The sequence below is a fragment of the Topomyia yanbarensis genome, chromosome 1 (genome assembly GCF_030247195.1).
Source record: "Topomyia yanbarensis strain Yona2022 chromosome 1, ASM3024719v1, whole genome shotgun sequence".
In the NCBI taxonomy this organism is placed as follows: domain Eukaryota; kingdom Metazoa; phylum Arthropoda; class Insecta; order Diptera; family Culicidae; genus Topomyia; species Topomyia yanbarensis.
Window position 1 is genome coordinate 71,651,532 of NC_080670.1, and position 144,179 is coordinate 71,795,710.

Consider the following 144,179-nt stretch of genomic DNA (forward strand, 5'->3'; position numbering starts at 1 on the left):
TAAATAGGCTCATCACCCTATATGGTTTAATTAAATATGTTTCTTACGTTAATTTCAATAAAACCTTCTGTTTGTGTTTTAATTGGAAACATTGTTGAAACAAAGTAGACTTTTTTACATAAAATTGTTCACTTTGTTGAAAATCAACAGCATATGTGTTTTGATTTCAACAAAATGTTAGTTATTCCTTACGGTACACGCCATTTTGATCTAAACAAAATATATTGCTAATCTTTTCTAAAATCCACATCGAAACATTTCATCCCTGCGCCACCAAGTCGTGCGCCGAATTACGCGCATGTTCACTTTGCATTGGTGCAAGCGAAAAAACGGTTTGACGTTTATTTTTGTTTCGTTCGCACTCATTTGTGTCACATATAGCAACAAATCGTCGAAACGCTAGTTTATCTCGGGATAGGCAATATCTTCATTTCAAAAGAACATTTTTATTAATTCTAAACGAGCTCTCCTTTGATTATTGAAACAACTGATTTCTTTGTTTGATCTAATCGTAACAACTATATTGAAGCAAAAAAATGAGACCAACTTGAAACAACGAAAAGTACAGTTCTATTTAGTACTCGGAGAGTGCTTGTCTCAAACAAAAATGTGATTGCAATGAACAAAAAAAATATTTACATTTATCGAACACTTCTAATTGAATTTTACATTGAATTATGACTGAAACAAACCAGCATTTGTTTAGATCAAACTGATCTTTTTCTTGATATATAACAGAAACATGTTTTGATTTGAATCAATGATAATACACCCGAGAATACACCTTTATTTAACTCTATTATTTTTGTTGATTCTAATGAGAATGTCATTTACCAATCAAAATAACTAATCCGTTTTTTTTTAAATAAGGTTACAATCAAATTTGTTTCTAAAAAGAAATTTCTTCAAGTTAATGGTGCGCTGTTTGGTCCAAAGAGAATTGAATTTATTTTCTACGTACTGAATACGATGTTTCGGTCATTTGAGCTTGAGCTTGTGCGACCACCCCTGGCTGCTACTCCGTTATCGATCTGGACTAGCTGAAGTTGCACATAGAATAAGAAGATAATTATGCTTGGGAGTAGCGGAACATCTTTCAATGTGCAACTTCTGGTAATCCTAAAGTGTTTATGACACATTCTTTCGTGACAACGATTTGACGATTCTTCATTCCATTAATATGTTATAACTTTATCAAATAAACGCCTACATCAAAACTTATTACAGATTCGGAAAGAAGACAAAATTTCACTAAATATTCAATAAACATAAACTGAATATACTGAAAGAGGATTGTTTTATAACCGATAATGTGACGCGACGTTACAACGCGTCACAAATTAGAACTTTCAACGTATTTCTATAAAAGTCAAAATATCTGCTCTATAACATTTTTTATCAAGAACAAATCTTCTATGATGTATTTCTAAATAGCATACGAATAACTAGGTGTCATTAAATATATTTTTTTATTGTTTTGTTTCTTATTAAGCATTTTTAACTTTCGTGACGTTACAACGCTCTTTTTTCAGAAAAGCGATAACTCATTGCGTTGTAACGTCACGAAAATCTTCAACTTTTCTATAACTCTGTAATATACGCTGGTGTTATTGTTTTGAGAAATTTTTTAAATATTTATCACATTTAGCCGTTTTAATGATAATTTACTCGAATAACAATATGGGGTTGTCGAAAAATCACGCTACAGTTTTTTTATTGTAGCAGAAATAATTGATCAAATCAAGATTTTTTTTCATATTTGTTGTGGATAGATTTGAGCCATTTGACACATTTATTTATTTGACAGGGTTCAATACGGCGATTTAACGGAGCCAGAATAGCAGCTTTTATCACATATTTCACAAACAAAAAATAAACTGGCAGATTAGCTTTGTTTAATTTGGTAAGGAATTAGTTGCACGATCCGAGTTTATAGTATGATATTTGTATTGTTGGGCTTAAGCAAGTGGATTTATTCGACAAAGCGAGCACAATTCAAGCGCCAGACAATCGACAGTGCTAAGTACACTGAAATATTGTATAAATTATAGTTGCAACGATTCAGAGAAAAAGAACACGTCACATCGTCGTGATGTTACGAAAGAAAATGTGTTACATCCAATCGTCAATTCAACGGGTTTTTAAATGTCAGCAAACGGCCACTCAGATAGGCCTCTGTACACCCAATTATGTTTTTACAACTTCCGGTAAATTCCCGTCTATATTGGATTTAATACCTCAGGCATTTCAATAACGTAGCTGCTTCGACGATGTATTTGGGACTGTAACGGAAGAATTGGTTAGTTACTAACTGACGGCACGTGCGACTACAACGGAGGTTGCGGACAACCTTATAACGGGCGTCTCGTCGATGATGGCGAAGTGTGGAATGTTTGATTGCTGGGAGGAAAGAAATATTCAGGGAACGCATTATTATTCATGGCTAAATACTAACCCGTGAACAATATTCGGAAATTCCCTCACCCTCACGCATGTTCTGGACTACGTTGCTGTTAGCGTGATTGCATCGGAGCGTACCATATTACCTGCGTTTAGGAGAGTACAGTGTAGGTCGACTTTTAGAGAAATAAAATGTGAAGTTGTTCAATCGTTTTTTAAAAATACCTCGTCCAGTGTTGTAGATCAAATCTTATATAAAATTTTGTTTATTTTCTGAATCTACAATTAGGTTTGATGAAGGAGTTCATTTGAAAAAGTTATAACAGGTTTAGAGAATGAAGGTTGGTCAAATCGTTGTAACGTCACGAAAGAATGTGTCGATGGTATATAACCCCTTAAGCACTTAAGGATATACATTCTGAATTTATGAATATCACGCTAGTATAATTTCCTGTTTACGAAACAACTTGAAAGCGTTTCAATAAACCATACGAAGTACAATTTGACACTACATCTGATAAATCAATCAAGCGTCTGATAAAAGTTAAATTAAGTGACGTTACAACGCAAAGTGTATCCTGTTCTAACTTTAGTTCCACACATCCACTAAAAGAAATTGTAGGCTTTTTAGAAAAGTATTTTTGAATACAAAGAGAATCCGGAATATAAATTTGAACAAAATTTCAGTTTCTTAATAAAATTAAAAAATTGGCATTTTTGTAAAAACAACCAAAACTTCTATTAGTTCAAAAAGTATTATGGGTCAAATCAAGAAAAAAAAAATCTTTCTAGTTTTATTGTTCTACACTCAATAACGAACAAATTCCTTTAAACAGATAAAAATTTCAATAATGGTTTCATGAAATAGAACTTTTCTTAGAAGTCAATAATTCAGGAGCCATTTTCCGTGAAATACTTATTTTTCTATATATTTTACAACTATTTGTCGAAATGTCATTAGTTGGATTACATAACTTTTCAATGGTTTAAACACTACCCAATCGAAGAAAAAATATTGTGATACCAAAATAAGACAAAACAAAAACCTCTTTCTGGTGTACAAGCTCGCGGAATGTGTCCTATTGATCAATACCGGCCAGGCCCGAACGTAGATCGCGGAAGGAAAGGAATGGTTAGAACGATACTAACTTTTGCTAGAGGCCGTATATACTACTGCGCACTCCACAAGAAACACAGGAGGAGGATATTTTTGTTAGTAAGAGTATAGAAGTTGGATCTACTTCTTCTTTACCGACGCCAGAGAGGTGACTTCACTATCTGGACTAGATATCGATCAACCAAACTCATAGACCGGGGACCAACAGCTTTACTTCCCTTCCGAAGGAAGACGTGACCACAGATTTTTTCGCATCAGAAAAATTTTAACGACCTCGCCTGGAATTGAACCCAGGCCAACTGGAATGAGTGGCGGTCACGCTTACCATTCAACCACCGGCGCCGTCCGATATTTCGGTCATTTGAAAGGTAAGAAAAATTCTTTACCAAAAATAACTTGAACATTTAGGAAATGTTTTCAGCGTCATTCAGTTTACATTCTATATTAGGGTAGAAGTATCATTCTTCGCCACCTCCCCAATTTTCGCCCCCCTTGTAGAACAATTACAAATAATTCTATCTGCTTTACGATCTGAACTTTTGCTTTGCACTATTATTGAAATACAAACTAAGACGATTAAAATGTGAAAACTACCCTAATTTAAACAATAATATTTCATAACGTATTTTTAATCGTACATAGAGTACCACCTATAGAGCACTTATTTTCCTGAAAACTAAAAATGGTGAGGACTTTTTCTCGTTAGGGAAAATTATATAAATATTATGATTAGGTGTTAGAATGTTCGATAGAAATGTTTTTGAGCATTGTAGGAATACATGTCAACGAACATCCGCGATTATTACCTTTATTTCCTTAAGTTTGAACAATTTTAAAATGTGGGGTAAATTAACGCAAATTGAAACTCAATTCTAATCTTCGCCCCTGGCGAAATCCCATATAGCGTTCTTTTCCTCATATAGGTTTCTATCTTCGCCCCGTTCCATAGTGGTGCCACAGTGGACTATTGATTTTAGCTATGTGAGGTCTTGGAGGAAGTTTCTTAGAATTAAACGCTCCTTCTTTCGATCACATCGGATCGATAACTAATCCCCCTAATAGTGAGTTACGAAATTTATTTTCTTCAAAAATTCTGATTCAAAACTACTTACTTCAGTAAAGTTGTAGAAAAACTTATCAGGAAAATTTCTTTCGGAGACTTTTGGTTTTCGAGATATAGGGCGTTGTTTGTGAAAGACCCCCCAAAATAGTTTTTTCACCTTAATTTCTTTTAAGAGCTTTAAGAAAGTATTATAGACGGCTGAAACAAACAATTTTATAAAATGCCATAACCTGTTATCGCTTGGATTTACAGAGCTATTCACGGGTTGTCAAAAAATCACGCTACAGTTTTTTTTATTGTAGCAGAAATAATTGATCAAATCAAGAAATTTTTTTTTCATATTTGTTGTGGATAGATTTGAGCCATTTGACACATTTTTTTATTTGACAGGGTTCAATATGGTGATTTAACGGAGCCAGAATAGCAGCTTTTATCACATATATCACAAACAAAAATAAACTGGCAGATTAGCTTTGTTTAATTTGGTAAGGAATTAGTTGCCCGATCCGAGTTTATAGTATGATATTTGTATTGTTGGGCTTAAGCAAGTGGATTTATTCGACAAAGCGAGCACAATTCAAGCGCCAGACAATCGACAGTGCTAAGTACACTGAAATATTGTATAAATTATAGTTGCAACGATTCAGAGAAAAGGAACACGTCACATCGTCGTGATGTTACGAAAGAAAATGTGTTACATCCAATCGTCAATTCGACGGGTTTTTAAATGTCAGCAAACACCAATAAACACTTCCTCATCTATCTTTTTTGTGCTCATTTTTTTTAATAGCCCGCCTCTTACCCCCACGCCAAAAAGCTCACAAACGGAGCCCCCTGGTAGTGGACACATCAGTTCTCAGCGTACAAAAAAAAGGTCAGCACAACAAAACAAAGTTACGAATCGCGGAAACGCTGAGAACAAAAAAAAAACAATACGAGACCGACAAAACACAAAATTTGACAAGAAGCTACGGCGGGTACCCAGCGGAAAAGAATCCTTTTAAGGGTCCCATCGTAGCTTTGCAGGAAGCTTATAATAATTTAAATTTATTTATTACTTATTGCTAGAAAAAAAAAAGATGGGTGGGTAATGTCAGAGACATAACCGGAGTGAAGTAGAATACACTTTAGACCGGTAAATTCTGCTCTGGAATAAGCAATTTCTATGCGACTTTGTCGACTTTAGCACATTCATAGTTGATTTGGAGTATTTTTGGAATTATCAAGTTGACAATTTGCAACATTCTTTGAAAATATTGTTGAACTTTTATGAATGAAGGCACGCAAACGAGCGTCGTCCTACTACCAGCATCAGAGAAGTAGCAGATCACCATTTTTCGCTACATGGCCTGTACCAAACAAACCGCTCGTAAGTCCACCGGAGGAAAGGCTCCCCGCAAGCAGTTGGCAACAGCCCCCTGGCAACCCTATACCATCATATGGAGTTTGACAGCGACCGACATATATGGGGTGTTATAGCTATAAAGCCCCAAACAAAGAATTATGTTCGGCACTATGCTCGATATTCAAGCATTCCACACGACGTTTTGCATCTTGTGGGATGATTTAATTATTTAATTTAATTGACATTTTGTAACTATATACAGCTTCTAATCATTCGGTTCAAAATCAATGTTTTGCCTTTCATGGCAGTGATGCTGGCTGTAGAGAGACGTCGTCCTTGACAGGGGGCTGGTTGGCAACGAAGGCCGTGTAAAAGTGCCCCAGTCACGGTTGGCGTTAAGAAGCCTCATCGCTACCGAACAGAAACAGTCGCCCTGCGAAAAATTCACAGCTATCAGAAATCTAGCGGGCCTAAATTGTGACCCAAAATAAACCACAAACCAACAAGTTCTTTTCAGGACCAGCCAATTATAAAGTATTATTATTATAAATGAAATTTTCCATTGCCTTACAACCTCCCTCCCCCTTTCCACCCGGCTTGAATAACTATCAATCTTGATGATGCTGTGCGGCGGGGGCACTAGTTTTTATTATAGTGGAAAATTTAGGTTTGCGCGTTTTTCCCAAAAGTTTTTTAGCTGTGCGTTTTCAAGGAAGTTGTAGATGAATTCAAAATAAAATAGTTTATTTCTATTGTCAGAGATGGACCTTCCAACGAAAACTAGTCTGGCTCGCTCTGAATCGAATTGTATGGACCAACCACTGCTTTCACAAAATCTGTTATTTTCAGTAATTGAACATTCTACACTAGTCACAACTATTTCCAATCAGCGCAAAAATCGAAGATTTTCATTCAGTACAATAGCAGATTTTCACTTTTAGAAAAACAGGCAACATTCTGGCCGAAACGAAGCACCTATATCGAAACGTTAGAAAACGTTCGATTTTTGTAAATTGAATCATTACACTAACCTGTCTACAAATCACACAAATAACTTTTTTATTTTGTGCCATTCTACTTGAAAGCGACGGTATTGTTCACAAGCGGCTCACTTACCATCCAACGCCCTTGGCAAGCCACTTTCTGATGCTTGTAATAACAAAATTTCAATTTCATTCTTTGTCGATAAATTGATGGCCCTGAAAAGGGCCTTTTGTTTGGGCAGTGTTCGGAATTTATTTGGAGCTGGTGTATATGGTAATAGTTTTGGTGCCATCGAAGACGGCGTGATTGGCCAACTCTTCTAGCAGCAGCAAACGGACGACGGTTTGAATTTTGCGGGAGATGCTGCAAACGAACTGCTGCATGCTGATGCTGCAAACGAACTGATCGTGATCAACAGCATGCTGAGTTTTTATACCTGACTACAGCACAATGTAAGCTCGTCCTTTTTTATGTTGTCCTCAATATGTGTTTTTCGTAGCTCCACCCCTTCGTTGGTCGACCACATATTTTTGATAAAGAACAAAATTGAAATTGTGTTTTCAATACGGAGGTTATCGAACACTCAGGGTAAAAAGAGTAATGTAATACGGTACCTTGGTAAAATGTTTGAGAATTGAAACCTTTTTTGAATGCGCCTAGTAAACACGAAACTGTAAACAAACAAACAAATGATAACTTTTTCTTTTGTGAAATACGTGAAATCGACGATATTGTTCACAAGTAGCTCACTTGCCATCGAACGCTCTTGGCAAGCTACTTTCGGATGCTTGTAATAACAAAACTTCAATTCGATTCTTTGTTGATAAATGGCCCGTACCAAACAAACCGCTCGTAAGTCCACCAGAGGAAAGCCTCCCCGCAAGCAGTAAGCAATGAAGGTCGTGTAAAAGTACCCCAGTCACGGTTGGCGTTAGGAAGCCTCATCACTACTGAACAGAAACTGTCGCCCTGCGAGAAATTCACAGCTATCAGCAATCGAGCAGGCCTAAATTGTGACCGAAAATAAACCACAAACCAACAAGTTTTATTTCAGGACCAGCCAATTATATTCCAGTAAGATATAAATGAAATTTTCGTTTTCCATTGCCTTACAACCTCTTTCCTCCCGGCTTGAATTACTATCAATCTTGATGATGCTGTGCGGCGGGGCACAGGCAGTTTCCATTATAGTGGAAAATTTAGGTCTGCGCGTTTTTCCCAAAAGTTTTTTAGCTGTGCTGTTTTCAAGGAAGTTGTAGTTGAATTCAAAATAAAATAGTTTATTTCTATTGTCAGAGGTGAACCTTCCAACGAAAACTAGTCTGGCTCGCTTAGAATCGAATTGTATGGACCAACCATTGCTTTCACAAAATCCGTTATTTTCAGTAATTGTACATTCTACAGAATTAGTCACAACTATTTCCAATCAGCGCAAAAATCGAAGGTTTTCATTCAATACAACAGCAGATTTTCACGTTTGAAAAAACAGGCAGCATTCTGGCCGAAAATTTTGAATCGGAGCACCTATATCGAAACGTTAGAAAACGTTCGATTTGTGTAAATTGAATCATCACACTAAACTGTCTATAAATCACAAATAACTTTTGATTTTGTGCCATTCTCGTGAAAGCGACGGTATTGTTCACAAGTGGCTCACTTACCATCCAACGCTCTTGACAAGCTGATGCTTGTAATAACAAAACTTCAATTTCATTCTTTGTCGATAAATTGATGGCCTTGAAAAGGGCCTTTTGTTTGGGCAGTGTTCGAAATTAACTTGGTGCTGGTGTATATGGTAACAGTTTTGGTTTCATCGAAGACGGCGTGCTTGGCCAACTCTTCTGACAGCAGCAAACGGACGGCGGTTTGAATTTTGCGGGCGATGCTGCAAACGAACTGCTGTATGCTGATGCTGGAAACGAACTGAGCGTGAGCAACAGCATGCTGAGTTTTTATACCTGACTACATTACTACACGTATTACATTACTCTTTTTACCCTGAGTGTTCGATAACCTCCGTATTGAAAACACAATTTCAATTTTGTTCTTTATCAAAAATATGTGGTCGACCAACGAAGGGGTGGAGCTACGAAAAACACATATTGAGGACAACACAAAAAAGGACGAGCTTACATTGTGCTGTAGTCAGGTATAAAAACTCAGCATGTTGTTGTTCACGATCGGTTCGTTTGCAGCATCAGCATGCAGCAGTTCGTTTGCAGCATCTCCTGCAAAATTCAAACCGTCGTCCGTTTGCTTAATAACTTTATTACTACATATTGCGAATCTTTTCTTAAATCCCCATTGCGACTTATCAGCCATGCGCCACCACCCCGTGCGTTGAGTTACGCGCCCATCTAGTTCGCATCAGTGCAAGTGAGAAAACGTTTTGACGTTTGTTTTTGTTTCGATCGCACTCCCATATAGCAAGAATTCGACGCAATTCTAGATTAACTCGAGATAGACAATATGCCTATGCCAAACGACCGTTATGCTAAAATAGTGTTTTCATGATCATAAAAATATGTATACGGAAAGACCTTGAGCAGTAGCACGGCTCAAAATTATCCTGAATTATCTGACTTCTTGCATAGTCCTAAATTATGTGTTGTTATGTGTGATCAATTCTCGAAATTATGCCAAATGACCATTATGCCAAATAACCGTTATGCCAAATGTCCGTTATGCTAAATAACCTTATGCCAAATTGCTTTATGCCAATTGACTCAGACCCGGGGCAGTCCTAGCAACGCTCGCTGCTTGGTCAAATTGTACCGACCAATCATAAATGAGATTATTACTGCTTTTATAAAATCCATTATTTACGTTATTTTTAGTAATTGTACATTCTACGGAATTGGGTACGAATTTGTTGTATATATTTTCAATGAGATAGCGCAACAATATTAATTTTTCGTTTAGTACAACGGCAGATCACAGAGAACAGACATACATGATCGAACAAAAATATTTAAAAAACCTTTTTTAATCCACCTAGAGGTGCAATTGTGCCTTCCTCATTTCTCCAAACTATGGTTTAATAGCTGGTTCGTACAATATAACATTATGGAAATGTCTTTCATTCTTATTACACTTGGTAATTATATATAAGAGCACCTTTTTGCATTCATCGCGGTATCGGTTTGAATCGGAGTTTTCTATGTGATCGCACTCCACAACCCGTAACTCCGGAGCCGGAAGTCGGATGGAGATGGAATTTAATATCAGTTTCCGGGGACGCAACACCTTTCATTTGAGACTAAGTTGATCAAATCGGTCTAGCCATTTTCGAGAAACCAATATAACCGTTATTCTGAATTTGGATGCTTCCGGATCCGTCGATGGTGGCCAGTGTGGCCAAAGAGACTTTGAATGACTGTTGGTAACCTAGATCTACAAATTCAACAGTTGTGTTTACATTTTGGAAAAAAAATTCACCTTTTGAACATTCATCCCAGAATTCGTTAGAATCGGGATTTTCTGCGTAATCGTACGTATCACCCTGTAATTCGGGAATTAGAACTCGGATCCACACAAAATTCAATAGCAGCTGATGGACCTTTCATTTAAAATCAAGGTGCGGCGACGCAATACTCAACTGCATATTTTGCCTTTCATTTGAGAAAATCGGTTCAGTCATCACCGAAGAACCGATGTGACTTTAATTTTGGAATATGCCCGGAATTCCGGACTTCCGGAATCGTCGATAGTGGACAATATATTCAAAGAATGTTTGATTGGCAATCAGTGATCTAGATCTGCGATTAGAAGTAATTTGGTGACCATTTCAATAGTTTTTAGCCTCTGAGGTATTACGATTGTACCGATTTATATGGGAAATTCCAGTGTATCCTTACTAACACCCCTGTAAATCCGGAAGCAAGAGTCAGAACCGAATGAAATTCAGCAGCAGTCAATGGTATTACTGTATCTTTCATTTGAAATCAAGTTTGTGAAAATCGGTAGAGAATTCGTTGGGGAATGGGTGTGATATTAGCTTAGGAACTTGGCGGGTTCCCCGGGGGCGTCATGAACCGTCATAGGTGGCCAATGTGGTCACAACTGCTTTGATTGATCATTAGTGATCCAGACCCGCGAACTAGAGTAATGTTACATAAATTTTAATATGTTTTACATCATTTGAACATCATGGTGGTACCAGCTTATATGGGAATTTGCTGTGTGACCGCACTCTTCAACCCGTAACTCCGGAACCGGAAGTCGGATCAACTAAAAATTCAATAGCAGCTTATGGGGGCGTTATACCTTTCAGATGAAACTAACACAGAGAACAGACGTCCATCTTCAGCATTCAACTTGTGTAAAATCTCTAACGGTTTCGAAGGTAGTTTGGATATCTAAACCAGGTGTGCTACTGTCGTCATGTTTTTTGTGGCTGAGTACGACAGAATTGACAGCGGTTATTCCTCTACCCAGTCAAACTTTGACTGGGTAGAGGAATAACCCGTGTCAATTCAGTCGAACTCAGCCAGAAAAAACATGACGACAGTAGCGCACCTAGTTTGGATATCCCAACTACCTTCGAAACCGTTAGAGATTTTACACAAGTTTAATGCTGAAGATGGACGTCTGTTCTCTGTGGGAAGATATTCACGTTTAAAAAATCTGGTAAAATTTCGGCAGAAAATTGTGAAGCAGGATTCCCTGTGAAACAAAAATATGCATAGTTAGCAGATTTTCTATTCCCGTCTCTTTTCTTCTGCTGAGATTTTTATGCATATTCATGCATATACTTCTAGTAAGCATTCAATGAGTGGATAGACCGAATATGTCCAATGCATAAAATTTACAGCAGAAGAAACGAGAGGCAGATAGAAATAAAATTCTGCGTGTATATAGAAACGTTAGAAGTAATCTATTTCAAAAGGTATGTTTAATCGCATTTATTACATACAATATGTAGCAGTATAAAACATTATACAATTATTCTTCATCGCTAAAAAACATCTCCAGCAAATCTCTCTTAGTACATTGCTCGCCTTCTAGTCGTTGTGGTTGCTTCCAACGTATCAAAGTAGGAATAACACTAAGATGTGTGTCGGTATTCTTACGAAACGGGTTGTTCATATTTTTCCATGTGGATCGATCCCCAACATCCACGTAGATGAAATGTGAATCTTCTGGAGCTTTCTTCAATGCAGTTTCGATGAACGGGTTTGCTAAAACAATTGTTAATATATCATTAGAAATGTCAATCTTATGAATATTTAATCTCGTGATTATCTTAAAACAATTAAAATAGAACAACCATCCTACATCATCAATGCAAGAAAATACTTTCGTCATCATTTGACTGGTACCAATAATGAAATCTACACGCAGGAAAATAAAGTATGTTTGAATCTAGGAATCGTTTTGTTGAATTTCAAACTTGAAGTTTGCTAGTTTCAAACCAATAGGGTGATGAGCCTATTTGCACCATGTTTCTGTTATCACCCTACCCATTTGAAGCCGTTGGTTAGAGCAGTGTCTGCCATCTTTATTCAACACATTGAGTCAAATGGTAGTGCAACAATAGGGGCACTCAATTCGAGTTTTCATTGTGCTCAAACACGAGAATTTTACTGTTTTCAACGCATTTGTGTTATTATATTGGTTCTTAACAACGAAGCAAAGCGGTTGATGTCAATTTGTACGCATTCCATTGATTGTAAGGCAAAAAATTAACGAATTAGTAAGGCACCTTGCTTAGTTTGGTGTAAATAGGCTCATCACCCTATATGGTTTAATTAAATATGTTTCTTACGTTAATTTCAATAAAACTTTCTGTTTGTGTTTTAATTGGAAACATTGTTGAAACAAAGTAGACTTTTTTACATAAAATTGTTCACTTTGTTGAAAATCAACAGCATATGTGTTTTGATTTCAACAAAATGTTAGTTATTCCTTACGGTACACGCCATTTTGATCTAAACAAAATATATTGCTAATCTTTTCTAAAATCCACATCGAAACATTTCATCCCTGCGCCACCAAGTCGTGCGCCGAATTACGCGCATGTTCACTTTGCATTGGTGCAAGCGAAAAAACGGTTTGACGTTTATTTTTGTTTCGTTCGCACTCATTTGTGTCACATATAGCAACAAATCGTCGAAACGCTAGTTTATCTCGGGATAGGCAATATCTTCATTTCAAAAGAACATTTTTATTAATTCTAAACGAGCTCTCCTTTGATTATTGAAACAACTGATTTCTTTGTTTGATCTAATCGTAACAACTATATTGAAGCAAAAAAATGAGACCAACTTGAAACAACGAAAAGTACAGTTCTATTTAGTACTCGGAGAGTGCTTGTCTCAAACAAAAATGTGATTGCAATGAACAAAAAAAATATTTACATTTATCGAACACTTCTAATTGAATTTTACATTGAATTATGACTGAAACAAACCAGCATTTGTTTAGATCAAACTGATCTTTTTCTTGATATATAACAGAAACATGTTTTGATTTGAATCAATGATAATACACCCGAGAATACACCTTTATTTAACTCTATTATTTTTGTTGATTCTAATGAGAATGTCATTTACCAATCAAAATAACTAATCCGTTTTTTTTTAAATAAGGTTACAATCAAATTTGTTTCTAAAAAGAAATTTCTTCAAGTTAATGGTGCGCTGTTTGGTCCAAAGAGAATTGAATTTATTTTCTACGTACTGAATACGATGTTTCGGTCATTTGAGCTTGAGCTTGTGCGACCACCCCTGGCTGCTACTCCGTTATCGATCTGGACTAGCTGAAGTTGCACATAGAATAAGAAGATAATTATGCTTGGGAGTAGCGGAACATCTTTCAATGTGCAACTTCTGGTAATCCTAAAGTGTTTATGACACATTCTTTCGTGACAACGATTTGACGATTCTTCATTCCATTAATATGTTATAACTTTATCAAATAAACGCCTACATCAAAACTTATTACAGATTCGGAAAGAAGACAAAATTTCACTAAATATTCAATAAACATAAACTGAATATACTGAAAGAGGATTGTTTTATAACCGATAATGTGACGCGACGTTACAACGCGTCACAAATTAGAACTTTCAACGTATTTCTATAAAAGTCAAAATATCTGCTCTATAACATTTTTTATCAAGAACAAATCTTCTATGATGTATTTCTAAATAGCATACGAATAACTAGGTGTCATTAAATATATTTTTTTATTGTTTTGTTTCTTATTAAGCATTTTTAACTTTCGTGACGTTACAACGCTCTTTTTTCAGAAAAGCGATAACTCATTGCGTTGTAACGTCACGAAAATCTTCAACTTTTCTATAACTCTGTAATATACGCTGGTGTTATTGTTTTGAGAAATTTTTTAAATATTTATCACATTTAGCCGTTTTAATGATAATTTACTCGAATAACAATATGGGGTTGTCGAAAAATCACGCTACAGTTTTTTTATTGTAGCAGAAATAATTGATCAAATCAAGATTTTTTTTCATATTTGTTGTGGATAGATTTGAGCCATTTGACACATTTATTTATTTGACAGGGTTCAATACGGCGATTTAACGGAGCCAGAATAGCAGCTTTTATCACATATTTCACAAACAAAAAATAAACTGGCAGATTAGCTTTGTTTAATTTGGTAAGGAATTAGTTGCACGATCCGAGTTTATAGTATGATATTTGTATTGTTGGGCTTAAGCAAGTGGATTTATTCGACAAAGCGAGCACAATTCAAGCGCCAGACAATCGACAGTGCTAAGTACACTGAAATATTGTATAAATTATAGTTGCAACGATTCAGAGAAAAAGAACACGTCACATCGTCGTGATGTTACGAAAGAAAATGTGTTACATCCAATCGTCAATTCAACGGGTTTTTAAATGTCAGCAAACGGCCACTCAGATAGGCCTCTGTACACCCAATTATGTTTTTACAACTTCCGGTAAATTCCCGTCTATATTGGATTTAATACCTCAGGCATTTCAATAACGTAGCTGCTTCGACGATGTATTTGGGACTGTAACGGAAGAATTGGTTAGTTACTAACTGACGGCACGTGCGACTACAACGGAGGTTGCGGACAACCTTATAACGGGCGTCTCGTCGATGATGGCGAAGTGTGGAATGTTTGATTGCTGGGAGGAAAGAAATATTCAGGGAACGCATTATTATTCATGGCTAAATACTAACCCGTGAACAATATTCGGAAATTCCCTCACCCTCACGCATGTTCTGGACTACGTTGCTGTTAGCGTGATTGCATCGGAGCGTACCATATTACCTGCGTTTAGGAGAGTACAGTGTAGGTCGACTTTTAGAGAAATAAAATGTGAAGTTGTTCAATCGTTTTTTAAAAATACCTCGTCCAGTGTTGTAGATCAAATCTTATATAAAATTTTGTTTATTTTCTGAATCTACAATTAGGTTTGATGAAGGAGTTCATTTGAAAAAGTTATAACAGGTTTAGAGAATGAAGGTTGGTCAAATCGTTGTAACGTCACGAAAGAATGTGTCGATGGTATATAACCCCTTAAGCACTTAAGGATATACATTCTGAATTTATGAATATCACGCTAGTATAATTTCCTGTTTACGAAACAACTTGAAAGCGTTTCAATAAACCATACGAAGTACAATTTGACACTACATCTGATAAATCAATCAAGCGTCTGATAAAAGTTAAATTAAGTGACGTTACAACGCAAAGTGTATCCTGTTCTAACTTTAGTTCCACACATCCACTAAAAGAAATTGTAGGCTTTTTAGAAAAGTATTTTTGAATACAAAGAGAATCCGGAATATAAATTTGAACAAAATTTCAGTTTCTTAATAAAATTAAAAAATTGGCATTTTTCGTGGCGTTGTTAAAACAACCAAAACTTCTATTAGTTCAAAAAGTATTATGGGTCAAATCAAGAAAAAAAAAATCTTTCTAGTTTTATTGTTCTACACTCAATAACGAACAAATTCCTTTAAACAGATAAAAATTTCAATAATGGTTTCATGAAATAGAACTTTTCTTAGAAGTCAATAATTCAGGAGCCATTTTCCGTGAAATACTTATTTTTCTATATATTTTACAACTATTTGTCGAAATGTCATTAGTTGGATTACATAACTTTTCAATGGTTTAAACACTACCCAATCGAAGAAAAAATATTGTGATACCAAAATAAGACAAAACAAAAACCTCTTTCTGGTGTACAAGCTCGCGGAATGTGTCCTATTGATCAATACCGGCCAGGCCCGAACGTAGATCGCGGAAGGAAAGGAATGGTTAGAACGATACTAACTTTTGCTAGAGGCCGTATATACTACTGCGCACTCCACAAGAAACACAGGAGGAGGATATTTTTGTTAGTAAGAGTATAGAAGTTGGATCTACTTCTTCTTTACCGACGCCAGAGAGGTGACTTCACTATCTGGACTAGATATCGATCAACCAAACTCATAGACCGGGGACCAACAGCTTTACTTCCCTTCCGAAGGAAGACGTGACCACAGATTTTTTCGCATCAGAAAAATTTTAACGACCTCGCCTGGAATTGAACCCAGGCCAACTGGAATGAGTGGCGGTCACGCTTACCATTCAACCACCGGCGCCGTCCGATATTTCGGTCATTTGAAAGGTAAGAAAAATTCTTTACCAAAAATAACTTGAACATTTAGGAAATGTTTTCAGCGTCATTCAGTTTACATTCTATATTAGGGTAGAAGTATCATTCTTCGCCACCTCCCCAATTTTCGCCCCCCTTGTAGAACAATTACAAATAATTCTATCTGCTTTACGATCTGAACTTTTGCTTTGCACTATTATTGAAATACAAACTAAGACGATTAAAATGTGAAAACTACCCTAATTTAAACAATAATATTTCATAACGTATTTTTAATCGTACATAGAGTACCACCTATAGAGCACTTATTTTCCTGAAAACTAAAAATGGTGAGGACTTTTTCTCGTTAGGGAAAATTATATAAATATTATGATTAGGTGTTAGAATGTTCGATAGAAATGTTTTTGAGCATTGTAGGAATACATGTCAACGAACATCCGCGATTATTACCTTTATTTCCTTAAGTTTGAACAATTTTAAAATGTGGGGTAAATTAACGCAAATTGAAACTCAATTCTAATCTTCGCCCCTGGCGAAATCCCATATAGCGTTCTTTTCCTCATATAGGTTTCTATCTTCGCCCCGTTCCATAGTGGTGCCACAGTGGACTATTGATTTTAGCTATGTGAGGTCTTGGAGGAAGTTTCTTAGAATTAAACGCTCCTTCTTTCGATCACATCGGATCGATAACTAATCCCCCTAATAGTGAGTTACGAAATTTATTTTCTTCAAAAATTCTGATTCAAAACTACTTACTTCAGTAAAGTTGTAGAAAAACTTATCAGGAAAATTTCTTTCGGAGACTTTTGGTTTTCGAGATATAGGGCGTTGTTTGTGAAAGACCCCCCAAAATAGTTTTTTCACCTTAATTTCTTTTAAGAGCTTTAAGAAAGTATTATAGACGGCTGAAACAAACAATTTTATAAAATGCCATAACCTGTTATCGCTTGGATTTACAGAGCTATTCACGGGTTGTCAAAAAATCACGCTACAGTTTTTTTTATTGTAGCAGAAATAATTGATCAAATCAAGAAATTTTTTTTTCATATTTGTTGTGGATAGATTTGAGCCATTTGACACATTTTTTTATTTGACAGGGTTCAATATGGTGATTTAACGGAGCCAGAATAGCAGCTTTTATCACATATATCACAAACAAAAATAAACTGGCAGATTAGCTTTGTTTAATTTGGTAAGGAATTAGTTGCCCGATCCGAGTTTATAGTATGATATTTGTATTGTTGGGCTTAAGCAAGTGGATTTATTCGACAAAGCGAGCACAATTCAAGCGCCAGACAATCGACAGTGCTAAGTACACTGAAATATTGTATAAATTATAGTTGCAACGATTCAGAGAAAAGGAACACGTCACATCGTCGTGATGTTACGAAAGAAAATGTGTTACATCCAATCGTCAATTCGACGGGTTTTTAAATGTCAGCAAACACCAATAAACACTTCCTCATCTATCTTTTTTGTGCTCATTTTTTTTAATAGCCCGCCTCTTACCCCCACGCCAAAAAGCTCACAAACGGAGCCCCCTGGTAGTGGACACATCAGTTCTCAGCGTACAAAAAAAAAGGTCAGCACAACAAAACAAAGTTACGAATCGCGGAAACGCTGAGAACAAAAAAAAAACAATACGAGACCGACAAAACACAAAATTTGACAAGAAGCTACGGCGGGTACCCAGCGGAAAAGAATCCTTTTAAGGGTCCCATCGTAGCTTTGCAGGAAGCTTATAATAATTTAAATTTATTTATTACTTATTGCTAGAAAAAAAAAAGATGGGTGGGTAATGTCAGAGACATAACCGGAGTGAAGTAGAATACACTTTAGACCGGTAAATTCTGCTCTGGAATAAGCAATTTCTATGCGACTTTGTCGACTTTAGCACATTCATAGTTGATTTGGAGTATTTTTGGAATTATCAAGTTGACAATTTGCAACATTCTTTGAAAATATTGTTGAACTTTTATGAATGAAGGCACGCAAACGAGCGTCGTGTTACTACCAGCATCAGAGAAGTAGCAGATCACCATTTTTCGCTACATGGCCTGTACCAAACAAACCGCTCGTAAGTCCACCGGAGGAAAGGCTCCCCGCAAGCAGTTGGCAACAGCCCCCTGGCAACCCTATACCATCATATGGAGTTTGACAGCGACCGACATATATGGGGTGTTATAGCTATAAAGCCCCAAACAAAGAATTATGTTCGGCACTATGCTCGATATTCAAGCATTCCACACGACGTTTTGCATCTTGTGGGATGATTTAATTATTTAATTTAATTGACATTTTGTAACTATATACAGCTTCTAATCATTCGGTTCAAAATCAATGTTTTGCCTTTCATGGCAGTGATGCTGGCTGTACAGAGACGTCGTCCTTGACAGGGGGCTGGTTGGCAACGAAGGCCGTGTAAAAGTGCCCCAGTCACGGTTGGCGTTAAGAAGCCTCATCGCTACCGAACAGAAACAGTCGCCCTGCGAAAAATTCACAGCTATCAGAAATCTAGCGGGCCTAAATTGTGACCCAAAATAAACCACAAACCAACAAGTTCTTTTCAGGACCAGCCAATTATAAAGTATTATTATTATAAATGAAATTTTCCATTGCCTTACAACCTCCCTCCCCCTTTCCACCCGGCTTGAATAACTATCAATCTTGATGATGCTGTGCGGCGGGGGCACTAGTTTTTATTATAGTGGAAAATTTAGGTTTGCGCGTTTTTCCCAAAAGTTTTTTAGCTGTGCGTTTTCAAGGAAGTTGTAGATGAATTCAAAATAAAATAGTTTATTTCTATTGTCAGAGATGGACCTTCCAACGAAAACTAGTCTGGCTCGCTCTGAATCGAATTGTATGGACCAACCACTGCTTTCACAAAATCTGTTATTTTCAGTAATTGAACATTCTACACTAGTCACAACTATTTCCAATCAGCGCAAAAATCGAAGATTTTCATTCAGTACAATAGCAGATTTTCACTTTTAGAAAAACAGGCAACATTCTGGCCGAAACGAAGCACCTATATCGAAACGTTAGAAAACGTTCGATTTTTGTAAATTGAATCATTACACTAACCTGTCTACAAATCACACAAATAACTTTTTTATTTTGTGCCATTCTACTTGAAAGCGACGGTATTGTTCACAAGCGGCTCACTTACCATCCAACGCCCTTGGCAAGCCACTTTCTGATGCTTGTAATAACAAAATTTCAATTTCATTCTTTGTCGATAAATTGATAGCCATGAAAAGGGCATTTTGTTTGGGCAGTGTTCGGAATTTATTTGGAGCTGGTGTATATGGTAATAGTTTTTGGTGCCATCGAAGACGGCGTGATTGGCCAACTCTTCTAGCAGCAGCAAACGGACGACGGTTTGAATTTTGCGGGAGATGCTGCAAACGAACTGCTGCATGCTGATGCTGCAAACGAACTGATCGTGATCAACAGCATGCTGAGTTTTTATACCTGACTACAGCACAATGTAAGCTCGTCCTTTTTTATGTTGTCCTCAATATGTGTTTTTCGTAGCTCCACCCCTTCGTTGGTCGACCACATATTTTTGATAAAGAACAAAATTGAAATTGTGTTTTCAATACGGAGGTTATCGAACACTCAGGGTAAAAAGAGTAATGTAATACGGTACCTTGGTAAAATGTTTGAGAATTGAAACCTTTTTTGAATGCGCCTAGTAAACACGAAACTGTAAACAAACAAACAAATGATAACTTTTTCTTTTGTGAAATACGTGAAATCGACGATATTGTTCACAAGTAGCTCACTTGCCATCGAACGCTCTTGGCAAGCTACTTTCGGATGCTTGTAATAACAAAACTTCAATTCGATTCTTTGTTGATAAATGGCCCGTACCAAACAAACCGCTCGTAAGTCCACCAGAGGAAAGCCTCCCCGCAAGCAGTAAGCAATGAAGGTCGTGTAAAAGTACCCCAGTCACGGTTGGCGTTAGGAAGCCTCATCACTACTGAACAGAAACTGTCGCCCTGCGAGAAATTCACAGCTATCAGCAATCGAGCAGGCCTAAATTGTGACCCAAAATAAACCACAAACCAACAAGTTTTATTTCAGGACCAGCCAATTATATTCCAGTAAGATATAAATGAAATTTTCGTTTTCCATTGCCTTACAACCTCTTTCCTCCCGGCTTGAATTACTATCAATCTTGATGATGCTGTGCGGCGGGGCACAGGCAGTTTCCATTATAGTGGAAAATTTAGGTCTGCGCGTTTTTCCCAAAAGTTTTTTAGCTGTGCTGTTTTCAAGGAAGTTGTAGTTGAATTCAAAATAAAATAGTTTATTTCTATTGTCAGAGGTGAACCTTCCAACGAAAACTAGTCTGGCTCGCTTAGAATCGAATTGTATGGACCAACCATTGCTTTCACAAAATCCGTTATTTTCAGTAATTGTACATTCTACAGAATTAGTCACAACTATTTCCAATCAGCGCAAAAATCGAAGGTTTTCATTCAATACAACAGCAGATTTTCACGTTTGAAAAAACAGGCAGCATTCTGGCCGAAAATTTTGAATCGGAGCACCTATATCGAAACGTTAGAAAACGTTCGATTTGTGTAAATTGAATCATCACACTAAACTGTCTATAAATCACAAATAACTTTTGATTTTGTGCCATTCTCGTGAAAGCGACGGTATTGTTCACAAGTGGCTCACTTACCATCCAACGCTCTTGACAAGCTGATGCTTGTAATAACAAAACTTCAATTTCATTCTTTGTCGATAAATTGATGGCCTTGAAAAGGGCCTTTTGTTTGGGCAGTGTTCGAAATTAACTTGGTGCTGGTGTATATGGTAACAGTTTTGGTTTCATCGAAGACGGCGTGCTTGGCCAACTCTTCTGACAGCAGCAAACGGACGGCGGTTTGAATTTTGCGGGCGATGCTGCAAACGAACTGCTGTATGCTGATGCTGGAAACGAACTGAGCGTGAGCAACAGCATGCTGAGTTTTTATACCTGACTACATTACTACACGTATTACATTACTCTTTTTACCCTGAGTGTTCGATAACCTCCGTATTGAAAACACAATTTCAATTTTGTTCTTTATCAAAAATATGTGGTCGACCAACGAAGGGGTGGAGCTACGAAAAACACATATTGAGGACAACACAAAAAAGGACGAGCTTACATTGTGCTGTAGTCAGGTATAAAAACTCAGCATGCTGTTGTTCACGATCGGTTCGTTTGCAGCATCAGCATGCAGCAGTTCGTTTGCAGCATCTCCCGCAAAATTCAAACCGTCGTCCGTTTGCTGCTGCTAGAAGAGTTGACCAATCACGCCGTCTTCGATGGCACCAAAACTATTACCATATACACCAGCTCCAAGTAAATTCCGAACACTGCCCAAACAAAAGGCCCTTTTCAGGGCCATCAATTTATCGACAAAGAATGAAATTGAAATTTTGTTATTACAAGCATCAGAAAGTGGCTTGCCAAGGGCGTTGGATGGTAAGTGAGCCACTTGTGAACAATACCGTCGCTTTCAAGTAGAATGGCACAAAATAAAAAAGTTATTTGTGTGATTTGTAGACAGGTTAGTGTAATGATTCAATTTACAAAAATCGAACGTTTTCAAACGTTTCGATATAGGTGCTCCGTTTCGGCCAGAATGTTGCCTGTTTTTCTAAAAGTGAAAATCTGCTATTGTACTGAATGAAAATCTTCGATTTTTGCGCTGATTGGAAATAGTGGTGACTAGTTGTGTAGAATGTTCAATTACTGAAAATAACAGATTTTGTGAAAGCAGTGGTTGGTCCATACAATTCGATTCAGAGCGAGCCAGACTAGTTTTCGTTGGAAGGTCCATCTCTGACAATAGAAATAAACTATTTTATTTTGAATTCAACTACAACTTCCTTGAAAACGCACAGCTAAAAAACTTTTGGGAAAAACGCGCAAACCTAAATTTTCCACTATAATAAAAACTAGTGCCCCCGCCGCACAGCATCATCAAGATTGATAGTTATTCAAGCCGGGAGGAAAGGGGGAGGGAGGTTGTAAGGCAATGGAAAATTTCATTTATAATAATAATACTTTATAATTGGCTGGTCCTGAAAAGAACTTGTTGGTTTGTGGTTTATTTTGGGTCACAATTTAGGCCCGCTCGATTTCTGATAGCTGTGAATTTTTCGCAGGGCGACTGTTTCTGTTCGGTAGCGATGAGGCTTCTTAACGCCAACCGTGACTGGGGCACTTTTACACGGCCTTCGTTGCCAACCAGCCCCCTGTCAAGGACGACGTCTCTGTACAGCCAGCATCACTGCCATGAAAGGCAAAACATTGATTTTGAACCGAATGATTAGAAGCTGTATTTAGTTACAAAATGTCAATTAAATTAAATTATTAAATCATCCCACAAGATGCAAAACGTCGTGTGGAATGCTTGAATATCGAGCATAGTGCCGAACATAATTCTTTGTTTGGGGCTTTATAGCTATAACACCCCATATATGTCGGTCGCTGTCAAACTCCATATGATGGTATAGGGTTGCCAGGGGGCTGTTGCCAACTGCTTGCGGGGAGCCTTTCCTCCGGTGGACTTACGAGCGGTTTGTTTGGTACAGGCCATGTAGCGAAAAATGCTGATCTGCTACTTCTCTGATGCTGGTAGTAGGACGACGGTCAAACGCTCGTTTGCGTGCCTTCATTCATAAAAGTTCAACAATATTTTCAAAGAATGTTGCAAATTGTCAACTTGATAATTCCAAAAATACTCCAAATCAACTATGAATGTGCTAAAGTCGACAAAGTCGCATAGAAATTGCTTATTCCAGAGCAGAATGTACCGGTCTAAAGTGTATTCTACTTCACTCCGGTTATGTCTCTGACATTACCCACCCATCTTTTTCTGAAGGAGATTTGCCGTGACTACAATTCCTGTACAACAGCTCAATTTAAACCATAAAAACAAAAAGAATCATAAGTATAGGGATGTGTAGTGTCCTTGAATGGTACTTTGTATTTTTGAAGTAGAATACTTCTAACGTTTCAATATGGGGGTCCCTTTTCAAAAATTTCTGCTGAGATATTTTCCCAGTTTTCAAATGCAAATAACTTCCGTTGTACTGATCGAAATCGCTATATTTTTGCACTATCAGATCGGTAATATGTGCACGTAAATTGTATTTGAACCCGTAAAATGTACGTCTATTATAGATAACGAAAATAATGTAATTTGTAAAGGTGGTAATTATCTGCGCTGATTGGTCCATACAATTCAACCAAGCAGCGAGCGTTGCTAGCACTGCCTCTTTTTTACGAAATGAACTTCGCCAGGTATAAAAACGGCACATAAGAGAAAATTCGTCAGTTTGCTTTCTGACCTCGTAGTAGCTGCTACGTTTTGTGTCAGCTCAAACTCTTCGGTTGGAATATATTCAATGACTGCCTCCAGGCATGGTTCCATCCAATGCAATGATCATACAATGATCAGCGCACATCGCAGAAAAGGCAGAACGCTCTTTTTTCGGAGTTCAATACGCGGATTGCAAGTGTGCGCGTGTGAAGGGGTGGTTGAGTGCGAAAGACTGCGCTCTCTTGCTCTTTAAATTATGCGTGGCGGGCTCAGATAAATTCATCATTTGTTTAATTTTCTTTTGGTAAGCGGTAGTACGATTGACGATGACGATTTTAATAGCATTGGTTGTTGTGTCAAGGAGATGATGTTGGCTTATTGGATACTGATACAATATGTTTCTGCCGTTCATTTGGGGCAACCTGGGATAACTTTTTACATATCATCTATGTATATGCTGTTATAAACACAGTTTAATTGTATAACTGCTGCATGTATGACGGGATTTGTACATCCACATTAAGATCGGTTTATTTTATGTTCAGCTAAATGATTTTACACTTATTTCGCAGTTCAACTAGTGAAATGCTCCATTAAAAGTAATGTCCTGGCACCAGCGATACCAGATTTACAGACATTTCAGTAATAAGGAACAGGAATTCTACAGACTTTTGATAGCCTCCTACAGACGTAGTTAGAAATCTACAGACTTTTAAAAGAGTAATAGTATTTAGCAAAATTGAACTAGAATAACTGTATTCGTCTACGAGTGATTCCTTCATTAATAGTATTCTAATTTCAATCAATTTTTAAATTAATATTCTAGTGTAACTAGGATTTACTCAACCATCTAGAGACATTTACAGACATTTTAATAATTCTTCTACAGACATTTCATAAAAACATGTGGCATCGCTGCTTGGCACTACATTCGTTGTGGGATATTATCATACGTGGCAATTGCAGGCTTATTGCGAAAACTCCACGCTAAGAAACCTGCTTGGTGAAGGTTTGAACATATTATGTATACGGCATTCGCCTTAACTCTCTAATGCTGACATTCCACGCGCGCATTTGACCTTCTGCTGGCTATTAACTGTAGAGTAAGTACAATTTACAGTAAGTCCAAAAACTTTTTTTTATCCGATTTGGCCCTTAATTTACTTTATTTGTACATGTCATACTTTAAAGTGGCCTATTTATAAAAATATTCACCAAGACGAATGTATTTTGATCCCACTATACATATGTGTAATGAAATATTCAATAATCAGGGCCGGTGGGTAATGCGAGTAGTTAAAAGGTAGCACTATCCACTTGAAAATAATCGAGTTGATAATTATTAGGGTTCGCAGTACCGACCCTTTTTGGCGAGAACCGGTACTACGGTACGGAGGCCCTCAGTACCGGTAGTACCGGTAAAGTACCGGTAGTCGAATTTTTTTTTTTTAAATTCGAAAAAAGCCTCAAACTGAAATTGAATGCTCAAACTGATGATCTTATTCTCAGATGATTGATTTGTGCTGATCAAAAAACATGTTTATTGTTTTTAATTGCTTCGGAATGGCAAGACTTATTTCACAGAAGATATTTTTCATATAGGGCAACTTCTTTTATTTCGAAATCTAGGCCACTTTGAAATCAATAACTGCTAAGTTGTGCGACTTTCGTCGATTTGAACAGATGGTAAATGTATGAAACCCTATATACAAAAGTAAATCAAAGCGAGAATGGCAGTAAATCCGAGCAGGTTAATCGCATTTCCTCTCTTGCTTTTCTGAAAATTGGTTCCGACCTTTATGTCGTTTGCCTACTATTCTCTAATGCACATCAAGGCTCCTTGCTTTCTTGTAAACTATGGAGTTTTGCTGAATTTTCCGATCACCAATAATTACCAATCGCCCCATTTGAAGCAGTTCACCAAGTCTAAAACTGTTAGCTACTAAATCGCTGTTCGTTCTTTTATAGATAAAGGTTTAAGAGCAAACTAAATACAGACATGACTTAGACCATAGCCTTATTACGCGCCACCCAGTGAGTAATGGAAACCAATCTGAATGTCGCTAATAAAACTTTAACTTCTAGAATTATTATGATGATGACCCCACCTCATTTCCACACAAAGGTGTTATCTCAACGATTTATTTAGAAGGCAAATTAATATAATTAAACGCTATCTTGCAGACCGATATTTTGAAGCAGATCCCCCTGCAGAGTTAACATATTTGTCATAAAAAATTGTATAGTACCGAAAATACCGGTACTGGCCTTTGGTACCGGTATTACGGTACCAAAAATGGGTCGGTATTCCCAAAACCCTAGTAATTATCCACTCGAAACTTTGGAACAAACCTAACATTTGAATTTTGCCACGCATGTGTCTCGGGTGCACGTTTGAAATTTTCGAGGTATGATCAAGATTCCATTTGCACAAACGCGTCGCAAGTGATTTATGTGAATGTAATGCAAGCGTATGTAGAGGTAGATAGGATAAAATACACCCTGTGCAGGGGTAAAATGCACAACAACGGGACATAATACATCATATCAAATATCGAAATAGCTGATTTCAATGCAGAAGGTAGCAAAAATTGCAGCATTCGAATTAACAGCTTATGTGTATTCTACTTCACTTCGGTTATGTCTCTGACATTACCTACCCATCTTTTTAAAAACAGGGACAATTTTCCAAAAAAGTCGCTCTTTTCACATGATTTCGAGATAATCGCGCGCAAAACTTCAAGTATATACCCGGACCCTCGTAAGTGAAATACGCTTTAACTTTGCTTCTACTGGTTGGATCTTAATAATAATTTGAAAAAAAAAACATTCTTAAGAACCTATACTGCCACTCTTCGCATAATTGTATCATATGTATAGGTAATTTCATTGCACATGGAGCAATTATTCGTATATTGATAAGAAAGATAAAAGAATAAATATTTTTTCGTTTTTTTGACCGACTTCTACATAACCCTTAATATATGTGAGAAAAAAATCTAATTGTTTCATACATGATTTACAAAAATAATATCAGGTGATACAGTAGGATTCCGTTTTTGGCAACAATTTTCTTTTTTCAGGTGCTAAAACCGGAACCGTACCAAAAATGGAACCTTTTTTTTAAACTTTAGATTTTCAATTTACGATTTCAAAAATGTTTCAAAGATTTTTAATCATATGTTAAATGGAATGAGATGAAAGAAAAAATAAGCAAATTCAATTTTATTCGTGTTTTTATCAAATTCCGACGTCGTATGGTGGGGTAGAATGCTACTTTCGACGATCAAAACTTCTAGCACCTTGGATATATATCCTGGAGGATTAGTGTCTTTAGAAAAGTATCTTAGATGGAAATGATAATTATTTTGACAACTTTGGTTTTGATCTAGATAAGTAGAAATTGATCTAGATCAGTTCTATCTTTTGACAGAGGTGTTCTATCAAAAAACTTTCTTCGGCAAAGTTGTTTGTTTGATATTTTTAACACGTGTACTGAAGACATTTATACTTTATAACTTATGTAGATGGCGCTACATGACATTTAAAAATACTTGAGAAAATGAATTTTAATATTTTTTTATGAAAAATATATCTAGAAATAAATGTTTTATTCCTAAATCTTCGCAAAAAACGCAATAATAAAAAAAGCTTCAAAGTGTGATAAATGTTATCATGACATCTGCTCCTGGGATTATCTTTTCTTTCGTGAATATTAATGAACAATTTTGTTAAAAAACATAGCTCTTTTAAAAACTACATAAATTTTATTCTCTATAACTAACCAACTGTCGATCTTCCAATTGGAATTGATAGATTGAAAATCAAATTGCAATGTTTGAAGATAGTTAGGTTTAAAGAACACCAGTATAAATCACTTGCAACTTTCCAAACAAAAGGGATTGAAACATCACTGCTGCTGTGAAAATGCGCTCCAAAAAAAAATTCCAAAAATCTCTAGAACAATGCATTTGCGAGAAATTAACACATCAAAAGATAATATAAACAACCCTATTTTTCAAGAGCCATCCTACCTTAAATCTTAAAAAAAATCATAACAGATTAACCATTATAGATAGCCTTGTTTATTTAGCAAACTTGCTTCAATTAATTTGTGTTATTATATTGTAGGGCATTTCGCAGGTAAAATTCACACATCTAAACAGTCGATACTTTGAACGCCTCAACCACAAGGACCACCCTAATTCCATTCATTTGAAAAAAATCGCCAAAAAACTAACAAATGTTCCAAAGCTAAACCAAACTATTTGGGTACCATCAGTTTTGTATTCCCAAATACGTCTTTGGGACGCGCCATGGTCATTTTCGATATGTATTGAAAATTTAGTGCAAAGTTTTGTATTGACGTCGTAATAATCCAAAGAGAAAGAGGCTCGCAATGTTACTAAGGTTCTATTGAAAATTTTCTCCAGAGCTAGTCTTATTGTGCAGTGTGGCGCATTCCTCTTCACTTGACTCTTAAAGTGCTCTGGGTTTTACTATAAAAATTGATTCTGTCAGATACTAGTTACACTGTTACCAGTTATATTAAATATAAATAATACATTTCTATACTTATTGTGATCATTAAACACAACACGCATAGAGTACAATATAGTTAACCCTTGAATGCATAACTGTTTTAAAACAACATTGAGAAAAACATCTCAAAATTATCACAGTAATGAATTGAAACTATGAGACAGTTTTAACAAAATTTAAAAAAAATGATTGGCCCCTTTGAGGGTTAATATGACTTTCATGTCTGGAAATAAAGTCAAATGTGATGTCAATTGATATAAAAAAATATTTATTGCATAGTTTTAAAAGACTTATTATGTACAACAAGAATGTTGCCAAAAACGGAACCCTTTTGTTGCCAAAATCGGAGTGTGCCAAAATGGGAGCATGCCAAAAACGGAACGTGACAAAAACGGAATCTTACTGTACTTCGAAAATGACTTTTAAAACGTATGCTTCACCTATTAATTGATGTATCCGTTGCATTTGCTGCCAAACCGAAAACAAATACATTTTTAATCCTGTGCAAATACGAAAAAAGAGAGTTTTCAAATGTAGTGGAAAGCCTTGGGGGTCCTGATTTTTCTAGCATTTAAAGCATTTTTCTAGTAATGTTATTTAGTAAAACAATAAAACAATATAACGGATGGTTTGTTCATTTTTACACGTTCAGAGTTGTTGACCTTGAAAAATAAGCTATTTTCAATCGAAAACCTTGAATAGATCTATATACACAAGCCTAACATTATAACCCAGCTATGTTAAAACTTTTGGTATTTATAAAATACTTCGTGAGCCCTCATATTATGTCGAATTGAGTATGCGAAAAACAAAATAACCACTTTGGAACGTTTTACTGCGAAGAAAGCTAACGTATGAAATTTCATGCGCTGAGATGATGGGGTAAGCTGCTAAGCCAAGACAAGTTTCGGCTTCATAACAGTTTTAGCCTTCGCCTTGAAAGGTTGTGTTTGCTGATTGGTTGTAGCAACCAAGGCTGTGCAAGCCGTGAATAGGCTAGAAGTTTGTGTACCGTGTCAGTATTTGATGCCGTGTTGGTGCGGAGACAGGCAGGATTGTTGGCTGCGAGAGCGGTCGTTTGGTGGTGGTACCACGCGATAAGCGAGTGTTGGTGCGAAGGCAACGAAGTCTCAGGTAAGCGGCGCCCCACCTTGGTGGTAGTAGTGGTTGCGCTGCATACAAGCGGCACTTGCGACGGAGTGAGACAGAGCTGCATCTGGTTGGTGAAGCGGCTCGCTTCATCATCATTCATTCATCCGGATTAGTGCAGATACGGGATTTTGAGTATTTGTGTACCTAGCCACGCTGCGTAGTAGGGGAATACCCCTGGACCCACAGGTAAGCGGCGACCCCACCTTGGTGGTGGTAGTGGTTACGCTGCATACAGTCGGCGCTAAGTGAGACAGAGCTGCATCTTGTTGGTGAAGCGTCTCGCTTCATCATCACTTATTCATCTGTGCTAGTGCAGAAACGGGCTTTTGTGTATTTGTGTACCTAGCCACGCTGCGTAGTAAGGAAATACCCCTGGACCCACAGGTAAACAGCGGCTCCATCTTGGTAGTGGTGGTTGCGCTGTGTTCAACCCGAGCGTGACAGAGGGAGACAGCGTGAATCTGCAACTCTTCGAAGGGCAGGTAGATTTTAATATAATTTTGCTAGTGTTAGTATTTAATTTACTTACTGTGTATGGTAGGCAAGATGGAGGATAGTGAGATGGAATCCTCCATTTCTCAAGAGCAAAATTCTTCTGATCCCCCTCCCTCAACTCCCCTTAGAATAAAATTATACCCCCAAGGGTCTTCTGGACCTTGGCAGATTTTCTTCAGGCGGAAAGGAAAGCCATTAAACCTTGTGCAAATTGCACGGGATCTGACTTCACGATTTTCTGCTGTAACAGAGATCGTGAAAGTAAATAAAGACAAACTTCGAGTTAGCATTGATAACATTAGACAAGCTAACGAGATAGTAGCCTGCGAACTCTTTACGCGTGAATGTAAAGTTTATATACTTTCGCGCGATATAAAATGCGATGGAGTCATCTCCGAACCCAGCCTCACTGCCGAGGATATACTTAAGCATGGTGTTGGTTGTTTCAAGAACGCCCTGCTTAATAAGGTAAAAATACTCGATTGTAAGCAATTGTACTCAGTATCACATGAAGAAGAGAAAAAAGTTTACCGACCATCCTATTCATTTCGTGTAACTTTCGATGGGTCTGCTTTGCCTAGCCATGTTCTTATTAATAAAATTCGTCTCCCCGTTCGCCTTTTCATCCCTCGTGTGATGAATTGCCTCGATTGTAAACAGCTTGGCCACACAGCCACTTACTGTTCCAATAAGGTACGGTGTGGCAAATGTGGGGGGCCTCACCAAGAGGATACATGCAATAAAAACTTAGAAAAATGTTTACATTGCGCAGAAAATTCACACGAGCTCCTTGCATGTCCCATATATAAATTGCGGGAGGAGAAAATTAAACGATCCTTGAAGGAGAGATCTAAGCGCTCTTATGCAGAAATACTGAAAAATGCTACTCCTGAACCCACGGTCCCAGAAAACAGATACGCTATTGCCGAAAGAGTCTGACTCTGACGAAGCGTCCGAAGGTACATCATTTGTTTTACCTAGAGGATCCAGGAAAAGAAAACAATCCTCTTTTCCCAAACTGCCAAGCAAGGGCCTTAAAATTTCTTCTCCAACAAATAAATTGCGGCCAAAGCTAAAGAATTCCGATGCAATACCGAAGCCAGTCCCTCCCGGTTTTGGTAATGTACAATCCAAACAGAACACCATTACTGGAATTAATAAAACTTCAACCTCCTCCGAGCCTCAACCGGGGATAGGTTTATTGAAATTTTCTGAAATTGTTGATTGGATTTTCAAAGCATTCAATATTTCTGAACCACTAAAAAGTATACTTTCAGCGTTCCTCCCAACAATTAGAACATTTTTAGAGCAGCTGATTGCTCAATGGCCCATCCTTGCAGCAATTATATCTTTCAATGGGTAATTCACCTCCTCCAATGAAAGATTCCATCACTGTTTTACAGTGGAACTGCAGAAGTATCATACCTAAAATTGACTCCTTAAAAATTTTGCTGCATAATTTGAAATGCGATGCTTTTGCTTTATGTGAAACATGGCTTACCTCAAACATTAATTTCAACTTGAATGATTTCAACATTATTCGCCTAGACCGAGACACCCCGTATGGAGGAGTGCTTCTAGGAATTAAAAAGTGCTATTCTTTCTATAGAATTAACATCCCCTTGTTTGCGGGCATTGAGGCTGTAGCTGTCCAAACGAATATTAAAGGCAAAGACATGTCTATCGCTTCTATATATATACCTCCCAAACCTCAAATTGGACAGATTTTTGAGGTAGTGGAATCCATGGCTGCTCCGCGGCTGATACTGGGAGACTTCAACTCGCACGGAGTATTGTGGGGTTCCCTCTTCAATGATAATCGATCCTCTTTGATATACAATGTTTGTGACGAGCTCAATATGACAGTTTTAAATACAGGCGAAGCAACACGCATTCCCAGACCACCCGCACGACCAAGTGCATTAGATCTATCTCTATGCTCGACATCACTTCGGTTAGATTGCACGTGGAAGGTTGTACCTGATCCTCACGGTAGCGATCATTTGCCAGTCGTTATTTCAATTAACAGTGAATTAGGCCTCACGAATTCAATCAATGTCCCTTATGACTTGACACGAAATATTGATTGGAAAAAAATACCAATCTTTAATTTCCACTTCTCTTGTTTCGACGGAAGAGCTACCACCTACCGAAGAATATGAATTTCTAGCGGGTTTGATTATTAAAGCAGCAGAACAAACCCAAACGAAATGCAATCCTGGCATGATAATGAACAGCCGGCCTCCTAATCCCTGGTGGGACAAAGAGTGCTCGGATGCATATGAAGCTAAACAAGTTGCTTACAAAGAAATTATGAAACGGAAAGGGTGTACACGTGCAAACTTTGAAAATTATTCGATTTTACAAAACAAATTTGACAGTCTCCGTCGTGCCAAAAAGTCTAGTTATTGGAGACGTTTCGTTGATGGCTTCCCAGCCAACATTTTGATTCACTTTAATAAGTTGCAATTTGATTAACTGCACTCTTCAACGATATGAATTGATTGTATAAAATGCACAGATCTCTTCTATGTGAACAAAAGTGGAGGCCATATACGTACAACAAATCGATATAGTAGAACTATGTGATTTACGACGTATTTTGATCTCATCAGAAGCATTATACAATCATCTAGCTTATCATTTTGAGTTTATATATGATCAACTTTACAATCACATATGAAGGTTTATGCAGCTTAAGGTCCCCAATGTGGCAACAAGAAGTATTTTAAAAAAATAATATTATGAAAATAAAGTCAGGATGAAATTCCCATAATTCTGTTATAAGACACAGTTACGCCCACACTGGTAGATATGTTTTTCATGGGTGAGGTTGGAGTTACTGGAAAATCAATTATTAAAATTACCTGCTACGATTTACTTCCAGTTTCGAACCTGAGATCTTCGTATTCCCAGCACAGCCGCTATGTACTCATCTATTTATACACTGTCAAACAACGAATATATTTGATCATTTTTATCATTTTGTGATTACGATCTAAAAATACCATAATCCAACCTAAATATGGCACTCCAATGATACCTTCTACACCTGTCAAATCACAACCTATTTTTTTTTGTTCAAGTATTGAACTAGTCTGGTGGAGAATTTGCGAAGTGCTATAAGGAGGTGACTATTTTTTGAACGATTTCGCAGTTTAATCCAATTGTAAATTAATTTCTATACAATGTTTTAAAATTGTCTTTATTATTCCGCCTGTACAATTTTGTTTTATGTTGTAGTGGACTAATAAATAACTTCAAGTCAACATTGTATTTCGATCACAGATTTGCATTTTATGTGAACTTTTTACAACAAAACATATTTTTTGCTAGCACTATTTGTAATTCTGATTTAGTCTGTCATTATTTGTAATTTATAGTAAACTTTTATATACGATTGCTGGTTTGCTGGGTTGTCAAGAGAAACATCAATGAGTACTCTTGGGAACACAGCCAGAAGAATGTGGAATCGAAACGTAACTAATGAAAGCGAAAATTTTTCGAATCGCTGCATATTTAATTTTGCCAAGAAAGTTTGTCCAGATTCTGCTCCTGCGCAGAAAATCATTCGCGATGCTCCCACAAGTAACGATTCCATAGATTCGCCTTTGACAATGATGGAATTTTCAATTGCACTCCTCTCATGCAACAATAATGCTCCGGGTCCAGACAGAATTAAATTCAACTTGGTGAAGAATCTGCCTGACCTAGCAAAAAGACGCTTGTTGAATTTATTCAATAAGCTTCTTGAGCAGAACATAGTCCCGCACGACTGGAGACAAGTTAGAGTTTTCGCCATTCCAAAACCGGGAAAACCAGCCTCCGACCATAACTCGTATCGACCGATTGCAATGCTATCCTGCATCAGGAAATTGTTGGAAAAAATTATCCTACGACGTCTCGACAATTGGGTTGAGGCGAACGGCTTGCTATCAGATACCCAGTTTGGTTTTCGGAGGGGAAAGGGAACGAATGATTGTCTGGCGCTACTTTCGTCAGAAATCCAACTAGCTTACGCAAAAAAAGAACAAATGGCGTCTGTGTTCATAGACATAAAAGGAGCATTCGACTCTGTTTCCATTGATGTTCTCTCAGAGAAACTACATCAATGTGGTCTTTCACCAATATTAAATAATTATTTATACAACTTATTGTTAGAAAAGCACATGCATTTTTCATATGACGATTTGGCAACATTCAGAATAAGTTACATGGGCCTCCCACAAGGTTCTTGTTTAAACCCCCTTCTCTACAATTTTTACGTGAATGACATTGATAATTGTATTGTCAGCCCATGCACTCTAAGGCAACTTGCAGATGATGGCGTGGTTTCTGTTACAGGAGCCATAAATTTACAACAACCACTGCAAGATAGTTTGGATAATTTATCAAGTTGGGCTTTGAAGTTAGGCATCGATTTCTCTACGGAGAAAACAGAGTTGGTTGTTTTTTCAAGGAAGCGTGATCCAGCTCAGCTTCAGCTTCAGTTGGTTGGTAGAACGATAGCCCAAGTCATGACCTTTAAATATCTCGGAATTTGGTTCGATTCTAAAGGTACATGGGGAGGCCACATTAGGCTGTTTCCGTTCAGCTGCAAACACTCACATTATTAAATTGGAACGAATACAGTATCGTTGTTTACGAATCGCCTTAGGTTCCATGCAATCGACACATACGATGAGTCTTGAAGTTCTAGCGGGAGTTCTTCCCTTAAAAGATCGATTCTGTGATCTCTCCTCTCGTTTACGATGTGAGGTTATGAATCCACTTGTAATTGAAAATTTCGAAAGACTTGTCGAGCTTCAATCCCAAACCAGATTCATGACAGTGTACTTCAATCACATGTCACAAGAAATAACGCCTTCAAGTTATGTTCTGACATGTGTTAATATACTAGATACTCCCGATTCCACTTTATTTTTCGACACGTCCATGCAAGAGGAAATTCGTGGAATCCCGGATCACCAGCGCTCTCTGGAGATCCCTAAAATATTCATAAGTAAATACCAACACATTGACTGCCATAAAATGTTCTTCACCGATGGGTCACGAATCAGTGAGGCCACTGGCTTCGGTATTTTCAACAATAACACCTCGATCTCTTTCAAGCTTGCAGAACCTGCCTCCGTTTATACAGCCTAACTAGCAGCAGTTCACTATAGTCTGGAAATCATTGATACTTTACTTCCGACCCATTATTTCATCCTCACAGATAGCCTAAGCACAATTAAGGCACTACGCTCATTAAAGCTTGATAATCACGCTCCGTTCTTTTTGAAGAAGATACGAGAATACTTAACCAAATTAACAAATAAATCTTATCAAATTACCTTAGTGTGGATTCCCGCTCATTGCTCCATACCGGGTAATGAGAGAGCGGATAATTTAGCCAAAATAGGGGCGCTGGACGGTGACATCTATGAAAGACCTATTGCCTTCAATGAATTTTATAGCACTTCTCGTCAGAAGACGCTTACTAGTTGGCAAACATCATGGGACAATGGAGATCTGGGACGGTGGTTGCACTCAATTATCCCTAAAGTATCAACGAAGGCATGGTTCAAAGGGCTGGATGTAAGTCTAAACTTCATTCGTGTGATGTCTAGACTCATGTCCAACCATTATACGTTGAATGCGCTTCTCCGCCGTATTGGGATCGCAGAAGATAATCAATGTGCTTGCGGAGAGGGTTACGAAGACATTGAACATGTTGTTTGGTCTTGCACTGAATATCGTGAAGCCAGATCCCAATTAATAGACTCCTTACGAGCCGGAAGAAAACCACCCTATGTACCTGTTCGTGATATCCTCGCTTTACGAGATCTTACATACATGAGCCATATTTATCATTTCCTGAAAACAATAAATATTCAAATATAATTATCCCCACAATGTTTCTAGTTTTTTCCCTTGCTACCCACAAACAATTTAGATTTCTTCGCAGTTAGTTAAGTTAGATAAAACGATATAAAAAAAGAAAAAAAATAAACAAAGATTACAGAAAAACTATCAATAGGTTTACAATGAAATTCAAGAAAATAGAGTATAATTAAAAACATTCAAAATGAAGATTATCCTCAGTGTTAGCATTAGAAAGTGAATTTTTTTATAACGTGATAGTTTTAAGAACCTTTGTAACATGTTATGTAAAAAAACCCCGGCGTAAAAAAGCTTTTGCAAATGCCGTGTCAAATAAACGTTTTATGAAAAAAAAGTTTCGGCTTCGCTGTGTCTCATTGGCATAAACAGAACTTCTGCTCGAACGGGACATCACGTTTGATCAGTCGTTCGATTGAAACACAGTGTTTTAGTTTTAAGGGATTTGTGTCAAGCCGGCGCTAATCTATTCCGACAATAAGTTAGTGTCGGTTTCTGATGAGGCGAAGCCGAAACGCAACTGTGTATGAAATAAGGATTTGTGCCCTCAAGTACAAAGACTGGTTTTACCAACAAATTTTCACCCTAGTGAGAAATTTTGGTTTTTACCAAATTTCCTCCTTAGGGTGAAATATAGCATAATTCATTTAGTAGCTTTTTTGAATGATTTTAGCACTTCTCTCCTCTCTCGTACCGTTTCGTCTCATGATTGGTTCGTTGCATCAAACTTTGTTATTATTTTAAGAAAAAGAACATTTTCTTACGAGAATTTACATAAAAAAAATTGTGGTTAGAACCAGGCATGATTTGCAAATGCTTAATACATTTGTAAGCCTTGAATACACTGATTCAACGTTAAAATCAGCGAGAAAGTTATGAATCCTCTTCGGATCCTAAAGAGGAAATAATTTTGCCTCAGGAAAAAAAAGATACCGGTTCAGCCTAGCGTATGAAATTTCATACCTTGAAGTACCAGCATAATTTTCGCAATTGTTTCACCAATTTCTTCCATTTTTTCGCACTGAGCTACATCTTTCACACCTCTCATGGCCATTCGTTCTCAATCCGAAACAAGAATTAGTGATTTAGAAGAAAAAATTAATAATATGTATTGTTCATATTTTGGTTTGAATTTGTCCTACTTTGACATTCGAAAACACAATGGAATTTTATAAAAAAGATTATTGAGCATACACACTATAAATTATAGGGTATTAATTAACGTTCACAGAAGACCAGAAGTTTGAAAACGTATTCATTGTATAACAAGTATGATCCAGAAATGTGTTGTTTTTGCCTATGAAATTTCATACGCAAGGATATAATGTAGGGTTACCAACCGTCCTTATTTGAAAGGACATGTCCTTATTTTCGAGGTTTTTGGAAAGCGTCCTTATTTTACTTCAAATGTCCTTAATTTTAGTCTCAAACCTTGGCATATATAGGGTGGTTCAACATGAAGTTTTTAACAGGGCATTTTCTAGTAGTTAACGGGTACTAACTGCAAACTGTCATGCTATTGTAGTTTAGTATTGTTTGCCATTTTATAATGGAAAGACTTACACTGGCTCACCGTCTTCCATTTATTCAACTATATTTCGAAAATCAGCGATCTGTGGAAATGTGTTTAGTGAACTCCAATCATAATAAGGTCGACATCTTCGGCCAACTGTTTCAACTATTCGCCATACAACCACAAAATAAGCGTTGTAGTTCTTGTTATTGGATGATAAGCGTACAAATCGACCACATCCAGCACGCAGTGAAGAAAACATAGCGACGGTGACATCCTCAAGCATTGGAAACCAACATTACTTGAGTAATTAACCAGATACCACTTGAAACACTCGAATCAAAAATTGGACCAATTCAGATAAACTTTTTTCCAAGAGAATCAATTTCAATTCCTTCCAGTGACTTTTTTTTGTGAATGCATACTCTGCGACTCATGGCGACCAAAATTTGTTTTACTCAGAAGTAACCATAATTTGTTGGATAGCTCAATATAAGGTTTGGCCAAAGTGGTATCTTCGTTTGGTATTGGCACTACATCATTCTAATTTTTCTCGATTGAGATTCAACATCCCAGTTCAACCGCTGGAAAATTGGTCAGAATTCCGACTGTTTTTTCAGCATTCTGGCTCAAGTGACATAACTGGCATAACATTTGTCAGGGATGTCCTTAATTGCCTCTCAGTCCATTTGGTAACCCTATATAATGGGTTAATTCTTGGTCATTGAAATTATACCTGGATTAGTCGAATCTTTTCTCCAATTACCAATTCTGTGATATTGTAGCATGATAGAAGTCGTGAAATTGCGCGTGATCGCACAGGGGCGAAACCATAGAGCTAGAGGGGGTGAAGATTAAATTCAGGGGGACGAAAATTCAAACACATCTTGATTCAGAATATTGTTATTTTTTCGTTAATTTAATATTTTAAATAACTTTTATTCAGGATTATTGGATGTTATATGATACGTGATGAGAATGATAAAATCAAATTAGTTATAGCAGTTCAACATTGTTGAAATTTCACGTTTTTCTGCAAGCAAATGTTTGGGTGGGCGAACTATAGTATATTTACCCTATTAGTGTTCAAAATAAGACAAGTGCGTCGATCATATGGAACCTAGAATCATGCTTCGATGGGAATATACGGGCGGCTCATCGGATTAGCCTTATCTCTTGCATTACCAGGTCAGAGCTTGCAACCATCAGAGCAGTTCAATGCAACGGAGCGGTAGGTTCGGCAGAAAAAGAATATGCTATGAAAAAACAACGCAAATAAATTTAAAAAATATCGCTTCGAATAAAATGCTTTGTTATTAAGATGCAATAAAATTGTTTGAAAGAAATGAACGTTTCATTAGAAACAAATGGATAATTTTGTGTATCATCAAACAAAATTCTCAAGTGAATTAAATAACAAGCTTACCTTGCATTAAAAAAGGATTCATTCAAACTGAACTAAATGGAGTTGTTAATTGAACATTTCATTTATTCATTTCCAACGTAAATTTGTTTAGCTCAAACAATTTAGTTTGGTTAAACTTACCATGATTATGGTTGTTACGGAGAATAACAGGAATGAGCTACCAACATGTTTGTTGTTTCAAACAAAGTCTTTATAAACGAAAAACGACCACAATATTAAGACACAAATAAATAATTTTTTTGTTTATTTTCAGCAACAATGTTGGTTGTATTGAACCAGGATTTTGTTTGTCACTATATCAAGCAGGAAAATTATTGAATGAAACCAAAATTTGATTTTTTTTGCTGATATTTTCTCTGCGTGCAGTTGGCGAGTGGAGCGGACAAGTTTCTCGGTTGAGAAAAAGAGATTATAACTACTAGAGGGAGCAAAGCGCTACTATTCACGGACTGAAACATGGGGTCTCGCTCTAGCATATTGCAGAGTCAGTGATATTCCAAACGAACAAACGACCTGTCAAAATACATGAATTTGACTCGTTTGGTATGACACTGACAAATAATAATTGTTCCAATTTCGACATTGTATCCCCTTACTTTGACATGTGTGTACCCGGTTGATTGAGCTTTGCAGCAAATTGACAACAGAGGGAGAGGGTCGTTTTTGTTCTAATTTTACGTCAGAATATTCCAGCTCATGATTGGTTGATTCTGACTTTTTGCGCCGAACGCAATGTTATTCACTGCACTGCAGGGACAGCGAAACCCTCTAAGAACGGTTGGTTTCAAAATCGTCCAGTGAAGGACGTTCGTTGGACCATTTTGGACAACGTCCAAATAACCGTTCAACAAACGTCCATCGTTGGACCCGTGTTGAACGATTTTGAAACAATTTTTTGGACGTCTCAGTGGAAATGATGTTTGGGAGTGTTGCTATATTTATAGGAAAATATTGTCTTTACTTTTGACAAATAAAATTATTATCGTTAAAAGAATAAAAATGATTACATTGAACAGAAATTGTTCGGCAAAGTAGAAGATTTGCCTTATACGTGGTTGATTAATTTTAACAACAATAAGCATAAGCATAAGAGATCGCCCGTAGGTGCTACTCCGTTATTAACCAGAACCAAATTAGGTTGCAAAATGTTCATTGGAAGAACATGCTTGGGAATAACATGATGAGCCACATTGTACAATTTATATTGATCCCGGCATGCTGATCAATACCGACGCCGGCCACGTCCGAATGTAGATCTTCTGGGAAAGCAAGTAATGTTAGTTCGATACATGTTGCTACTAGAGACCGAGGAATCCTCTGCATCTCCTCATGTATCACGGGAAGGGGAGAGTTGTTAGTAAGTATGCCAATAGCGTTAACAATTAACTCCAACTCCACACAGTCGACCGTTGGAGCATTGCCTAAAAAAGCTATTCCCATCTGCGTAACGGGCCGGACCACCGCCTATTGCGACACTATGTAGACTAACTTCGCTATTCCTTCTATACGATATATTTTTGGGTTGCAAACTACCGAGTCACAACACGTTATACAGACAAAGAGCTATGATAGCTCGAGATGCTACAAATCAACGAAAGTACCTCCTGTTTTCCATATCGGATTGTTTGCGAAACACCCGCATACGAACGATTATATCAAACATTGAAGGGAAATACAGAGGATTGTTAACCTGACGCACGGGCCTGCTAGCAACAACGGAACCTGAAACTAGACTCATTAAAACAGACGCGGTGAATTTTCAGTACGTATCGACCCACGATCATCGACACCAGTCAAATCAAAGTCCCATCGGAGCCGATCTCCGAACAACCATTCACCTCTACGACATTGTCTCCTCGGCTAGATCCGTTCGCACCCTCTCATTCTGCCACTATCAGCAGAAGGCCGACAGCACCCAGTCGTCGCCGGTCCAAGGACCAAATGCCATCAAAAGTGCCAGACTCGCGTGTAGGCATGAGATAGAATTGAAAGCTAACCAATGAACTTGACAGCAAAACATTTATTCTTCGTGCTGACATAACTGAAGGTAATTGCCAACCGATCCCCGATCCCTCTCGCGAATTGTCAATTCTCAAACCTTATACATGATTTGTCATCATTCCACTCACTTGTGTTTACCCTATGTACATTGAATGCTCTGTGGATCAGTTCCCCCGTAACAAACCCTTAACAAACACAGAAATTAGTGTGCTCAGTCCAAAGAAAAGTTGGCCGAACGGCGGATACGTGTTCCCTTACAGTGCCATCACATCAACGAACACCCAAAATTTACATGCGACAATATATCTGCAATCCCGAATATAAAAGAATTAAAACCTCTACTCATTAGCAATAAAAGAAGCAAAAAAACAGTTGAACATCCAAGGCGGCTTATGTTCAAAGATAGCACCGCGCCGATGAAACACCCAATAAAAATAGGTGACAAGGGACGCGGATGAAAAAAGCTGAGCACCGACCGGCTGGTTTGCCACCTATTTTTCGAGCGAACAATTTTGGGGCGACACCTGGTAGTCGCTAGTCGCCGGTGCAACGCCAATTATTTCAATATGCCAATTTTTCTTTGAAGAACCATTTTCACTATTTTTAGAATGTACACTGTTTCTAGATGTTTTCTGTGCACTTTTATTGTCCTTTCATCGGGAATCGACGGCCCGTAATGCGGGGAAAAGATTTTTTTTCATTTGCCGGAATTCGATTTTCACAAACTGTCACCACTCGCATCAGTCGAAAATAAGCCGAAAAATGCGTTTATAAGCCACTTCACTTTGTATAATCGTTAAATTGCACCGTTAGTCACACGTTCGATAACCGGGAGGCAGTAAACTGTGCCGAAAATGTTGAAAATTAACCAACTCGAAGAGAGCTACGAGAGTCAACCGCTCGCGACGAAGATACACACTCGAATCATTAATTTTAACAACAATAAGACAAACCATAAACTAATTTTTTTCAGAAAATGGCTTCATCAAACCTTACTAAACACCCATGACATAATGCATCTCAATGTAACAAAGCGTGCTTCGCCTCATGAGTAGGGCCGGAAAGCCAACTATCAATATTCACTTCGAGGGATAATATCCAGCTGCGCTGGTATTGTGCCGTTCTGACGTTTGAATTGGGAGGAAAATAAATCGTTTACACGATTAATTGGGAGGAAAACAACCGCTTCTGGGCTTAAGGGGAAGGCGGTAGTATTAAAATGTGAGATTTTCAGCCCCCTGCTAGGCAGCCATTTTGTCCTAGCCAACATCTGCCTTTGTTCAAATCAAAACAACCCAATGCTATTGCACAGGCGACATGGGCCTAGATGCAGCTAGGCCCACATATGTTGACTACTGTCAAAGTCTGTATATCTCCATAGAGGATGACAGGAGTGACACCCTCCTGGAGATTTTAGTCTCAAACGTCTGATCACTGAGAACTGATATCTCATAGGTTTTTCGATTGATGGCACCGACACCGCGTCGGTGTTTTGCACTGGAACGGTGTCAATGGAACACTCCAACGCAGATCGAGTGCAGGCTTGAATGTGTGAGTGTAGTTGTCCGAGCTGTCATTAAACAGCTGATGTTTGTTTATTTAATAAAAATGTAGTATTTTAGTAACTTATACCAATTGTTGCTGTGATTTAAGCGGAATGTGTGTTTAAACAACTTTAAATGAGGTAATAATTAGTTCAAGTACTGTGGTTGTAGACATTAACCTTTGCGTCCCCGTGATACTTTTCACTCATCAATTCAGGTGCTCAATTTCAACGGATTTCAACCAACCCACTTACAAACAATCGGGAATTCATTCAAGTTTGTTTGGTTGTATACATTGGTCAGATCAGATAACCGGTTCCGGATTTATACGGAAATTCCGTAGGGTCTGTCCGAGGGTCATTTAAGTTATTTTGTTTAATTTTGCAATGTCTAGCTTTAAGTCTGGTATTATTATAACCCGTACATGATCAAAACTTATATGCAAACTATTCGAAGTCATTTTAGGATGCTAATGGCCATATCCGGGCATCCTGGAACCGGTTCCGGGGGACCTAGTAAATCCGAAATTCGCTATCTTCACAAAAAGACATATCACGCAAATTGGATGCTCATAGACTATTCCTGGACCTTTTCGGAAGCATCCAGGTCATCCAAGAACCGATTCCGAGAGATTTTCTGGAACCGATTTCCGGAAACAGCAAGCCTTGTCTATGAAATAACTGAAAGAACATATAACTGTCATACGGCACATCAAATTATATCAGCTTGATGATGTATGAACAATGCCGTCTTGTTGCAGGTCATCTGGACATACAGGGACACTTTACGACCGACTCCGGATGTTTCGGAATCCGGTTCTTCGGACCAAAAAATTTTGGCGAATATGCCTGTCATGCGGCACAAGAAATTATATCAGCTGAATGATCTATGAACAATGCAATCCTGTTTTGGGTCATCTGTGCATACGAGGACACCTTATGACCGGTTTCGGATATTCCGGAATTCGGTTCTTCGGACCAAACATTTTTGGCGACATCAAATTACATCAGTTTGATGATTTATGAACATTGTGATCACGTTGTGTGTCATCAAGCCACAAGGGGACACTTTGAAACCGGTTCCGGATGTTCCGGAATCCGGTTCTTCGGAGCATTTTTGGTGAATATGCCTATCATGCGGCACATCAAATTACATTAATTTGATGATCTATGAACATTGCGATCACGTGGTTTGTCATCCGGCCACAAGGGGGCACTTTTCGACCAGTTCCGGATGTTTCGGAATCCGGTTCTTCGGACCAAACATTTTTGATGAATATGCCTGTCATGCGGATCAGAAAATTATATCAGTTTAATAATCTATGAACAATGCAATCCTGGTTTAGGTCATCTAGACATACGGGTACACTTTACGACCGGTTTCGGATATTCCGGAATCCGGATCTTCGGACCAAACATTTTTCGTGAATATGCCTGTCATGCAGCACATCCAATTACATCAGCATGTTGATCAAAGAACGATGCAATCACGTTTGATGTAATTTGGATAGGCTGAGACATTTTAAGACCGGTTCCGGTTATTCCGTGCTCCGGTTCTTTGGACCAAACATTTTTGGTGAATATATCTGTCATACGGCACATCAAATTACATCAGCTTGACGATTTGTGAGAAATATGTTGGACATGCGGTACATCAAACAACATCAGCTTGATATGTGGAACATTAATTTTGACGTAGGACTTACGTCTTTCTTTACTATACTGGGTGTCATTTCAAAATTTTCAAAACGGATGCGTTACGTACACTTTGAACCTTAATAACTTTTCTCCTACTAAAGGAATTACTAATTTTGTTTCATAAATCGAAAGGAAAACGTTCAACGCTTGCTATTGATACCTTTTTTGCTATGTAAAACTTGTTTAAAAAGTTCAAAAACTACTTTTAATGCGAATCAACATTAATGCTAGAACCTATAAATATGGGTGTCACAGTTTTTCTTAAAGCCAGACGTGTCTAAGCCACAGAGCAGAAAACACGTACGTGTGCTGTTCAACGAGAAGCTGCATTTTAACCACCAACCAAATCATAGCTACTGCCTTATCGTTGCCAACCAAGAACTGTCGTCGCCCTGCGTGAAATTCATCGCTCTCAGAAGTGGACAGAGTTACTAATTCGCAAGCTGCTCTTCCAGTGCCTGGTCTGTGAGATTGCACAGCATTTCAAAACCGATCTACTCTTCCGGAGCTCAGCCGTAATGGCCCTCTAAGAAGCCAGCGAGGCCTGCCTGGTTAGTTTGTTGGAAGATACCAATCTGTGCGCTATCCATACCAAGCGAATAATCATCATGCCGAGCGGGAAACGGCGAAATAATATTCACAACAAACGGTTCTTATTAGGACCACAAAATCGTTCTCAGAAGAATTACAATTGAAATTTCCATTTCGTGCTTTGGAAAATAACTTCCCTCTTATCGGGCTAGTTATTTGTATAATAATATCCGAAAAATGTACGATAAAACTAATAAACTGACCAATTGGACGGAAGCAAGAAAATACCTACAAAAATTTGAGTCAGAAAAGTGACATTGACGGAAAAATGCTTCGATCGTTTCTAAGTGTTTGGCAGCTGAAGTTGCCGATTTGTTTTCCAACGTCAATTATTTGCGCTGTGCTGTACGGAACAAACAGATTTTTGCGCGATTCGTTGGGAAATAATTAAAACAATTGTGTTGTAGATTCCGTAGATTTTACCGTAAATTTTGATTGATTTTGTAGAAGCATTAATTAGCCTGCTTTGATTGGTGGTTTTTGCAAATCTTTCAAGAACATTAGTGAATGTGGCAACCCTGCTACTAAGCGAAAGCCACACCAAAAAGAATGATGAAAATATTTCCATTTGTCGCACAAAAGGATGGACTTCCATCTGCACTAAGAAGTTTATAAAAGAGATCGCATTGCGATATACAATGCTCATTCGATGTGAGCTGCGAAAGGGGAATGTTCGTGTATGTACGCAGCAGAAGCGAATTCGGGCAAGGTTCGAATCGTTAGAAAGGATTCTCGTCTGGTATCACCAACAATAGTTATTTGCAAACCGTTCTTTTTAGGATGAAAACATAATGGAGAAAGAATTGAATTAGAAAGTTCCATTTAATAACTTGGATTGAGTTTGCGCCTATCAAGTCTGCTGTACTTTATCAGTGACACATGTAAACCAATGTTTATCGAATTAATCTACAAACCCGTAGGTTTTTGCAAATCATTCAAGAACATTAGTGAATGTGGCAACCCTGCTACTAAGCGAAAGCCACACCAAAAAGAATGATGAAAATATTTCCATTTGCGCACAAAAGGATGGACTTCCATCTGCACTAAGAAGTTTATAAAAGAAATCGCATTGCGATATACAATGCTCATTCGATGTGAGCTGCGAAAGGGGAATGTTCGTGTATGTACGCAGCAGAAACGAATTCGGGCAAGGTTCGAATCGTTAGAAAGGATTCTCGTCTGGTATCACCAAAAATAGTTATCTGAAAACCGTTCTTTTTAGGATGAAAACATAATAGAGAAAGAATTGAATTAAAAAGTTCCATTTAAGAGCATGTTCAGGAGTGTTTCAGTTTTAGATTTAAAATTTTGACAGTTCTATAATATAAAACTGAAAATTCTAAAACTGGAACTTTCTGTCCCCAGCAGCAGTTTTAGCGGGTGTTCTGTTCAGTTTAAAATTCATGTCTCGCCATGCCTTCAGCGTTACTGCATTCAAATTTATTTTCCTCCAGTCTATCGGGCCTAAGTGTCTGTGCTGAAAACTTTGCATGTATTTAAAGCACAGTTCTAAACGTGTTTTATAATCAGCAACAAATAGAACGGCGTCGTATAATAGTTTTAAATTTTGAAACAAAACTGTTCGAAATAATAAAACAAAACGCTCTGCTGGGGATGTGAATGTTTCAGTTCCAGTTCTACTTCGAAACTCCTATATAAAATAAAACGCTCCTGAACATGCCCTAATAACTTGGATTGAGTTATTATGGCATGTTCAATTCTTCTGTACATGTACCAGTGATTCATATAAGCAAATGTTTATCAAATTAATCTACAAACCCGAAGGTTTTTGCAAGTCCTAGAAAATCAGTGAATGTGGCAATCTCATTCGACATGAAATTTCCAGTAAACATTCATTCAAAAAGTGCATTGGCTCAAATTATCTATGAATGTCATATGATATGCCCAAGTTTAGTCCTACGTCAACACCGCGGTTATGTCCCGGACATTACCCACTCCTAGTTTTTTAGCATTGATTTGGCTACTTGCACGTACCGTTCAGCTAATCCGTTTGCTCTGGGGAAATGGGGACTTGAAGTTTGATGTTAAAACCCCAATTTATTACAAAATTGACGAAAATCAGCAGAAACGTACTGAGGAGCATTGTCTGTTTCTAAAACTTGGGGAATACCATGAACTGAGAACCATTTCTTCAACTGTTTGATGGTCTTTTTGGATGTTCATACTATGTTGCGTTTCGGCTTCGCCTCTTCAGAAACCGACACTAACGTATTGTCGGAATAGATTAGCGCCGGCTTGACGCAAATCCCTTAAAACTAAAACACACTATGTGTTTCAATCAAACGACAGATCAAACGTGATGTCCCGTTCGAACAGGAGTTCTGTTTATGCCGATGAGACACAAGTGAAGCCGAAACTTGTCTTGGCTTAGCAGGCCTATGCGAAAGCACTATGCTATATTTCACCCTAAGGAGGAAAATTTGGTAAAAACCAAAATTTCTCACTAGGGTGAAAATTTGTTGGTAAAAACCAGTCTTTGTACAGGAGGGCACAAATCCTTATTTCATACTATGTTGCGTTTCGGCTTCGCCTCTTCAGAAACCGACACTAACGTATTGTCGGAATAGATTAGCGCCGGCTTGACGCAAATCCCTTAAAACTAAAACACACTATGTGTTTCAATCAAACGACTGATCAAACGTGATGTCCCGTTCGAACAGGAGTTCTGTTTATGCCGATGAGACACAAGTGAAGCCGAAACTTGTCTTGGCTTAGCAGGCCTATGCGAAAGCACTATGCTATATTTCACCCTAAGGAGGAAAATTTGGTAAAAACCAAAATTTCTCACTAGGGTGAAAATTTGTTGGTAAAAACCAGTCTTTGTACAGGAGGGCACAAATCCTTATTTCATACTATGTTGCGTTTCGGCTTCGCCTCTTCAGAAACCGACACTAACGTATTGTCGGAATAGATTAGCGCCGGCTTGACGCAAATCCCTTAAAACTAAAACACACTATGTGTTTCAATCAAACGACTGATCAAACGTGATGTCCCGTTCGAACAGGAGTTCTGTTTATGCCGATGAGACACAAGTGAAGCCGAAACTTGTCTTGGCTTAGCAGGCCTATGCGAAAGCACTATGCTATATTTCACCCTAAGGAGGAAAATTTGGTAAAAACCAAAATTTCTCACTAGGGTGAAAATTTGTTGGTAAAAACCAGTCTTTGTACAGGAGGGCACAAATCCTTATTTCATACTATGTTGCGTTTCGGCTTCGCCTCTTCAGAAACCGACACTAACGTATTGTCGGAATAGATTAGCGCCGGCTTGACGCAAATCCCTTAAAACTAAAACACACTATGTGTTTCAATCAAACGACTGATCAAACGTGATGTCCCGTTCGAACAGGAGTTCTGTTTATGCCGATGAGACACAAGTGAAGCCGAAACTTGTCTTGGCTTAGCAGGCCTATGCGAAAGCACTATGCTATATTTCACCCTAAGGAGGAAAATTTGGTAAAAACCAAAATTTCTCACTAGGGTGAAAATTTGTTGGTAAAAACCAGTCTTTGTACAGGAGGGCACAAATCCTTATTTCATACTATGTTGCATTTCGGCTTCGCCTCTTCAGAAACCGACACTAACGTATTGTCGGAATAGATTAGCGCCGGCTTGACGCAAATCCCTTAAAACTAAAACACACTATGTGTTTCAATCAAACGACTGATCAAACGTGATGTCCCGTTCGAACAGGAGTTCTGTTTATGCCGATGAGACACAAGTGAAGCCGAAACTTGTCTTGGCTTAGCAGGCCTATGCGAAATATAGCATAGTTTTTGGATGTTGTTTCTGGCATTTGTTTTATGTCGAAAAACCCAGAATAGCTGTCGACAAGGAGAAGATATTCCTTTCCTTTAAAATGGAAAAGGTCTGAAGCAACTCTTTCGAACGGAAGACCTGGGATATCCTTCAGGAGAATGGTATTTTTTGTGTTATTACGTTGATGACGTTGGCAAATCGTACAGGCTTCTACCATATCCATCTGTCACTACCCATGCCTATCCAAAACAACACTTGTCTTGCTCTACACTGAAAAAAAATCAAACGTTAATTCTATTTGCTTCAAACCGCTTAAAATTCATATTAAGAAGAAATGCTATTGTTATCACGCGCATACATACCTTCTATGTTTCAACTGTATAAACTATCGGTAATCGAACGCCTTTGAGTATAGACGTGTTTTTACGGTCCGCAGTTATTTGTATTTATTTATCTTTCTACCGTCGCGCGTGTGTTCAATCCTATTAAACAACGGTTATCATAATGAGCTGCAGTGTGACATCTTGTAATATCAGCGATGATCGTTTCTTGTGGCAGTGTGAATTCTGCAGAAAATGTTATCATGCAGCTTGTGTAGGAGTCCAGCGAAATCAAGAATTTATCTCGCACTTCATGATTCCCCTGTGTGCAGATTGCCAGCATAATCTAAAGGTAGGCATAGACACACGAAAAGTGCTGTACCAACAGGAAAAATTATTTGAATCTATAACTACGCAAACGGACTGCAACTTACAAATAGCAGCCGACATAAAAAACTAGGAGTGGGTAATGTCCGGGACATAACCGCGGTGTTGACGTAGGACTAAACTTGGGCATATCATATGACATTCATGGATAATTTGAGCCAATGCACTTATTGAATGAATGTTTACTGGAAATTTCATGTCGAATGAGATTGCCACATTCACTGATTTTCTAGGACTTGCAAAAACCTTCGGGTTTGTAGATTAATTTGATAAACATTTGCTTATATGAATCACTGGTACATGTACAGAAGAATTGAACATGCCATAATAACTCAATCCAAGTTATTAGGAGTTTCAAAGTAGAACTGGAACTGAAACATTCACATCCCCAGCAGAGCGTTTTGTTTTATTATTTCGAACAGTTTTGTTTCAAAATTTAAAACTATTATACGACGCCATTCTATTTGTTGCTGATTATAAAACACGTTTAGAACTGTGCTTTAAATACATGCAAAGTTTTCAGCACAGACACTTAGGCCCGATAGACTGGGGGAAAATAAATTTGAATGCAGTAACGCTGAAGGCATGGCGAGACATGAATTTTAAACTGAATAGAACACCCGCTAAAACTGCTGCTGGGGACAGAAAGTTCCAGTTTTAGAATTTTCAGCTTTATATTATAGAACTGTCAAAATTTTAAATCTAAAACTGAAACACTCCTGAACATGCTCTTAAATGGAACTTTTTAATTCAATTCTTTCTCTATTATGTTTTCATCCTAAAAAGAACGGTTTTCAGATAACTATTTTTGGTGATACCAGACGAGAATCCTTTCTAACGATTCGAACCTTGCCCGAATTCGTTTCTGCTGCGTACATACACGAACATTTCCCTTTCGCAGCTCACATCGAATGAGCATTGTATATCGCAATGCGATTTCTTTTATAAACTTCTTAGTGCAGATGGAAGTCCATCCTTTTGTGCGCAAATGGAAATATTTTCATCATTCTTTTTGGTGTGGCTTTCGCTTAGTAGCAGGGTTGCCACATTCACTAATGTTCTTGAATGATTTGCAAAAACCTACGGGTTTGTAGATTAATTCGATAAACATTGGTTTACATGTGTCACTGATAAAGTACAGCAGACTTGACAGGCGCAAACTCAATCCAAGTTATTAAATGGAACTTTCTAATTCAATTCTTTCTCCATTATGTTTTCATCCTAAAAAGAACGGTTTGCAAATAACTATTGTTGGTGATACCAGACGAGAATCCTTTCTAACGATTCGAACCTTGCCCGAATTCGCTTCTGCTGCGTACATACACGAACATTCCCCTTTCGCAGCTCACATCGAATGAGCATTGTATATCGCAATGCGATCTCTTTTATAAACTTCTTAGTGCAGATGGAAGTCCATCCTTTTGTGCGACAAATGGAAATATTTTCATCATTCTTTTTGGTGTGGCTTTCGCTTAGTAGCAGGGTTGCCACATTCACTAATGTTCTTGAAAGATTTGCAAAAACCACCAACCAAAGCAGGCTAATTAATGCTTCTACAAAATCAATCAAAATTTACGGTAAAATCTACGGAATCTACAACACAATTGTTTTAATTATTTCCCAACGAATCGCGCAAAAATCTGTTTGTTCCGTACAGCACAGCGCAAATAATTGACGTTGGAAAACAAATCGGCAACTTCAGCTGCCAAACACTTAGAAACGATCGAAGCATTTTTCCGTCAATGTCACTTTTCTGACTCAAATTTTTGTAGGTATTTTCTTGCTTCCGTCCAATTGGTCAGTTTATTAGTTTTATCGTACATTTTTCGGATATTATTATACAAATAACTAGCCCGATAAGAGGGAAGTTATTTTCCAAAGCACGAAATGGAAATTTCAATTGTAATTCTTCTGAGAACGATTTTGTGGTCCTAATAAGAACCGTTTGTTGTGAATATTATTTCGCCGTTTCCCGCTCGGCATGATGATTATTCGCTTGGTATGGATAGCGCACAGATTGGTATCTTCCAACAAACTAACCAGGCAGGCCTCGCTGGCTTCTTAGAGGGCCATTACGGCTGAGCTCCGGAAGAGTAGATCGGTTTTGAAATGCTGTGCAATCTCACAGACCAGGCACTGGAAGAGCAGCTTGCGAATTAGTAACTCTGTCCACTTCTGAGAGCGATGAATTTCACGCAGGGCGACGACAGTTCTTGGTTGGCAACGATAAGGCAGTAGCTATGATTTGGTTGGTTTGGCAGCTTCTCGTTGAGCAGCACACGAACGTGTTTTCTGCTCTGTGGCTTAGACACGTCTGGCTTTAAGAAAAACTGTGACACCCATATTTATAGGTTCTAGCATTAATGTTGATTCGCATTAAAAGTAGTTTTTGAACTTTTTAAACAAGTTTTACATAGCAAAAAAGGTATCAATAGCAAGCGTTGAACGTTTTCCTTTCGATTTATGAAACAATATTAGTAATTCCTTTAGTAGGAGAAAAGTTATTAAGGTTCAAAGTGTACGTAACGCATCCGTTTTGAAAATTTTGAAATGACACCCAGTATAGTAAAGAAAGACGTAAGTCCTACGTCAAAATTTCAATTCAATCGTTGACTTATTCGAAAATGTTGAGCTGCAGCTTAAAGAATCAGTGGCGAATGTGAACATAAACACATCGTCGCAAGTGGCAAATGCTGTATCGGCACTATCGCAGGCCATTGACAGTAATTCTTTTAATAAGGCCGATGAGCTGGTCACGCTGAAAAACCATATCACATCACTATTCAACATATCTATGGGATCCACAAAAAACACATTGAAGAGTATGTAAATGATCTCACTGCCGATTTGACCAGAGAATTGAAAAAAATCTGCAGCGAAGTTCAGAACTTGAGCACCCTTACCATAGATATGGCAGCTCATTGTAATGAACACTACCTGAGTGAATCGCGTCCTACACGTGAAGTTTTAGACGAAGTGAAAATTATAACAAATTCAGTTGGCAGTGACATTCTCAAAGAAGTACAATCTCTTGCCGGCTCAATTAACACTTTGGATAGCAGTATACGCGATGCTTGTTTGCCACCAGCGGGCCCCAGCTTGATGGACGAATTAAATGCCCAATCAACAAAATCGGGTGACTCAGGTCACCGTTCCACTGCCGAAGCCACTGAAGGGTGGCGCTTTTTGGGTTCGAAGAAAGTGTGGCGCTCTGACTGGACGGAGTACGACACACGTAATCAGCGTAGAATTCAACAGCAAAAGAAGAAAGATAGGGCGATGGCACGAAGAAAAGCTAATAAAAAGCAGTTGCATCGGGTAATAAATGATCGCAATAAAAACAGACACCAACGTAGCCGTAATACTAATGAGACAAATAAACATCAGATATCCAGAAGCGGTTATTATAACTATAACCTCAATGACAACAACAATAGCAACAATAATCGTAACAACAATCGCAACAACAATAGCAGCAATAATCGCAACAACAACAACAATACGCAATGCGGTCGTCCAACAGCTGGCAACTCTCTTCCCCGGGATAAGGATCTACTTGCGGCGGCAAGGGTGCAATTCTCTAGGCCTCCGTTTGAAAATCAGCGTGGTATCAGGTTTCAACGTGGTGAAACACTGAATCCATACCCGGTTGTACATCAATTTAACTCAACTTCCGCACCAGATAGGTTTTTAACCCCCGTCCTGACGAATTCCTTTTCTCAGCGCTGTTCAGCTTGTTCCTGTGAGCATTCGTGTTTTCGTCCAACCTAACGCACTCTTCAGAGGCAGACCATGACGAACCGGTTATGGATGAAAACGGATCAATAGTTTTGCATGATATTTCTAAGTATGACAAATTGCCATTAACTTTATCAGAAACGCTTTCAGATATTTTGATATATTGTCAAAATTTTAATCGTATGCAGAGCGCATCTAAAATGAGTAAAATCTATAGTAATGTATTGAGCTCCTCTTATTCTGTTATTTTAGGCACTGAAACAAGTGGGAACGATAGCATAAAAAGATGGGTGGGTAATGTCAGAGACATAACCGGAGTGAAGTAGAATACACTTTAGACCGGTAAATTCTGCTCTAGAATAAGCAATTTCTATGCGACTTTGTCGACTTTAGCACATTCATAGTTGATTTGGAGTATTTTTGGAATTATCAAGTTGACAATTTGCAACATTCTTTGAAAATATTGTTGAACTTTTATGAATGAAGGCACGCAAACGAGCGTTTGACCGTCGTCCTACTACCAGCATCAGAGAAGTAGCAGATCAGCATTTTTCGCTACATGGCCTGTACCAAACAAACCGCTCGTAAGTCCACCGGAGGAAAGGCTCCCCGCAAGCAGTTGGCAACAGCCCCCTGGCAACCCTATACCATCATATGGAGTTTGACAGCGACCGACATATATGGGGTGTTATAGCTATAAAGCCCCAAACAAAGAATTATGTTCGGCACTATGCTCGATATTCAAGCATTCCACACGACGTTTTGCATCTTGTGGGATGATTTAATAATTTAATTTAATTGACATTTTGTAACTAAATACAGCTTCTAATCATTCGGTTCAAAATCAATGTTTTGCCTTTCATGGCAGTGATGCTGGCTGTACAGAGACGTCGTCCTTGACAGGGGGCTGGTTGGCAACGAAGGCCGTGTAAAAGTGCCCCAGTCACGGTTGGCGTTAAGAAGCCTCATCGCTACCGAACAGAAACAGTCGCCCTGCGAAAAATTCACAGCTATCAGAAATCGAGCGGGCCTAAATTGTGACCCAAAATAAACCACAAACCAACCAAAGTTCTTTTCAGGACCAGCCAATTATAAAGTATTATTATTATAAATGAAATTTTCCATTGCCTTACAACCTCCCTCCCCCTTTCCACCCGGCTTGAATAACTATCAATCTTGATGATGCTGTGCGGCGGGGGCACTAGTTTTTATTATAGTGGAAAATTTAGGTTTGCGCGTTTTTCCCAAAAGTTTTTTAGCTGTGCGTTTTCAAGGAAGTTGTAGTTGAATTCAAAATAAAATAGTTTATTTCTATTGTCAGAGATGGACCTTCCAACGAAAACTAGTCTGGCTCGCTCTGAATCGAATTGTATGGACCAACCACTGCTTTCACAAAATCTGTTATTTTCAGTAATTGAACATTCTACACAACTAGTCACAACTATTTCCAATCAGCGCAAAAATCGAAGATTTTCATTCAGTACAATAGCAGATTTTCACTTTTAGAAAAACATTCTGGCCGAAACGGAGCACCTATATCGAAACGTTAGAAAACGTTCGATTTTTGTAAATTGAATCATTACACTAACCTGTCTACAAATCACACAAATAACTTTTTTATTTTGTGCCATTCTACTTGAAAGCGACGGTATTGTTCACAGGCTCACTTACCATCCAACGCCCTTGGCAAGCCACTTTCTGATGCTTGTAATAACAAAATTTCAATTTCATTCTTTGTCGATAAATTGATGGCCCTGAAAAGGACCTTTTGTTTGGGCAGTGTTCGGAATTTACTTGGAGCTGGTGTATATGGTAATAGTTTTGGTGCCATCGAAGACGGCGTGATTGGCCAACTCTTCTAGCAGCAGCAAACGGACGACGGTTTGAATTTTGCGGGCGATGCTGCAAACGAACTGCTGCATGCTGATGCTGCAAACGAACTGATCGTGAACAACAGCATGCTGAGTTTTTATACCTGACTACAGCACAATGTAAGCTCGTCCTTTTTTGTGTTGTCCTCAATATGTGTTTTTCGTAGCTCCACCCCTTCGTTGGTCGACCACATATTTTTGATAAAGAACTAAATTGAAATTGTGTTTTCAATACGGAGGTTATCGAACACTCAGGGTAAAAAGAGTAATGTAATACGGTACCTTGGTAAAATGTTTGAGAAATGAAACCTTTTTTGAATGCACCTAGTAAACACGAAACTGTAAACAAACAAACAAATGATAACTTTTTCTTTTGTGAAATACGTGAAATCGACGATATTGTTCACAAGTAGCTCACTTGCCATCGAACGCTCTTGGCAAGCTACTTTCGGATGCTTGTAATAACAAAACTTCAATTCGATTCTTTGTTGATAAATGGCCCGTACCAAACAAACCGCTCGTAAGTCCACCAGAGGAAAGCCTCCCCGCAAGCAGTAAGCAATGAAGGTCGTGTAAAAGTACCCCAGTCACGGTTGGCGTTAGGAAGCCTCATCACTACTGAACAGAAACTGTCGCCCTGCGAGAAATTCACAGCTATCAGCAATCGAGCAGGCCTAAATTGTGACCCAAAATAAACCACAAACCAACAAGTTCTTTTCAGGACCAGCCAATTATATTCCAGTAAGATATAAATGAAATTTTCGTTTTCCATTGCCTTACAACCTCTTTCCTCCCGGCTTGAATTACTATCAATCTTGATGATGCTGTGCGGCGGGGCACAGGCAGTTTCCATTATAGTGGAAAATTTAGGTCTGCGCGTTTTTCCCAAAAGTTTTTTAGCTGTGCTGTTTTCAAGGAAGTTGTAGTTGAATTCAAAATAAAATAGTTTATTTCTATTGTCAGAGGTGGACCTTCCAACGAAAACTAGTCTGGCTCGCTTAGAATCGAATTGTATGGACCAACCACTGCTTTCACAAAATCCGTTATTTTCAGTAATTGTACATTCTACAGAATTAGTCACAACTATTTCCAATCAGCGCAAAAATCGAAGGTTTTCATTCAATGCAACAGCAGATTTTCACGTTTGAAAAAACAGGCAGCATTCTGGCCGAAAATTTTGAAACGGAGCACCTATATCGAAACGTTAGAAAACGTTCGATTTGTGTAAATTGAATCATTACACTAAACTGTCTATAAATCACAAATAACTTTTGATTTTGTGCCATTCTCGTGAAAGCGACGGTATTGTTCACAACTGGCTCACTTACCATCCAACGCTCTTGACAAGCTGATGCTTGTAATAACAAAACTTCAATTTCATTCTTTGTCGATAAATTGATGGCCTTGAAAAGGGCCTTTTGTTTGGGCAGTGTTCGAAATTTACTTGGTGCTGGTGTATATGGTAACAGTTTTGGTTTCATCGAAGACGGCGTGCTTGGCCATCTCTTCTGACAGCAGCAAACGGACGGCGGTTTGAATTTTGCGGGCGATGCTGCAAACGAACTGCTGTATGCTGATGCTGGAAACGAACTGAGCGTGAGCAACAGCATGCTGAGTTTTTATACCTGACTACAGCACAATGTAAGCTCGTCCTTTTTTGTGTTGTCCTCAATATGTGTTCTTCGTAGCTCCACACCTTTGTTGGCCGACCACATATTTTTGATAAAGAACAAAATTGAAATTGTGTTTCCACTACGGAGATTATCGAACACTCAGGGTAAAGAGAGTAATGTAATACGGCACCTTGGTAAAATGTTTGAGAATTGAAACCTTTTTTGAATGCGTCTAGTAAAAATGTTTTCCACTTCACACCAGTTTGTTTCTGACCATATTTGCAATTTGCGTACTGAAATAAATCATAATTTAGGGTTTAACATAAATTGCTCTCCAGGGAGAAACAGTCCATGAAACAGAAAATGCAAACTTATTCTTTGAAATGATTTTGGTGGCCCTGAAAAGGGCCTTTTTTATAATGATACAAGTGAGTTCTACCTTTTCAACTTCCAAATCCATACAAAGTGCGTCCCTGCCGCTTCAGAGTATAGACGACATTCATTGCCGTTTTGCGCTTGGCGTGTTCAGTGTAGGTCACGGCATCTCGGATGACATTTTCTTGCACACCATCATCATTCGTAGATTAAATCGAAGATGCATTTTACACCACCACGACGAGCCAGACGCCGAATGGCGGATTTGGTGATTCCCTGCATTTTATCACGAAGAACCTTGCGATGACGCTTGGTACGGGAACGCAAACATGATACCGCTCATTGTACCATCCGGACGAGCATGTTGCTCGTGTGGTAAGCGAGCACCCACTGATACAAAACAAGCTCGCGTGACCTGTATATATAACATTCCCGTATGTAATGAAACGCTTACATGCTCCTTTTTGACGGCTCTGCGTGGGATATAGGGATATGCTGGCAACTTGCGCATTTTCCTCGCTGTTTTCTGAAAATCCTTGTTTTGGTTTATTTATAGTAGTCGCAGTAATTCCGAAATTTAATACGAAATACGTGCACAAATTTCCGATCAGATAGTGCAAAAATATTGCGATTTCGTCCAGTAGAACGGAAAATATTCGCATTTCAAATCTGGGAAAATTTCTCAACTGAAATTTTTGAAACGGGACCCCATATTGAAACGTTAGAAGTATTCTACTTCAAAAATATATGAAAAACGTGTGTAAACATTTGAATTAATATACGAAAAACATTAGAGCCGCCACACCAACCTATCCCAACTATCCGTCAAATCGATTCCGGAACCGGTTCGAAATCCTGGATGGATTCAGCATGGAATCTAGCTCAAAGAAAACAACCGATTCCGACTCTATCGGTTGACGCATTTGAGCTGGAATTCATGCTGGAAGTCCGAATCGGTTCCGGACTAGTTTGACTGGGTAGAGGAATAACCGCTGTCAATTCTGTCGAACTCAGCTACAAAAAAACATGACGACAGTAGCGCACCTAGTTTAGATATCCAAGCTACCTTCGAAACCGTTAGAGATTTTACACAAGTTGAATGCTGAAGATGGACGTCTGTTCTCTGTGGTGACACCGTGCTGGTACTCGAAAAATCCGCACACGGCCACCGCTGCCGAAAATACATAGCGTCTACCGCTTAGAGTAGCGTCCAGACCTAGGGGCAGATCACTTGTGATGCATTTTTAAAAATCAGCGAAATTAAATGCATTTATTTCCATCAAAATAGAAATTCATAATGTATTTTGCGTTGCGTGCAATGTTGTTTGCGTTGCGTGTAAGACGTCAAAACCCTACAGAAAAACTAGCCCTACATTTAACAAAACGTCGAACAAAGTGGATCAGCGTAGGACGTTTGTTAAACAAACTTTTCTGCGAGGCAGTGCAGAGCTGATGCAAAAATGGAAATTAAATGCATTTTTTTTAATTTGATGCAAATTTGTTATACATTCTTAGAGTGATCTGCCCCTAGGTCCAGACGCTGCAGCCATGATCTTACCCGTTCGACATAAGAACAAAAGCTGATTCAAACGTGTACGCGTCACCTCTATTTATAAACTAACCGTATATGGTTTAGTCACTTAGGTGCGAGTGTGTGCAAATGCAAACGTTGCCGAAAATCGATAGCGCTTATTGCATCGCCCGGAGACGATGTTGCTCGTATGGGATATTAGCAACAACTGATTTAAACGGACATGCGTCGCTTCTATTTATAACTTTTCGTGTTTGATTGAGCGACTAAGGTGCCCTCTAATGACGGCTGTATCTGAGAAATCTGCCTCACGAATGGTAATTTTCCCGTTTTTCGTGAACTTTTTATTTATACCAATTTTCAAAAGTCTACTTTTATTGGGGAGATATTAAATTATTACCAATATTTAAGTTAGGTGTTTCTGGATCTGTTGGTGTATGAATGATTAAAATCCATCTAGTAATATCGGAGTTATAAGCGTGCAAACCTTACATAGTTTCGTTACATGGGAGATAGTTTAGATTTTAGAATGACACCTAGCCCCAGATAGTGGAGTAAGACATTTTTAATGTCAAAACAATGTAGGTAAGCATTTTCATCATTTCCATGAAGTAAAATAATGTACACATGTCAGTATAATTGACCATTCGTTTTTGATTGTTTCTTACAGTGTGAAAACATTTTGCATAAAATCAAATCCCATGGCCAGCTAGCTATAGGGGCCCATATTATTGGCTCGAATCAAAACTCGTCGAAATGTCAATTGACGATAGGTTCATCCGGAGTGTTCATTTGTGTTTACATTTTGCTAGCGTTGCCAATTTTATTTTGTGTTCACCATCCAATGTGGCTACGCCACATCGCTTTTGCGCGTGCTGTCCGACTTCGCTACCGCTCAGTCGGACTTAAACTAGGAATAGCCCCTATGTTTGAGTAAGCTGGGCAAACGAGTGGATCACAGATTCGCTTGCTTCCGACGGCGGGTCGGTGGCCACCTCGCCCGGCGGATCCTCAGCGGCTTTGCGCCGCTTCGGTTCCTTGGCCTCGGTTGTGCTGCTAAGCCGCATCGAAATAGTATCCCTTAAACATTCTAACTTGAATCGGTTGTGTCACCGGAGCCGGAATACGAATTAGAACCAGCCAGCATTCCGGCTGAGTTAAACTGGGAATTTATTCCCAAGCAGTAGGTAGACTTAAAACGCATGGAAATCAAAACAAATAGGTTTTTAGCTTTTTAGTTATGTTGATGTGTTCGGTTAGTTAAAAACGCGCTTTATCTGTTGATAAACATGGTTAACCATATATTGAGAGATTCACTGAAACGTACACGCCGCACCAACTGCTTCCTAAATACCGTTGTAAGGTTGCCAGTAAGTTTTTGGTGTAACTAGCACTTGTATTTGCTATTTGCGCTTGAAATTAGGTAATGTAGCGGTAGTAATAAGCCTTCCATTTTGGTTTAAACGCAAGGATAATTTTCAAAAAACAGAATTTGATTGATTAGTTTCATTTAACCAATTTTATCATTTCTGTAATTTACAGAAAACTTTTGAATCATACTGAACGTGGTGAATTTGGCACCACTTGCACCTGGTATAATCAACCTGCACAAAACGTTGCATAACACAGGGCTGTTTTTTGAAACAACATGTGTTATTAGCACATTTCCCCAAAATTCCATGCGGCCTTTCCCGATTGAAAGGAACGGCCGCGCTCCGTGAAACGCCGCGCTTAGCCTATCTGTCATAATATCGCGATTTTGCATAACGGATGATAACACATGTTGTTCCAAAAAACAGCCCTGTGTTATGTAACGTTTTGTGCAGGTTGATTATACCAGGTGCAAGTGGTGCCAAATTCACCACGTTCAGTATGATTCAAAAGTTCTCTTTAAATTACAGAAATGATAAAATTGGTTAAATGAGTTAAACTAATCAATCAAATTCTGTTTTTTGAAAGTTGTCCTTGCGTTTAAACCAAAATGGAAAGCTTATTCCTACCGCTACATTACTTAATTCCAAGCGCAAATAGCAAAGACAAGTGCTAGTCACACCAAAAACTTACTGACAACCTTACAACGGCATTTAGGAAGCAGTTGGTGCGGCGTGTACGTTTCAGTGAATCTCTCAATATCATCCAGCCCTTCGTTATGCAAAATCGCGATATTATGACAGATAGGCTAAACGCGGTGTTTCACGGAGCGCGGCCGTTCCATTCAATCGGGAAAGGCCGCGCGGAATTTTGGGGAAATGCGCTAATATCACCAGGTCAAAAAGCATATAAGTAACTTTCAAGTTCAAATATCAGTATAGTAGTTTTTGATCGAATTTAAGGCAAGTGCGAATGATCAAAAAAACCGGCTAGTGATTGAATCATATGGTGTTAATTCAGTGAATAAAAACTACGCTTGTTGAATTTGCGAGGTAGACAAAACAGCGCGAGGTAAACAAAACGGAAGAGATGAATTTGCATTGTGTTGTCATTTGACCACAGAGAACAGACGTCCATCTTCAGCATTCAACTTGTGTAAAATCTCTAACGGTTTCGAAGGTAGTTTGGATATCTAAACCAGGTGCGCTACTGTCGTCATGTTTTTTGTGGCTGAGTGCGACAGAATTGACAGCGGTTATTCCTATACCCAGTCAAACTAGTCCGGAACCGATTCGAACTTCCAGCATGAATTCCACCTCAAATGCGTCAACCGATAGAGTCGGAATCGGTTGTTTTCTTTGAACTAGATTCCATGCAGAATCCATCCAGGATTTCGAACCGGTTCCGGAATCGATTTGACGGATAGTTGGGATAGGTTGGTGTGGCGGCGCTAGTGTTTTTAGTATATTAATTCAAATGGTTACACACGCTTTTTAAATATTTTTGTTCGATCATGAATGTCTGTTCTCTGTGATTTGACGCTGCTATCTGCGCTGCGTGCCATCACTTTTTGACGTAGGACTTACGTATTTCTTTACTATACTGGGTGTCATTTCAAAATTTTCAAAACGGATGCGTTACGTACACTTTGAACCTTAATAACTTTTCTCCTACTAAAGGAATTACTAATATTGTTTCATAAATCGAAAGGAAAACGTTCAACGCTTGCTATTGATACCTTGTTTGCTATGTAAAACTTGTTTAAAAAGTTCAAAAACTACTTTTAATGTGAATCAACATTAATGCTAGAACCTATAAATATGGGTGTCACAGTTTTTCTTAAAGCCAGACGTGTATAAGCCACAGAGCAGAAAACACGTTCGTGTGCTGCTCAACGAGAAGCTGCATTTTGACCACCAACCAAATCATAGCTACTGCCTTATCGTTGCCAACCAAGAACTGTCGTCGACCTGCGTGAAATTCATCGCTCTCAGAAGTGGACAGAGTTACTAATTCGCAAGCTGCTCTTCCAGTGCCTGGTCTGTGAGATTGCACAGCATTTCAAAACCGATCTACTCTTCCGGAGCTCAGCCGTAATGGCCCTCTAAGAAGCCAGCGAGGCCTGCCTGGTTAGTTTGTTGGAAGATACCAATCTGTGCGCTATCCATACCAAGCGAATAATCATCATGCCGAGCGGGAAACGGCGAAATAATATTCACAACAAACGGTTCTTATTAGGACCACAAAATCGTTCTCAGAAGAATTACAATTGAAATTTCCATTTCGAGCTTTGGAAAATAACTTCCCTCTTATCGGGCTAGTTATTTGTATAATAATATCCGAAAAATGTACGATAAAACTAATAAACTGACCAATTGGACGGAAGCAAGAAAATACCTACAAAAATTTGAGTCAGAAAAGTGACATTGACGGAAAAATGCTTCGATCGTTTCTAAGTGTTTGGCAGCTGAAGTTGCCGATTTGTTTTCCAACGTCAATTATTTGCGCTGTGCTGTACGGAACAAACAGATTTTTGCGCGATTCGTTGGGAAATAATTAAAACAATTGTGTTGTAGATTCAGTAGATTTTACCGTAAATTTTGATTGATTTTGTAAAAGCATTAATTAGCCTGCTTTGGTTGGTGGTTTTTGCAAATCTTTCAAGAACATTAGTGAATGTGGCAACCCTGCTACTAAGCGAAAGCCACACCAAAAAGAATGATGAAAATATTTCCATTTGTCGCACAAAAGGATGGACTTCCATCTGCACTAAGAAGTTTATAAAAGAGATCGCATTGCGATATACAATGCTCATTCGATGTGAGCTGCGAAAGGGGAATGTTCGTGTATGTACGCAGCAGAAGCGAATTCGGGCAAGGTTCGAATCGTTAGAAAGGATTCTCTTCTGGTATCACCAACAATAGTTATTTGCAAACCGTTCTTTTTAGGATGAAAACATAATGGAGAAAGAATTGAATTAGAAAGTTCCATTTAATAACTTGGATTGAGTTTGCGCCTGTCAAGTCTGCTGTACTTTATCAGTGACACATGTAAACCAATGTTTATCGAATTAATCTACAAACCCGTAGGTTTTTGCAAATCTTTCAAGAACATTAGTGAATGTGGCAACCCTGCTACTAAGCGAAAGCCACACCAAAAAGAATGATGAAAATATTTCCATTTGCGCACAAAAGGATGGACTTCCATCTGCACTAAGAAGTTTATAAAAGAAATCGCATTGCGATATACAATGCTCATTCGATGTGAGCTGCGAAAGGGGAATGTTCGTATATGTACGCAGCAGAAACGAATTCGGGCAAGGTTCGAATCGTTAGAAAGGATTCTCGTCGGGTATCACCAAAAATAGTTATCTGAAAACCGTTCTTTTTAGGATGAAAACATAATGGAGAAAGAATTGAATTAAAAAGTTCCATTTAAGAGCATGTTCAGGAGTGTTTCAGTTTTTGATTTAAAATTTTGACAGTTCTATAATATAAAACTGAAAATTCTAAAACTGGAACTTTCTGTCCCCAGCAGCAGTTTTAGCGGGTGTTCTATTCAGTTTAAAATTCATGTCTCGCCATGCCTTCAGCGTTACTGCATTCAAATTTATTTTCCCCCAGTCTATCGGGTCTAAGTGTCTGTGCTGAAAACTTTGCATGTATTTAAAACACAGTTCTAAACGTGTTTTATAATCAGCAACAAATAGAACGGCGTCGTATAATAGTTTTAAATTTTGAAACAAAACTGTTCGAAATAATAAAACAAAACGCTCTGCTGGGGATGTGAATGTTTCAGTTCCAGTTCTACTTTGAAACTCCTATATAAAATAAAACGCTCCTGAACATGCCCTAATAACTTGGATTGAGTTATTATGGCATGTTCAATTCTTCTGTACATGTACCAGTGATTCATATAAGCAAATGTTTATCAAATTAATCTACAAACCCGAAGGTTTTTGCAAGTCCTAGAAAATCAGTGAATGTGGCAATCTCATTCGACATGAAATTTCCAGTAGTTTCCAGTAATTTCCAGTAATTTCCAGTAATTTCCATTCATTCAAAAAGTGCATTGGCTCAAATTATCCATGAATGTCATATGATATGCCCAAGTTTAGTCCTACGTCAACACCGCGGTTATGTCCCGGACATTACCCACTCCTAGTTTTTTCTCACTCGCCTTCGTCACTGCTGTTGGCATTCACTATGCTCAGTTTTGGTTGCCCAAGTTCTCTTAACTGAAAAAGACGATCATTTTGATTTGTGACCGAAGTTTTACGTATTGTGGTTATCACTGGACTGACTGGTTTGACCCGGAGACTCCGGTTTTCGGGAGCGATCTCCGGGTCTACGGGTTTTACATCAATTTCTCTGGGTTTGGTGGGAAGAAGCATAGGTTCATTTTTTTGGAATTAATTGATTATTTACAAAATATTTAAAATATGTAAATTAACTATTACTCTGGTTCAGATTTATTTTTCACGACTAACCCTTCGTTTCAAGGTGGCGAAGAGTTCACCAAATATTACTAATTTCTTTCACAAAGCAATGAAAATGAAAAACAAATAAAATTTACTACAAATTAACCTTCCTGAAGTCGTGCTAGTGCACTGAGTGCACGCTGCTCTGAAAATCTAGCGAAATCGTCTTAGGGGACCAGCGGCTGCTCGTTCGGTAAGCCATATGCGCGACTTCCGGAGGGTTAAGGAAAGTCATATTTCGCTATGTGCTACAATTGAAATGTTGCATTCCACTAAGTCGCTCAAAATGGTGTAAAAAGTTATTTTACTGCAATTTTACCAAATCATTTCACTCTTAGTGGTGCTTATCACCAGCTGCACTAAGGTCTGGTAGATTTGTTCTAAACCAACTGACTAGGTCAGCATCAAACGAGTTCTTGCGAAGTTGTTGCTACTCCAGCAGCGATCCTTAACTGGGCTAGGGAGGTGAGTTTTGCCCCTTGGTTGCGAAATTAAAATTTGTTGGTGACGAATAACGGACACCACATAGTGTGATGTCGCAGCTCTGCCTCCTTTGCTCTCCTTCTCCTGTTAGTTGTGGAGGAGAGCAATGCTCGTTCGACCTCCACAGTGAGAGTAGCTGGTGCTTTTGTATTCTTGGTACTTAGTCGGGGAAGTGAAATACTACACCACATTAAACCGATAAAACCGTTCTCCAGCGTGAAAAATTTACAGTTTTACTTTAACGTGGTAATAAAAAACGATTAAAGTGCTTTAAAGTGCCTAGCAACCGCTTTGATTCGAATTTCTGTCTCGTTCCACTTAAAATCCACCACCCCCAGATCAGTGAAAATCTCCGGGTCAAAGCCTCTCTGGAGGTGGCAACCCTATCACTGGAAATTAGCAAAAATAGCGAAAAAAACAAGATAGCGACAAGATTGCGAAACCGCCCTTTTTAAGATTTAACCTTTTCAATTCCGTGAGGCTACAAAAATGTAATTTGAATTGATTTTTATATGAAGTGTTCGAGCGACTATTGGTCTTGAACCAAGGAAAAACAGGAGGATGCAAAGGAATCGAGTTAGGAATCAAAAAAGGCACACTAAACAATAAATTAAATAGGTACCAAAAATAGTAACAAATAATTTCCGATTTTCGCTCAATAGGTAGTGAAAGGGTGAATAAATCCATGAACTGTCAATTCATGACCGTCCGATACCTGACCCACAGGGGGTATATATTGCTAGACGTTTGTTCTAAACTGGGCGGATGGAGCTAATGCGGCCCATACACGATACAATTGGTCGTACAACCTGTCGAACGACATGTCGTACGACAAGTCGTATAGACTGTTGAAGCGATTTGTCGTACGACCAATTCGCCACACACGGTTGTAGCTGCAGTACGATAAGTCGTCCAACCAGTTTGACGTTTTTTCTTTCTTTTGTAGAAAAGTAATGCAATCACTAGGAAAATCGATTGCTTAACCAGGGCCCGGCTGGCCTAGTCTCATATACCACTCTACTCAGTTTGCCGAGTTCGGGTAACGTCTGTGTGTGCGTGTATTTGAGAGTGTATGTGTGCATGTATGACCAACAATCTAACATCGTTGAATTTCATTCTGATCGAACATCTGGCTCCGGGTCTGCGGATCGATGGGTGTGATCACACAGAAAGTTTTGATATAAACGCATTTGGAGAGGGAATAACTGTGGAACAGCAGGAACCATGAAACATTCGCAATAAAATCATAATGCATGAACAAAATCGTCTCATTCCCTCATTTTCCATGATTTCTAATTCTTTACACGTGTTGCTATATTTTGGAAGATTTCTTATAACTCTATCTCTTTTAATGATTTTTTTTGTAACAGCCAGAGTAAATTTACAATGAACAAACATTATTCCATTTTTAAGAGTGGCCGTTCATCGAATATAATTCAGTCTACTGCTTTTTATAGCTAATTTTATACTCAATATTTGCCGCGAACAAAGTTTTTTGATTACTTGTCGTGGTTATGTGTAATTTCCCAATTTTTATAAATAGACCCATTGGGTTACTGTGAATGGGTTCCGATTTTCTACAGTAAATACTACTCATCTAGTCCAACATTTGTCAATTTGGGCAAGTTTTGTGGCAATTGTCTCTTCTTTCGGGAATGCAGCTTATATGCATATATAAGTCCGATGATATAAAGATTTCTTTCGTAAACAAACGATTTTCGCCTTATTATAACTTTAATTAGAATCGCTAGGATCATTCGTAATATTTAAAGAATACAATTTACACTCCACTATAGACGACGTCGTGTTTCATAGTTCCTACCCATGGGGCACACTGGTAAATTTTAGCACCGACTGTTTATTATCAAAAAAATATAATTGTTAATTAACCCTTAAATGCGCAATGTTGTTTTAAAACAACATTGCGAAAACCATCTCAAAATTATCATAGTAACGTATCAAAACTGTGAGACAATTTTCAGAATATTTAAAAAAATTGATTTGCGCCTTTAAGGGTTAACAACAGAATGGAACTATGTACCACTTTTGGCTACACATATGACATGTATTATCACCAAATTTAATCGTGGAAAAATATGTTTCATTGCAACCCTCTCTCCCTTACCACTAAAAGATAATTTTTTATGCAAATGGCTGCCAATTTGCTTTGATTTGCAGGCTTAGGTAATTGAAGACTAATCCAATGGTTCCAGAAGCTTTGGTGCTAATATTCAAAATATAAATCGGTCTCATAGAACGGCTGCTACTGAGTTTTGAGTTTTGAACAATTGTTGGCTCAGTTGATTTGGCACATTTTTACGATTCCCGTATAGAAAGATTATGCAAGCGATTTGAAAATTGTTGAACTAAATCCGGCCCGCAGGTCCACAATTTTTGGAGGAATAAATTTTCTGGATTTTAACAGCGGAGTGGCTAGGGCTGACCGAAAAGGGGTTTCACATATCCACCTTCATATTATCCCCTTAAACCAATACTCCATCCATCCCGCTCAGACTGACTTCTCTCTCATCCTTATCACTTTCACTTGCCAAGCATACCAAAATAAAGTGAAAAATCTATTGAAATGCATCTCAAAATTATCATATTATATTATTTTAATTTAGGTAGTAAATTGAAGAAACCAGATAAATTCATCGAATTCATTTTAACAAAGACTGAAAATGTTAAAATTAACTCTAGAAGTGTACAGATCTGATAAAAAAGGCCATAGTTATTAGTATTTCAGTTTTTCGGGTACTCTATCGGGTCCACAACGATTAAATCAAACTTTCGTTTGCGGAGTTACAGATTGGTTACTGCGATCACATAGGGATTTTTCGTATAAATCGGTGCAATCGTGATATTGTTAAGGTGCAAGTGAGAAAGTTTGAAAAAGCGGTCATCTTGGAAAACGCAAAAAGCAGTTTTTTTGTGACACCGTTGGACAAATCTTCAGGATAATCAATCAGCAATGTTCATGAAGATTTTTACAAAGGTGGTAGAAAAAACTGCTTTTATCGTTTTCCAAGGCCGTGTATTGAGGTGTTTTCAGTTGAAACTTAAGGTTAAAAATGTCAAAATATTTAGATTTACAGTTCTAGATGACTGATGGTCAATCAAAGTTTCTTTCGCTACACTGTGCATCATCGATAATTCTAGAAGTCCATAGACATATCGTACGACTGGTAGTACGACAGGTCGTACAGACTGTTGAAGCGATTTGTCGTACGACCAATTTACCAGACACGCTTGTATTCGCAGTACGACGGGTCGTCCAACCAGTTAGAGGTTATAGCTTATACGCAGAGGCATTCAAAATGTCAAGTTCCTCAAAACGTAAACTAGCGTCAATTTTTTCCATTGTTTTGTTAACAGACAATGAGGAAAAAGTTAAGAAACGGAGAAAGTGGTCCAAAAATTGACTGTTAAATCGATCGACTCATACGCATATGAATTTACTCTCAGAGTTAAGTGTAACAGAGCCTGAAGATTTTAGAAACTATTTGCGTATGAACGAAGATACATTTAATGCTCTACTCGATATGGTTGGGTCTAAAATCTCAAAGCAGAAAAAATCTGGCAAGATTAAAAAATCTGGTAAAATGTCTGGCTTGAACGAATGTCTGTTTAGTTGGAAAAAATCTGGAAGATTCCAGATAATTCTGGAACATTGGCAACGCTGTTTGTACCGGTGGTTTCCACAGTCTATACTAGGGCCTTTAGTGGTTTCGATAGCTGCACACCGTGTTCGTGTTGGCAGCTGATTATTTTTCAGTCAATGCTAGAAAACGGCGTTTCACTTAGATAACACCCGGTTCGGTTTGTATTTTCATTCATCGGTACACAAAACTGCATGTAAAAAAATCGATTATTACTGATATTTTTTGTTGGAAAATTCATTCATCTTCTTTCTAAAATATCATGTGCGAACCAAAATCCGAATAAGTTCTAGATCTGTCGGTGGATGCTAATCGTCCAAGCTGTATCTACAAAATGAAGAAAAACTTTTATGCAACTGGTTACACATCCAGTCCATGCTATAAAATGGTGTTTAGTTAGACCAATAGAGTTGTCGAAAGAAATGTGAAATTTTTTATTTATTCAAAGATCTCGAAAGGCTAATCCAAAGATGATGAAAATGTACTCGCAAGGAACAGGTAAAATACGAAGATCTAAAAAACCTGTCATTCTATCACGCAGACTTGGGGCTCCTTCCTAAAATATTTTGATGATAATGGATTTAAAAATTTTGTAATTTTTCCATGCAAAAATTTCGACAAGCGACTCGGTAACGAAGCTTCTTGTAGAACATTTCTGGACAAAACATGATTTGCGGAGTTAAGTGCCATTCAAAACCTACTTAACCGATTTATTTCAAACTTTGCATACGTAAAAAATATCTAGCCACAACGTTGAGTTTTGGAGATAATTTTTCATGTTTTCATTTTCGGGAAAATGGCAATTTTTACTTGAAATGAGTAAAAAACCTTTTAACCCTTTGTAGAAAAAAATAATACAAAAATTCAAAACATTCTCGATCTACAAGATATATGAACCCTTAAGTTACCATTTTTAAAATAAAAACCTGTTTTAATCCACCTATTGGTGCAATGGTGCCTTTCTCATTTATTCAATTATGATTTAATGACTGATTTTGTTCAATATAATATTTATTACATTCTTATTACACTTAATAAGCGTATATAAATGCACGCCTATCACGAATCTGACGAACATGTCGACGCTGACACACTTGAAACAAGCAAACATGTAATATTTTATTAGCTTAATCAGCGTGAGTTCAATGTTGTGTTCATGTTAATATATTTTGAAATGTGGGGTGGTGGGGAAGGGAAGGGGTATGATTAGTTGGAGGAAGAGGATGCGCCGGAAACCACTTAAAACTTATTTTGGTATACGGGTTGGATGAAGGGAATGCAGGTGGTAGGTTGGTCTGAGGGGGGTGGGGTTGAGAGGAAGAAGGGGGAGGGGTAGAAGCGGGGTCCAACATCCAACTGCATATTATATCTTCCATTTGAAACTAGGATAGTCAAAATAGGTTCAGTTGTCATCAAAGGTAGCTTTAGTTCTGGAATATGTCCGGAAGCCGAGACTTCCGGAATTATCCATAGTGAACAATGTGTGAACAATCGCTATGCGAATTGGAACAATTTGATGTGCATTTCAATAGATTTTTCACTTATGAGGTATTACGATTGTACCTGTTTTTATGAGAAATTCTTATGTGACCGCAATAACCGACCTGTAACTCCGAAACCAATAGTCAGAGCCGGGGTCTCCGGGGGCGTCAAGAACCGCCATAGATGGCCAATGTGGTCAATGCTACTTTGATTGGTCATTAGTGATCTAGGCCCGTAAATCCAAGTAATGTTTAATGTATTTGAATAGGTATAACATCATTCGGATATCATAGGGTTACCAATTTGTATGGGGAATTGCTGTGTTACCGCACATTTCAACCCGTAACTCTGGAACCGAAAGTCCGATCAACTAAAAATTCAATAGCGTCTTATAGAAGCGTTTTACTTTTCAGATGAAACTAAATTTGTGCAAATCGGTTCAACCATCTCTGAGAAAATCGAGTGACTTTATTTGACACACACATACATACACACATACATACGCACACACATAGACATTTTGCGATCTCGACGAACTGAATCGAATGGTATATGTCACTCGGCCCTCCGGGCCTCGGTAGGAAATTCCATTTTTCGAGTGATTGCATAGCCTTTCATTATATGAGAAAGGAAAAACCATTTTTAAAATAAACTACCCTAATAAATCACCAAATGGCAGTAGGTTCGCTAAAGCTCGTATGAATTCGTTATACTAACCTTTGAATAAACTACCAAAAATTTTGTGTAGTTCGAAGCAATAGAAAAAAATACTCAAAAAATGGGGTCATTCCGGCTCATGTGGTTGCTTAACTGTTGGACGAACACGTTTGCGCTTCGGAGCATTTTTTGGATTCGTTTTCCTTCTCATTTTCTATTATGTTTTTTTTCGATTATCTACTTCAACTGCCCCTTAAATTATTATATTGCTAATGGACGCGAAATTTCTGTTGCGCTTTCATTGATCACGAGTAGTTTTCATTCACAAAAGCTCGTAATGTTTCGAAAGGAACCTTGAATTGTTTAGAGGCGATGTTCTCTACCATGCATCTAATTCACGCAACACGAGTGACCTCTGCAATAACATAGCAAAGATAATGCCATTTACCTATTGTACCCCCATACCTATTTGCCCCAATCACTCTATATAAGGAAAAAGTCTTGAAAGTTTGAGCGAATTCTATGCATTTCTTTTATATGAAATGTAAAACTGCATAAATAATAACAACGTGTCAATCGTGCCTATATATTCTAATAGGCTGTCCTGACAAATTAAAAGATTTTCCATGCCGAATAATATGATTAGTCAGCATACAGATTTTCTTCGTTCCAACTATTATCGACTTTCCTCTGTTATCGATTTGTTCAGAACTGTCTTACGATTGATGAATAGTCAGTCCTTTAGAAAATGTTATTCGATTTCCCGTATGAGCCCCTGCATGCTGCTAGTTGTTTTTGCAAAAGGTACAAACAACATTAAAGTGGACACTGCACTTATATATTTACACGTTTACGTAAAATAACGATGAAGAATTGAGACCTAATTCGAAAGTCTCACTTAACGAGAAGAATACATATAAATTAGATAAAGCACTCTATCAAAACTGCCTAATATACTTTTCACGGGACATTGGCATTGAATCTTGGTGACATATGCAACAAGGATAAATTTTATGTATAATGTCGAGTATAACCTGCCATGATAATAGTAAAAAGAAATGCACAATTACACCACTAGGTGAATGGATCTGCACGACAAACGAAACAGATTCATTGCCGAATTTGCCAGAAAAAACAAATACCAACAAATTTTCACTCATACATACAACTGGTCGTACGACCAGTTTTTAAGCATGCCAAACTACCATACGACACGACCGGGTCGTACTACAAGTCGTACGACAGAGGCACACACGTTGCGATAATCGTTCAGACGATCGTTTCGACACAAGTTGTACGACCGGTTGTACGACCGTCGTACAACAAATCGTATCGTGTATGGCCTGTTTAACAGGGTATATTTTCAATTCTTTCGCTATTTTGAATTGGTTCCGTCGCATGCTAATCTTCGGTGAAAAGCACAATACATTTTGATGAAAAGGTGCCCACTGAGACGTCCAAAAAATGGTTTCAAAATCGTTCAACACGGGTCCAACGATGGACGTAGAGGGTGCCCTCTAAGAACGGTTGGTTTCAAAATCGTCCAACGAAGGACGTTCGTTGGACCAATTTGGGCATCGTCCGAATAACCGTTCAACGAACGTCCATCGTTGGACCCGTGTTGAACGATTTTGAAACAATTTTTTGGACGTCTCAGTGGGTGATGGTCATGATTTCGTGCAACTCTGACAAGTGCATTGGCATTTCCGAGCACCAGCTCGCCCGAAATGCATTTGCTGCGCTCTTTGTTTACTTGGCTGCGAGCTTGGCTGTTCTTTAGAAAACTTGTGAATCACAAGTTTTCTAAAGAACAGCCAAGTAAACAAAAAGCGCAGCAAATGCATTTCGCGCGAGCTGGTGCTCGGAAATGCCAATGCACTTGTCAGAGTTGGATTCTCGCTTAATTTTTGTGAATTTGTTACGTAATAAATTTTGACTCATATATTTTCTAAAAACGGCTCTTACACGTTCAATATTTTTGTCAATACTAGAGATTATTGACAAAAGTATAATACGTGTAATGGAAAAAAGTTGTATGATGCATGCGGATTTCCAATGAGATTGACGTATTGAAGCTGTCAATACTGTGTTTTGACAAAAATATTGAACGTGTGAGGGCCGCTTTACAAAGACCGAGCGAGAGAGCAATATCAATGCCACATCTTAAGGGGACCCTACACGAGACAGAAATATTGTCAATAAATATGTTGACAAGACTGCTTCAATCCATCAATCCCAATTAAATTTTAGAGAATCAATATTTTCAAGATACCCTTACATCATCAATATTTTGATCAATAATCGATTTATTGACAATATTTCTGCTCGTGTAGGGTCCGCTTTAGAATCCAGTACATTGCGGAAATGCCCCTTAGTTTTAGTTTTACTGCTCATCACGGTAAGAAGCTAATGTCGTTTTTGCTTGAAGCGACAAGCGTCAAAAAATTTGTGTTCGGAATATTAAAATAAATAAAATAAAAAGCGATAAATGGCTAAATTCTAATCTAGCTTCTATATGAACTCAGGTTCAGGGGTTCCAACAGTACAGCCTTGCGACAGTATTTCAGAGGCTGTCGTCTTCTTTTCGCTTCGACAGTTTGATGACCGAACTAAGCACGACAGCTCTCAGTAAAACTGTTATGCGACTTGCAACGTTGCCGTCTTGTACCGCACACGACAGTTTGCGCATACGTCTACAACTGTAGTTAATGTGCGATGACAGCCTCAGTTGGTTTTGCGTAACATTTCTATCGTTCTTGGTGGTAGAACCGACACGTCGATGCAATCAAAGAACGTTTTTTCTGTGAAAGTCGTGCTCTGTACATTAGTTTAGCCCAGTACGGTGCGGAATATAGAACGATTTAGAATGAATGCTGCATGCAAGGTTTTCGTGTTTTTTCATTCATTTCCCAGACGGGATCACAACCAGAGGTTTTATTTGATTTGATTTCAAACAGTTAGCGAATTTTTAACGTCGTTCGAAATTAAAAACCTGAGCAAATATTTTTAGTCGTTGTGGTAGACTGTTATGTTGCGGGGAGAATCATTTGAGTGAAGCTGGATAGTAATTATTCAGTAATGGTGATATGGGTCGAATTGGCATATCGGGGCAGAAAGCAATCGTTTAGAATTACGTATTGCGGAAAGTTAGACGGTTTCAGAAAACGGATTTTTGATATGCCGTGTTGATGAAAATGCAGATTCCACCTAGTCACGAATCACAGCATGAACATAGGTCATGAGTTATGAGGCTTTTTTATTTCATCGGAAAGCTAAAAAATTGCGTTGCTACAATAGAGAAATACATAATATAGTTAAATTTAATTTTAAGAGGGGCGCGCCGCCGATTTCAGGCTCCTGAAATATTTTCGTGATTTGTTGGTTATGCTAATTTGTTTGAGGTGATCAACAAGCTGATGATTTTATTTGTTTTATTATGCCACTCAATAGCAAACGTGTTTGTCGAGATTGTCCTAACATTTTGTACTTTTCAAGGTACAGGCACACCTCGAAATAGGGGACGTTGGGCAGTTGTGAACCATTGGGAGTTGTGAGCAGCGCTAAGCCATAAATAATTAAAATGGGGTAACTACTAAATATTTCTACTGTCATGACCTCATTTTCTTATTAGCAATTTTATCCGAAAAACAGGATTATACCACAATTTTAATCGTCCCGTGCCGCAACCGCGAATTCAGGAGGTTTAGCGTGAATCAATAGTCACCTATCCATTGCGAATCAGATCACATTTCTAACTAATAATTAGTTTAGAATTATCTTAAAATTTAACTTCTAAAGGCCCTTTAAAAATAAGAAAAAATGCCTTTAACATTGCTTTGTTTGGCGTACGTACTACAGAATAATAAAAATAAATTTCAATCACTTTTTATGCTTAATATGGAATGTATTATTATTGTTAGTGGTAAAATGCTCTAATACAGCACTTGTTTTTAAAAAATGATGGCTTTCATCATCAAGAATAGTTGAAAATGGTTTGTAAAAATATTTCCTCGGTCCCGTATTTATAAACTTTTAAATAAAAATATATTTTTCATGTTTTAAATTTTTATATCTTTAAATTTTAAAGTTCCAAAATTATTAAATCCTTGACTTCCAAAATTTCTTAATCTTCAATATTTTAATTTTTTTCCTTTTACATTTACAAAATATTAAAAATTTCAAATCTTTAATTCTTTAAATTTTTAAATCTTTGAATTTTTAAATTTTTGAATCTTTAAATTTCTAAATTTTTGAATTCTTTAATTTTTAAATTCTTAGATTTATCAATTTTTCATTTTCTCATATATTAATCATATGATTTTTTAATTCCGAAATCCTATTTTTTGAAATGTCAGCTTAAATTTTTTAATTTTCAATTTTGTATGTCATATTTAATGTTCAGTAAATTTTTTATGTCATATTTAATGTTCAGTAAATTTTTTATGTCATATTTAATGTACAGTAATTATTAGGGGTCGGCCAATTCAGACCTAGTAAGGGTTTATGAGCTATAGAACTACAACCGATTCACAAATAAATATTTTTTCCCGAAAGCCTGATCAATTGCTCACATTTTTTCTAAGGTAACTTTTTCCGATATCGTACCGTATTGTGTATTAAGGGTTCTACGCAAAAGTACCTGAAAAGTCCGAATTACCCCAACTCTGTTCCAATTATGACCACCCATGTCTTATCGATTTTTGCAATGGAAATAAATGCCTATGTTGACCTAAGTTCCTATTTAATTTTCATTAAGTTTCAAATGGTGAATTTACAAGTTCTCTTTGATATAAAAAAATTTGTGGCAAATATTCCATAAAAAGTAAGAGTTGGGCCAAATTACCTAACAATAGGTTATGAGCTATAAACGTAGAAATCTGTGAATCGATTTGCGAAAACTTATCTTTTCCTGAAAGCTCGACCTCTCAAACGGTTTTTCGCGATCGCGTATCATATCGTATATATGGTAAAAGGCCCGAATTGGATCAACCCATATTCACACACAGATTAGACGAAAACAGTTGATAGTCTCGCCTCAAATAAGATATTAAATAAAAGATATTAGACGGCAGGTCCAAAATCACGATAATGCACTTAATTTAATTAATTGTTGTTGCCAACAATAATCTTGTTTTCTGGTTGACACATTTATCAAAAAAGCTCACGAAAACTGAGAACCGCAAAATTTTGTGAGAAAATTACTGTCATGAAAATTATATACATACGCTTTTCACAGTATTACCATAGCTGAAAAATACCTGGGATCCGAATTGGCCCACTCCCCTCTAATTAAAAAAAAATCGATTTCTTGATTTTAAAAATTGGCAACATTTTAATATGATGATTTTGCAACTTTGAAGTCTTCAATTTTGCAATTTTTAAATATTTCGATTTTTAATTCCGAATTTTTAATTTTGATCAATATTTAGATTTTTGAAAACATTGATTAATATTTTTAATGGCTCAGTTTTTTTTAATATACAGATTGCATACGTCACAGTAATCGGTGAGAACTAAACAAGTGAAATGCTAAAAATACTTAAATTAAGTTGATCCGGGGCAGCGAATTGCACTAGTGTTGCACTTTCTGGCAGAAGTGGGAATGAACACGTCTAGTGGCCGGCTCTTTCGCTAGAAAATGCAATTTACTGCTCCGGGGTTGTTCATTAAAAAACGGCATAAGAAAACTATTTATTTAATCAATCAATCCATCATGCTATAAATCAATTTCCCAAGACAACGTAATGAAAACTGACGACTGATGTTAAATGACATCCAATGAAAATCGCGCCAGAATTCTGTCCTGGGCAAATTTTTCTACGTTTGAAAACTGCGTTTTATTATGCCTAAAGCACGTCCAAATTAATGCGCATGATTAGCATAACAGTATAACAGTTATGCTGAAAAGTACACTTTACACGTTCGTTCGCTTAAACATGCGTTGATCCTTAAGCGGACCTTACACGAGACATAAATATTGTCAATGAATATATTGATAAGACTGCTTCAATCCATCAATCTCATTTAAATTCTACAATATTGTCAATATTTCTACTCGTGCAGGGTCCGCTTTAGCGCAAATTGTTGCCGCTGCGTCGATTCAAACTCCACACGGAAACAAAAAACTACCTAAAATTGAGTTCCTTTGACTCAATCTCGTGGTATCGTGGGGGAACTTAAAATTAGGTAAACCGTGTTGAAGGTAGTTTCCATTTAATCACGGCAAAAATTACAACTCATTGATAGGTTTTTTATACTCAAATTTAAGTTGAATTTACCTAATTTTGAGTTCACCCCAAACAACTCAAAAGTAACTTCCCCCACGGAAGATCTCGACTGAGTCGAACCTCTCGTTTTGTTTTTGACAACACTAATAAGTGCGAAAGCGACGCACAACTCAAAAGTAAGTTAAAAGAACTTTTCTGCAGGTTGTTTTATTTAACCGTGCATGCAAATGTTCAATGGTGACATCCATCATATGACAGCCCTAGACGACAGTTTCACTAGTTTGGACGAAGAATGTTATCCCTCTCAGAAGGTTGTCACCGCGACAGTTTATGCGAAACAGCAGACACAAAAAATGGTAAACCGACAGCCCATTCGGCTCGCTACGTTTAGCGTAGAATATTGTCAACAAAACGTGCGCGGTACAGACTGTCCCCAAACAGCACTTTTCCTCACAAGATTGCACTGTTGCCATTACAGTTTGGCTTGACGAGCGAACGTGCTGTAGCAAGAGAGCGTCGAGCACACATAGAGACATCCGATTCTGTTGCACAGCGACAGTAGTAAAAAGGCAGTCATATTGGTAAGCCTGCTCAGGTTAGTGCCGCTGGACGCAATGTCGAGGCTTTCTGGAAGCCAGACCTGAGGTGTCCGGTAGTCAATAGTGACAGGCTTGATGAAAACGTGCAAAGGAGTAATCGGAATAAGGTCGAACTAGATCAGCTGGTGCACTGCGCACTATGCGTGGGAGACCAGGTATTTGCAGTCCTGTTGACTGCAATTACACTCCTGATAATTGGTCGGAGCTAATTTGGACGAGGTAAGAGAAAGTATGATTGGATGGCAATACAAGGTAAGAGATGGGAGAAGGGACCAATGAATCAAGGTTGCAAACCGAAGGAAATAGTACCTGTCTTTGAAACTAAACGATTCTGATTGGACGGATAAACGGTGTAATAACCATAGTGTTCTTTTAATGACTAAGCATTAACGTTGCCCTTACATACTAATCAATACCCGGGAGAATTTGACTCCTCTTTGCACAGTTTTGTTTGCAATGCTTGAAATTTAGAGTTCCAGCATTATGAGAGCTGTTGATTGACTATCTTAAATGTATTAGAAAATACAAACGTATGCTACTTATAGATATATTGTTAATCCATTAATGCCCAAAATTAAATTCAGATTTCTACTTACATTGAGTAGCTGTTAATAATTAATAATTTTTATCTTTCGTGTTTGTGTGTTTGTTTGAGGAATCACTATTGTTGTTTTGAGCCAAATAGAAATAGCAATGACTTCTCACCTATTGTAAAATAAACGGTACAGTTATTTGTGTTTTCCGTCAATGCTCAACGAACGCCGAAGGTTTCTGTTTTAATGATTCTGTACTGCCTATTAGGACATAGAAGTGGATTTTTGTTGATGGTGAGTTGTCTGTTGGTTTGTATTTGTTATGCGTTTTTTGTTTATATTACTACTAATTAACCGATTTCGCCAATTTTCTCTATTGTTTCAGAGAGCGAGTAAGGGCGCTATAACCCTGGCTCATTAGCCAGGGCAGGGCTAAATACTTCTGTCCCATCCCAGGAATCTAGGACCAAAGGAGTGACATTAACCCTCTTAGCAAAATCACTCCCAACGATTTATCAAACCCTCATCAAATTGAAACGGTTGTGTACGGGTGTCCACGTTTCTTCCTTATTCAAGGTTCAAAATAATCCGTTGACTAAATTATTTATTGAATGAATAATTTGATTGCCGTATAATTTTGAATCATCCGAGGGGTGACTCACTCTAGTATTTTCGATTCAGACTAACGTATTGAGAAACGTATTTGTGTATTTTTCACGAAATTACATGTATTTTGTGTATTGATGAGTATTGATTATTTCTTTCATAATTCTTACGTATTAGCGCATCAAAAACGTATTTGTGTATTGTTCACGAAATGCAATTTATTATGCGTATTGGTGAATTATTTCATAATTCTTATGGATTAGTGTACTAAAACGTACAATTGTATGCACGCATTGTATTTTTGTTGAATAATCAATTGAAACCGAATGTTACTGAATTTTGACGTTTAAATGTTATTGAAGAATGCAAGTAGAATAATTTCATAAACGCAAAATTAGTACAAATGGAATTACTAGTGATGTTTCAAGATTAACGAACAATTCAGCATTTTGCTAAATTTTACTATTCAAAGAATTAGTGACTTCTTCAGTTTGCTTCTACTGGTGAGAAGCGGGGAGATTTACCAGATATGCTGCTATTGTTGAACCAAGGCTGATGAACATGTAATTGAAGTAACCTTTATCTTTAGTTTGGTGAAAACTAATTAGGCTTACTGAATTCTAATTAGGCTTAATCAATGGTAATTTTTGAACAACGCGGTATTATATTTAATCACTGCAGTATTATCTAAATTTATTTCAAAAATTGAGATGCTTCTCAGCAAAATTGAGATGCTCCTCAGTACAATCAGCCGAAATTCCTACTGGTTGTACTAGACTCGGTTGTGTCACTAGAGCCTGACTTAGAATTATGACTGAACTCATTCCTGCAAGTTGACCGGAAGCGACTCGTAATTCGGATTCTTTTGTTTTGTATTACTTTATTGTGATTATAGAGGTTTTAACCATTCGCCTCTCTTCTGGTTAGAGTAATCTCTTGTGGAAAAATCTCTAACTCTATGTGCGGGGTTGGGAATTGAACCCAGGTGAGCTGCGTACAATCTTGTGTTTTGCATTCTCAATCCATCGAGCGTTGGTTTCGATTCTATTCCCTCAACGAGTGTACTATGCTGGTAGGAAGTTTCGGATTTACGTCCCCTGGGAGTATTTTCAAATGTAAGGTAAACAGGTCTAATACGCCCCCCTTAAGCAAAAATAGCTATATTTCACCATTCGACGCTAACTACTCTAATTTATTGTTATATTAGTTAGAAATTAATACCCGTTTCATTTTTTATGAAAAACATCCTGATACAAGTACAATTAAACATTTTTCAAAGATGCCTAAATTCTAGTTTTTTCTTTCACTCAGGGCAACATGCCCCCGGTGAAAGTGTAATATGCCCCACAACAAGAGGACGGTATGCCCCACAGCAATCGGTGAGTATGTCCCACAACAATGGGTGGGGCGTGCTGGCCGGCGATGAGCTGTTGTGAATACATGAATAATTCTACACACACACATAGTTTTAAGTCAGTTGACAGCAAACTGTTGTCGTGAGCACACGCGTTTTGACGACAACGATATTGGTTTTTCTATCAAGAAATTCGCGGACTTAGTCCGGCATAGTAAAAGAAGTTTAATTCCGATATTCGGAACCAGCAACTGCCAATATGGCATCATCGGATGACAAAACATTTGTCATCAACTTCAAAGTTGTACCGACTAAACTGAACCTTCCCGCGATCGCAGAATTCATCACAAAAATCTCGCTATCGAAGCGACTAAGCTACAGCACTTACAAGTCAGCAACGGACGTGTCTTCGTGGGCACCGATTCCGCTCAAACAGCACAGGACATAGTACAAGAACACAACATAAAGCACCAGCTAGATCACGACGGGAAATCCTACAGCATTCCACTGTCAATGGAAGATGGATCTATTGAGGTTAGAGTTATTGACCTCCGTCCGAGCACAACGAACAGGCAGCTAGCATACCGGATGCGTGAGTACGGTGAAATCATGTCAATCCGTGATGAAGTCTGGAAAGATTTCTTTCCTGGTGTCCCAAATGGAGTTAGGATAATGCGAATGAAACTTGTTAAACCGATACCGTCATATGTGACGGTGGACACGACTATGACTCTCATAACCTACAAAGGTCAAGTCGCCACATGCAAACATTGCAATCGACGAGTTCACTATGCTCAAAAGTGCTCTGAGTATGCAAAATCTATGAAACCGAGCGTCAGCGGTCGTTTAACACTGGCCGAAATTGTAAAAAACGGTGACAGCCGGTCGTTTCAGCAGCAAACTTTTCGTCAGCCAAATGCCAGCTCCGCAGGGTTAAAAAAAGGCGCACCTCACCATGGGTCAAACATATCTTTGGCTGGTAGTGATACCGCAATGGTAGACGAGCCATCACCTCAGAGCAGTGGTCAGCAACAAGCAGAGACTATTAGTACTTCCCAATCTACGAACGATTGTCAAATCGTAAACATTACGAGTCCGTTTGCCGGCTTCGCAGACGAAAGCAACGAATTGAGCGCAGATAAAAACAAAACCAGCACAGTGAACACAAAAAGACCGGCATCACCTCTTGAAAATGAAAGGAAGAACAACGAAAAAAGACCGTCCCGGTTCGAAACACGGCTAGAGCCACATCTCACTCGATCGACTTCGCGCAACAAACAATAAGCAGGAAAACCAACCTAAACCAGCCTCGTCATATCAACAACAAAAAAACAAATGTGATAGTTTTTTCCTCTCCGCCTTTCACCACTGCTACCTATAACTGGTTTCATCTCTGCCAAAAAAGGAGTGCTAACTTTTTACCTCGCCACCGATGTATTTCGAAACAACCGTAAATTCCAACACAACGTAAAGGATAGAAATCTGCAGGAACCATTGTCAATTGCCTCGCAACAAACTAGATCTGCAAGCAGAGATTCTGGTTGCCCCGGTAAGCATTTTGGACAGTATATGTCCCGTCGAAGCAAATTTAGATACTGCCACCCTTAGCCAGTTTTCACCGTTCCCAGCTACCCGGCTGCTGCTGAGCGCTGCTACTATTCGTCGTGTCAACCAAACATGAACAAATGCAGGAGGCAGTATTATTTTGCTGCAGTTTCACTCGTCAACCATCCGTCTCGATTGTGCAACACTCAAATGTTTATGCAAGCGTCCATCGCCAGACAAATTTTGGATAGCTACCCGTCTCAATACTGCAGCAACAAACTGGATATGCAAGCAGCGCCTTTTGCTTCCCTGCCTTCACCGTTCCCAGTTCACATTGACAACACAACGGCACCCATCAGCTGTCCGTCCTATTGGGGCAATCATTCAATGCTTCTGCAATCGTCCGTCTGCTGTGATAGAACTTTGCGGAAAACGAATATGCCAGCAGTGTTTTTAGTTTCCTCGGTAAGCATTTTGGACAGTATATGTTCCGCAGAAGCAATTCTTGATACTACCACCCTCAGCAAGTTTTCACCGTTCGCAGCTTCCTCCGCTCCCGCTGTACCCCGCTACTATTCGTCGAGTCCGCGAAATAAAAACAAATGCAGAATGCAGTAGACATATACTGCGTTTGCATTCGTCAACTACCCGTGCAGTTGGAGCAACATTCAAATGATTATGCAAACACCTGTCGTTAAGGAAAATTTGACAATATACGCGTCTCAACACTGCAACAATAAACTGGGTGTGCAAGCAGCGTATTTCGATTCCCTGCTTCTATTGCTCCCAGCTCACGTCGCCACCACAACTGCACCCACCAGTTTTCCGTCCTGTCGGGGCAATCATTTGATGTTTCGGAAACCGCCCGGCTATTCTTCTCGTGATGCCGCTTATTCATCTTGTCGGCGAGAGATAAACAAATGCAGAAGGCAAAATACCTTAACTGCGTTTGCCTCGCAACAAACTGGATCTGCAAGCAAAGATTCTGGCTGCCCCGGTAAGCATTTTGGACAGTATATGTCCCGTCGAAGCAAATTTAGATACTGCCATCCTCAGCAAGTTTTCACCGTTCCCAGCTCCCCCGTTGCTGCTGAGCGCTGCTACTATTCGTCGTGTCAACCAAACATGAACAAATGCAGGAGGCAGTATAATTTTGCTGTAGTTTCACTCGTTAACCATCCGTCTCAATCTTGCAACGCTCAAATGTTTATGCAAGCGACCATCGCCAGGAAAATTTTGACTAGCTGCTTGTCTCAACACCGCAGCAATAAACTGGATATGCAAGCTGCGCCTATTGCCTCCCTGCTTCCATCATTCCAAGTACACGTAGATATCACAACGGCACCCATCGGCTGTCCGTCCTGTCGGGGCAATCAATCGAACTCTCTACAAGCGTCCGCACGCTGTGATGAAACTTTGCATAGAACGAATATGACAGCATCGATTTCAGTTTCCTCGGTAAGCATTTTGGGCAGTATATGTCCCGCCGAAGCAACATATGATACTGCCATCCTCAGCAAAATTTCACCATTCTCAGCTCTCGCTGCTACTGCCGCCTCCATAAACTGCTTCGAAGGTCTTCGTGTTCCTGCCACTATCGTGACAACGTTTAGCTCGTCGCGCAAACATGCCAACGAACCACCCTCTCTACGATGGAAATGGCTGATATGATGAGCTACAAGATTGCTACAATCAACATGAACGCAGTGACAAACGGAACAAAGCTTGATGCCCTGAATTCCTTCATCCGGTCTGCTGAACTAGATATTATCTTTCTGCAAGAGGTGGCAACGACAAGCCTCAGCATACCAGGTTTCAGCATTGAGTATAATGTGGACGAGCATAGAAGAGGAACAGCGATTGCAGCACGAAATTTTTTCTCATTCACTCGCACGGATAAATGATGTTACTTTCATTAACGTTTATGCCCCGTCGGGAACGCAAAATAGAAACGCTCGGGAGAATTTCTACAACAACGTGCTACCATACTACTTCTACAATGCAACGAACACTGCAATCATCGGGGGTGATTTCAACTCTGTAGTGAATCAAAAAGACGCCACCGGTTCAAATACACACAGTCCAATGCTTAAAAGATTCATGGTTGCCTCAGGAGTTGACGACAGCTGGGAGCTTATACATCGTCAACATGTCGAATTTTCTTTCATCAGATCTGACTCTGCCTCCAGGATAGACCGGATTCTTCTCACTCCCAACATACGCGAGTGGATAAGAACAGCACATTTTGCTGCAACCGCCTTCTCGGATCATAAAGCATACATTATCCGCACAGTGCTTCCCACGCTCGGGAATCCACCAGGTCGGGGTGTATGGCGTATGCACCCAAGTTTAGTAAACGATCCAGCAGTTATAGATGAGCTTCACGTCAAATGGGCTTATTGGACAAGAAACCGAAGGAATTTCCGCACCTGAATCGATTGGTGGATCAAATACGTTAAACCAAAACTTATTTCCTTCCTCAAATGGAAAGCATCGATAAAAAGACGTTCCTTCTGCGACACAATGGAATTGTATTATGCTCTGCTTCGTTCATCCTATGACCGCTATTATGGCGATTCCAGCCAGCTAAGTGCTATCAACCACATTAAAGGGAAAATGCTGTCGCTTCAACGAAACTATGCACAACAAACAAGGAGTTGGAACGAAGCATACATCGGAGGCGAAAGTACATCAATATTCCACGTAGCAAATCAAAAGACTCGACGAGCTGAAACTTCGATCAAAACGCTGCAGATTGACGCTGATACTATAAGGGAGCCTAATGAAATACGCCAAAGCGTACAGGAATATTTCGCGAATCTGTACTCCTCCACGCATACTACAGTAAACGAAAATTTCAACCCAACACAACGCATCGCAAACGACAATGAGGACAACCAGCGTATAGTGAGTGAAATTTCATCCAACGAGATTTTACAAGCAATTAAAGCAAGCAGCTCACGCAAATCTCCTGGCATTGACGGTCTACCAAAGGAATTTTTTTTAAAATCGTGGCAAGTAATTCAGCGAGAGTTCACCTTTATAATAAATGAAGCCTTGTCCTCTCAAGCCCCTAAGGAGTTTTTTGACGGTGTCATTGTGCTAGTCAAAAAGAAGAAAAGCGACGACAGCATAAAATCGTACAGGCCGATTTCACTTCTGAACGCTGACTACAAAATCTTCACTAGGATACTGAAGAACAGAATAAGTCCCCTCCTTCCACTGCTGTTATCAAAAAATCAAAAATGCTGCAACGGAAAGCGAAACATTTTTGAGGCTACCGCCCGCATACTGGACCGCATTTGTGAGCTAAAACAACAGCATGGAAACTCGATGTTGGTAGCATTTGACCTCGATCATGCCTTCGATAGAGTGGAGTACAACTTTCTTGCAAGAACCATGGAACAAATGAATTTCAATCCGGAACTGATAAACCTCCTCATGTTCTGTATGAATAATAGTTTCTCGAGAGTTCTGGTCAACGGTAAATTGGGAAGTGAGATCAAAATTCAAAGGTCAGTGCGCCAAGGTGATCCACTCTCAATGATTCTGTTTGTCATCTACCTACAACCATTGCTTGATAAGCTGCGGAGACAATTCCCTCGCGCAGTATTAAATGCATATGCGGATGATATCTCTATGTTCATCGAAAGTGAATCTCAGTTACTCGCAATCATAAACATCTTTGCTGACTTCACAGCTGTTTCAGGAGCAAAACTCAACACCCAGAAAACAAAAGCCTTGAGGATCGGTTTATTGGATATGACACCACAAAGTGAGTGGTTGCAAACGCAGACTTCAGTGAAAATTCTCGGAATACACACAAGACTTCTCGAGCACGGTTGAACAAAATTGGATTGCGGTACTACGGGGAGTACAAACATGTATGTGGATGAACAACTCCCGAAATCTAAATCTCATACAGAAAATAATTTTGCTGAACACGTTCATAACGTCGAAAATCTGGTTCACGGCATCAGTGATCCCCCTACCGAATAAATACGCTGGAAAATTCATTTCGCGGATCGGCTCCTTCCTGTGGTACGGGATGAATTGGACCAGAATTGCCTTCGAAACACTAATACTCCCAAAATGCCAAGGTGGTTTAAATTTACATTCACCGTCCATCAAAGCAAAGGCCCTGCTAACCAACCGCATGATACAAATCGGATCGGATCTACCCTTTTTGTGGAGTTTTCTGGAGCACAACGCGAATCCTCCAATTTTGTCGTGCATTCCACGAAAATACGAGCACATCCGAACAGTAGTCAAAGAGACAGCATTCCTGACCGAAGAAATAGCTAGAGCACCAGATTCAAGAGCAATATACCACCACTTTTTAAAACAGCTAAGGGAGCCAAAAATAGTACGGGAAAATCCTCAACGTGATTGGAAGACAATCTTTAAAAACATTCACTCCAAATTTTTAAACTCACACCAACGATCAATGTGGTTTTCTGTGGTACATCGCAAAATTGTAACCAACGAGTTTTTGTATAGGGTGAACAGGAGAGCTGACCCTAATGCAACATTTGTCCTGGTCAGACGGATAGCATCGAGCACCACCTATTAAAATGCAGCGAAAACAAACTCATTTGGACTTACCAACGAAGCGTTTTTCTGGGCATGGATCGACGGCTTTTACAGCTGCAACATGAGGACTGGATATACCCGGTTTTCCAACAACAAAATAGACGCACCCGCCAGCAAATCCTCAAAGAAATTTCGTCAATGATATGCTACATGACAAGCGTACCAGCAAATGAGAAGAATGTAAATAGCTATAAGTTTTATTTGACATGTAATTAAAAATTAGAAACCAGGACAATAAAAGTTTTACAAAAAAAAGTGAAAAAAAAGCCAAGCTATAAACTAAGATAGTAACTATAACATTCTAGTAAGCTACTTGAAATAGTTCTATTGAATCCGACTATTCCTAATTGGTTGTAATGCTTGTGGAAAAAGTGGAAGCTTACATAAAAGTAGCTCTTTTGAAACTTTTGTGTATATTGTTGTTTTGCAACATACTAAAAATACCAAACTGACTTAGTACGTTGATTTCATGAAACGATACTGTTATCAGTCATTTTTACTTTTTAGATAGTTCAGGAATCCTCGGAATCGAAGAGGGGCATTTAGCCCCGGTGGAGCGTATTATACCCTTTTACGCTACGGGATCTTTAAAGATTATGGGATTGTTCCTCTGAATCAATCTAACAAGAATTCTGATTGATTGCTGCCTACTTGTCATTCTAATGATTCACCGATTGGGAGTCCCAATTCCGAGAAAAGTAAACAATCTAGCGTGAAAAAACATACGCTATGTCATAAGAAATATACTGAATTAGTTCCATTTGGCATGAAATTAATGTAATATTTGTATGGCTTGTATCAACAGTGTATTACTTGACGAATTGGATTGTTATCGACGCATTGAAAAATATTTACGCTACTAACGTATTTTTGTGTGTTAGCGTATTTTCGATGTATTATCGACGTATTGAAAAATTCTTCCAGAAGTAACGTATTTTTAGTACATTAGTGTATTTTCGGCGTATTAAATGTATTAAGGTGTATCGAAGCATTTCTCGTGTATTTTTTCAATTGGGTATTTTCAATTCACTTTGAATGGGGAGTGAACTGCCCCTCGGAATCATCTATATCTTTATTTATCTATATTTTTTTATTTATTGAATGAATAATTTGATTACCGTATAATTTTGAATCATCTATATTTTGTACGCTGCACAGTTGGCCTGGCAGCTTTAATGCCTGTTTCATATTCAATATGTGCCACAAACATTAATAATGACAAGAAAAATTGTGGACAAACGTCTGCAATTTTCCAGGATCCCTACATGTATTGGCTGTATATGTGTAGACTAGACTAGACTTGAAGCGGAACTGAGTCAGTTTCTAACCCTAATCCAGTCACCGTGGCAAGCAGAAATTTAGTAAAAGTTAAGCAAAGCGAAATTGATGCTGGCAGAGTTTCTGCGAGCATTTTGCGCGATTTGTGCGAGAATTCTGGCAACGAATTCGCTCAAATGCAACAACCGTTTCTGACAGAAGCGGTTAAACCAACCGATACTGCTCACTTTTATCCAGAATCCAGCCAGGAATGTACGGCCAAGATCTCTGTACGCTTTCTGCCACATATTTGTCAGATGTTTTGCTCGATTCGTGCTAAATTCTGCCAGGTAGGAATTGCCAGGATCTTCGCACAGTTTATGTCCGAGTTATGCCAGGGTTTTGCTTGGTTCCTGTCAAAATTTGCCAGAAAACGCGAGCGAAACCGAGTTCGCCCTAGCTCAACTAACCCGACAGGATACGCGCAGAAATCTGACAGGGCGGCCAAACCAAGACTGACAGAAATCTAGCAGAGCGGTCTCTGCCAGAAAATTTGGTGACTGGGAACTACTGTCAAAATTTATGAACTGACTATGATTTGGGTTACTTACTTTCGGGTTGAAGTAAAAACCAGGGCGTTGCTATTTTTATTAATGAAATTTCTTGTTTGCTGTTAATTTATTTTATGCCTGAAATATTTTATATTTTGTATCCACTATATTGATGAAGGGCACCGTTTTTTCCGCCACGTTTGAGTGTGTTGGTTTGTTGCTAGTGAAATTAATCGTGGCGCCCCAGGTCCGCGAAACACATAATCAACAAACGGACCAATCGAAGCGAAGCTTGTAAGCACGTGGTGAAAAGAAGTATGGCGTCCGGGATCGCAAAAGGGCAAGTGTTTACATCACTAACCAATCAGAATAAAGTGTGGGACCACCCTTGATTTCTCCTTCATTTCTTCTTGTTTGCTCGACAGCCAATGTACACATAGAAAAAAATGTAGACACCTGTAAATCTCGGTGTTAAGCGGCCCATGCATATTCAATATTTTTGTCAATACTAGATAGTATTGACAAAAGTATTGAACGTGTAATGCAAAATAAATATATTGACGATGTCAATATATTTATTTTGCATCGAGGCCATGACGTATCCAAACGAACATGAAACGAAACGAAATTTGACGTATTTCTATTGTGTATACGTCAAATTCGATGTTCGTTTGGATCTAAGACAAGACATGACAATAGAGGGGGTCGTTTTTGTTCCAATTTTACGTCAGAATGTTCCAGCTCCTGATTGGCTGATTCTGACTTTTTGCACCACACGCTATGTTACTGCAGGGATAGCTAAATGATGTTTGGCAGTGTTGCTATATTGATAGAAAAATAATGTAATTACTTTTGACAAATAATATTATTATCGTTAGAAGAGTAAAAATGAATAAATGAATCTAAAACTTGTCAGAAAATGGTTTCAACAAACCTTACTAAACACCCATGACATGGAAAACGGCGCCCTTTATTAATATAATGGATTCAAGATACAAAATATTGCAGGCATAAAACAAATTAACAAGAATCTATTCTCATTTTAAAAATAGTAACACTGTTCGGAAGATTTCAGCAGGGTGGAAATCTGCGAAAAGAAAAATGTCGAATGAAAAATAAGAAGCCGATTGTCACGTCTTGTCTTAGGTTTGGATATGGCCTCTTGGCCACACTCAAACTAGAGTGCTCTAGTACCCGGTCAGCGTGGCAAGCAGAAAGTTAGTAAAAGTTGAGCAAAGCGAAATTGATGCTGGCAGAGTTTCTGCGAGCATTTTGCGTGATTTGTGCAAGAATTCTGGCAACGAATTCGCTCAAATGCAACAACCGTTTCTGACAGAAGCGGTTAAACCAACCGATGCTGCTCACTTTTATCCAGAATCCAGTCAGAAATGTACGGCCAAGATCTCTGCACGCTTCCTGCCACATCTTTGTCAGATATTTTGCTCAATTCGTGCTAAATTCTACCAGGTAGGAATTGCCAGGATCTTTGCACAATTAATGTCCGAGTTATGCCAGGGTTTTGCTCGGCTCCTGTCAAAATTTGCCAGAAAACGCGAGCGAAACCGAGTTCGCCCTAGCTCAACTAACCCGACAGGATACGCGCAGAAATCTGACAGGGCTGCCAAACCAAGACTTACAGAAATCTAGCAGAGCGGTCTCTGCCAGAAAATTTGCTCACTGGGTACAACTACATATTTTTTCCATTGCGCGTGCAATATTTTTGTCATTACTCTCTAGTTTTGACAAAAATATTGAACGTGCAAGGGCCGCTTTATCCCAGTTAACCCATTCATGCCCAGGTTGTTCCCAGTTAAACTCACTCCGGAACCGGTTCGGATTTCTGAATGGAGTCATTATGGATTCCAAATCAAATGCAACAACCGATTCCGACTCAGAATCGGTTGTTGCATTTGATTTGGAATCCATAAAGACTCCATTCAGGATTCCGAATCAAATTCCGAATGGTTTGACCGGGTTTGTGGACAACAACGTTTTTAAACAGCTATAACTTTTGATTGAGGCGATATTTGCTCACAAAAACAAGTAAGGATCATTAATGTGATTGTTGCCTTTAATTTGAGTATTAACAGTTACAAGGATTAGCTCTCGAACTTAAGTTATTGCAATTAGTCTGATTGGATTCCGATGGAGCAGTGCTGCCAGGGACAGTTTACGTTGACGATTGAAAATGTTTTTTTTTCATATATCTACGTTATGGTGCAATATTATTGAAAACTGATAAAAATTATCAATTTGGACTGTCGTTGGCTACGTTTTCCACGTAATTGGACTATTGTAAGAACTATCTAGGAGAATTGTATTGAGCATAAGAAGGTAAAAATTGGCCAGCTTCTAGCACTGCATCTTTATGAAAATAGGCTTTTCGTGTTTCTTGACCCCACCGTTTTCAAGGAAAAATAGTTTTGAAACCCTACATGCACTAGAGAAAAATTGGGGATGAAAGGGTTAAACTCATTCCGGAACCGGTTCGGATTTTTGAATAGAGTCTTAAATGCAACAACAGATTTCGACTTAATCGGTTGTTGCATTTGAGTTGGAATCCATACTGACTCCATTCGGGATTCCGAATGGTTTGACCGGGATATAGCGTTGCTTTCCCATCCCCAGCTCAACTGGAATGACCGAGGGGAACGTCACTTCAGAATAATTGTTATATTCCGTTCGATTTTGCATGAATTTTCATTTTTTCGTCAATTTTAGAAAATTTAAACAATTTTCTATCACATCGAGTATTGCTAAAATATTTTAAAAAATTGAACAAATTTATCCAATCTCAATCCAATTCTGACGTTACTCCGAGGGGAGCGACGTCCGACAATATCGTTGATTCGATCCAACATCAAACGAATCGGATTAACGAAAGATGTTTGTCGGACGAGTTTTTCTGTTCGCAGGAGTAGACTTGTTGACAGAACCCCCCCCCCCCCCCCCGGATTGTCAAACAAACGTCTAATGGATTGCCTAATATCGTTGATTCGATCCAACATCAAATGAATCGGACTAACGAAAGATGTTTGTCGGACGAGTTTTTCTGTTCGCCGGAGTAGACTTGTTGACAGAACACAAACGTCTAGTAGACTTGTCAAACAAACGTCTAATTGATTGCCTAATTTATTTTTTATGACACATTTCATACTATCATCATGCATTCCAAACCATTACCAGGAAAGTCGAAAATTCAAATCCATTTTTCATCAGCAAATCACGGAGTGTCGTTCCCCTCGGGAATGACATTTTCCCCGGTCAAACCATTCGGAATTTGATTCGGAATCCTTAATGGAGTCAGTATGGATTCCAAATCAAATGCAACAACCGAGTCTGAGTCGGAATCGGTTGTTGCATTTGATTTGGAATCCATAATGACTCCATTCAGAAATCCGAACCGGTTCCGGAATGAGTTTAACTGGCCCTCTAAGAACGGTTGGTTTCAAAATCGTCCAATGAAGGACGTTCGTTGGACCAATTTGGATAACGTCCAAATAACCGTTCAACGAACGTCCAGCGTTGGACCCGTGTTGAACGATTTTGAAACAATTTTTTGGACGTCTCAGTGGGGGGTCTGCGCATGTTTCACTGAAAATAATACACACGTTCTTTCCAAGTGCTAACTACACTTGAATTTCAATGTATCGCAACACGCTCATTTTAAGTGGTTTCCTATTGAATTTCGTTAATGAAGCACGTTATTTTCATGTGTATTGACTTATGGACGAAATTCAAGGAACATTTTATTGATTTTCATATGCAACACACGTCACTTTTAAGTGTTCCTCCTATGATTTCGCCATCTTGATATGCAGATGCATACGAAAACGAGATGGCGGATACACCAAAAGCGCAGTCACGTTCCTCGGATGAAGAAAAATTTAAAGCGCTCGGTTTTCCTGATCATATTTGCAGGATACTTTCAGGTATGTATAGAAAATAATGAAATATTAAAGAAATATAATTTTTTGTGTTATAGAGCAAAACATAGATCCGGACTACGAAACGGAAGTTCTACGTTTGCTGGCCGAACAGCGACTGGCCCGTATTGTCACTGACGAAAGTGACAACACCACGATTATTTTCGAGGTAAATATAATCAAAATATAATGCAATATAACACATTAATTATTGCCTAATGTTTTTTTTAATAGCAGGATTCTGAAGTACCGGAGGCCGTAGCGGTTGATAGCTCACCGTCGTCCGATACGATTGAACCCGCTGCAGTTAACACTCCATTGTCTGTTGAGCTCACAGACACCTCTGACGTAACCTTACCACTTTCCACGGATGAAACGGAAGCAGTACCGAGTACATCGGGATTATCGATTCCTTTTTTGCAGGAGGAAAGTATCATTCCAATCGCACATGTCCCACTAAAAAGACATTTTTTTTAGTTACATGATGTTCTAATTAAAGACGAGTGTATTGAAGCAAACAACTCGTCACAAAATTTAAAAATATGTTTAAACATTCTTCTCTATTATCCGAGTAAGTGGATGTTTTTCAGTATTAATGTTGTTAATTTTTGCAGGTAACTGATTACCACTCGCAACCTACTGAAAGCAATAATCAATTAAAACCTGAACTGACACCGTCAGTACTAGCAAATATTTTGAAAGGAACGATCTTGAGGCAACAACTTCTAGAGCTTGGTACTCGAGGAACGCCGTTCTCGGAGGCCCGCCAAGCTGAGCTTACTGGGATTATCGCCGAGTGGCATCTGGCTCACATATCCAAGACGACCGACAGTGACGTTCAACAATACGCACGAACAGTGACACTTATATTTAAACACGAAAAATTGGTATATGTTAACAAAATGAACATAAATTATGTAAAGGTTCCTAACATCTTCCTTTTTTTGCAGGAATCGTATTATCTACCTCGTGGAGGCGAAAAAAGAAACCTAGGTGGGAAAATCTACAACAAGATCAATACCCTCAAAACAAAAGCGCGCAAACGAAAGCTTGAAGATGCGCAACAATCAACATTTGTTGCTAGAAAAAATTGCGAAAATACGAACCAGGCTGAGGTGGCTAAGAAAGAAGACCTTCAATGGCTGTACCAAAATGATGGCCCTTGGACAACGGTACTAGATAAGTGGAAAGGGACTTTCCAAACTCGGGAACGCTTCCTTGGTAAAGCAAATACGAAAGAACACCTCATTACAACAAAACTCTGGCGATTCGTGCAATTAGAACACGGTTTTTCAACTGGTAAGCATATGTGTGCGTGAGTTTAGTGTCTGTGGGCTGTGTTTGTGTGTATGTTTTATTGAGTTGAATGTCGACTAAACCTGAACTCCTTTCAACTCAATATCTTAGACCTCCCGGGAATGACAGTGTTCATATATATGGGCTTGCGATTAATTTATCATTTTAACATTTACAGCTGGACATCGATTATCAGTTGCTACGTTTGACTTCAGATTACGACGAGGATTGTTGGGATTTGAAGTGGTCCCATATACTGGGTTGCGTAGGGCTGTATTTCCTACATCGTACGGTTGACACATTATCTTGCGAATTACTGGACATTTTAAACGACGCTGCTAAAAGTGAAGGTTAGTTTTACCTGCATATCTTGCTTACGTTTCTTCAAAAATACATGTACTATGCTAAGACTCTAACTGATGTTACAGACGCACGAATAACTGCATTTCTATTACTGTTGAACTGTGTGTTGCATCCAACTAAAGTGACAATAACTTATAAACCAACAGTTGTGAATGGACAGAAGATACAATTCTTTTTGCGGCCTCTCTAGATGATGCAAACAGGAGAATAGAAGACCTGTACAAGAGATATCAAGACCTTGGGCTGCCAAAATTACCAAAACTTGTTTTCCTAGGAAAACCTCAATGTTTGACTGGTAATTTTTACGTGTGCTACGACGGTTTGTCTTACTCACTGCCAACCGCACGTCGAGCGCTGGATGTACTTATAAAAACAAATCTCGACAAACATATGATTACGGCCTAAAAGCCAACTGTCAAAATCCACTTTGAATGGAAATTCCGGACAAACCGTTACTACACGGTTAAATAAAACAACCTGCAGAATAAGTTCTTTCAACGTACTTTTGAGTTGTACGTCGCTTTCGCACTTATTAGTGTTGTCAAAAACAAAAAGAGAGATTCGACTCAGTCGAGGTCTTCCGTGGAGGAAGGTACTTTTGAGTTGTTTGGGGTGAACTCAAAATTAGGTAAATTCAACTTAAATTTGAGTATAAAAAACCTATCAATGAGTTGTAATTTTTGCCGTGGTTAAATGGAAACTACCTTCAACACGGTTTACCTAATTTTAAGTTCCCCCACGATACCACGAGATTGAGTCAAAGGAACTCAATTTTAGGTAGTTTTTCGTTTCCGTGTAGTCGAACACAGTTAACAAGAGTTTATGAAAGAGAAAACTTTTCTCTTTCGTTTACTACCAACATTTGTGATTGGCGTGTAACGGTTTGTCCGGAATTTCCATTCAAAGAGGATTTTGACAGTTGGCTTTTAGGCCGTAATCATATGTTTGTCGACAAATGCAGTTCTTGGGTTGCAGCATTCCAAGATCAGCAAACTGATTTGGTTGTTTATTCGTCACTATCTTTATCAACACAACATTCGTGGGAAATACGCTTGCATTGAGAAACTTTAATCATTTCTAAATACCGCGATGCCGAATGGAAAGTATAAATGTTTCGTTAGATGCGTTAAACAGTATTCTACCCCACCCGAGTACATTCAACATTTGGTAGAACATCCTTAATCATAACAATAACAATCATCATACAGCCCACTGAGACGTCCAAAAAATTGTTTCAAAATCGTTCAACACGGGTCCAACGATGGACGTTTGTTGAACGGTTATTTGGACGTTGTCCAAATTGGTCCAACGAACGTCCTTTATTGGACGATTTTGAAACCAACCGTTCTTAGAGGGACCCACTGAGACGTCCAAAAAATTGTTTCAAAATCGTTCAACACGGGTCCAACGATGGACGTTTGTTGAACGGTTATTTGGACGTTGTCCAAATTGGTCCAACGAACGTCCTTTATTGGACGATTTTGAAACCAACCGTCCTTAGAGGGGAGCCAAAAAAACATTCACCTCCCCTCTAAGAACGGTTGGTTTCAAAATCGTCCAATGAAGGACATTCGTTGGACCAATTTTGACATTGTCCAAATAACCGTTCAACGAACGTCCATCGTTGGACCCGTGTTGAACGATTTTGAAACAATTTTTTGGACGTCTCAGTGGGTCGGCAGTTGTCGAAACGGTACAAAATCATACACTGAGCGAAATATCATTTCCAAGCCCTACACTGTTTGTTAAAACGGTTGAACCAGATGACGGTAATATAACGGATGTTGACACGATTCGGAGGAGTTCAATATTAGAGATCGAAATCTAGGCTCATGTCCAACCATTATACGTTGAATGCGCATCTCCACCGTATAGGGATCGCAGAAGATAATCAATGTGCTTGCGGAGAGGGTTACGAAGATATTGAACATATTGTTTGGTCTTGCACTGAATACCGTGAAGCCAGATCCCAATTAATAGACTCCTTACAAGCCAGAAGAAAATCACCCTATGTTCCTGTTCGTGATATCCTCGCTTTACGAGATCTTACATACATGGGCCATATTTATCATTTCCTGAAAACAATAAATATTCAAATATAATTATCCCCACAACGTTTCTAGTTTTTTGCCCTTGCTACCCACAAACAATTTAGATTTCCTCGCAGTTAGTTAAGTTAGATAAAACGATACAAATAAAGAAAAAAATAAACAAAAATTACAGAAAAACTATCAATAGGTTTACAATGAAATTCAAGAAAATAGAGTATAAATAAAAATATTCAAAATGGTGATTATCCTCAGTGTTAGCATTAGAAAGTGAATTTTTATTATAACGTGATAGTCTTAAGAACTTTTGAAACATGATATGTAAAAAAACCCCGGCGTAGAAAAGCTTTTGCAAATGCCGTGTCAAATAAACGTTATGAAAAAAATAGAGATCGAAAAGGTAGCGGTTAATTTTACTCTAGAACTACATCACAAAAATAATTTAACTAGATCGGACATTACATCAATTCAGTCAGGTTCACAAGCGCTATTCAAACTAATTGCTGACAAGATATCAAACTTGCCGTTACAGGATCAGAACGCGCAAACGATGTACGAATTCGTGTTTAAATAAAATGAAATCCATGTTCAATGACATAAATATCGATCACAAACTATTTAATTACTTACAAAGCATAAATTTGTATCGTTCAACGAAAATAATAACAGTTGAAAATAATTCCGTTGGGGAATTGCACTGTTTTGATCCGGACTTTCTTTTAAGTATTGAATCTAGTAGGCATCATATGGTGTTAATGGACATAGAATTCCAACTCAAGTCGTTTTGTGAAACCCCAAACATTTTCGAGGAAACTATATCTTTTGTACGAGAGCTTGAGCAGACTGATCGGATAAATCATTTCGTGAACGGTACGGCATGGAAAGACATTAAAGAAAGATACAAGGGTGAGTTTGTTTTGCCGCTATCGTTCTATTCGGACGAATATGAAATAAACGACAACTTGTCCTCACACAATAAAAAACATGCAATATGCGATATGTACTACACCTGCCTTGCTGTTCCTGATAGATTCGCATCGAAGTTGTGTAATATATTCGTAGCTGAAATAGCCAAAAAGGTAGATATACAAGCTTTGGGAATGAACAAAATGATTGCAAAGGTAGTTCAGGCATTCAAATCAATTGAAGAAAACGGCATAGTGCTTAGAATAGGCAATGAGCGTATGTTGATAAGGTTTGCGGTTGTATTAGTTCAAGGAGATAATTTAGGCACAGAGAACAGACATCCATGATCGAACAAAAATATTTAAAAAACGTGTGTAAACATTTGAATTAATATACTAAAAACACTAGCGCCGCCACACCAACCTATCCCAACTATCCGTCAAATCGATTCCGGAACCGGTTCGAAATCCTGGATGGATTCAGCATGAAATCTAGCTCAAAGAAAACAACCGATTCCGACTCTATCGGTTGACGCATTTGAGCTGGAATTCATGCTGGAAGTCCGAATCGGTTCCGGACTAGTTTGACTGGGTAGAGGAATAACCGCTGTCAATTCTGTCGCACTCAGCCACAAAAAATCATGACGACAGTAGCGCACCTGGTTTAGATATCCAAACTACCTTCGAAACCGTTAGAGATTTTACACAAGTTGAACGCTGAAGATGGACGTCTGTTCTCTGTGATTTAGGCATCCACAGCATATTAATGTTGGCGGGTGGCTTCGGAGCAAAATACTATTGTCGTTTTTGTCGGCGGCCAAAAGAAATATTGCAATTCGATATAGATGAGCATGAAGTTGACCTACGTAATGAAGCTAACTATAATAATGATATATCATTCGGGAACCAGAAAGATACCGGTGTCAAAGGTAGAACCGAGTTTTCTACTCTTCCATCCTTTCAAGTGACGAAAAATATATCGGCAGATGCAATGCATGATATATTTAGCGGCGGTGTTTGTAATCATGGTTTTAAAAATGCTTTGAAATATTTTATCTACGTCAAAAAGTATATGACACTCGATGAATTAAATGCACGACGAAGAGTTTTGGGAAATCAAGCACTGAATGAATCGTCACGGATGCCGGATCTAGAAGAAACGTAGGAAACGAAATCTAAATCAAAAACGATAAAATTTCGTATGACATCAGCTGAAATGCGTTCTTTCTGTCATTATTTCACATTTATAGCTGGTCCTTTTGTGCCTGTAGATGATCCTATATGGGAATACGTAAAGCTCTTAGTCAAATTAGTTGAATTCTGTTTGTTGCCATCGTTTACCATAGATGATATCGAAGAACTTAGAGCTTTAGTAACGCATCATCACGAAATGTTCCTGAAGTGTTTTCCCGGTCAAGTTTTGCGCCCAAAACATCATCATATGTTGCATTATGGAAACGTCATAAAAAGTAGTGGTCCAATAAGCAAGTTAATGTGTTTCCGCTTCGAAGCAAAGCACAAACAATTCGACACAGATTTTTCATTAGGGCCTAAGTCGCAATGTACTCAAATGGAGAAAAATCAGTTTCAATATTCGGCGATGCTTTTCTAAATGCAGTTTTTATTGTAGGTATAAATTGCTTTATGATCATGTTTTCCCTGAAGCATCTTTGGCTAAACCTTATGACAATATAACAAAGAATTTAATTCCTATGTGCTTTTAGTGGGTAGAAACTAAAAAAATGCTTACGCCCAATTTGCATTCCAGTCGTGATTTCGCCCTTCAGCAACCACCATTTGCGAAAGGGCTAAACCGTGAACACAATTTTCAGAAGGGCGCGGTAAATGGGCTAAACTGACTTTGTCTTGCTGAGTAGGGCTGGGTAAATGGGCGAGCTTGACAGTATACTTTTTAATAGGGCTCAGCAAATGGGCGCATATAAACCCAATGCAAATGAAAGGGTGCGTGCATCTTTTCTCCGAATTTCATGAAAATATCGAAATATTCGAACGTTTATGTACAATAACTATAGAGTAGACATGATCAAAGTAGATATTGCTTATCATTTATATAATAGAACTGCCGTTTAAAGAATAATTTTGTGAATAATAACCATACGCCCGGTTCTGTCTAAAAATGTAAGTTTAGCCTTTATATTCCATATGAGAAGAAGGGCCTAAGTCGAAATCTCGAAGAAAATGTATGTTTCGCCGTTTTGTTTTCTTTAATTATAAATCGAATTAAAAACCATTTTAACTAATTTTCACCTCAATCTTGTAGTATTTTTGTCGCATAATGTCATAATAGCGAAAACGCTGTTTGTTTACATTTGCGATTTAAGCCCTAATGAAAGATCTATATCGAATTTAAGCAATATTCACACATGACGTCATCTCGCAAAAACATATGTTACACTCTAGGAGTGAAAGCTTCTTTGCAATATAGTGCTGATCTTGGTAAAGCGGTATTTCTCCAAAATGATTCTACCGATAACTTTTTAAAAGTTGATTTGAGAGCAAGATCCTATTTTAAGTTATTGGTTCAGTGTAATGCGTTTAATTTTGATTTCAATGTTTCATCTTCCCACTATTGCAAAATTTACGGAACGGTATACAAGAATGGATTATTTCTAACGATAACAAAGAATCGGGTGACTGAATTATATGAAATCGAAGAAATATTGCAAAACCAAACTGGGTTTCTTATTGTTGGTGTATTGTGGAAATCCGATCTGTTTGATGAACACTACCAAGCTTACAAAGCTGTAAAACGCACGCAACTGTATTCCATAATACCTATAAATGAGTTTGACGGTCAGCCGATAATGATACATTATTGTAAGGATAAGCTATATTTTAGAAAGAAATACGATTTTAAGATCCAAGAAAACGATTTATAGTTATGAGTTTACTGTTATGATTATTTAATAAATATGTATTAGATGTATTATACATATTTTATTTCACTTCATTATTCATAATCCAAACAGCTCCAATTTTTGTGGTCTATAAGGTATTAAAGCGAGATTTGTATTGCTTCTTGTGCGAAAAATCCGTTTTAATGCCTTATACACTACCACTCCCAAAATCACACAGTTCAATATTGAAAGGCGGTCTTAATTGCGCTTATTGATTTATAAATGCTTTGTAACATAAAACTCATAAGAAAATAATATAAATTTCATGAGGACAACATTGAAATCTTTAAAGTGATTGATTATCAAGTGAAGGATCCAGCACATTCCGAGTGCAAAACACGTTAAAATCAAGTGTTTGGCTATTGAAATGATTGTTCGTTGATAATAGATTAATCTAAAGTTTTTGGCATATGGATTTCTTATGATTTATATTATAGCACAGATTCAAGTGCGAAACACTTGACAATAACGTGTGTATTATTTTCAGTGTTATTGTTGCTGTGCTGATCAGATATACCATTCCGATAGAGCTGTGGCACGAGCAGTACGGCTATGTAACACTGCTTGTTTTTCCTGACTACAAGATCCCATTCACAAAAAAATAATTAGTATTCTGGTTGCAGTTGAAAACTAGAAAATTCATCCAGCGATAATCGTATTTTATCTTATTCTATACATTGGAATCGTGTCGGAAATAGTACGCATTATTTGTACAATGTTGCACTATGATGTGCTTGACTTAATGACGATAATATTGTAAGTTTACCTTCTACACAATCACTACACCAGCTCAAACCATTTTCTAGTTTAGATCCGCTGAAGAGAATGTTTGTAACTTGATTATCGTTCTTAATATCTTTAACAAATCTTAGAAAGTGGTCATAACCAGTTACATGATGTACTTTTACCATCTTTGCCACAAACAGAAATCTATTCACACGTTTCAATGCTCAAAGTGATACGGCTTTCAGTTAATCATACAAAATGATAACAGTCCAACTCTAAAGACATTGAATATCTGAATATAAAGACTCGCCATTTTAATCGTTTGTTTACCATTTATCTGTCAGTGTCATTCCAATCGAGCACTATAGATACTATATTCATAGTTAGGCGGACTCAAAAACCGGAAAACTGGCAGCTCTTATTTCAGGAAGAAAACACTGGCATCCCATGCAAATGTTCAAGCTCTAGCTTAACAGTTTTATTGTTGACGATGTTAGTAAGAACTTTGCATGTACGAATAGCAATACGAATTTGAAGATATGTGGTTTCATATTTTTGCGAACATCTCCTGGTGATACACAAAAAAATATTGTTTATTTTTGTTTCTCTACGCTCGATAACACAAGGAGAGTAAAATAATCATCACCATAATCACAATACCTTTTCCATATACATCCGAAAAGAACATGTTATGTGACGTCATGCTCGATTGGTTCCGGCATTTGACATGTTCGATTGGCTCCGCTCAGTGTCTCCGCCTAACTATGAATATAGTAACTGTAATCGAGCACGAGAACTGTCAATCAAGATGGAGAGAAAGGTGGGAACATTTGACACTTTTGAGTACTCAAAATAATCCACACGTTAATGCTACGTGAAAACATATGTGATATTCATCCACGGCACTTTTCACTTAACACTTACGTGGATCCCAGGTAAACCAGAATGAACTCATGAACTTCATCGGATTTTTTCTCGTAATACTTACGTGACTTTTCACGTAGCCTTTACAAAATATTTCAATAGAACCTATGTGATGTGCCAGTAATCTTTACTAAAAAAACTTTGAACATTTGTTCCACCGGAGTATCATGTAATACTTACGTGATTTCCACGTAAGTTTTACAAAGTATTTTTGTAGAAGTTATTTGATGTATTTGTAAATTTCATCAGAGAACATGTGTGAAAAGTAAGTGATATTGCATTGAATTTTACCTTTTGTGTGGTAAGCAATATTGTTAACGATTTTTTATTCTGGTTGCAGCTGAAAATCGAAATAATGTGCTTACGCCTTTCATTCATCGCCTGTTTCCAGCGCCTATATTGAAAATGGGAGATGAATAACAGGCGCAAGTCTACATATTCCATTTTCAACTGCAACTAAAATAACTGCATTTTTTTCCAAATATTTTACTAATTGGAAATCATAATTAATATTACAACTACTGAAATAAATATAAACAAAAAAGACATTAAACTAGTATATAGAATTTGATTACAACAAATTGATATGTTGGTACGATCTGCAAATTTAGGCAAAATTATGTGATTGGATTTCTTTAGCAAATATAATACACAGAGATTATATGCTCCTGTGTAAGATGTTTATTTGTTTGACATTTATACTACCTTTAATCACAAGCCAATGTCATGTGCATAAGGACCCAACAAACACGAGGAGCTGAACTATAAGTCTACTTGCTGATTAAAAGCAAATTAAAGGCTGTTTAAGCTGAATAATACTTTCGCTGAAATATTTAAACATTAACAGTTTATTCAGCCTATTTAATCTTCAGTATTCGCCACTTCAAACTAGGCTGAACTATACTACTAACAAATGTTGCAGCGACAGCATTAATGCTATTATTCAACCATCTTAATTAGACTGAATTACGAGTTGAATAAATGATGCTGTTACCAATACTATTACCTTTAATCATTAAGCTGCACTACATGTCTTCAAAAGGTTGATTCTACCTATACATTTGCTCTTATACCACCTTTGACTTTTAGCTGAATTATGTGTTTAACAAATGGTAACCGACCTGGGTTCGAGTCCCAATACACGCACATTATTTTTTTTTACTTTCAAGTGAAATACTTCTCACTTAGAACCCTTTTCTTATTCTATTATTTTATCGTAAGTTGGGATTCGAACCCAAGCCAACTAGATTCATTCAAATCTATAAATGGCTTGTGTAGTCTTTGTACAGACTATTCAGCAGCCTAGACTTTTCGGTACATCGGTGAAGTCTTAAGCATTCGATGCATGCAAGATTGGTGCAGACAGTAAGGTAAGTGCTTAGTACTCAACAGGTTGCTGGTTCGGATCCAGGAACATGATATGACTTCCAACAAGGTAATACAATTTTTTCTCTAATTGTAACTTAACACTAATAAAGGAAATGGCTTCCAAAGAGATTGATAGCGTTGTGTAACTTGAAATAAATGTCTTTTTTAATAATTTTTCTATGATAATTTTCTCAGCTGAATAGCGGTAACGAAAAGGTTTATTGATGAAGCTGAACTGTGGCTTTCTTCAGGCTGTATACATGCTGAAGAATTGTTCTTTAATGTGTCTTAATCAGACAAGCTGAATAAATTCTCCAAATCCCGGATATTTAAGGGTGGAATAAACGATATATGATTACACGTATACCTACAATGTTCAGCTAGAGCTGAATAAAGCAACTGTTAAAGCGTTTAAAAAACCACGAAATGTTTGTTGGGGAATCCTTCTGATCATGGAACAAATATACGATATGGGTAGTATGATTCAGAATGCCTAAATGGTGGCATGTCAAACTAATGAACTACTATGTGCTGGAGACAAAATGCTAAACCCATGAATGTAGCTCCAGTGTATTTGTAGTCCGGTATACTACCAATACCACCCCTTGCTTGACTTGTGTAACTACTAAATACCAATCGGATCCTAATGCAGTAAATCCAGTATCACTTACATTCTGAAGTCATTTAAGGTAGTTATCGGGATTACTGATATATTCCCTGATCGATGGCTGGGAATGCGTCGGTAGACAACAGTTGCTGATTCAAGCTATGTTACAGTATCCCGTTTAAATAGATCAATAATGTGTATCAAAGTGCTCTCTATTCCTAGTTGATGGATAGGATATGCATCTGGAAGAATGAAAAGGCAATGATGATTTTGGAAGTACAAAACAATAACAAATTATAATTACATCGGATAAAATCTTCGGTGTTCTTAAAGTTGTACCTACAGATCTTTATCGACTATTTTATTTTCAACTCATCGTTATCTGCTATGATCTCGTCAGTTTCGTTCAGTAGAATGTTGCCCTTCACTGCCGCTAGAAGCATAACTGTCCCATGTGATATGGGAATCCCTATACACATGAGACAATTATGCGTAGAGCAGCAGTTTAGGCAGTTGTTTTTGAACGAAGAATCTTCTGAGCTTCGCGACTGGGACATGAACAACAATGGTTTCTTTTCCAGAATCTTTTTCTTGACATTGGCCAACATAAGAAGTATGTTCAAAAAGTTAAGGATGACTGTTTCCTCATTGAATTGCCTGGAATTTGTGGAAAAAATAAGCGCAATTTTTGGAATCTCAGCATATGAAAAAAGCGATTCGGATCTTACGTCGCATTTGATATCATGGACACTGACGCAGTGCAGTTTCGGATATTATGACGCATAAAAACAGCGTCATAATGTCCAAGGGTAAATCATCCCAAAATAATGTGCATCATAATGTCCCATCGTAATATCTAAAATAAATAAGGCCGGAAGTTATGCTAGTGCCACAACGTCCGAAAATCGTACTACGTCATAATGTCCAAGAAAAGTAAAACGCACATCATATTGAGATGCTAAGCGCAGAGGTACTGTCATAAAGTTCTGGATTTAATGAAGCACTCATAGTTTCGGACATTACGACGCATGCAACTTTGCCATAAGATCATAAAGAGGGTTGCATCATAATGTCTGGGATATTATGACGCACAAGGCTACGTCACAATATCCGAAAATGCATGTGACTCATAAGATATGGAACTATTTTTGACGCGTTTTTTCCGTATCTTATGACTCAGTTGAAATATTGAAGAACTGTAACAGTTTCTGAGATGATGCATAACTACCTAAAATCGCAAGTCAGTCCCATGTAGATAGGGAACCCCATAGAACTTGGGACTGACTTATGTTATGGGCAAATAAGTACTGGGTCATAATGTCCTAGGACTTTAAAATGCAAATCCGCCGTTCGAAGCGCAAGCAGACTTGTGATCCACTAGTTTGCCTAGTATACTCAAACAAAGAGGCTATGGTTGGTTTATGTTCAGACAGCGATGTTGTACATCCACATTACTGCCGTGATCCGCATAACAGTCCCACGTGCTATGGGTTTTCTATGCAGGTGGGACTGTTATGCGTATCACGGCAGATTAGGCATTGACCATATCGTCGCTGTTGTGCTATCTTATGACAAGCGCCATTTAGCACATTTCGAGAAAAACGATTTGTAAAGTTTGAGATTGAATATCTTGAAATTTATAAATAGTAGAAACTATCCAGAGAAGACAATTTATGCTTCTATCTATTCTGTTCTAAATTCTCAAATATTACGAAGATTTATAAATAATAGAAACTATCCAGAGAAGACAATTTATGCTTCTATCTATTCTGTTCTAAATTCTCAAATATTACGAAGATCGGTTGACTATATTGAGAGTTGTTGCTAAAAATGTGAACAAAAGTCACACTCAGACGTATCATAGGTGTGTATTGATGACAAAATTTGTATGGCGCATCAATTTTAAACTTGGTTTAATTTGGTCTAGAAACAATCGATGCGATGCATTTTAAAGAAAACTGCCCAAGGAATCTAGAAAATAATAATTTTTGTATACAGTTTTGCCAAACATGCAATATTTCCAGTTGAAAAGGAAAAATGCATTTTTCTCGCTATACATATAATAAAAATAAAGTAAAAAAAGTATTCACAATAGATCTTTAGGGGTGTGCGGGTTAAGGCATATTCTGATGCAGATTAGTACCGTGAGTTAATATCTCAGTCCTTTTTCAATTTTTTGGCCCGAAACTATTGAAAAAAACATTTTTTAGTTTGTTTCCTTTTATAACAATAACAAATCCAAACCCATGCGACTTGCACGACCCTATAGGTTGCCTTATCAGATCTACCATAGTTTGCAGATGAAACTTGGGATGGCAGGTTGCTAGCGGATTGACAAAGTACCAGATCATGCTGTGTGGGGTGCTGTCCCGGTTAACAATGAGGCGAACGAGATATTTGCAGATACGTCATTTAGTAGGACAACTGTCAGTTTACTGGTTGAGTTTAATTTGTTTTTTTTTAAATTTAAAAATCATAAAAGAATAATTATGGTTTAAGAATGATATGAGTGTACTCGTAAGGACACCCGCTACCAATACATATGAAAAACTGGCACAATTTTTCCAAATTAAAGATCCCTATTGGCGATTTGCGGCAAAACCAAAATTAGTCATGCGACACCTATGATTCAGCTCATGAACTGGCAAAGTGATACAGTTTGCTTTTGACGTAGGACTTACGTCTTTCTTTACTATACTGGGTGTCATTTCAAAATTTTCAAAACGGATGCGTTACGTACACTTTGAACCTTAATAACTTTTCTCCTACTAAAGGAATTACTAATATTGTTTCATAAATCGAAAGGAAAACGTTCAACGCTTGCTATTGATACCTTTTTTGCTATGTAAAACTTGTTTAAAAAGTTCAAAAACTACTTTTAATGCGAATCAACATTAATGCTAGAACCTATAAATATGGGTGTCACAGTTTTTCTTAAAGCCAGACGTGTCTAAGCCACAGAGCAGAAAACACGTACGTGTGCTGTTCAACGAGAAGCTGCCAAACCAACCAAATCATAGCTACTGCCTTATCGTTGCCAACCAAGAACTGTCGTCGCCCTGCGTGAAATTCATCGCTCTCAGAAGTGGACAGAGTTACTAATTCGCAAGCTGCTCTTCCAGTGCCTGGTCTGTGAGATTGCACAGCATTTCAAAACCGATCTACTCTTCCGGAGCTCAGCCGTAATGGCCCTCTAAGAAGCCAGCGAGGCCTGCCTGGTTAGTTTGTTGGAAGATACCAATCTGTGCGCTATCCATACCAAGCGAATAATCATCATGCCGAGCGGGAAACGGCGAAATAATATTCACAACAAACGGTTCTTATTAGGACCACAAAATCGTTCTCAGAAGAATTACAATTGAAATTTCCATTTCGTGCTTTGGAAAATAACTTCCCTCTTATCGGGCTAGTTATTTGTATAATAATATCCGAAAAATGTACGATAAAACTAATAAACTGACCAATTGGACGGAAGCAAGAAAATACCTACAAAAATTTGAGTCAGAAAAGTGACATTGACGGAAAAATGCTTCGATCGTTTCTAAGTGTTTGGCAGCTGAAGTTGCCGATTTGTTTTCCAACGTCAATTATTTGCGCTGTGCTGTACGGAACCAACAGATTTTTGCGCGATTCGTTGGGAAATAATTAAAACAATTGTGTTGTAGATTCCGTAGATTTTACCGTAAATTTTGATTGATTTTGTAGAAGCATTAATTAGCCTGCTTTGGTTGGTGGTTTTTGCAAATCTTTCAAGAACATTAGTGAATGTGGCAACCCTGCTACTAAGCGAAAGCCACACCAAAAAGAATGATGAAAATATTTCCATTTGTCGCACAAAAGGATGGACTTCCATCTGCACTAAGAAGTTTATAAAAGAGATCGCATTGCGATATACAATGCTCATTCGATGTGAGCTGCGAAAGGGGAATGTTCGTGTATGTACGCAGCAGAAGCGAATTCGGGCAAGGTTCGAATCGTTAGAAAGGATTCTCGTCTGGTATCACCAACAATAGTTATTTGCAAACCGTTCTTTTTAGGATGAAAACATAATGGAGAAAGAATTGAATTAGAAAGTTCCATTTAATAACTTGGATTGAGTTTACGCCTGTCAAGTCTGCTGTACTTTATCAGTGACACATGTAAACCAATGTTTATCGAATTAATCTACAAACCCGTAGGTTTTTGCAAATCTTTCAAGAACATTAGTGAATGTGGCAACCCTGCTACTAAGCGAAAGCCACACCAAAAAGAATGATGAAAATATTTCCATTTGCGCACAAAAGGATGGACTTCCATCTGCACTAAGAAGTTTATAAAAGAAATCGCATTGCGATATACAATGCTCATTCGATGTGAGCTGCGAAAGGGAAATGTTCGTGTATGTACGCAGCAGAAACGAATTCGGGCAAGGTTCGAATCGTTAGAAAGGATTCTCGTCTGGTATCACCAAAAATAGTTATCTGAAAACCGTTCTTTTTAGGATGAAAACATAATAGAGAAAGAATTGAATTAAAAAGTTCCATTTAAGAGCATGTTCAGGAGTGTTTCAGTTTTAGATTTAAAATTTTGACAGTTCTATAATATAAAGCTGAAAATTCTAAAACTGGAACTTTCTGTCCCCAGCAGCAGTTTTAGCGGGTGTTCTATTCAGTTTAAAATTCATGTCTCGCCATGCCTTCAGCGTTACTGCATTCAAATTTATTTTCCCCCAGTCTATCGGGCCTAAGTGTCTGTGCTGAAAACTTTGCATGTATTTAAAGCACAGTTCTAAACGTGTTTTATAATCAGCAACAAATAGAATGGCGTCGTATAATAGTTTTAAATTTTGAAACAAAACTGTTCGAAATAGTAAAACAAAACGCTCTGCTGGGGATGTGAATGTTTCAGTTCCAGTTCTACTTTGAAACTCCTAATAACTTGGATTGAGTTATTATGGCATGTTCAATTCTTCTGTACATGTACCAGTGATTCATATAAGCAAATGTTTATCAAATTAATCTACAAACCCGAAGGTTTTTGCAAGTCCTAGAAAATCAGTGAATGTGGCAATCTCATTCGACATGAAATTTCCAGTAAACATTCATTCAAAAAGTGCATTGGCTCAAATTATCCATGAATGTCATATGATATGCCCAAGTTTAGTCCTACGTCAACACCGCGGTTATGTCCCGGACATTACCCACTCCTAGTTTTTTTCACCCGTAAGTGAGTCGTAGCTTACAATAAAATCTTCATTATCTTCTCGGAAAAAGCTTACCACTGCCAAAATATGAGTAAGAAATTTAGTTTTATTTGCAATTATTCTGAAATTACAGCCATTTGCAACTATTTCACTCATACATTTCTTCGAAATGTAATCGGGGTATTATTGTGGTTATAAAAAATCGTTCCATAAATAAAGTTCCAACTCGAAACCGAGACCCAATCAGTACCAATGTCAAACTCCTTCATATTTTGAACTACGTAGGAGAGAAGGATCGGCTGTGCACTTTCCTATTAGCCGGATATATTCTTTCCTCGCCTGATCTGGAGAGTTTCATGAATTTACACCATCTCTTGAAGGTTTAGCTTAACTTAGGACGAACGGGAAATGCTGTTGCGGCGGCTACGGTGCTCAACAAATTACATTTCGAAACAGCGCGTATATAGCTCTGCGAATAATATTAGAAACCACTATGTTTTACACTCATTTCGCAAGATGTTTACTCATCATCTTATAAAATGATGCTTTTCCTTCATTTTCATAAACCATTATCAACAAATTGATCGGTAATTTGGTGTTTAAACGTCATTTTTTACCAATGTTTACAGAAAATATATGCACTATGACGGAACAGAATAAAACCAGCAACACTTTCCTTCCAGCGCTATCTGCGAGCGGTTTCAACGTAGAATCGCCAATAGAAATACGTCAAATTTCTGCTCGATTGGATACGTCAAACGCGTCTTGGCCGCACTCTAATGTCGTTTTCGCTTGAGGCAGAAACTAACTCAGTTTCGCACCTAACTGCTGTCAAACCGTTTGTTTGAAGCCAGTTTCGAACCTAGGTTATGCGCCACTGAACTGAAAACCGGGTTGGGTTCCAACCTGAAATATATTTTGGGTTCGCTCACACCACCGCTGTTTGGCGAGAACCCAACTCAGTTTCATTAAAAACGTTCGTTTGAAGCAACTAATAACCTGGGTTAGTTTCTAGGTTCTCAATCGAAAACGACATAACTAGAGTGCTCTAGGTTTGACTGGGTGACAGCGCGCCGCGGTGAGGCCAAAGACGATGTTTTAAATGTAGACACCCGGAGAAAAAAAAGTAAATTTGACTGTGCGGTTTCCTCCAATACCGAATGCGACTCTCGAGTCTGATGTCCATTTCCAGGTGTAACGATCGTTTATGCCGTTCCGAATGAAAAACACCTTTTATTGCGCCCGGTTATGTGAATATAATCTTTCTAAAAGGCGAAATAGATCACGCATTCGACGTCTTCAACCACTAACCCTCTCACTGCCACATATATGTCGCAACCAGAATAAAACTATTGGCATGTTGAAAGACTTGCAAAACAAAATCTCGCTCCGACTCAGATTTATGCCACAGCATCCCTGATCAGCATCCGTACCTCTGTCGATCATGACACATGACATAACACATCATGACACATCATAAATAAAACGATCCGATTGAATCTTACCATTTCAAGCGGAGTGTCCGTAATTTTTTCATCTACCACTCTATGTTCAATTTTCTCCTCCTGCATCTTTGACGTCTACGGATCATTGTCAACAAAACAGTTTACTATCCGAAGGCTGATTACTGATTGCAAGAAGTGAAATATGAATTCCGGAACGTTTTCGTTTGTTTGTTTTTTGATTGTAAATTTTACCAAGCTGGCATCGAATATTTCCAAGGCTAATCCGTATCTGCTCACTCAAGTTGATTCTATTTTAAAGAAAAAATTTTAATATAAAAACAAGTTAACATTATAGTTTTTTACCATCAAATATCCCAATACATGTTTCGTTATAGAAGTTACATCTGAGAGCAGCTCTTCCAGGCAGGTTATTTTGAATAGACGCCATCTTCCTTTCATACATCACAGAATGAACACAGAACTTGGTTGTCAAAATGAATTTAAGCGAGAATGTGATTTTCACATAAAAGAGATGGGACAACTGCAATGAAAGTAATGTGCGCTTCATTTCATATTCATTGAGAATCCGGTGATTGTTACCTTTGTCAGATAAACTGAAGTGAAAAAGCATATTCTTGAAGTTATAGCACGTAGCATTAACGTGTCGATTATTTTGAGTGTAGTATTATTCTTGCAAAATAAAGCATGCCGTGTCAAAAAATGCGGACGAACATGGTCAGGCGATTTAAAAAGTTTGACGTTTGACTCAACTCGCCTGTGCTAATTGCCCCTAGGAACAAATGCAATTTGCGAATGCGATTTAAAGGCAATTTCAATACTTAGACAAATTTTCTGGCGGCTGATATGGACTTGTTTTTTTGCGTTTTTCAAACATGGCGGTTCATGTTTGGTTTAAGCTTAAAATTGTTTTTTGAACAATTGGTGTGTTCTCACTTGTATTTTGTTTGCGCTAGACAAAACCAACGAATGTAGAAAATTGTGGAATCGTGTCTAGGTATAGTAGAACAAGATCTCTGACCTAAAGTCTTAATGAACGTCAGATTGTGATAAGTTATGGTGCGCAATACCAATTTCACCTTTGATTCTTCCTATAAGTTGGTGGTGATTACCTAGTATACTGGTAAATATATGTCAGTAGATAACAAATCCGAAAATAAGTATTATTTTTAATTTTCATATTAGGCAATTAAGGGCGATTAAATGGCGCGTTTCGTGGGAGATTTGGGGGCGATTTAAGGGCGGGTTGGGCGGCAAAAAAATGACGGCGGCAAATTGCCCAAATGTTGCATTTGAAATAGCCCCCTAATTGCCAGCAATTTGCTGGCAAATTGAAAGGCAATTAGCGCATCCGAGTTGCCAAATAGTCCCCCGTTAGCCAGTAACTTGCCCTTTTGACTGGGTGGCGGCCGGGGCCTTTGAAGTAAACATAAACATCCGAACGAGCATCCTGATTCTTTGGCGCACGATGAAAAGCATAGTTGGAACCTGTGTACATTTTTCACGACCTGTCAAGCACCCGTACATTCACGCTCTGCTAAAAATGTCTCATGTCCAGGGTTGCCACTATTTTTCAAAGGAAATCTGGCAGTTCAAATAAAAATGTCTAGCAAAATCTGTCACTGACAACGACCTCAAAGTCATCGAAATTTGGTATACATTTTGGTCTTCATAGAATATTAATCGATTTTTGTTTGGGAAAATATGATCCAGATTTCCAAAATTTGAGCGTAACAGTCTTTATAATTTAAAAATCTGGCAGAATAAAAGGTCCCAAGCAAGCAGAAGTTCGGATAATACTTAAAAGTTCACATAAAGTTCTTAGCGAACTTTCAAGCTGCTTCAGCTTTAATGGAACAGAAAGCTGCTTAAGCCCCTATTAGTGCACAAAAGGTATCACAAAATTACTTAAAACGGGAAGCTTATGCAACTCCCATATACGCTCTTTGGGTTGCTTGGGGTTTGTCTTTTTGCTAGAAGCTTAAAAAAACTCTAGCTGTGACAGATAAATCTGGCACAATAGCATTCCTTCTGGGGTGTAATGTGAAATTCAGAATATCTGGAAAAATCTGGTAAAATTCACAAAATCTGGCAAATTGTCTGGTTTGAACAAATGTCTGGGAATATGGGAAAAATCTGGAAGATTACAGATAAATCTGGAACATTGGCAACGCTGCTCATGTCTTAAACTGGTTAGGCTGTTCGCAACGCTGATGTATTCTATATAGGATGTTCTATTTTACATCACCGTCTAAAACAGACCGATCGCAACTCACTGAGACGTCCAAAAAATTGTTTCAAAATCGTTCAACACGGGTCCAACGATGGACGTTTGTTGAACGGTTATTTGGACGTTGTCCAATTTGGTCCAACGAACGTCCTTCATTGGACGATTTTGAAACCAACCGTTCTTAGAGGGAATGCTGAGATGCAGTTCTATTTTTCGAGCAGTTTTTTGGATCAGATTTAAAACAGCTCGACTATTCTGTTTTAAATTTTCCACAATTTAAAACACAAGTGCCAAGTAACCATAAGCATTAAGCCATTGCACTCTATTGGCTATACATTTGGACTAATGTTGCATTGAAACTCTATTACAGTATTAACAATGCAATAAAGCTCTATATAAGCATCAATAATGCTTACCTGCACAGCCGACATATAGCATTATCACTTGCTCTATATGCGTATATAAAGCTTACATGTACATGCTTCAAGGATCTTTAAAGCATGTAAGCTTTACAAGTGCATTTAGTGCCATTATAGAGCAAATAAAAAGCCGATATAATGCTACTGTAATACTGTGGGTTTAATTTGTTATGCAACTTTTCTTGAAGATTATATTCAGCATATTTCATTTCAATCGAACATATGCAATATAGTCCAGGGAGCAAACGCAGCGCACTTACCGTGAAGGACGAGGCAAGGTACCTTAGTTCGAGACTTACAAAAGGTAATTTTCGTAAAACATTCGTATCATGTGAAAACGAAAACCCATTAAGGATATTCATTACAATGTATTAGAAGAGAATCAATTACGGTTTACACAGAATATTTTATTTAAAATTTTATCTCATCATACCGAAAGCACAGAGAACAGACGTCCATCTTCAGCATTCAACTTGTGTAAAATCTCTAACGGTTTCGAAGGTAGTTTGGATATCTAAACCAGGTGCGCTACTGTCGTCATGTTTTTTGTGGCTGAGTGCGACAGAATTGACAGCGGTTATTCCTCTACCCAGTCAAACTAGTCCGGAACCGATTCGGACTTCCAGCATGAATTCCAGCTCAAATGCGTCAACCGATAGAGTCGGAATCGGTTGTTTTCTTTGAGCTAGATTCCATGCAGAATCCATCCAGGATTTCGAACCGGTTCCGGAATCGATTTGACGGATAGTTGGGATAGGTTGGTGTGGCGGCGCTAGTGTTTTTAGTATATTAATTCAAATGTTTACACACATTTTTTAAATATTTTTGTTCGATCATGGATGTCTGTTCTGTGTGCCGAAAGGAAACAAGAAATGGTTTAAAACCATGGCGGACAATGACAGCCAACCGAAGCTTTTTAATTGCATTAGTAGTGCCAATATTGGGCTTTCAAACTTGACATTTGCACGCTGGTGCTATATATCAGCATTAGTACTGCAGAAACGAGCTGTCAATCTCTGCACAGTAATAGCACTATATTTTGCCTTTTCTGGCATAGTATCAGCATTATATTAGTATTTAGGGCTTCACGACTCTTTAAGACAGCTTTATATGTGGATCTATGCTATTTTATAATGCTTATTGGTTACTTGGGTGAGTTTGCTCCCTGGACTATATTACATATCAACGCTTTTTTTGTGAACAGGGCGATACTTACAAATGTAAACATAAGGCTTTTTTCATACATGCGAATGAGGGCTTTGAAACGCAACAAATTAACCTAAAAATTTGGATTCTACAATATTGCTGTAGTTTAACTACAGCAAAAAATACAACGGGCGAAACTGTATTGTTGTTTGTTTATTTAAAGTGTCGCTCTCCACGCTCCCTGCAAACAAACAATACTTATTTTGCTAGCAGTTTAGAGGCGAAACTGTTTTGAAGTAGAATACTTCTATCGTTTCAATATGGGGGTCCCTTTTCAAAAAATTCTGCTGAGATATTTTCCCAGTCTTCAAATGCGATTAACTTCCGTTGTACTGATCGAAATCGCTATATTTTTGCACTATCTGATCGGAAATATGTGCACGTATATTGTATTTGATCCCGAAAAATGTACGTCTATTGTAGATAACGAAAATGATGTAATTTGTAATGGTGGTAATTATCTGCGCTGATTGGTCCGTACAATTCAACCAAGCAGCGAGCGTTGTTAGGACTGCCTCTTTTTTATCAAATGAACTTCGCCAGGTATAAAAACGGCACATAAGAGAAAATTCGTTAGTTTGCTTTCTGACTTCGTAGCAGCTGCTACGTTTTGTGTCAGCTTAAACTCTTCGGTTATTCAATGACTGCCGCTAGGCATCATTCCATCCAATGATGCACAGGCGTGGCGCGATCAGCGCACATCGCAGAAAAAGCAGAATGCGCGTGCGAAGGGGTGGTTGAGTGCGAAAGACCCAAGTTATTGCTTCATGGGATCTACAAGTTTTCATAGATAAACTAACTAAATGTGGTTTGAACAGATACGAAGTACTTCGATTTTTACTGTCGAACCTATGCTGGTGGCATGACGAGTACAACTTCGACGGCTATCGCTTCGATGAGATTACTTCAATACTGTACCACTCACGTGGTATTGGCGATTGTGGTTCACACATTGACCATCGGCGCCGAATGAAAAACGCATTGGCATATCGCACGATCATGCATCGGTGGGCGATAAAACAATTTATTCCTGACTGATGGATAAGGATATGTACACAAATATGTTCACAACTTCAGCACCGAACATGATCATCGATCGCGGGATAAGTCTACGCCACCATTGGCACTTGGTCGATGACAAGATGTTGAAATACTGATTCCTTAACGATTTTGATCGTACCATGAACCACACCGAAGGGTGTTTCCTTTGGCTAGACTGTCTATCGGTGTATGTTAACGCAAACATGAGGACGACAAGGTTGACGTTTTTCAACAGCACAATCTATGGTTCGTGTTCCACTTCCATTACAGCAAAAGTTTCTCCGATTTTCGCATTGGCGTAGATTTGTCCGGCAACTACAAAACAGTGCTCTGCACAGACGATGAACAGTTTACAAGATTTGACAGGATTGATAAGAATGTAGGGCATCGTACATTCCAGGAAGGATGGGCGGACAGGAGAAATATGCAAATTTTATTTCATCGTGAGATCATTTTGGAAGCGATAGTTGTCTAGTTCAAGTTGGCAGGGAAAAACAACTGGGCGATTCGGAATGATATTTGTTGTTTGCATAGAGAGTAGAATTTTGTTTTATCACAGAGATAATAGTTATTAATATATTGTGATTAATTACAATTAGTAAATTGTTTGAATAAACGTTTTTATCTATGGAATCTAACAGCAGTACTCATTTTGTCATTACGGTAATGGACCTTCAGTACAGATGTTAAGATTAGGATAAATTTTTATGGGTTTCAGTAGTAGGATAGATAGTCTGTACTATTGAAATATAGCTTTAGAAATAAGCGGATAAATTTTTGTCGCAGCGTATTGTTGGTTATTCAGATGGTCAGAGGGTTATTCTCGTGCCCACGAGCCCAAGCCCAAAAATCTAGTGATTCTTGGCATTATGCTGCATTATGAATGCATTGAAATAATTTTTAGAACGAATCTATCGCTTTCTATCAAGCGAAATGAAGATGAAATACCAGCAGCAGCTCAAATTTTGTTGCTATCTAAATGCTATCATACGTTTATCGTCAGGTCCACGCGATCATACTTACCATACATTCAGTTCCAAAACATGTTCAGGTATGAATCGTTCATAGTGACTATCAAGCTTGCAGACATATTGATTATAATCTCTAGAAGAAGCAAAGTACTTCTCCCTATTGAGCAGAATTTATTAATGATATGAGATAAACAACTATTCGGTCAAAACCCATTCCGGAACCGGTTCGGAGTTCTGTGTGGATTCCAGTTCAAATCCAACGACCTATTCCGATCAAGCGCGGAATCGGTTGTTGCATTTGAGCTGGATTCCGAATAGTTTGAATCAGTAGAATGTGTTGTGAGTGCACTGGTATTAATCTGCGAAACCAACGAGATTTTCCTGAACAGAAAAATATAATTATTGCGCATTCAGAATAGATATGAACAAATTCAACCAGGACGAAAATTTTATCGCCGGTAAGTTTGGTTCACTTATTATCGGACAAGGACTAGACATCGTATCTGCCTGCATTTCGGGGAGATTAGAGTATTGTTATGGCAATAGTAGGCTTGTTCCAGTACAAGGAAGTTGCTCCGGAGCAAGCAGGACCAAAAAATACTTGATCCTTTTTACTCCGGTTTGCTATCAGAAGGACAAAAAAGAAGAAGACAATACAGGAACGATTTTCTCCGCTTGCTCCGGAGTACTTCCAGTTTCTATTGATACTAGAACAAACCGAGTATAGTCTCAATATTTTGCTTTTTTTAAATTTATGCACTCAAAAAATGTATTGTGCATCTTCTCTGCCGGTTATTAAATTATTTTTTACGGAGTAAAACGATGATTTATATATCTGGACAATCGTCTATGTAGGGCACAGGAAGGTATACTTATACCGTTAGCATAAAAAATATTGGTTGCACCCAAGTTTGGCATTGTGTTTCTATAGTAATCTCAGAATTTTTAATTCATATGCACTGTGCAGTTCTATGTACTAGTTTGGCCAAGGGTTTGCACTTTTAGTCAGAATTGTAAAAAAGTGTTCCTTTGAATCTGATATTTCTACTTGCATGCTCAATTAGAACTTCCCCGGTACGCTACAGGAACTTCCCCGATGCACGACAACTCCGAATTTCTATTACTCCTTAAATGCATGAATTTCGTTTTTCGGGATGGATGCGATATATACCTCTTATAGAGGCTTTATATCACAAAATTCGGTATATTGGCAAATGGCAACAGTATGCGTTTAAGGGTTACATACAGCAGTGTTAAGCTCCTCCGGCATTCGACAGGTGGATCGGTCAGGTTGAGCACCGCTGAAAACTCTACGAATCATGCAATCGGAATATTATCAAATGAGGCTAGCGATATGCATGTAAATCAGATTTTATGTTATTTTAAGAGTAGTGAATTTAAATCATCAACTTGGTAATCGTTATAGTATTTGTTTGTCGTCGAAACTAAGGTGGCCAACAGAGTGGCGATGATAAATTGAGCTGGAGCCAGTACTAACATTAGGATGCAACATTCAAGAAACCTGCTTGCAGCAAATCAATTGGAACCAGTCAATGTAAATGCAAGCAATCGATGCAAATCCGCCAGGCTGTTATTCTGCGTTTTCCCTTGTTTGCTGCAAGCAGGTTTCTCGCATCCTACTATCAGCCTCAACTCCAGCTCAGCTTCACTCGGTCACTTTGCAGTTAGGCTTGGAACCTGACTCATTTTTGTCTCACGCCGAACCACATTCTATTCACTACAGATCAAACTGTGTTCGATTGGGGACAATTGTTTCGGTTTGTCCAATAAGTATTAAATTTTGTTCAACTCGAGTACTATGAAAAGTCAAAAAATAAAATTTGACAGTATGATATTCACTCGGTTTGTTTATAGTCATTAATGAATAATGTACCGCGTTTCACCACTTCATCTGCAGTGTTGCCGATAATTTAATCAGAAATATAGAACACAGTGCTGCCGAAACGGATATTTAGTGTCCCACCATTCTTGATTTGGTGAAAAAAATATTCAACATTCTTGCAATTTTCAATTTTCAAAAAATCATAAAAAAGTCAAGAAAAGTTTTAAAAATCTATTCTCAAGAGAATTGTTCTTAAAAAAATAAACTCTTTTGATTAAAAATAAGAAAAATAGGGGTTAGGTCTGACAAGAAAGGTCTATTGCTGGCAAATTGTAGGGCAATTAGCGCATCCGAGTTGGCAAATAGCCCCCCGCTAGCCAGCAACTTGCCCTTTTTGACTGGGAAAACTAAAACGTGTTGTGAGACACCTGTCTGTCAGGCCTGCAATTACAAAAAGGATGATGGGTTAATTTTTATAAAGGAAGTGAATTTCTAAACGATATTCTTACAGGTAAATACAAATTATTTTGATATGGAATATAAAAGTGATGGTAAGAAATTACTTTTACTTTATTGTGCAATTTGGTAAAGTTATAGTTCATGAAGTTTTGAAGTATTGTAAAACCTACTCTGAATTTTAAAAGGTTATGTTATTTTTGTCATATTGCGACCATGAACGTCCTGCATTACGTCGGAGAATCTATCCGTCCAATAAAGGAAGGATATGCGGTTTTCGCAGCTTTTCTTACTTGCAATAATATCCGCCGAAGTAAAATGAGCTGAACATATAATTTCGGCGCTTACCGGAGAAGTGCAAGAGCTGCTTTCATTTATGACACACTGGATAGGGAATTTTGAAAAAGGTGGTAAAATTTTCGGATGCACCAAAATAGCTCAGGCACGCGTGAACAACACATTTTTTCTTATCTGAAAAATAACCAATGTCAGCGGTTATTAAAACAAAAATATTTAAGTAACGTCAGATTTTTGCAGTTATATCTTTTAAAAATTTCTATAACTTACCTAACGTTTTTCTTGCCGTTTTGGATTCCGTGTTGAAGATATTAGAGAAGGTTTCGTAAATACCCAAAAAAATTCACCGTAGTTTGACGGATGTCAAATTTCCCATCATCATTTTTACATACTTGCCATCTGTGAGTCAATCGCGCTTTGATTCGCCAATGGGAGTTTTCACGTTTTCGAGATCTGTTCATTTTTGTTTGTCACGTCATTTCATGATTAAAATCATCAGCGCCTGGCGGTAGTCATGGTATCTATTACCTACCATCGAAGAATGTGTGCTGAAATGAAACGCTTACAACGTCAGAATACAAACTAACGAATTTTTCTTGTGTTCTCGTTTTATACGCGTCGCAGATCATTCCATGAAAAAGAGGCAGTCCCAGCAACGTTTGCTTTTTGAGCGAACTGTACCAAGCAATCATGGATCAGATAATTACTACTTTCATAAAATCCATTATTTCCGCTATTTTTAGTAATTGTACATACTATCGAATTGGATACAATATTGTTGTACATATTTCCAATCAGATAGCGCAATAATCTTATTTTTTCATTCAGTACAAAGGCAGATATTCACGTTTAAAAAATCGGGTAAAATTCTGGCAGAAAATTTGAAACGGGACCCCTATATTGAAACGTTAGAAGTATTCTACTTCAAAATTTAAAAAACGTGTGTAAACATTGGCATTAATATACGATAAACACTAGCGCCGCCACACCAACCTATCCCAACTATCCATTCCGGAACCGGTTCGAAATCCTGAATGGATTCAGTATAGAATCTTGCTCAAAGAAAACAACCGATTTCGACTTTATCGGTTGATGCATTTGAGCTGGAATTCATACTGGAAGTCCGAACCGGTTCCGGACTAGTTTGACTGGGTAGAGGAATAACCCGTGTCAATTCAGTCGAACACAACCACAAAAAACATGACGACAGTAGCGCACCTGGTTTGGATATCCCAACTTTTAAGTACATACAAACGCGTGTTAACTAAGGGATTTCTTTTACTGTTTGTAATTAGATGTTGAACGTTAGGCTATAGAGTTGTAAGAGAGATCACCCTCGGTGTATTCACAATACATATAGTCTTTTTCAGTCCGTACCTTTTGTACAGTTGGTATTCTTATCTATAAAGTTCGCCCGACGAACATCACGTAGGGAGCGTTCGCAGATGAGTACACTCCTAATTAAAACCTAGTAGTTTTAGCTATACAACAACTCCTTATCCTTTAACAATGTTTTAATTCTTAGATTTGTATAACGAATTTATATCTTATTCATTCGAAGGATTCATTTAAATCTGAAATTTTAACTTAGATGACTATTCTATACTATAAACAAAATCAATATCTGCCTTCGCAGTCCGGAGTCGTTTCGATCTACGCAAAACAGGATTCAGCGATTCCGCCGCCGACGTCACTGATTTTCTCTTCCTGTTAATCTTTGTTCTTTCTGATGTTTCTTCAGGAAATCCCCGGAATTCTTCCCCTCCGCTATCATCTTGTCGTTCCGCAGAAACTTCTCGATCCGTATCCTTCGAAGATACAAATATGTTCGGCCTACGATCGGCATTATCACTCCTTTTGCGTGTTCGAATTTGGGTTCGATGGGCCATCGTACCCACGTTTCCAACGCGTACCTGGAAAATATGTTTTGAGAACCTTTTAATAAACATTGCTTTTAACCATTTAGCATGATGGTGAGGATTACGATTTCTATACCATACTTCATCCCCTTCCATCAGTGAGTCCAGCAATTCATTGGACGTATTCGGGACATACCCACTTTTGTTTTGTGTATTCAAATCATTTGACGTTTTGGATGGAGGCAAAGGTGAAGGTATATCGAATGGTTGTGTTGTTGACAATTGTCTTTTATAAGGGTTTTTTGGATTTAACAGGTGCAAAAGAATTTTTCAGGTATATGAAAATACTAACTCCAATAGAAAATGTCCATCTCTGGTTATGTTGAAATTTCTGTAATTTATCAAAAATAAGTTAATTTGATTCTCCAAATCTAGGTCGACTATTTCTGGCTCAAGTGAATTTTTTTTAAGAACATCTTTTACTGTTCGAACCAATCTTTCCGCCAGTCCATTACTGGACGGATTGTAAGGCGGGCTCTTAAGGACTTTAATACCCCGCCTTTCTAAAAACGCTACGAACGAGTATGAGTTGAAAGGCGGACCTCCATCTGAAAATAATACATCCAGCAGTCCAAAACGAGCAAAACATGCTACTAATTTTTTTAAAACCTTTATACAATCCGTACCTGACTTCATCCATTCAATATCCACCCATTTTGAAAAACTGTCAACTATCAATAAAAACGAATGATGCGCAAAATTAAAAAAAATCTATATGAACCCTGCTGAATGGTCTTGTCGTTGGCGTCCATTGGGACGTAATCTTTTGTTTAGGTATTATCGCCATACTGTTACACGCATCACAATTTGTTACAAATTTTTCAATGTCAGAATTAATACCAAACCAGTAAACTGAACTCCTGGCCAATTGTTTCATTTTAACAATACCTGCATGATCAGCGTGTAACAGTTTTAAAATCATGTTTCGCATTTGCGGTGGAATTATTACTCTCCCCTGATACATTAGACATTCGTTATCGATCTCTAAATCTCTTTGATTCGCCAGAATGTTAACGAAGCGTTTGTCCAATTTCTTTGGCCAGCCATTGCGCATAAAAGACATCACATCTTGCAAAAAGGTATCGTTTTTTGTGAGATCAGGTATTTTCTTGAAATCAATCGGTAATTCTTTACCAAAATTTATGCTTCTAATGAATTCTACATCCAACTTTCTGGGAACTGGTTGCTGTAATGGGAATCTTGAACAAAAATCTGCATTTCCCATTCTCGCAGAAGATCTGTATTGAATTTCAAACTCATAAATAGATAATTCTAAAATGTATCGTTGGAGTCTAGTGACGTAAATGGAATGCTGTCCAGTTTTCCTAAAAATACCAACTAGAGGTTTATGGTCTGTGAAAACCTGAAATTTTTGGCCATAGAGATACTTGTGAAATTTCTTTATGGTACACACTAAAGCTAGCGCTTCAAGATTGGATACTTTCTTTGGGCATCATTTAAAGAAAATGAAGTGAAACATATTGGGCTTTCAATTCCATCAATTATGTGTGCAATTACTCCTCCAAGACCATAGCCCGATGCATCAGAAACTACGACTGTTGTTTTTTTGAAGTAGAATACTTCTAACGTTTCAATATAGGGGTCCCGTTTCAAAATTTTCTGCCAGGATTTTACCCGATTTTTTAAACGAGAATATCTGCATTTGTACTGAATGAAAAAATAAGATTAATGCGCTATCTGATTGGAAATATGTACAACAATTTTGTGTCCAATTCTGTAGTATGTACAATTACTAAAAATAGCGGAAATAATGGATTTTATGAAAGTAATAATTATCTGATCCATGATTGGTTGGTTCAATTCGCTCAAAAGCAAACGTTGCTGGGACTGCCTCTTTTTCATTGAATGAGCTGCGACGCGTATAAAAAGAGACTACAAGAAAAATTCGTTAGTTTGTGTTCTGACGTTGTAAGCGTAGCAGCTGCTGCGTTTCAGCTTTCATTCTTCGATGGTTGGTAACAGATACCATGACTGCATCTGATTGGGAATATGTGTCACATGTGTGTTAGTGATTCAAACGAACACGAAAAGTTATAAATAAATGTGCCTTGTGCCTGTTTGAATCAGTTGTTGCTCTTTTGCCAGACAAATAACATCGTGCCTATAGCGTCTCGTACGACAAATTTGAGCACCCAGCACACTACGCTTCTATGAATGACGTCATCCTCGACTATTTAAAGAATATCATTTCTCGAACGACTTCATTCTCCCGTCGAACGTCGGGCCGTAAAGAACAGCAGTAGCAATCATGCATGTTGACAATGCGCTGCGATGAGTGCTGCATTTGATCACTGCTACCGCTGGGGGTGATCCGATGTAAATAGCGCGCGGCTGGAAGAGTTGGAAAACCTACGTTGAAGCTGACTAATTGTTCCATTCTGCATGTTATTATTGTTAAATTATAAGCCCTTTTAAGGGCTATAACAATAACAAACAATTAAGAACAAATTGGAATGTTTCCAATCTTTGACAGCGATAATCCAATTGCGCAGTTTATATTCGTTATTTGTTGCATGCGCGTATATTGACAATCTGAAATTTGCAACAATCTGTTATTTGTTTAAATTTATCCTTCCGAAACAATACAAATATGTGCAGCTACTTAAAGTACATTTGCAGGTTGAAATTAGCGAAAACCTGTGATTTATTAAAAAGAGTCTTTCGGAAACATAATCCAAAATTCTGCAATGTTTCAGAAAATTGGAGGATGTGGCAACACTGCCAGCTAGCGAAAGCCGTACCAAAAAGAATCCGCAAATATTTTTTCGTTATTCTGCATGAAGGCAGTCAGTCCATCAACAATGCGAAGGTGATAAAAGCCGATGTCACATTTCAAACTATCAGTATTTCATATTAGATGCTGAAGGGAAAGGTTGTTTCTTTTCATTTCGAAATATTTATCTGATGTAAGTAACGTGTGGCTGGAACAGATGGCAAACTTTTTTTTGCAGCTGACTAATTGTTCCATTCTGCATGTTATTTTTGTTAAACCAAAAGCCCTTAGTTAGTTTAGTACTTTTCATTCCATAGCACTCGTGTTTGTGGATCCCACAAATAGTCCATTTCAGGATTCCAACAATAGTTCTTTTCAGGACCCCACATGCAAAACAGTTAATTTGAATGATTCCCTTAGAATGGTTCTTTTTGAGACCCCAAATATAGAACATTTCAGAGTTAATGTTAATGTTAATTAAACCTGCCGTTATATGCACATATGTTAAACTTTTTTCGTTTACGAATAATTTGATTTACGACCAGTTATTTTTCTATCGTGATTGCAAACATTTGATTTGATAGTAGGTATTTAAAGATAGATGAAAGGTTTTGTGAGCATCATTAATTTATGTTCCCATTTCATGGATTTGAATAAAACTTTTTCAAAACTTGAATTTATCACACTATAGGTTATCGATTTTAATTTAAAAATTCAACAATTATGAATATCGCTTGCTAATAAAACTGGCTGTATTTTTAATGTCATCGTGGTCGTGTCTTGTACACAACACTTAATTTTTTTCAGAGCTGAATAAATGGATTGGCGATGGAGTGGTTTGGTGCGAGAACCGCGCTCTCTTGTTCTTTAAATTATATGTGGCGTTAGGTGCCTGTACAGATAAATTCACCACGGCGCGCGTCCCAGGGTGCACCGTGGTGAATTTATCTGTGTGTTTGTTTCCTCTGGCAAGCCGTAGACTACGGCGTAGTGCGTACTGGTTGTTTCGTTGTGTAAAGGAGATGGTGTTGGCTTATTGGATACTGATAATATGATTTTCTGTTGATGATTTGATACGAGTTACTTAAGTTACTAAAGTTTATTTACGAGTATATAGAGCATTTTTACACTACCAGGGGAACTTTAAAATACTCGGTACTCGGAGCAAACTGAGAAAAAGTTGTACGTATCATCATGTTATAAACTTAGTTGAATAACGGTCCGTAAAACAGATTAATTGTATCCACATTATTTTGTGTGCGACTAAATGACGCAATGTGCTTTTTACTTATTTTGTTTGCGAATATCGCGGCTACACAAATGAAAAGCTCCATTATTGTGAACAATCCACTCTAAGATACCTGCTTGGTTAAGGTTCGAGCATATTATTATTTATGAAAACATGGGGTAAAACGCGCCTCCTAAGGAAATATGATCATAGTTTAGCTATAGAACATTAATTGGGAGAACTTAATAAATATCATTCAACCAACGTTGCTCCATGTAATCGCAATCATAACGCTTTGAAAAATGTTCAAAATTTCAACGATTCACAACAACAACGGGACAGAAAGCTCGTTGGACTAACACGTAATTTTGTTTTCTGTTGAGATTAAACAAAAGTGTAGCTTTAAATCGTCTTAGGTTACGCAATTATTCGGTTTTCAAAACAATTGTTCTGTTTTAGATTAGACAGATGGGTAGGTAATGTGCGACATTACCGAAATGAAGTAGCATACATTTTAAGTTGTTAATACGAATGCTGCAATTTTTTTCTAATTTCTGAAAGGTTTTATTGAAATAAGTTATTTCGGTATTTCTAATGGAAATAGCGAAATAACGGTACAAGTATATACGATTCTCTACTGTTGCCAAATGAATTGATTCACTCTCATTTAATGCTCCTTTCAGGGTTACCATATGAGGATAAATATGTTGGAATATTTTAGGTTTCAATGTACGTGTACCGATATTTCGGTATTTCCATTAGAAATAACGAAATGGCTGGTTTTAATATAACCTATCAGAATATAGTCAAATTTGTAGCGTTCTCATTAACAGCCTAAAGTGTATTCTACTTCACTCCGGTTATGTCTCTGACATTACCCGCCCATCTTTTTTTGGGTCAAATAATTCTAAAAAGTTCGTCTCTATCAGTGATGCTTTGCTCAATTCAAAAGCCCTCTTGCACTTCTCATTCCAATCGAATTTGACATTGTTCTTTAATAGATTGTACAAATGGCTAAGTTTAGAAGACAACTGTGGAATGAATTTGTGGTAGTAATTTATAAGCCCCAAAAAAGATTTTAACTCAACGACATTTGTCGGCTCCTTTGCATTTCTTATTGTCGAAACTTTGTCTGGGCATGGTAGTAAACCCTTCTCACTAATAATGTGCCCAAGGTGAGCTAGCTCCGACACAAATAATTTACATTTGTCCCAATCTAGGGGCAATTCACTTGTGATGCATTTTTAAAAATCGGCGAAATTAAATGCATTTATTTCCATCAAAACAGAAATTCATAATGTATTTGGGTTGCGTGCAATGTTTTCGTGCTGCGTGCAATGTTGTTTGCGTTGCGTGTAAGACGTCAAAACCCTACAGAAAAGCTAGCCCTACATTTAACAAAACGTCGAACGAAGTGGATCAGCGTAGGACGTTTGTTAAACAAACTTTTCTGCGAGGCAGTGCAAAGCTGATGCAAAAATGTAAATTAAATGCATTTTTTTTTTCAATTTAATGCAAATTTGTTATACATTCTTAGAGTGATCTGCCCCTAGGTCCCAATTCACTTTTATGTTAGCATCCGATAATTTTTGCAAAGCAATATCCATTTTAGATTTAGTCTTCAAAATTTTTCCCAGCTATCAAAACGTCATCCCAAATAGCAGTAAATATTATCTATTCCATTCAAAACTTGATCCATCACCTGCTGAAAAATGGAGGCGCTTGATGAGGCCCCCTGTGGTAGCCTATTATATGTAAACAAACCCTTAATAGTGTTAATCACCATGTACTTTCTAGACTTCCGACAACGTTTACTGCGTGTATGCTCCCCCAAGATCAAGAGCACAGAAAACTTTGCAACCGGCCAAACTCGCAAACAAATCTTGCGTTACAGGCAAGGGGTATGTATTGGGAATTATCAATTTGTTTATGGAAACCTTGCAGTCAATCACTAATCTGATTTCGTCATTTTTTTTAATCATCACAACCACAGGGATGCCCATTCACTAGTTTTGATGGGCGTTATAACATTTTCCTGCTCTAATTTATTCAAATAGATTAAAACCTTCTCCCTTAGCCGATAGGGAACGTCGCAAGCTTTTTTAAAAATTGGGCTGTTTTCTTTGAGGACCAGTTCGGCCTCAAATCCCTTTATTGGGGTGGACAGATTTTTCACAAACACATTGGCGAACCTATTTCTTGTATCCTCGATAACTTTTTCATATTGTTTTTCCATCACGGCATTCACCGTCAACGAGTTCATGAAGAAATTTCTCCATACCGGCAAAAACACATCTAGCCAAGTACGACCCATCAACGGAAAGAATTCAATGCTTTAGCTTAACGAGGCCGATAATTCATTTTTTTTTAATTACATGTCACATGTTAGTGGGGGAAAGGAAAGCCGTATTTAGGGGCGGCTTGCTCCCCTCTTATGTAAGTAAAGGAAAAAGGTAGGAAGTGGGATACATATTGTGTAATTGACATCGTCGTTTGCTGATTGATCATTGTGGCGGATATGCACACTTTGTTGTAGTGTTGTAGCACAGACAAACAGACGTAACACGAGAAGAATTTTCATCGCCCACAGAAAAAACGGTCGATTTAAATTATGTAAAATGCGCCATCTCACCGAGCGTGGCGCTTGTGAAGCGATTTTGACACATGGCCTAATGTATCACTTCGTTACCACAAGCACCCGAAAACTAAGATGAAGGGAAAGAAAGGTGGGAACATTCGTGACTTTTGAGTGTATTAGTTTTATAGTCAAATTGAACAAGGCTTCCACGACCCATAAAACAAGTAAACATAAAGATCGGAACGAGCATCCTGATTCTTTGGCGCCCGATGAAAGGAGAGAAAAGGCTGAACTTCACCATGAATCTTCCGATTCGAACACTTAGGGACACTTTTTAATCTCGAAACTAGCGATAAAAATAACTATGACTGAACCGAATCAAAACCTTTGCCCACTACGTTATTTATGTTTTTCTTCTTCATATCCGTTTGTTTTATCGGTTTTATCGAAGAAATATGGCAACAGTACGTATAGTTGGAACAATGTGACATCCTGTACCATCTTCCCGAACATAACCGCCATTTTCATTTTATGCAAACCAAAACAAACAAAATGGTCCATGGCATTCCTGTCGAAGTGCTCAAGGTAAGAATTGTTCAAAATCATTTCGTAGTTTCCTGCACGATGCTGATCGGTGAGCAGATACATTTTAGGATCTTGCCAATTTAACTGGTTCGGTGTAACAAATCTAACCGGATGTATGCAATGGATTCGAATTTGTTGGTCCCCGGAGACTGACGGAGAAATTCAACTTTGGCGGGATGCAGGACTTACGAAAATTGAAGATACGCTTAGACCATATTCAATCTAGATATATTTATTTAATTTATTTAATTTATTGATCCGTCGCAACCCAACAGGAGGTAAACTATCAAGTCGTTGGATTATTATGATTGACAATCACAATATATTTAGATTGCGTCAGGATACAGTTCCGTAGAAGACCAACACATCGAACATACTTTGCACTCAAGACAGAAGCAAAGATTTCGTTGAAAGGGAAAGTAGTGCCATGTACTCGTATGCAGAATCATCGTGGCGAACCATCCGTTTAGAATTTTATAAAATTAAATTCTCCCATAGCCTACATGATGAGTTTTCCCTTACGGAAAACGTTAAAAATGAAATCGTTAATGCGAATTGATCCTGATATTGGCAAGGAAATTTTAGGGGTTGTGTCTCCGTGATCTTGATCCGATGATGACCTCGATAGAGCCGACTCTTTAAAAATAGACTAAATAAAATTAAGAGTACCTAATGTCTCCGGGATTCCAAAAGAGCGACGACAAAGAAGAGTAAATAGAGACAAAAATCAATCATACGACCAATCGACGACACAAATTGATTTCTTCACACGAAAAGAAAAACAATTTTGGCGTTGCTTAATTTCCCGTTACAAAAAATGGTTCTGTTGGGTTTTAAAAATGCAGTCGTAGCTCTGCAGTCTGCATTCTTTAAATTTGTCAATTGCAATAATTATGCCATGGAAAATTGAAGTACGTGACAGGCGATTTTTTTATTTCGCTCTTCAAATTTAACAACTGCAACAATGCCCCTACCTTTCATCTACTATCTTGCAGTTGACAAGCGGTGTGGACATTGTTGCCAGTACTTCGGTTGAAAAAAAATTGTCCCCTGGTTGCCAGAATCGCATTTTGTGCAATGTGTTCAACAGATGTCGCTAGTATACCGTGGGCGATGATTTTTTTTAAATTTTCTTCGAGCTGTTACGTCTGTTTGTCTGTGGTTGTAGTTTCCAGCCTGTAATCGCAGGGGCGAGGGGGGGAGATATTTCGGATAATTATTGGCACTCTGATACTGTCATGATGTTCTCTATATCATCTGCATGTGAGGTATGTCATGATGTTCTGGGTAGACGGTTATCAAGAAGGGTATGCACCGAAGACTCGTGAAGCAATGCCATATTGTAGATACAGGGATAGGTTGGTGAGATTCTACTGTGAATGAGAGAGGGGAAAATGTATTAAACTTGGACATCAATGGTTTTCAAAAAGATATAGATGAGAAAAATATAGGGGTGGTCACGGCTTGCCAGGACGTCCCGGACTGGCACATAGGGTGATCTACCTCGGGCCCGAAGGGAATCTATTAGTTGGGACCTGGCAACACAGTACTCTGCGCACAGCCAAACAACATGCTCGATGTCGTGGTAGCCGTTCTCACAAACACAATGATTACTTTCAGCAAGCCCTATACGACGGAGATGCGCGTCAAACGAGTAATGGTTGGACATGATCCTTGACATCGTACGAATAAAGTCCCGGTTCACATCCAACCCCTTAAACCAAGCATTCGTTGATACCTTCGGGATAATAGAATGTAGCCACCGTCCCAGATGCCCATTGCTCCATGAGGTTTGCCAACTATCGAGCGTCCTCTGACGAGAGATACTGAAAAATTCGTTGAAGCAAATTGGTCTTTCGTAAGTGTCGCCTTCTAATGCGCCCACCTTGGCTAAAGAGTCCGCCTTCTCATTGCCCGCAATAGAACAATGTGACGGGACCCAAACCAAGGTAATCTGGTAAGATTTTTCAGATAAAGCACTCAGATATTCCCGTATTTTCCCCAGGAAATACGGTGAGTGCTTTCCAGGCTTCGCCGCACGGATGGCCTCAATGGAGCTGAGACTATCCGAAACGATGAAGTAATGGTCTGAGGGCAGGGTGTCAATGATCCCGAGAGTATACTGAATGGCAGCTAATTCTGCGACGTAAATTGAAGCAGGATCATTGAGTTTGAATGAGGCAGCAAGATTTTCGTTGAAGATACCGAAGCCTGTGGACCCGTTGAGAATTGATCCGTCAGTGTAGAACATTTTGGCGCAATCGACTTGATGGTATTTGTTATAGAAAATATTTGGGACCACTTGTGGGCGAATATGATCCGGAATTCCACAAATCTCTTCCTTCATGGATGTATCGAAAAATACAGTGTGATCAGAAGTATCTAAGAGATGAGCACGGTTGACGTTATACGTGGATGAATTGATGTTCGGTGCCATGTAATCGAAGTACAAGGACATGAATCGGGTCTGAGAATTAAGCTCGACAAGCCTTTCGCAATTTGCACTCACCAATGGGTTCAGAATATCGCATCGAATGAGTAATCGATATGAGAGGTCCCAAAATCGATTTTTCAGAGGAAGAACGCCCGCCAGCACTTCGAGACTCATCGTATGGGTCGAGTGCATGCAACCCAAGGCAATACGCAAGCAACGATACTGGATTCGCTCCAGTTTTATGAAATGTATGTTCGCAGCGGAGCGAAAGCAGAAACATCCGTACTCCAACACTGATAATATCGTTGTTTGGTACAGCCTGATTAGGTCTCCTGGATGGGCACCCCACCATGTTACAGTTATTGTACGGAAAAAGTTGATCCTTTGTTGGCACTTCTGTTTCAGATACCTAATGTGACATCCCCAGGTACCTTTAGAGTCGAACCATACCCCGAGATATTTGAATGTTGAAGCCTGAGCAATAGTTTGATCCATTAATTGAAGCTGTAGTTGCGCTGGTTCACGCTTTCTAGAAAATACGACTAGCTCAGTTTTCTCCGTGGAGAACTCGATACCCAGCTGGAGAGCCCAAGCAGACAAATTGTCCAAGGTATCTTGCAGTGGTCCTTGCAAGTCGACGGCTTTAGGACCTGTAATAGAGACCACACCGTCATCTGCAAGCTGCCTTAGCGTGCAGGAATTGACAAGACATTCGTCAATGTCATTCACGTAAAAATTGTAGAGGAGAGGGCTTAGACATGAGCCCTGGGGAAGGCCCATGTAGCTAAATCGTGATGTCGATAAATCGCCATGCGAGAAATGCATTTGTTTTTCAGACAACAGGTTTAGCAAAAAGTTATTTAAAATTGGCGAAAGACCATGCTGGTGCAACTTCTCATAAAGAATGTTGATCGAAACTGAATCGAAAGCCCCCTTAATATCCAAGAATACTGATGCCATCTGCTCTTTCTTAGCATATGCCATTTGAATTTCTGTTGAGAGCAACGCAAGGCAATCGTTCGTCCCTTTGCCTTTGCGGAAGCCAAATTGTGTATCTGACAGTAAGCCATTTGTTTCGACCCAATTATCGAGGCGAAACAAGATCATTTTTTCGAATAACTTCCGGATACAGGACAGCATTGCAATCGTACGATACGAATTGTGGTCGGAGGCTGGTTTTCCTGGTTTTTGGATGGCGATGACCCTCACCTGTCTCCAGTCATGTGGGACAATGTTACCCTCAAGAAACTTATTAAATAAATTCAACAAGCGTCTTTTGGCAGAGTCTGGCAGATTCTTCAACAAGTTGAATTTGATTCTATCTGGCCCCGGGGCTTTATTGTTACATGATAAGAGAGCAAGTGAGAACTCCACCATCGTAAACGGTGTTTCGTTCGCGGTATTGTAAGGCGACGCGGCGCGGTAGATTTTCTGTGCCGGGGCGGAATCCGGACAAAACTTTCTTGGCGAAATCGAATATCCAACGGTTTGAATATTCTACGCTCTCGTTAGTACTGTTTCGGTTTCGCATACGTCGGGCCGTGCCCCAAAGAGTGCTCATCGATGTTTCTCTTGTTAACCCGTCGACAAACCGGCGCCAGTAACTGCGTTTCTTAGCTTTCATTAAATTTTTCATTCGCTTTTCTAATATCGCGTTCACTCGATAACTAGCAACTAACCCGTCGTTCCGGAAGGTTTTATACGCGGCAGCTTTCTCCGTGTACACGTTTGAGCACTCTTTGTCCCACCACGGGTTGGGAGAACGTTTTTGGGTGTTCACGTCGGGTACTCGTTTCGTCTGAGTTTGAATCGCGCTATCGAGAATCGAGTTGGACAAAAACTTATATTCTTCCTCCGGGGGAAGTACCTGTGTTGAATCGATAGTTTTGGATATCGCAGCAGCGTAGCTCTTCCAATCAATGTTTCGTGTGAGGTCATAGGGAACATTGATTGGTGCCGATGGTCTTGAACCAGTGGTGATTGCAATTACAATTGGTAAGTGGTCACTACCGTGGGGATCAGATATTACCTTCCACTTGCGATCTAACCGTAGTGATGTCGAGCATAAAGATATGTCCAGTGCACTTGCTTGCGCAGGTGGTCTAGGGATCCGTGTCATTTCCCCTGTGTTCAGAATTGTCATATTGAAGTTGTCACAAAGGTCTTGAATTGTCGAAGATCGATTATCGTCGTATAGACAGCCCCACCCCGTACCGTGAGAGTTAAAGTCTCCAAGAAGCAGGAGGGGCGAGGGAAGGTGTTCAATCACGTTGGAGAATCTTCGATATCCCATCATGGCCCTAGGAGGAATGTAAATAGAAGCAATGCAAAGATCTTTGCCTTTGATTGTTGTTTGACAAGCGACAACTTCAATGCCTGGCGTCGAAGGGAGGTTGATTCGATTGAAGGAGTAGCACTTTTTGATCCCTAAAAGTACCCCCCCCCCCATATGAGTCTTCTCGATCCAAGCGGATAATGTTAAAATCGTGGAAGTTGAGGTTTATATTAGAAGTTAGCCATGTTTCACATAGGGAAAATGCATCACAATGATTGTAATTTAGCAAGTGTTGTAATGAATCGATTTTGGGGATAATACTTCTGCAGTTCCACTGTAAAACAGTGATCAGATCCCTGATTCCGTCTAATAAGTTAGCCATCGAAGGATACGATCGCTGTAAGGAGTGGCCATTGTTCAGTCAACTGTTTTAAAAATGTTCTTACTGTTGGTAGAATAGCAACCAGCAAGCTTTTCATAGGATCGGTAATGTTGAAAGCTGTGAATATCCAGTCCACAATGTCAGAAAATTTAAGGAATCCCGTTTTAGGGTGAGTTTCTGACTGTAAAATTGGAGCACTTGGGATTTTTGGTACCCCGGGGAGTGCTGGGAACTCCTGGTTGTATCTCAATTTCCCAAAACCAGGAGGCATTATCTTCGGATTTGTACCAGCACTTCCAGTTGATGAATTATTTTTATTTTGTACCCTTGTTTGGGACAACCTAGGACCCTTACGAGGAAGTTCAGGTGAGTTTTGATTAGGTCTTTTCCTAGAGTTTCCAAGCGGAGCCAAAGAATGCCCCTCGCAAGGGTCGTTAGAGGCGTTATCGTCAGTTGGCAAGAGAGCGAATGGGTTTTCGGAGATAAGTGGAACAGCTCTTTTAAGCATTTCTGCGTAAGAGCGTCTGGAGCGATCTTTGGCGGATCGCTTCAGTTTATCCGCGCGAAGTTTGTACGTTGGGCATGTCAAAAGTGTATGCGGATTCTCCCCACAGTAAACACACTTCTCAGCGGGCCTACTGCAAGTATCATCCGCATAGCGTTCCCCACATTTACCGCACCGTTGCTTGTTGCTACAGTAGGTGGCCGTGTGACCTAGCTGCTTGCAATTGGAACAATTCATGACCCGCGGTACAAACAGGCGTACAGGTAGACGAGCTCCTCCCACTTCAACGTAGCTCGGAAGTGCAGATCCGGCGAAGGTTACGCGAAACGAGTCTGATGGATAGTAATTACCATCTTCGATGGACTTTGAGTGCAATTGCTTGCACTCCAAAATCTTAACTGATTGAAGGTTAGGGTCCTTAAAGCGGCCAGCCCCATCATTCATCAGATCATCGACAGTTAGACCCGCATCACTTACCACACCGTCGATCTCCACATCACGAGAAGGGATGTAGACGCGATACTCCAGCGTAAAGAGGCTATTGCTAACGATATCATTGGCCTGTTTCAAGTCAGTAACGACTACGCGCAGTTTATCTGACTGAACCTTTTTAATCTCGGTTACGGCCGAGTAACGTTTTGTCAGCTCCCGTGCAACAGTTATGCTGTTTAACGGTTTATTTTTGGGCCGAAAGTATACCACCCAAGGACCAGCGGATCCATCCTGGTAAACCTTGACTCGGGAGGGGCTGTGAGACATTGGGGGGAAGTGGATCGACCATAACATTATCTGTCTCAGTATCAGATATATGTTCTTCTTCCCCATAATATTCGTCTTCGGAGGGTGATCCTTCTGTTTGTTCCATTTTGTTGCGGGAGCAACACGCTCGACCGCACAGTTGGTTCCTGACGAGCTGGTAGGTGAATTGATCCTTCGTTTGTTTTATCCGTCACCCGCGTGACCTTCACACAATAGAGCTGATATAGCTCGTCTAAACAAAGCCGTCTTTCAGGCAAGAAAACTGTTTAGTAACTTCACTGCACCGATATCGCAGGTAATAATTATCACTCGCGGGACTGTTTATTACTAATGCTTTACTGCAGCCTCTGCCACAGCAAGCACCTTCGTACTACCGAAAAAACTAAACCACACCGGAGAGAACAAAAAGCACTTGTTTCCCGGTACAAAGTTGGGTTACGAATGTATTCATTGTCACTATCTAGTGCCAACATTTTTAATATTTTGTTAATACCGTTAAGATTGACCAACACATTTGTTTCACCTGCAATTTGTAAATTATTACCATTGACAACAATCAATCTTTTGTTGCATTTACTTAAAGGATTTTTGAAATTAGCAAAGTATTGATTTTTCCCCATCGCAGTAACGGGAGAACCACAATCTACTTCCATTTTAACAGGCTTTCCCTCCATCATAACATTTAACAAGCAAGGATCACTGATTTTATTTATAGAAGATATATGCAACATGCAAAAGAATTCACCTGAATCGCTTTCAGCATCGCTGTCTGAGTCATCGTCCGCTTTCAAACAGTTGAAGAGTACACTTAGACCATCTGAACTTGTCCCAGGTTTCATATCTTCGATGAACTTCACCGCTTCTTTCTTTGTGTTCTTTAGCTTGAAACATTTCCGCTTGATGTATCCTCTAACTCCACAGAAATCACATATGTAACTTGAATAATCTGGTCGTCTTTCCTGTCCTTTATGCCAATCTGCTTGCTGAAACCGAACCTTCCTGTTCCTAACGAAATTCTCCTTTGAATCCTGCTCTGACCTTTCCCTTTCATATGGCCTGAAACCTAGTCGGCTTCTGACTGGTCCTTTGACCGAAGCTACTTGCTCACCGCTGTTTGCATATCTTTTGGCTGTTTCCAAAGTAGCCGCCAATTTATTCAAAGCAAATCCGCCTTGATCAGATCTAAGAGCAGAAATCAGCCCATTAAAGCCAAGGGTTCTTGCATTCGCCCCAGCAATCTCCCAAGTTGCTATCAACTTCTCAGCCGATTGCAGAGTTAAATTGTCTTCATTTAATAACCGCTGCTGTAAAGCCCGGTCCCGAATGCCAGCGATTATACGATCCATAACTACAGAATCTTTATAATTCCCAAAGGAACAGAATTCCGCTTGTAATTTTACAGATAATATAAAATCTTCAACAGTTTCATCGGGCTGTTGGACGCGATTATTAAACTTACACCGCTGAATCAAATCAGATTCAGTTTTATCCAAACGTGCTTTTAATTTTAACTTCTGATAAATTCCCGTTGGGATACAGTAGCTTTAGCTCTGCAAAAACTCCCGGGCCGCTTAACGTTATAAAGTGAGCCTTTTTGGCATCGTCCTAAACTTTGTTCATTATGAAAAAATATTCTAAGCGTTCTACCCAGTCTCCAAAACTTGTTCTCTTACGATAAGGTTCCATCGTTGTAGCAATGGTCGAATGGTATTGAGCTAAAGCCATGTTATTGCTTTATTTATAATAGGGGAAAAATGTTATAATTTTGGCACCAACAATGATAAAATGACTCACCAGATCCGATATTCTCACCGTTTACCAGCTTCCGTAGCCAGCAAGAAAACGATTTACTTCAGCAACGGGTACCGTGTCTATATATCCGTCCAACCAGCCGAAATTTCCGGTCCGAGAAACAGCTAGGGTTGCTACCCCTCCGGGTTTGACCCGGAGACTCCGGTTTTCGGGAGCGATCTCCGGGTTTTACATCAATTTCTCCGGGTTTGGTGGGAAGAAGCATAGGTTCAATTTTTTGGAATTAATTGATTCTTTACAAAACATTTAAAAAGTCTAAATTAACTATTACTCTGGTTCAGATTTATTTTTCCCGACTAACCCTTCGTTTCAAGGTGGCGAAGAGTTCACCAAATATTGCTAATTTCTTTCACAAAGCAATGAAAATGAAAAACAAATAAAATTTACTATAAATTAACCTTCCGGAAGTCGCGCTAGTGCACTGAGTGCACGCTGCTCTGAAAATCTAGCGAAAGCGTCTTAGGGGACCAGCGGCTGCTCGTTCGGTAAGCCATATGCGCGACTTCCGGAGGGTTAAGGAAAGTCATATTTCGCTATGTGCTACAATTGAAATGTTGCATTCCACTAAGTCGCTCAAAATGGCGTAAAAAAGTTATTTTACTGCAATTTTACCAAATCATTTCACTCTTAGTGGTGCTTATCACCAGCTGCACTAAAGTTTGGCAGATTTGTTCTAATCCAACTGACTAGGTCAACATCAAACGAGTTCTTGCGGTGTTGTTGCTACTCCAGCAGCGATCCTTAACTGGGCTAGGGAGGAGAGTTTTGACCCTTTGTTTCGAAATTAAGATTTGTTGGTGACGAATAACGGCCACCACATAGTGTGATGTCGCAGCTCTGCCTCCTTTGCTCTCCTTCTCCTGTTAGTTGTGGAGGAGAGCAATGCTCGTTCGACCTCCACAGTGAGAGTAGCGGGTGCTTTTGTATTCTTGGCACTTAGTCGGGGAAGTGAAATACTACACCTCATTAAACCGATAAAACCGTTCTCAAGCGTGAAAAATTTACAGTTTTGCTTTAACGTGGTAATAAAAAGCGATTAAAGTGCTCTAAAATGTCTAGCAATCGCTTTGATCCCACTTTCTGTCTCGTTCCACTCAAAATCCACCACCCCCCAGATCAGTGAAAATCTCCGGGTCAAAGCCACTCCAGGGGTTCAACCCTAGCAAACAGCACAACCGATCAAGAGATAGAACCACTGTTATATTAATTTCTACAACCGGTTTTTTGTCCAACCAGCCGCACCTTCCGATCCGAAACCCAGCATGCAAAAAGATAATTTCAAAGTACCTCTCTGTACGAAAGAAATGAGGAAAAAAACTCTCTTAAAATTTGTTACAGGGTTTCCTATTCAAACCTTGAATATACACGCCGTCACTTTTCGTTGAAAGCTATTTAAAACAAAAGGAATCTCGGTAGTAAAAAAACAAAATGAAGAATACTAAGAAACGTGATTTCACGAGACCGCAAAATGGTGCACCTCACTGGATGCCACAAATAACTTAAAGCTGTTTTATCGGATGACTTCCACGTTATTTTACCTTCTTACCGTGCCACTTTCACCGTACTTCAAAAAAAAATAAAACACTTGTTTGTCCCGTCGCCACTTTTAAGTACATGCAAACGCGTGTTAACTAGGGGATTTCTTTTACTGTTTGTAATTAGATGTTGAACGTTAGGCTATAGAGTTGTAAGAGAGATCACCCTCGGTGTATTTACAGTAGATATAGTCTTTTTCAGTCCGTACCTTTTGTACAGTTGGTATTCTTATATCTATATAGTTCGCCTGTCGAACATCACGTAGGGAGCGTTCCAGATGAGTACACTCCTAATTAAAACCTAGTAGTTTAAGCTATACAACACCAACTACCTTTGAAACCGTTAGAGATTTTACACAAGTTGAATGCTGAAGATGGACGTCTGTTCTCTGTGATATTACTATAAAATGGTAACCACCAATAGTTATTTCAACCAGTCAGCTATTTTCAAAACAACCATGTTAATGGCAATTATGATAATTGGATGAAAATGCAGATATTGTAAAAAATACTATTTTACTAACATGAAATGGTAAGAAATACCAATACATATTTGTATTTGGAAATACTATATTTCTATGTCAACATGGACATGTTACTAAACTATATATCACAAGGCGGAATTGATTAAGCGGACTTAGCGCGGAGCGAACACTTTAAAGGTTTTCGGTATGTTTTAACCACAACTTTACTCGTAGGCAGTTCGTTTGTGAAAGAGACCTGCTCTCGTCTATTTGGTTGTTTTATGATAGGCTACACCGTTATCGGTGTTATGATTTTTGACAGCGCAGAAACGCTGGTATAAAAACTTATCTAGATCTAACAGCTCTTCAGCTTCCGATTGAGTTTGAGCTCATTCCATTTAAAAATCGACAGTAATCAATTTTTTACAATTATTACATTTATATAATTTCAAATTCATTATTTAATCCTATCTGAAAGAACAGTAATTCTTTATATAACTATTTTTTTAAATAAACATAATCACTTTTCAAATTATTTGAACGGATTCTTTTTGATCGCCGCAAATCTGGTGGAGTAGAGTTCCCCTCTGCGACATGTTTCCTTTTCCAATTCATCCTTTGATCCTCCGGTGGAAATCCGTAATATTCATCTTCGCTTTCTTCAGTACGAAGTCCCGTGTTCCGATTCGTTACCTTCGTAGAAATAACCACGTTAGGCCGAACAAACTCCCTCTCCTTCCTAGAAGTTCGAAGTTGGCTTCGATGAGCCATGACCTCTACGCTTCCAACATGTATCTGAAATGTATTGTGAGAGTACTTTTTAGTGAATGTCGCTTTTAACCATCTAGCCTGATTGTGGGGGTTGTGATTTTTATACCACACTTCCTCTCCCTCAATCAGACTATCCAAAGGGTCAACCGACACCTTCGGAAGACAACCAACATTAATTGGCTGCCCAGTGTCCTCATTTGAAGTAGGTGTAGTATGAGTGTTAGTGGAAGGAATCATTAGTTGTTTTTTATATTGCTTTTTTGGATTAATCAAATCTATCAATGTTTTTGGTTTATATGCAAATATTCTCTCAGACGGAAAATGTCCATCTGTTGTCGCACAATAATTTCTATAATTAATTAAAAATAAGCTTATTTGGTCTTCTAAATCCAACTCTTTAATTTCTTGGTCCAGTAAATATTTTTTTAGTATATCCTTTGCTGTTCTTACCAATCTTTCAGCCTGACCATTACTAGCAGGATTATATGGTGGGCTTTTCATAACTTTTATTCCTTGTCTTTCAAGAAAATTTACAAAAGCATAAGAGTTGAATGGTGGACCTCCATCAGATACTAATACATCTGGTAACCCGAATCGTGCAAAAAATGCTACAAGTTTCTTTAAGACTTTATTGCAATCAGTACCTCTTTTCATCCATTCAACTTCTAGCCATTTAGAATAACTATCAACCATTAACAGAAAGGTATGATGAGAAAAATGAAAGAAATCAATATGTATTCTACTAAATGGTCTAGTAGTAGGTATCCATTTGGAAGTTATGTTCTGTTTAGGAACTACAGCCATGCCATTACAAGCATCACAGTTAGCTGCATATTGTTCAATATTCTTATTTATTCCAAACCAATATACTGTCCGTCTGGCTACTTGTTTCATTTTGATTATACCTGCATGGTTGGCATGTAAAAGTTTCAAAATTCCTCCTTGCAATTTTTGCGGTATTATTACTCTGTCTTTATACAACAAACATTCGTCGACAATCTCTAAATCCTGTTGATTTGAAAAAACATCAACAAGACGCTTGTCAATTCTTTTAGGCCAACCATTGCGCATGAATACAATTATATTCTGTAGAAATTGATCATTCTTTGTCTCATTAGCTATCTTGACGAAATCCATTGGAAATTCTTGGCTGTAATTGATACTTTTAATCAAATCAGCGTCCAGCTCATTTGGTACCGCCTGCTCCAAAGGGAATCGCGAACAAAAATCAGCGTTACCCATTTTTGCAGAAGGCCTATACTGTATATCAAATTCATAAATAGATAACTCCAAAATATAGCGTTGAAGTCTTGTTACAAAAATTGCATTTTTCCCTTCCTTTCCGAAAATCCCTACTAGTGGTTTGTGATCAGTAAATACACTAAATTTTTGTCCATATAGATATTTGTGAAACTTTTTGATTGTGCACACTAAAGCTAAAGCTTCTAAATGAAGAATAGGGTATGATTTTTTAGCATTGTTTAAAGAAAAAGATGTAAAGCAAATGGGTTTTTCCACACCTTCCACTGTATGAGCAATTACGCCACCTAAACCGTAACCAGAAGCATCAGACACAACAATCAAGGGTTTTCTTGGGTCATAGAAGTCCAAGAAATCTGTCGCCAAAAGAGCCTTTTTACTTTCTATGAAAGCTTTGTCACAGTTATCATCCCACATAAATTGTACTCCATCTTTCAAAAGATTGTACAAGTAATACAACTTAGAAGACAAATGTGGAATGAATTTGTTATAATAATTTATCAACCCTAAAAATGATTTAAGTTCTGTAACATTTGTAGGTATTTTAGCATTCTGAATTGTCAAAACTTTGTCCGGGCATGGCGAAAGACCCTTCTCACTGATTAAGTGTCCAAGATAATTTAGTTCTGTTACAAAAAATTTGCATTTGTCTATGTTTACTTTAATGTTTGCTTTTTCTAATCTTTCCAAAACCAAATGAAGTTTCCTGATACAGTCATTCATATCAGTTCCAGCAATCAAAACATCATCCAAATAGCAAAACACATTATCTATTCCTTCTAAAACTTGATCCATTACCTGCTGAAATATAGCTGCACTAGAAGAAGCTCCTTGGGGTAATCTATTGTAAGTATATAACTCTTTAATGGTGTTAATGACCATAAACTTTCTAGACCTTGTTGACAACGATAATTGTGTATAAGCTCCTTCTAGATCTAAAGCGCAAAATATTTTGCAACCTGATAAACTAGCGAATAAATCTTGTGCGACCGGTAATGGATAAGTATTCGGAATGATACATTTATTGATTGAGACTTTGCAATCAATAACTAGCCTTATATCATTTTTGAAGTAGAATACTTCTAACGTTTCAATATGGGGTCCCGTTTCAAAAATTTCAGTTGAGAAATTTTCCCAGATTTGAAATGCGAATATTTTCCGTTCTACTGGACGAAATCGCAATATTTTTGCACTATCTGATCGGAAATTTGTGCACGTATTTCGTATTGAATTTCGGAATTACTGCGACTACTATAAATAAACCAAAACAAGGATTTTCAGAAAACAGCGAGGAAAATGCGCAATTTGCCAGCATATCCCACGCAGAGCCGTCAAAAAGGAGCATGTAAGCGTTTCATTACATACGGGAATGTTATATATACAGGTCACGCGAGCTTGTTTTGTATCAGTGGGTGCTCGCTTACCACACGAGCAACATGCTCGTCCGAATGGTACAATGAGCGGTATCATGTTTGCGTTCCCGTACCAAGCGTCATCGCAAGGTTCTTCGTGATAAAATGCAGGGAATCACCAAATCCGCCATTCGGCGTCTGGCTCGTCGTGGTGGTGTAAAATGCATCTTCGATTTAATCTACGAATGATGATGGTGTGCAAGAAAATGTCATCCGAGATGCCGTGACCTACACTGAACACGCCAAGCGCAAAACGGCAATGAATGTCGTCTATACTCTGAAGCGGCAGGGACGCACTTTGTATGGATTTGGAAGTTGAAAAGGTAGAACTCACTTGTATCATTATAAAAAAGGCCCTTTTCAGGGCCACCAAAATCATTTCAAAGAATAAGTTTGCATTTTCTGTTTCATGGACTGTTTCTCCCTGGAGAGCAATTTATGTTAAACCCTAAATTATGATTTATTTCAGTACGCAAATTACAAATATGGTCAGAAACAAACTGGTGTGAAGTGGAAAACATTTTTACTAGGCGCATTCAAAAAAGGTTTCAATTCTCAAACATTTTACCAAGGTGCCGTATTACATTACTCTCTTTACCCTGAGTGTTCGATAATCTCCGTAGTGGAAACACAATTTCAATTTTGTTCTTTATCAAAAATATGTGGTCGGCCAACAAAGGAGCTACGAAGAACACATATTGAGGACAACACAAAAAAGGACGAGCTTACATTGTGCTGTAGTCAGGTATAAAAACTCAGCATGCTGTTGCTCACGCTCAGCAGCGTTGCCATAGTAGCGGATTTTTCCGCAATCCTGCGGAATTTCCGCAATTTAAAATAGAGTGGCGGATTTTTCTGCGGATTTTCTGAATTTGCGGATTTTTCATGAATGAATCAAATGGTTGGCCTTAATTTTTGAATTTTAAATTGTATGTTTAATCACAATACCTACATTATATTATTTTTATAAAGTAAACAATTGATTTCGAAACGGCAAAGTAAATTTCGGTTGCTGAATTTCAGCGAAATGGTTTCAGAGTTTCAGCAACCATTGAGAACTCAATAAAAATATAAGTGTTGAAGTTCGACAAAAATACTATAAACTGAGATTGTTTCTTCGTTCCCGCTTTTCTCGCTTTATTAAATTTTTAAGCATTCAAATTTAAAAACGCTAAAGTTTTAAAACTTTAAAGATTTCAAAGTCAAAATTTATGAATGTTTAATTTTTTTGTTTTGAATTTCTGAATATTTTCCTTTTTGATTTTCAATTTATTAAATTTCAAAAGTCTTGGATTCTTAAATTTTTATTTTTCCGATTTTTAAATTTTGAGAAGGAACTCCAAAATCATTGAATTTTAAAGTTTTTAATGTATAATCCTTTAAATTTTATGTTTTTAAACTTTATAATTCCCAAATTCTGATATAATTTTTACATAATAAAATGTTAAATTAACAAATCTTCAAATTTTAGGATCTATGCGTTTTTAAATGTTTAACTTCTTGAATTATGAAATATATTTATTTTTGAATTTTCAAATTTTTTAACCATCATATTTTTAAATTTTCATGCATTTAAATTTTTTAAATAAAAATTTTTTTAATATCAAATTAAATCTACAATTAAACATCCAAAAACTTTTAATATCTTAATTATTTATTAGGTTTTTATATCTTCAATTTTTTAAATTTTTGGGTTCCAAACTTTTAACCTCGAAAATTTTTGAATCCTCAGATTTTAATATTTTTTTTAAATCAATTTTTTATACCTTTAAACTTTTAAACTTTTGAATTTTGAAATGATTTTCTTTTTGAAATTTCAAATAACTTATTTTTTAATTTCATAGTTTTTAGATTTTTAAAGCATTTAATTTCTAAAATTTTAAATAATTAAGCTTGAAGTTTTGAAGCATTTTGATTTTTAAATTCGTGAGTTTAATATCTCTTCTGAGACAGATACTCCCGAACAAGCTCACAGATCAAGAGACCGTGGATACTGTGATCTCCAGGTCGGCTTGCTACTGGGTAATCGGAGGGGCTTCGCGAAACAAGGTTGTGCACAAAACTATTGTATTTCTAGGATGTGGAAAAGTGAAATTTATTTAAATAAAAATGAGCAAACAAAGTGTTGGTGTGTGGTGTGGTTTATTGGGCTATTGTAGGTTTCAAGTTCGCTTTCTGCTGCGGTACGTACCGATGCTGGGCTGCTCGTGGTGTTCGCTGATGGCGAGCGCTCGCTGGTGATTCCGGCGATGCTCGCAGTTCGTTGGGTTTGCTGTTGGTGCTGGTGGTACAGCTATGGCGTCCCGATTTGCGGGGGTCGCAAAGGCTCCAGTCGATTGTAACGGCGGATGGGTGGCGTGGCGGGAATGGAACTTTACGGCGTCTTCCTTCTTTGGCTCGATCAATGGGCCACGGACGATACCGTATTGGATTCACCGAGAAGGGCCCTCCTTTACGTTTAGGGCACAATACCCGAGGGTTCACAGGGCTCTGCGGCACCTGTACGCTAATTCCTTGGCAGTTAAACGTCAGCAGATTCCTCTGCCTAGGCCGAAACGTGTTCGAGTGAGTGTTTTATTCGGGTATAAAAAAGGTCCTGAATGAACAGTACGGTTGGGATCTCCAAGATGTCCGCTAAATATTATCTCACTACTTATAATTCTTTTCACTCACTTCCGATGCACACGAATGTCGCGGTACTAATGACCAATGGCGGATTTTGCATGGTCCCCTTTCCTTACTACTGCCACCCACCATTACCATTTCCATCCCAGGTGTAACCTATCACCACCTCATTCAGCGGTGTATTATCTCTCAGTGAGCAACTGTTAGCTCACTGTTCAACCCATTACAGCCCGATGTTGTTATTTACAATTGCTGTGATGTGTATTTGTCCCTACTATTTAAAATTCATATTTATTTATTTATTTACTAACTAATACTAACCCTACTAACAGTAACATTAAGAAACACAACAGTTTTAAAAAATACAATAATGCACATAAAAATCATCGTAACTTGTAACGACGGTTATAAGTTCCTGAGTTAGATTGTTTTTACTTCGATTATAGACGTTTTAGCCTTTGGGTAATTTGCCTCCATTTTCAGGATAGAAAAATCTCTTTAGAAATCTCTCTAACTCTATGTGCGAGATTGATAATTGAACCCAAGTGAGCTGCGAACGAGGTAAACGATTTGTCATCTACGCTATGCCCGCCTTTTGAATTTGATTGACACATCCTTAAATTTTTGTGCATTTTGGTATTTTTTTTAGTTCAAGTTTTTTTTTTAATTTTCGATGCTTTTATTTTTGAATTTTAATTGTTTTATTTTTTTTATTTTTGGAATTTATTGGATTTTAATTAGGATTTTTCGATCTTTTAATTTGCAATTTTTATATTTCCAATTCTTGTTTTTTTAAAATGTTCCTTTTTGAAAATTTCTGGAACAAGGTGCGCAGAACTAAATATGCGTCCGGTCAAATTTCCGCATCTTCTTTAGTTCACTGAGAAAGAGGATTTTCTCCCAAATTCGGCGGCGAGTGTGGAGTTTCCAGTCAAACATTTGAAAATTGAAAAATAAAAGTGATTCATACATAATGATAATAAATTGTAAAAAAGCTCGAAAAGCCCTTAAT

The 144,179-nt window shown here is 38.2% G+C and overlaps 2 protein-coding genes across 2 annotated transcripts in view; both read right to left on the bottom strand.

Moving 5' to 3' along the window:
* Nucleotides 1–11,798: 11,798 nt before the first annotated feature.
* Nucleotides 11,799–100,197, bottom strand: LOC131677913 (thioredoxin domain-containing protein 17-like). Its single transcript, XM_058958016.1, has 2 exons — nucleotides 99,923–100,197; nucleotides 11,799–12,089 (listed from the first exon to the last, which is right to left on the bottom strand). Exons 1-2 carry the CDS (start codon nucleotides 100,065–100,067, stop codon nucleotides 11,854–11,856), a joined length of 381 nt encoding a protein of 126 aa, XP_058813999.1. The 5' UTR covers nucleotides 100,068–100,197; the 3' UTR covers nucleotides 11,799–11,853.
* A 42,487-nt stretch (nucleotides 100,198–142,684) lies between these two features.
* Nucleotides 142,685–144,179, bottom strand: part of LOC131696252 (uncharacterized) — a 9,438-nt gene continuing 7,943 nt past the window's right edge. Inside the window, exon 3 of the mRNA XM_058984802.1 lies at nucleotides 142,685–143,087. Within this exon, the coding sequence (XP_058840785.1) occupies nucleotides 142,685–143,087 (403 nt within the window). The remainder of the gene's footprint in view (nucleotides 143,088–144,179) is intronic.

What these genes read in the sequence shown, in the direction of transcription:
- LOC131677913 (XM_058958016.1), bottom strand. Translation starts at nt 100,067, where the DNA reads ATGGTAAAAGTACATCATGTAACTGGTTATGACCACTTTCTAAGATTT. An exon ending in GTGTAGTGATTGTGTAGAAG is followed by an intron (nt 12,090 to 99,922) that starts GTAAACTTACAA and finishes CAATTGTTTTAG; the next exon opens with CAAACCCGTTCATCGAAACT.